At 45.0% G+C, this 137,006-nt stretch overlaps 6 protein-coding genes, 2 long non-coding RNA genes, 1 pseudogene and 1 gene segment (V, D, J or C); 1 reads left to right on the top strand and 9 right to left on the bottom strand.

The window, feature by feature from the left end:
- Positions 1–21,296: 21,296 nt before the first annotated feature.
- On the bottom strand, positions 21,297–40,151 carry LOC106997709 (uncharacterized). 3 transcript variants are annotated; one of them, XR_013415661.1, is made up of 3 exons: positions 39,493–40,151; positions 36,863–36,997; positions 21,297–24,911 (listed from the first exon to the last, which is right to left on the bottom strand). It is a non-coding gene; the product is annotated as an uncharacterized LOC106997709 (long non-coding RNA). The 3 variants fall into 3 exon arrangements; XR_013415662.1 differs by lacking the exon at positions 21,297–24,911 and adding an exon at positions 25,190–25,938; XR_013415660.1 differs by lacking the exon at positions 21,297–24,911 and adding an exon at positions 28,979–34,996.
- Positions 25,932–32,429, top strand: LOC144340002 (uncharacterized). Its single transcript, XR_013415668.1, has 2 exons — positions 25,932–28,461; positions 28,777–32,429. It is a non-coding gene; the product is annotated as an uncharacterized LOC144340002 (long non-coding RNA).
- Positions 40,152–50,583: 10,432 nt separating the features above from the next.
- On the bottom strand, positions 50,584–57,595 carry LOC703029 (M1-specific T cell receptor beta chain). Its single transcript, XM_077997898.1, has 9 exons — positions 57,587–57,595; positions 57,389–57,468; positions 56,548–56,827; positions 56,424–56,478; positions 56,169–56,282; positions 51,865–52,251; positions 51,352–51,369; positions 51,104–51,210; positions 50,584–50,812 (listed from the first exon to the last, which is right to left on the bottom strand). Exons 1-9 carry the CDS (start codon positions 57,593–57,595, stop codon positions 50,792–50,794), a joined length of 1,071 nt encoding a protein of 356 aa, XP_077854024.1. The 3' UTR covers positions 50,584–50,791.
- A 2,363-nt stretch (positions 57,596–59,958) lies between these two features.
- On the bottom strand, positions 59,959–65,429 carry LOC114677140 (T cell receptor beta constant 1-like). The segment is given in 5 exon segments: positions 59,959–60,205; positions 60,535–60,641; positions 60,815–60,832; positions 61,271–61,657; positions 65,402–65,429. Coding segments are annotated over 5 exon segments (546 nt in total).
- Positions 65,430–77,570: 12,141 nt separating this feature from the next.
- Positions 77,571–81,098, bottom strand: PRSS2 (serine protease 2). Its single transcript, NM_001047120.1, is given in 5 exon segments — positions 77,571–77,723; positions 78,028–78,164; positions 78,584–78,837; positions 79,885–80,044; positions 81,059–81,098. Coding segments are annotated over 5 exon segments (744 nt in total).
- Positions 81,099–87,985: 6,887 nt separating this feature from the next.
- Positions 87,986–92,414, bottom strand: LOC106997701 (putative trypsin-6; annotated as a pseudogene).
- Positions 92,415–98,623: 6,209 nt separating this feature from the next.
- LOC716882 (putative trypsin-6) lies at positions 98,624–102,302 on the bottom strand. Its single transcript, XM_001087821.5, has 5 exons — positions 102,155–102,302; positions 100,973–101,132; positions 99,670–99,923; positions 99,132–99,268; positions 98,624–98,828 (listed from the first exon to the last, which is right to left on the bottom strand). The coding sequence occupies exons 1-5, from the start codon at positions 102,192–102,194 to the stop codon at positions 98,676–98,678; spliced, it is 744 nt and encodes a 247-aa protein (XP_001087821.3). The 5' UTR covers positions 102,195–102,302; the 3' UTR covers positions 98,624–98,675.
- A 6,555-nt stretch (positions 102,303–108,857) lies between these two features.
- On the bottom strand, positions 108,858–112,383 carry PRSS1 (protease, serine, 1 (trypsin 1)). The gene is given in 5 exon segments (NM_001047121.1): positions 108,858–109,010; positions 109,311–109,447; positions 109,848–110,101; positions 111,157–111,316; positions 112,344–112,383. Coding segments are annotated over 5 exon segments (744 nt in total).
- Positions 112,384–119,383: 7,000 nt separating this feature from the next.
- Positions 119,384–123,084, bottom strand: LOC699109 (putative trypsin-6). Of its 2 annotated transcripts, XM_077997586.1 has the most exons (5): positions 122,930–123,084; positions 121,739–121,898; positions 120,430–120,683; positions 119,895–120,031; positions 119,384–119,588 (listed from the first exon to the last, which is right to left on the bottom strand). In XM_077997586.1, exons 1-5 carry the CDS (start codon positions 123,060–123,062, stop codon positions 119,436–119,438), a joined length of 837 nt encoding a protein of 278 aa, XP_077853712.1. In that variant the 5' UTR covers positions 123,063–123,084; the 3' UTR covers positions 119,384–119,435. The 2 variants fall into 2 exon arrangements, with proteins under 2 accessions (XP_077853712.1, XP_077853713.1); XM_077997587.1 differs by lacking the exons at positions 121,739–121,898; positions 122,930–123,084 and adding an exon at positions 121,556–121,717.
- Positions 123,085–130,341: 7,257 nt separating this feature from the next.
- On the bottom strand, positions 130,342–131,450 carry LOC114677058 (putative trypsin-6). Its single transcript, XM_077997592.1, has 2 exons — positions 131,165–131,450; positions 130,342–130,762 (listed from the first exon to the last, which is right to left on the bottom strand). Exons 1-2 carry the CDS (start codon positions 131,433–131,435, stop codon positions 130,533–130,535), a joined length of 501 nt encoding a protein of 166 aa, XP_077853718.1. The 5' UTR covers positions 131,436–131,450; the 3' UTR covers positions 130,342–130,532.
- Between the last annotated feature and the right edge of the window lie 5,556 nt (positions 131,451–137,006).

Raw genomic sequence — 137,006 nt, 5'->3', positions numbered from 1 at the left:
AGAGTACTGGCGGTGGTGGGGGGAGCTCAGGCAGCGGGAGAGGGGGGCGTCTGGGTATGAACGCGTCGCTGTGCTAGCCTGGAACTATTCTCTCTTTTCGTGTCTGAATCTTGGTCAACGTTGGGGCTTCTGAGTCGAACCTCCCTCCATCCACCCTCCCCAAGGGGCCGGGCAGTCGGGTTGAAAAGGGGAAGTGCTGCTGTGTGCCTGGCTCTGACATGGCTTGGGCAAGTCGCTGCACCTCTGGGTGCCTCCTCCCTCGCCCGCGCTCCGGAGAGAACTCCCTGCGGTGAGGAGGGGCGGTGCAAGGTGCTCTCAGCTGGCGCCTGGAGGCAGGGTTGAGGAACCGTGGGGGCGCCACGAGGAAAAATGTTTCCGCCCACCTCTAACCCCTTCTCTAGCCGAGGACGGGAATTTGGGGTCTATTGTTTGGGTCCTACAGAGCTGGGCTGGGGCTTTCCCACGAAGTGTTGCTACCACCTGCTGGTTTTTCCAGGGAACACAAGCACCCGGTGCAATTCCCTTTGCCCCCTTTTCTCCCCGTATCGCCCTGTCCCATCTTGCTCTCCTGCTTCTTTGATTTATTCAAAGACATGCTTATTAAAGCACTAGCTGCAAATGGGCTGATCAAAAGTGGTACTTAAAGAGCATTCAGAAGCCGAAGAAAATTGTGAAAGAGATCTATGAGCCAACAAACACAATAAACAAAACAATGAAACTCAGTAAGAGTCACCTGGGAGAGACAAACAGGCTTTAATGAATTGACTGAATAAGTGATAGAAAGATAAAGGCTACCGAACAAGTTCCCACTTTGCCAGGGGGTTGTTCACTCTTAGTATCAGGAGTCAATAAATAAGCCTGATATTATTTAATGCTTCTGCATTTGAACGTCATTAATAATTCCACTTGTACTGACGTTCTGCTTTATCTTGTTTCTTCCCTTTGCCCTGAAACTCAGCGGTGGAGGGCTTCCTTCATTTTCTGATTAGTTATCTCCAAGACTTTCAAAGACTTCTGCAAAGAAACGGAATTTGCATTGTACGTGGAATTATGTGACTCATACATTAACATGCCCGATGGCTAGACATCTATGGTTATATTGAAAACTTAAAAAAAAGACACATAACTAGATTATGTTAAAATAAAAATATGGACAAAACCAAACCGTAGTTGTTACTTTATAAAACCCAGAAATTCCTGTAGTAATTTGCAACATGTCTTGTATTGACATACAGTAAAAATACCTGCATTCTTTTCTATTGCATGATATACCTCATATTAGGTGACTATAATATGAAATGAAGTTTCTGCTGCTCAAGGCTTATGTAATTAGTTATATTTGTCTTGTTAATAAAATTTGAGAGGCATCTAGTTTTCAAAGGAAGTGTCGTTGTACTCAGGAAGCAGAGATTTAAATTTGTGATTAGTCAGCTTTGCATCCTAAATACCTATATCTTATCAAAGCAAGTTTTAATGGTAGGTGGACAGCATAGAATGCCTTGTTAAAGTATGCTGCAACCTGCAGCTATTAAAAAGCAAAGTAATGAATTCCTTTTTAAAGTTTAATGTAAGTTTTTTGCTATAATTTGTTTGGTGCCTGGGACACTCCAGGTGCTTGGAAGTGTTATAGAATGAATCAATAAAAAATAATATTTAAACTTTTTCTATGTGGCTGGGCATGGTGGCTGATGCCTGTAATCCCAGCACTTTGGGAGGCTGAGGCGAGAGGATCACTTGAAGTCAGGAGTTTGAGACCAGCCTGGCCAACATGGTGAAACCTCATCTCTACCAAACAATACAAAAATTAGCCAGGCATGGTGATGCGCGCCTATAGTCCCAGATACTCAGGTGGCCAACGTGGGAGAATCGCTTGAACCTGGGAGGCGGAGGTTGCAGGGAGCCAAGATTGTCCTACTGCACTCCAGCCTGGACAACAGAGTGAGACCCTGTTTCTTTCTCTGTGTGTGTGTGTGTATATATGTGTGTGTGTGTATATATATATATATATATATATATACACACACACACATATATGTATATATTTTGACGTTCTGTGCTAATGGGCAGGACCTAAAAAGTTTGTGGCTCATAGAATTCATCATTTCCAGCACACACAATCTATTATGTAAATTTGGAGCCAAAAGGAACTGCTGCGTAGAAAACTCCAGGTGAGATAGAAAGGCTCCTAGATTGGTTCTGCCTCATTTTTTTCTGAGTTTTTGCCTCCTTCTTGGGCTTTTCTCGCTCCCCTAGGATGTGCAATTTTCTTCTTCCTTATTTCCCCTTAGAACAGCTAATGTAAGCTGATGTTGTCATAAACAAAGAGCTTTACAAGTAATTTCACTGATAAAAATTCTAGTAAAAAGCCATAAAGGAGTCTCCTGAGTCCCTGATCTCTTATTCCAAAACATTAGTTATAGCTCCCGATGCATGACCTCACAGGGCTCAGGCCCTTCACTGAACTGTCTTGAGGCTTTGTGGCCTCCAGGTGCAGTTGTACTTCCTAAAAGCTGGAGTCTAGTCTGCAAACACTTTACCAATGGAAGTATTAAATGCCCATTTGTACAACTAAAGCTTTTATTGTTTTCTGTTCAGAAACTTCTAGGGTGTTCAAAAATTCTCCTATGTTACTGGTTTGTTTGAAAGTGAAACCTAGATTGCAACTGATTTGTAGACCAAGGGTAATGGATACCCTTCATGGTGGCATTAAAGTTTACCCATCATAGTCTTACACTTTGATATTACCATAACCATGCAATAATAAAAAGGTATTCAGAGATATGAGTGCCTCCAAGACAAAGAGGATGGCTCTTCTCTCAGTTAGGGGTTGACTTCAGCTATATGTAACAGAAAAGTTGTACAACAGTGGTTTAAACAAATTAGATAACACAGAAATACTACAAAGGCCCCAAGTCAACAAGACTCCAACTTTAGGATGAGGGCTTGTTCTCAGATTGTCAACATTTTAGCCAGAGCTCCAACTACAAGGTCTCCAAATTTCAGGCAAGAAAAAGAAGGGAACAGGATTAAAGTGCTACATCCAGCTGAGTTAGCACTGTTCACAGAACCTTTCTGGAAGATCCATTCAGTGACTTCATATGTCTTACTGGCCAGGACAGTGTCACATGACCACCCCTACCTGCTTGAAACCTGCAAAATACATGCTGCACAAAATAAAATTAAAGCTGTTAAACATAAGAGAGGAAGAAAGAAAGAGTATTAGCCAGGGAACCAGCAGCCTCTGCCACAAATGAGACAAAATGATCACAGTAATCTACATTTTTCCCTGCAATCAACAAAGATTTCCATCTCCTTTTTATAGGATATACTTGCTGGTATTTTCCTCCAGACCATTGTCTTTACATCGGTTTAATGCTCAAAGATGGTTCCCAGGAAGTTAGTGGAGTGAAGGGAAATGCCAGGAGTGTCTTCTTTCTAAAATAACCGTGACACGATCCCAAAAGAAAAATAAATCCTTTGCAGTTACCCATACAGACAATAGGACTTGAAAACATTCTAGATTTTAATAAGATTTTGGGCAGTCCTCAGATGCAGAGCAGAAGTGATCAACACTCCACACCATTCTCTGCTCCTTTCCTGGTTTGTGTCTTTTCCATTCAGGTGCATATAGGAGATGGGATGATCTATGACGTGGAGCAGATGGCCCCCTGGTCGGGTCTTCCAGTAGAATGCAGTCTATTTCCGGAGCTCCGCCTCCAGATAGTGTTCTCTGAAAACATTTGCATTTCCTAAACTGCAAGGGTGGCCTGCATTTCTACAAGATCTGCCTTCTACTTGTAGATGTGGCTGACACATTTCCTGGTTCCCATATTCTCTTGTCTTTGGTATACGTCTCTCTCTACATTCAAATGGATTCTGAGAATCTATCCCATCAGAACTTAAGGCACCACCAACAAAGCGGAATTAGTCAACAACAAGAATCAATAAACAGCAACGACAACACTTGAGATCTTTTAAAAATCTGAAACAAAGTAGAAAAGGAATGAAGATGTAAGAGTTCAAAGAAAAAGTCTTCACTTTATATTCTTAATGAGTTAAAAGCAGATGTGGAAGCTATATTAAAAGGTTGAGATAACAAGGGATGGGGGCGGGGGAAGAAAAACGTAACAGGCGGGGTGTGGTGGCTCATGCCTGTAATCCCAGCACTTTGGGAAGCTGAGGTGGGTAGATCACCTGAATTCAGGAGTTCGAGACCAGCCTGGCCAACATGGTGAAACCCTGTCTCTACTAAAAATATGAAAATTAGCCAGGGAATTCTAAACTTAAATTTAGAATTCCCGGCAATAATCAAATTCCCTGGCACGGCCCTTTCTCCTTTGTCTTGCTTTGAAATAAACATGAACATTGTATTGTTTGTCTATCAATACCAGAAAAAATCTTAGTGGCTGAAAACAACACTTACTTATTATCTTACAGTTCCAAAGGCCAGAAGTCAGAGGTGGACCTCCGTGGGCTAAAATCCATGTGCTGGTAGGGCTGTGTTCCTTTTGGAGTCACTAAGGAGGGTCTGTTTCCTAGCTTTTCCCAGTGTGGTTCTTGGAAGCCACTGTATTCCTTAGTTTGAGGTCTTCTCCTTTATCTTCAAATCCAGCAACATCGGCTAAGTCCTTCTGCTGCTGTTCCTCTCACTCTCTTCTTCCGGTTTTTTTTTTTTTTTTGAGACGAAGTCTCACTGTGTCGCCCAGGCTGGAGTGCAGTGGCGCGTTCTCGGCTCACAGCAAGCTCTGCCTCCTGGGTTCACGCCATTCTCCTGCTTCAGCCTCCCGATAGCTGGGACTACAGGCGCCCGCCACCACACCCGGCTAATTTTTGGTATTTTTAGTGGAGACGGGGTTTCACCGTGTTAGCCAGGATGGTCTCGATCTCCTGACCTCGTGATCCGCCCGCCTTGGCCTCCCAAAGTGCTGGGATTACAGGTGTGAGCCATTGCGCCCGGCCTCTTCTTCCGCTTTTAAGAACTTCTGTGATTATGTCCGGCTGGCCGGGATAATCCAGGGTAATCTCCCCATCTCAAGGTTAACTGATTAGCAACCTTCATTTTCCTTTGCTATATAAATGAGCGTTATTAACAGGTCCCAGTGATTAGGATGTGGACATCTTTGGGACCAATATTCTGCCTACCACAGACATTAGGACTGGAGCTCCAGCACCGTTTTGGCATCTGAGCCAAGGCTAGCGACAATATACCTCTAGACTTCTTGTTGTATGAGGAAAATAAACACCTGTGATTGCAATTTGTGTTACTTGCAACTTCACACATCTCTAATAGATACAGACTCAAACATTAGATCTTTAGCCAAAGGCTAATTATTTTCAAAAGGCAAGATGAGGCCATTTTCAAATCTGCAATTCTTAGAAAATTTGCCACTCAAGTCTGTTTTCCAGCAAGATGCATTACAAAATGTGCTCTGAACAATTAAGAGATGAATAAGCAATTGCATTCTTCATTAGGGAAGTTGTGATTGAGAAAAAGTGGTTATAATCACTTAAACTATCTAAAATTGTAGGATAAATAAAACACAAAACAAAATACAAACTTGCAAATCATGAATCAATAGTAAGAGGAAAATTAAGTAATTGAGCGTAATTATGACGATGAAAGTAAAATATCATATTTAAGTGTAGTAAGAAAGTCTGCTTTTAAAAGAATATTTTAAATATCCAGGTTGACATAATGCAAAATATAAAAGAGAAATAGCAAAGACAGGGATGTCATCAGTGAAAAATTCCTTGACATCCATCAGAGGAAGTCAATAGTTATTGCAGACATAATTAGGTAAAAGAATTTTAATGTTCCAAGATAATCATGAAATATTATCTTTAAAATAGGGTGTTGACCTCACAAGTCATGGATAAAAGATAAAAGCAAATGGACATGGTTCCTTCATCCAAAAGCAAAATAGATAAAAGATAACAATTAAAATATAGAAAACATAATTAAAGTGACAGATGTCAAACCAAGTACAAGGTCTTAATAAGCATAATATTCCAGAATAATTTCTATGGTAAGTCATTGGAATAAGTACATCATGGAATTTCTTCATGTGGCAAAAAATCTCTCTCCCATTTCATAATATACATAAATAAACTGTTGTCTATTGCATTTCTAGAAACATTTATGTAAAAGAAAACACAATTTTTTTGTGTCTTATATAAAAAGACACAATATTTTGGGGACACTGGACCATTTCACTTTTCAAATAGCAATGCAACCATCAGCGACAGTACAAATGAATGCTGTTAAAATTAAATGTATAATCTTGAAATATTTAAATCATGGAGTTTAAATAAACATACGTACGCATGTAATTGGAGGGAGGGAATTGCCATCCCTACACTGTTTCCCACCTTTTCTCTTCTCCTCCTCTTACCTGCACCTTCACAATCCAAGGAGAGACAGGAAGATGATGTTGACTTGTCTATAAAATTGATTAGCCTCTTACAAGCAATAATTTCTATCTTCATCGGAGTCTTTGTGTAGCTAAAGCAGCAATCACGAAAAGGTATATAACCTGGAAATGAGCCCACTTTTTATTTATTATAAATCTAAGAAGATGCAGTTTGAAAGTGGGACACGATTTTTAAAATCATGGTATACTTATATTCAAATTCAACAAAAAATAGGCATAAAATTTTAATCACTTTAAGTGAAGACATGAAATTATTTATTTTCATGTTAGAAAATACAGTAAGTTCCTTAACTGGATATATTCCTTCCTTCAAAGTAAATTAATGAAGAAGAGATATTTGATAGATAATAAAAATCTAAAATATAATTAGTGTAAATTACAGAAATTTCCCCTGTTAATTGTCATTAAATCCCCACCGACGACTCCAACTCCCCTTCCCTTCTCCTGCCACAAATCTTTTAATTGCCTGGAAGAAGTTATACTGCTCTTGATTATAGCCTAAATTACTAATCTTATTGTGGGTGAGGTGGGCTTCACTAATTGTTAGATAATTAGGTTCTTCTTCCTTGCAACTTTGTTCTGTACTATTTATGAGAATTAATGGGTTGGCCTTGGGAGTTGTGCTTTTCTGAATCATCATGACCAGTTGGATACCAGAAAAAAAAAAAAACTGGCATATTTACGACTCACACTGGTTGCACGACAAGAAAGAAGAATGGATTTAGTGTCACCCTATATTATATTCTGCTGGAAAACCAGAGTAAATTGAGTAACTCAGAATTACCCCAAAGAGACTTTAAATGCCAGACTAATTTAACTCTGGTCCATCCTTAAAACATCAGCTATCAGCCCAGAAGTAAACCTTCACATACACGGTCAATTGATTTTCTACAAGTGTGCCAAGACTTCAGTGGCAAAGGACAATCTTTTCAACAAATCTTTTCCAGGGAAAACTGGATATCCACATGCAAAAGATCAAAGTTTGACCCTTACTTTATAGCATATACAAAAATGAACTCAAAATGGATCAAAAAACCTGAACTTTAGAGCTAAAACTATAACTCTTAGAAGAAAGCATTAGGAAAAATCCTCAATAGATTGGATTTAGCAACAATTTAATGAATATCATACCAAAAGCAAATGCCACAAAACAAAAAGTAGATATATTGAACATCATCAAAATTTAAAAAACTTTTGTGCATCAAAGGATATTATTAAGAAAGCAGAAACACGATCTAACAAATAGGAGAAAATAATTTCAAATTATATATCTGCTAAGGAACTAATATCCAGACTATACAATGAATTCCTAAAACTCAACAACAAAACACAAAGTAATTCAAAAGTGGTCAAAAACTTTCATAGACATTTTTGCAAAGCAGATATACAGTCCAATAAGTATGTAAAAAGATGCTCAGTATCATTAATGAAATGAAAATTAAAATCATGGGGTACCACTCTATGCCTCCTAGGATATAATAGCCACTATATTTAAAAAATATATGACTATTATATAATATATATAATATATAATATTATACTTTGTATTATATATATTATTATATTGTATATATTATATATATTATTATATTGTATATATATATTATATATTGTATATATATTATATATATTATTATATTGTATATATATATTGTATATAATAATATATATAATAACTATTATATAATATATAATAAAATAAAATATATTTTTCAAAATATAAAAATATTATTAAATACAAAACTTCAGGGGACCCAAACATTCAGGCTGTAGTGATGAGGTAGCAAGAGCAGGCAAATCTGTAGTGATAGAAAATAGATAGAAGATACCAGGGGCAGAAGGAGGAGTTATTTTTGTTAAGGATGCTGAAAAAATTTGGGGTGTAGACGGTGGCAATGGTTGTAGAACACTGTGAATATATTTAATGTCAGTGAATGGTGGTTAAAATGATAAATATTAAGTCATGTATATTTTACCACAATAAAAAAATCTTTTAGTTCACAGGTTGCTGTTTCAGGGAAAACTTTGGAAATCACGCTCATTCACAGAAGACTGTTTTTTCTCTCATCATGTTTCTAATTGTAAATCTGTATTTATTTGTGTGGTTTCTGACAATTGTCTTTCTCCTCTCCAGGACTGATGTTCCATAATGATTTCCAAGTCAGATTTGCTTACTTATCTACTAATAGTATCTAACCCATTGAAATAATTCAGTATAAAACATTTTTATTGAATTAATATTTTTAGTAATAAGAAAGGAAAATAAAATACAACCTTGAGTAACACATCCATTGCAATTATCTAAATCTTTTCCAGCTCTTACGTTTATAGAGTTGAATAATTTTAATAGGTCATTTAAAAATATAATTTGGCAAATGTGGCATAACTAGGCCACACAAAAACACAGATAGAGAAATAAGTCTCATTATTCTATTGTTACATAATTATTCACGATCAAATTATGGATTGTAAAAAGGTTAATTATTCCTAATGGTCTCCAAAAGCCATTATTTTCTTTAATTTGAATTTGGTAGGAATCGAGCGAGGCAGCTGATTACAAAGGGGCATAGCTATGCATTCTGATTTTACGTAATTCATTCTGAAGACTAATAGCGACGGTAAGTTAACAAAGTTTCCTACGAGAATCAGTACATATCTTGTAATAGACTTCAAATAAGCCAAGTGAGTGGGAAATATTATGAACTTTTGTATCTTATAATTAGAAATAACTTTGTATGCAACTGACTGTTCTAAGAGGTCAACAAGAAAAAGAGGATGAGGTCTGCTCCTATTTTCATTTTTGTTTTCTTATTTAAAACTAGACAATTTAAGATTTTAGAATAGCTTCCTTGGTGAATGCTTTAAACTCTGAACACTCAGAAGAGTACTGACAAAATTTTAGTCTGTAAGCATTTTTTATAAAACACTTCTGCTTCCAGTTAAACATCTTTTAAACATTTTTTTTAGTGGTAGTGGTAATGGTGGTGGTGGCGGTGGTAGCGATGGTGGATTCAACACTCCTAAAAATGGGAACTTTCTGTAGTTTACATTAATTATATTGAAGTTGTTTTATTACGTGTCAAATGTCTACTTGTGCTTCACCGCTTTATTAGTAATAAGTGTGTTCTCCAGTTATGTCACTCAGTCTATTTTTCCAAATGGAAACAAGTAATTTCATATGTTTATAAATAAGTGACTAGGGCCTTTAAAACTTTTTATTGGAACTCATATAAGTTTGTGTATGATTATAATTTGAGCCTTTCTCTGTGATCTAGAGTTTCTCCATCTGCTAAATGCCATTGAATAATTAAAAAAAAAAAAAAGACTGCTAAGAGACTAGTTGGCAGAGAGATAAGCTGGTTTGTGAGACATTCAAGCAGTAGAAGTTGGTGTAAAGTGATAACGAATGTTGTTGGTTTTTTCCTCTTAGCAGCTGGTTTGAAAGTTCTCCTTGGGGAGTGTTGTTTTATTTCATTTTGTTTTATTTGGAGGAAATGTGTTGGTAAAACATTTGGGGCAAGGGAGATTCCAATGTGCATGCTTAAGTACTGCAAAATGCTCTCAAATTGCCCTTTAAATCCAGGGACTACATCAGGTTGACTCACCTTTGCTTGCATGTGTGTGTGTGTGGCCTGCACATGTAAACGTGGGTATAATTGCTTAGGCAGAACTCAATTGCTTTACGTAATGGTGGGGTGAGTCTGTAAGGTTTTGTGTTTAATTATTTTTTAAATAGCAATTAGTGTGTATTTCATTATGTCAAAAAAGCAAAGGCAGTCAAAGGGGATCACTCTTTTTTTCTCAATAAAATTTACTGATCAAAGGAGATCCAGCTATCAGCTATGCTACTTCAGGTCTCCATGCTTCATCAGCAATTCTGGTAGGGACAGAGTGAGTGCTGACAATAGGAGAGTGGTTGGTGGCCTTAAGCTGGGTTTCCGCAGCCTCTTCTTCTACCAGCCAAGAGGGTGTACTATGGTCATTAATGTCACTCTTCCTGAAGTAGAACCCTGATGTGTGCTTCCTCGGGTGTCTTGTAGGAAAATCCATTAGCAATTATTTTTGCCTTGAGATATTAAAAGGCAACTTTCTTTGTAATCAATTAAGGAAGCAAAAGTGTAAGCAAACAAGATTCCTGAACAAAGCATTGGTGGGTAAGGCTCACTTCTTTTTTCAGTACAGACAGGCATGCATTTTTAAGGAAAAGGTTCAGATAACCCTCAGTTATCTTTGTTTAGATAACGGTCATAATCTGTCATAATTAGTCATAATCATGTACCTCTGTTCACTTTTTCTAAGATAGCAAAATCACAATATGGCTTTGCCTGGAGGGTCACTTGGAAGTTTTCATATGGGCTCTGAGACAGAGGGAGGAGGATCTGGGGCAATACAAAAGACACAGTAAAGCTGGAGGACGTGGGAGGAGAAAGAGAGAGACAGAGCGAGAGAGAGAGAGAGAGAGAGAGAGAGAGAGAGAGCGAGCGATCTCCAGGGGTTCAGGTGACTAGTTCTCCTGGTGTTTGCAGTCACAGATAACCTGTGTCACTTCCAGACCAAACAGCTCAATAGACAAGTGTGCTTTATCTTTGTTTTGTTTTCTTTTTACTCACTTGATATAGATGAGCAGAAGGATCTCAGAAGTTACATTTTTAAAATGACAGATGGAAACAATCATCACAAAAACTCCTTAGTCTATGAATTACTCCTTGGAGAGGCAACTCCCGTCAACCAGGAACAACCATTTAGGACCCTTCATGAGCAAGAAATAAACTTCCATCATGATTGTACCACTATGTAGCTTGGAGTTTGCTTATTACAGCAGCTAATGCTACCCTAACGAATATACCCTGTGTGCAAACTGATGTATGGAGGAAACAGAAATTTTAAACATGGATTCAGGAGTATAGGGATCACGGAAAGCAGCTGTCTGAGTTGCATTAAGAAGCCAGGAGATTGAACAGAGGCTTGAGTTGGATCCTCCTGAAACCCCCAAGCGTTAGCCACTATTCCAGGGATCATCTCATAATGTGTGCCTTGTAGGGAGGGGAGGAAAAGAAAGCATTCAATGACACAAAACATGGCTGCCCCAGTCCTTGCTTCTGTAGCTGATCATGAGGTCTAAATTAATAATCAAAACGACCTTATTCCACCTCCTATTCCCTGTCTCCTCTACCAGCACCTTAGCAGGCCAGAGTTCTTTTCTGGTAGGGTGAATCATATCTTCATTCTCAGAGGATCTGAGTCCTTAGTCCTTGGGATCCTGGCTTCACTGAGTTGCTGCTGTGTTTATTATCTAGATATATTGGACAAAGGATGCTAAGAGGCACTCCAGGGAATTCTCTGGGTTCCAGGCATTGTTCTGCTTGTCCCTATTACGGAACAGCCACTGAATTTCCCATGAATGGTCATGGGGATCATTCATTCAAGCCAGTGACCACCTTTGCTACCTGTTATTTTAGTAGCATGAAGAGCTGCAAATGCCAGAAGGCAATCTCAGCTTCCTGTTTAATAGAACAATGACTTTATTTCTTGGTGGAAAAAATTCTCCCTTGGGCAGAAATTAGTACAAGGTATGGGAAAGGAAGCAAAATTCCTTAAGTGGTTCAGTTAAGGTGTGATAGGAAAAATCTATCCCTATCTCCACTCTTTGTTTCCTGGGCCCTAGTATTCTGGCAATGAGAGATAAAGCAATACGTTGTCCACTAGGTTAGGGCATATACCACTACTATAGAACAATGCCCCAGCCTCTCAGAGGGTGGTCTTCTCACTGGCCCATTGGCAGGCCATCCTATCTTTCTACCAATCAAGCTGCTTCTAGGTGGTGTGGCACATGATAAAACCAGACAATTCTATGGGTATAAGTCTATGTCTGTACTTACAACATGATAAAATATGTTCTTTGGTCAGAGATGATATCAAAATGATGAATAAGTCATTCAATAAGTCCAAGAATGTTGGTGCTGACAGAAACATTGTGGGTAAGGAAGGAAAATTCTTCTTGAGTATATGTACATACTCCTGTGAAATTAAATTATGTCTCCCTAATGATAGAAGGCATTCAAAGTAATCAGCCTTCTGGGTGATCTCCTTAAACACCTGAGGAATGGTGCTGTGATGGGGACTAAACTCTAGTATCTCCTTTTGCCAGTGCTGATCACTTCTGATTAGCCTTGCAAAGGAAGCCCATGTCACTGAGCCCATGTATCACTTCCATTGATGTCTTTGGAGCGGCCATGCACATGAGCTCATGGAGAAAGCCCCGGGATGGAGCATCCATTCACTTTCTCACTAAGATCATTTGTCTTCCTCAGCATGCTATTTCTTACCAAAAAAATTTATTTTCTTCCTTAAGATATTCCAGCAGAATGCTCTTACTTCTTGTTCTAATTTGAACTTCTTATTCCCTGGTTTTACCACAGAACCAACATCCTGGTCATCCTGAGATTTAATTTTACTGAATTTTGGAGTTGGTTTCACTGTCCTTTGATTTCTTATCTTCATCTTTTTTTTCCTTAGGACTACATTTTTTTGTGTGCTGGAATTCATATTTTAATACACTTTATAGAAAAACTTTCATTTCTGCATGTATTAAATGGCTTTATTCTATCTTAATGCTTTATTAATATTTTGGTTATAGTATTTGAGATGTAAAACATTTTCTTTTATAGCCTGACTGAAGTCCTGACTTCGTTTACTTCCAGTACCTAATGCTGCTGGTATGAAGTCAGCTGCCAATCTGATTCAATTCTGCCCATGATAATTTGTTTTATTTATTTTTTCTGGAGTTTTTAGGGTTTTCTTTTTATTATTTCTATTCTGAAGTTGTGTAAAAATAGGTAAAAAAATATTTATCCACTGTGCTTACCTTTCCCCTGAATGCTTTTCATCCTTTTTTTGTTTGTGATTTATATGTTTTCTATGAATAGCTTTTCTCCTGAAATTATCATTTAACCAATAATTTTTAACTTACGTCAACTGTCCCTTTTTCTTTTTTTCATTTTACTCTTTTTTTAAATAAATAAATATAATGTTTTCTCAATTTTTTTTTTGAGACGGAATTTTACTCTGTTGCCCAGGCTGGAGTGCAGTGGTGCGACCTCAGCTCACGGCAACCACCACCTCCTGGGTTCAAGAAATTCTCCTGCCTCAGCCTCCCAAGTAGCTGGGATTATAGGCATGCACCACCAAGCCCAGATAATTTTTTTTTTTTTTTGTATTTAGTAGAGATGGGGTTTCACCATGTTGATCAGGCTGATTTTAAACTCCTGACCTTAGGTGATTCGCCTGCCTCCGCCTCCCAAAATGCTGGAATTACAGGTGTGAGCCACTGTACCCAGCCTCAAAATTTTAAAAAAGAAAAAATAGACTTATAATTAAATTAAAGTTTTTGTCTTTTCCCAAAAGTATATATGTTTCCTCTGGGGTCAATATTCTGTTTAATTACCTTGGTCTTTCTCTTTTATTCTGCTATATTAGTAAGGATAATTAATGCTACCTGCTATTACAAATAATCTCAAAATTCTTAGTCCCTTAATCCAGTGTAAGTTGTCTTGCTTTGCTTTCACCTCACGTAAAGGCCAGTTCCTGGTCAGAGAGTCCTACGGGGCAACTTTCCTATAAGGGATGACTCAGAGATGCAGGGCACCACTACTCTAGGATTCCCATTATTGCTGCAAAAAGTGAGAGAGGAGTATCACATGTAGGAGATTTTGTGTTTCTGGCAAAGCCTGGGTGACTTACGTTTCTACTGCATTCCCCTATTTAGAATTGGTCATCAGGCCCAATCTAGATGCAAGGATACTGGGAAATGTAGTTTTTCTATACTCCCCAGAGGATGATAAAATGGTTTGATAAATCTTTAGAATTGTCTTTGCCAGAGCCTTTTGCTTTTCTTTTTAATCAAATGTCTGCTGATACTCAGTTGTCCAATATGATTATGAATTTAGAAATGTTGATTATTACCTGTAACTGACTAACATTTCTTCTGATACTAGTTTCCTTTTCCCTGCATACAAAGACTGCAAGATTTCTGTTTGTGGGTGTGGTATGTGGACAGGCAGGCTATACTCTAAGATAAGCAAGCTGGCAGCCTGTGCCCTGAAAGCCATTGCCCGTCTTAGGCTGATAGTTTATTCAGTCTCACTTTATAGGCACTTTCCTTACACATACTCAGGTGTGCGACGTGTGACTCAGCAGGCGTTGGACATACAGTTCTTCAATCAGTTGTCCTACTTTAAGCACTTTCTCATGCTTTGACTACATCTCTAAGAGTTTATAGAATGCTGTAAAAATGACCCTGCCTCACCTGTTGCTTTCTCTTCTACCTCTATTGAGCTAGGCTCTTTTCGCTCTGATTTATATTAAGTCACCTTGGCCATAGCCGTCTCTGGTCTTTCAGAAACTCATGAAATCTTATTTATTTATTATTATTTTTTTGAGACGGATTCTCGCTCTGTCGCCCAGGCTGGAGTGCAGTGGTGCGATCTCAGCTCACGGCAAGCTCCGCCTCCTGGGTTCAAGGGATTCTCCTGCCTCAGCCTCCCAAGCAGCTGGGACTACAGGTACCCGCCACCACGCCTGGCTAATTTTTTTGTATTTTTAGTAGAGACAGAGTTTCACTGTGTTAGCCAGGATGGTCTCGATCTCCTGACCTCGTGATCTGCCCACCTCAGCCTTAAAATCTTATTTTGTTAATATTCTCCATCCAGTATTTGACAATTATGTTCTTTTCTTCTCTTTTATACTTTTTCCTATAACATATTTCTATTCTTTATTGCTTTTATTTTGGAGTGAGGGGAGATAAATGAGTTTTTCTCAAGCTATGATCTTGAACTTAAATTTTTCACTTAGCATAATATGATGTTCCATACTAATAAAACTATTTTGCATGTCATTAAGTAATATTCTAAAGTAAGTTTTGAAATATGAATATTTATAATTTACTATAATTTACCTACTAATTTCCTCTGGTTGAATATTTACGTTATTTCTGTATTTTCTTTCTTCTTTCCTTCCTTCCTTCCTCTGTCCTTGCTTCCTTCCTTCCTATTTTCCTTCCTTCCTTCCTTCCTTCCTTCCTTCCTTCCTTCCTCTCTCTTTCTTTCTTTCTTCTTTCTTTTCTTTCTTTCTTCTTTCTTTCCTTCTTTCTCTTTCTTTCCTTCCTCCCTCTCTCTCTCTTACTTTCTTCCTTCCTTCCTTCCTTTCTTTTCTTTTTTTTGACGGAGTCTTGCTCTGTCACCCAGGCTGGAGTATAGTGGTGTGATCTTGGCTCACTGCAACCTCTGCCTCCCGGGTTAAAGTGATTCTCCTGCCTCAGCCTCCTGAGTAGCTGAGATTACAGGCATAAGCCGTCACATCCAGCTAATTTTTATATTTTTAGTAGACATGGGGTTTCACCATGTTGACCAGGCTGGTCTTGAACCCCTGACCTCAGGTGATCCACCCGCCTCAGTCTTCCAAGGTGCTGGGATTACATGCATGAGCCACCACACCCGGCCAGTATTGTTTTTCACAATTAAAAAACTCCGCAATGGATATTCTTGTACTTGAGGTGTTAGATGTCTAACTATTTTCCTGGATCAAATTCTTTGAAGGGAATTTGCCAAGTCAGAAGATATTTGCTTTTTCATGACTTCATGTACATATAGCAAATTGCTCTACAGAAATACACACCTTACTGTCTCATAGGCCATCAGCAGTAGGCATTAACATTTTAAAAAATCATTAACAATTTATTTATACCAGTAGCACTTACTAACTGGGTGCCCTGGTTGACTCAACTGTAAAACATGGTCTAGGTCTTGGGTTGTTGTAAAGATTAAACATATACCTCATACATGTCTATCATAAACTAAATATACAGTACATTTTATTTTTAAAATGATAAATTATTTTTAAAATGAACCGCCTGCCTGTCTCTCAGGTTGATGGGGAGGATTATATTAGACAACATATGTAAAAATACACAGAAGTGGTATATAAGTAGAGTATAATTGTTAAGTATTATTATCCTTTCTCCCAGTAAAGGCCTCTTAAATGCGAGAGTAACCTAAATCCCAAGACTCTGGCTAGGACACAGTGACAGCAAGCAAATCACGTGGACAGCATCTGAGCTTCGGGGCAGGTGGTCTGATTGACCCATTATTGAAGAAGATCAAAGAGACCAACAAAGGATTGACTCAGGGAATTTACTTCTCCTTGGCCAAGCATTCAGATTTTCTTTTCATTACAGATTCAGTTGAGCATCTGCATGTAAGCAATTTATCCATAAGACTGCTGTCCTCTCTTTCCTGTACACCGTTGCTGTGGCTAAGTGATTTTCTACTCGCCCCCACTCCCACTGTGTCTATATATGAATACGACAAAGGTACACAGAGGCCAGATTTCTGGTCTGCTCAAGAGCTCTGGGGATTTTGATCTCAAGCTGGCAGGGAGGAAGGACAGAGCTTTGAAAAGAATAAAGTGAACAGAACTAGGGTGATATTGTGGGTAAAGGGATAATCTTGGATATGGAAAGATGAATGTAAGATTAAAAAGTTAGGTCCAGAAATTGTAGGAAAATGGAGAACTTGGGTTGAATAAGTGGATTGATTGTCCAGCTGTGCCTCTGCTTTTCTGTGACCTCAAGATCTTTGGGATAAAATATTGACTACATGGATAATTTTATATTAAGAACCTTATTTTTTTCCTCCTTTCTTCTTTCTCCCTCTGATTTTTGTGTCCTGAAGTCCACCCTAGTCAGTTAAATGAAGCCATAGTTTTCCATTGATGTCCAGTCTAAAATACATTTGATTAGGAATATGTGTCACTAGACTTACTCCAGCTGTCCTTGCGTCTTACTTAGTTTCCTACCTCTGTGCCCTACAATAAACTCTGAACATCCTCCATGTATTGCTTCATGAAGAAAATGAGTCAAGCATGTATTCAAAACGATGTTCTTTCTGAGTTTATAATTTTTCTGCTAGGAAGAGATGTTAAATAATTGTAGCTCAAACAACCTCCCCCCCAAAAAAGTTTTTTTTTTTATTTTTTGTCACATGAAAGAAGCCCAGAGTGAGGCAGTCTTGAGCTGTTAGGAAGGCTGCAGGGCAGTTTTGGCAAGGTGGAAGTTTATTTTCCTTTCACATAAAAGCCTGAGTGTAAGTAGTTCAGGTAGCTGTAGCAGCTACACCAAAATCTAGGTCCCAGAACAACGGTCTTCTTTGCTCTCCTTGGAGTAGTAATAGCAGCCCAAGGTTGAGTGCCAGCTATCCCTCTAAGATACCAGAAAGTGGAATAGAGGAAGGGAAAAAGAATGGACACACAGTACTAAAAGATTCTTTTTAAGACTCTTAGTGAAAGTTGCACACAACACTGAACCTTACATTCCTTGATCAGAACTAAGTCAATGACTACACCTGAATGTAAGCTAATCTGAAAAAAAGCATTATCATTTTTTTTATTCCAAATGTCCCTGTCCAAGCTAAATTTAATTTTGGTTTATTAGAGCAGAAATTGGAGAACAGATACTGGGGGGACAGGTAGCAGACTTTTACCATGGCAGAATATTTTACTTGGCAGATAGTGTAAAAAATAAATTAAGGATGTGATAAAGTCAACTGTTTTAAGAAAAGCAGAATTTTATTCCAGGGAAAAAAAATTAAATTATAAAAGAGAGTAACTAATTATATCTGTATGACTTTGTGGTGAACAGTTATTTATGAAGTTCTAATAATATAAACACAATTTGTTTCAACTTTTAGAATCAACTTATAGACAAGGCATGAAAATACTTGATTATGCTACTTAATAGAATGTAAATATTCTCAACCTTGACAATGTAAAAGTAAAATTGCAGATGACACATTTATTGCATGGAAGGAAATAAAAGAAACAAAGGAAAGGTTGAGGATACCAATATCATCATATTGTGAAGTGAAGAGTCAAGTGATGATGCTGTGGATTTTTAAAGGATCAAAGAAGAAAGATGTAAGGATATATGAAGTGTGAATATTGCTTAGAGGTACACAGCCAATTAAGAGTGAATCTTATGAATAGTGATGTAATTATGTGGGAGCATTGAGACTTAGTTAGAAGAAGGGATAAGTAAACTAAATAATTATCTATTAAGGCTATCCCAACAAACGCTGTCCCCCTTCCCAGGGGAGGTGATACCCCATTGTTCAATATGGGAGTGAAGAGGGTAGTTCTGTGGATTGGTGATGGCTTCATTTAACTGGCTAGGGTGGACTCCAGGACATGAAAATCAGAGGAAGAAAGAAGAGAAGAGGAAAAAGAATAAGGCTCTTAATATAAAATTTTCCATGTAGTCAATATTTTATCCTAAAGATCTTAAGGTCACACAAAAGGTCAAAGCAGAGGCACATCTGGACAATCAATCCACTTATTCAACTCAAGTTCTCCATTATTCTATAATTTTTGGACCTAACTTTTTAATTTTACATTCATGCTCTTAGATAGCTAAGAGGATGTCACTGTGATCTAATTAGATAATATAAAAGGTATACTATAGAGGTATAGATAAACACATGAATAAATGAGTAGTATTTAATGCAGGAGAATTCTTCTTTTTCAAGTATTCATAGTGGATTAAGCCAGGCTAATGTAACAAATCATTTGAACCACCCGAAATTACAAAATGACCTTCCAATTATCATTTGTCTTCCTACATGTCTCCACTCCAGGAAAATAATGTGCTGGCTGAAGAGCCCACCTCCAGAATCCGTGGAAATCATATTTTTCATTATTGAATTTTAAATTTATAAATTGACAGTCTAGTTTATACAGCAACCTTTTCTTTCAGCTTGAATAGACCATGAGAAACTGATCAAGTGAGGAAAATTGCTTAACAACTTTAGGGCTCATTACTTTCACCCACAAATGTAATGAGTTGACCTTAATGAACCATGAAGACCTTTCATTGTGGAAATGAATGAATCTATGGACTCATGGTGAGCCGGAACGATTTACCTAGACCAATGCTTCCAAATATAATCAACCAAAGAGATGATTGTATTTTTTATGTAAATATAATTCAAGGGCTGCCAGATGATAATTGTTTTACTTATTCAGTCTAGAAAAACAGTGGCTAATGCTTTGTAATAATGTCCTGTGTTAAGAGCCAAGTGCCCTCCCGCCTGTAGGCCCTGTTGACGAGTGCCACTCCTTTAATGAGATTCTCATGATGACTCATCCTCCCTGTGTCTGCCACTCTGCCTTCAGTTGGAGCCGGCTCCCAAGGTTCTCTCCCTTTGCCTACGTGGTCAGTCTCACTTGTGCCAACTGCTTTCTTTCTGTTCCTTTTTTTTCTTTCTTTTTTTTTCTTTTTTAATTCTTTTCTGTCTATGTTTGGCACATTCAGATGACATTTTATCTGGTCATATGTGTTCCAGAGGTTACAAACTTACTTATCTATCCTTTACACATCTCATGAATTCTGCCCGTCTCTCACAAGCTATTTACCTCTGCACTTAGTTTCTTCACCCTCCTTATTTGCTTTCTTATCTCTGTAACAGATTCTAACACCGCAGGATGGGCCCTGGTGGGTGATGGGGGACTGATGTGCTTTTGGCCATCTCTACCACCCTATCTCTGCTTGTCATTCTTTGAGGTCTTTGCCTTTAATGTCTACAGATCCCTTGAAATGTATGACTTAACAGTCTCTGTTGACCTATTTTGGCATCCAAGGATGATTCAGTAACCGATACATATTCTTTTCTCTTTCCTTAATCCTTATCTTCTGATCCTTTACTTTTTCCATTATCCCAATTAACCACACCCAGAGCCAGTGCACTGGACCCCCATCCTGGCTGTTTTGAATTGGTTGTTTTGAGCCATCCTGTTGGTCGCACCCAGACTCATCCGTATTGTGGATCCCATTATGCAGTTAATATCTGCTGTGTTGTACACACTGTTCTCTTGTTTTCTCAGTGTTTTCCTAGATTCACATCCTTGCCCTATCTAAACCATGATTTTTCTTTTTGGATACTAAAATTTCTACTTTTCTTTACCACTGAGAGCTTTGTAGTCAGACTCCTGGCTTGGTATCTTGGCTCAAATACTAATCTTGTTGACCGTGGGCAGAATCATTGAACTCATCTCTGCCTTATCTTTCTTATCTGTGGGGTAGAGGTGATAACATAAGCACCTACAGCATAGGGCCTTTGTCAGGATAAAGTTGAATTAAACACACACAACACTAAGAACAGTGCCTGGGGAACAAGAAGAACTAATAGATTTCAGAGAAACTGCAGTGTCTCCGCACAGTTGCGATGCAAATCCCTGCTGCTCTTGCTCTATGATGGGAAATAATACAGTGTGTAGATTAAACACGTGAGCTTTGTAGTCAGTCAGCATTAGATTGGACCCAGATGCTGCCTGTGTGGTGTGACTCTGGGCAAGTAATTTAGTCTCTCCAAGCTTCAATGCCTTCATTTGTTAAGTGGGACAAATAACAACTGCCTCTCAGGATTATGTAGCTTTATTTTAAGGGTGATAATGTTAAAAACAACTAGATGGCACCTGGACACAGCAAGTATTCATAATATAATATGTTATTTGTTAAGAATAAAATAAATTATACGTCCTTTATATCTCTTTAGGCTACTAATTTTTTTTTTTTTTTTTTTTTTTTTTTGAGAGGGAGTTTCTCTGTTGCCAGGCTGGGGTGCAGTGTGCAATGGCACGATCTCGGCTCACTGCAACCTCCACCTCCCGGCTTCAAGCGATTCTCCTGCCTCAGCCTTCCAAGCAGCTGGGATTACAGGCGTGTGCCACCACGCCCAGCTAATTTTTGTATTTTTAGTAGAGATGGGGTTTCACCATGTTGGTCAGGCTGGTCTACTAATTTCAAAACTGACTTGGGACTTTCTTTGTCATTTATTTTCAGATTGCACATGAAGTTTATTGTTTTTCATAGACACCTCTTTTGGTAACTCCTTACTTTCCTACATTTTTTTCCACATTTCTTCTGTCTCAACATCCTTTAGTCAGTGACAATTCGATTATAATATAGCACATCACTTTTAACAGAGCACAGCAGGATTTTAAGCAGAGATATGAAGTAAAACTTTCTCACATCCTCACTTCTCTTCATAACATAGTCACAAATAAACATACCTGACAGATCAAATGATTGTTGCTGCTGGTATGACTCACTGCAGTCCTTACGTTTGGAATCTTAGGGTGCATGTATGAAAGTGTGCGTGTGCGTGCATGCATATATGTGTGTGTATGCAGGGGTGTGTGTGTGTGTTTGTGTTTGTGCACACATATGCTGACCTCTTGCTCCTTGAACTTGATTTTCCTTCTTTGATGTATCTTGCTCTGGGAGTGACAGCAACCAGAGACCTCAGTCCTCATTCTGACTTTCCTCTGAATGGTTCCTCTTTTTGCTGCCCCAATGTTTCCATTATCCCAATTAACCACTCCCAGAGTCAGTGTACTGGACCCCCATCCTGGCTGTTTTGACTTGGTTCTTTTGAGTCATCCTGTTGGTCACATCCAGTCTCATCCCTATGGTGGATCCCATTATATAGTTAATGTCTGCTGTGTTGTACACGCTGTTCTCTTGTTTTCTCAGTGTTTTTCTAGATTCACATCCTTGCCCTATCTAAACCATGATTTTTCTCTTTGGATACTAAAATTTCTACTTTTCTCTACCAATGAATCTCCAAAACCAACACCACAGGACAGGCCCTGGTGGGTGGTGGGGGACTGATGTACTTTTGACGATCTCTACCACCCTATCTCTGCTTGTCATTCTTTGAGGTCTTTGCCTTTAATGTCTACAGACCCCTTGAAATCTATGACTTAACATTCTCTGTTGATCTATTTTCGCATCCAGAGATGACTCAGTAACTGATTAGTGTTCTTTTCTCGTTTCTCTTTCTCTGGCCTTTATTTATGAGGACAGTCTATCTACTGAGTAACCCTTTAGGATCTTAAATCTTACACCACATAGGACAAAAACTGCATGCCTTTGTCTCACAAGACAGGTCTTTCTCGACATTTTAAAAAAATTTCCAGCATGTTCAATCCACATAGTATCACTCTTTCTGGGATCATCCATTCACATCATTCCTTCTTTTCCTTTCCTCTCATTCTGACTGCTTTTTGGTGCTATTCTCAATAGGTATTTATGTAGACTTAAGCAAAGGAATTGGAGTTTGAGCTTAATGTTCTGAATTCTCTTATTTACCTGCTCAAATAAGTGGAGTGCAAGTTGGACTCATAATTGGTGGTTCTCAATAAACAGTCTAAAAATACATGTACCTCAAAAATATAAATACTGCAGATCAAAGATTATCTTGACACTTCTCTTTCTTGCTCTCTTTTCCAGAAATAACCATTATTATCAACCTTGTGTGCATTTTCCGGTCCCTTTTCTCTCTATGTATTTGCATTCTCTACTAAAATAAACTTTATGGAAATGGATAGTTGGCACCCCATTACTCTTGGTTGAATGAATGAATGTGTGTCTGTGTGTATGTGTGTATAGGCACAAATACATCTCTATCTATCTATCTACCTACGTGTATGCTAACTGCTTTGTGTATGTTTTGCATGTGTTTTGATATAAACCATATCGCTTTGTACATATTACTTGGCAACTTACTTTTTTACTGAACAACATACCTTGGGGATATTTCCATGTTACCACATCTTGTTCTATTTCGTTCATTTTAACTGTTGTTAAAATGTATGTTATGGATATTTATCTGTCCACTTCTCTACTGATGGTTATTTACATATTGCCTATATTTTGCCCTTTATAAGGCTATAACAGAAATCCTGGCAAAATTTTTTGCCCACATATGCATGTATTTTTATGGAATTGTTTCTGAGAAGTAATTTGTTGAGTCGAATATTATGTGCGGTTTTTTTTTTCTTTTTTGAGATGGAGTCTTGCACTGTCGCCAGGTTGGAGTGGCACGATCTTGTCTCACTGCAACCTCTACCTCCCAGGTTAAAGCAACTCTCCTGCCTCAGCCTCCCAAGTAGCTGGGACTACAGGCACGCGCCACAATGCCCAGCTAATGTTTGTACTGGTTTTTTTTTTTTTTTTTTTTTTTTTTTTTTTTAGTAGAGATGGAGTTTCATCATGCTGGCCAGGATTGTCTCGATCTCTTGACCTCATGATCTGCCCGCCTTGGTTTCCTAAAGTGTTCAGATTACAGGCGTGAGCCACAGCACCCGGCCATGTGCAGTTTTAATAAACATTGCCAAATTACGCTCCACAAAGACTGTTGCAGTTTACTTTCCAGCTGTGCATGAGAGCATGTGATTCCCCTACATGCTTGCCAACATCAGATATTATTGAGTCTTTTAATTATGCCAGTCTGATGGGTGAAATGGTGGGTTTTTAAAAGTATTACATTCAGCTGATCATTAGATCTAGCCTCTGTCTGTATGTATGTTGGCCTTCCTCAGTGCAGGTCTATCTTTTATGCATTTTCTTTTCTTTTCCTATTTCAGAGGAAAAAAGTTCCCCTTTCTAGATGCCCAAGAATTAATCCGCGTGCCTCTTTGTTTCTCAAATATCTTCTTTCTTTAGCATCTTCAATTTTCCTGTCTTTATATAGTTCTTCCTCTTGGCTTTCTATATAATCAGACTGTAAACATGTTGGAATAAAAGACCGTATTCAACTCTACCATTCCCTTTAACCTCTCCCTTGCTCGCTCTGCTCCTAAACTTGTCAAATGAGTGCTCTGAATCTGGTAGTCTCACCTCCTGTAGTCAACGACATCAGTGAGGTCATTCAGTCCTAATTTTACTGAATTTTTAAAGTTCTTTTAAATCCTGCTGCCACCTCTTTGTACCCACAGTCTTCTCTGAACTTCCAAGATACCATCCCATTTCTTGTCTTCCCTCTAGAACTACTTTCTTAATTTCTTAAGCTTACTTCTCCCCTCCTTTTACCTATAAGCGTGGATGTCCAACAATTTTTATTTTTGGACCTTTGTTCATTTTTCTTCACTTGTTGCTTTGGAGATCTCATCCATTCCAAACATTTCAGCTATTTTCTCTCGGCAGATGACCCCCAAAGTCAGTATTTCTAGTCCTGGTGTTTCATTAAAAATCCAGTTTTTCACTTGCAATTTTCTGATTGAATTGGACTCAATGTGACTTCAAGGTCAGAACGCCAAATGACATTTAGTATCTTCCTCTCTCTCAAACTGAATTCTGTGATTTTATCAACTTTTTTTTTTTTGTATGTAATGAGAAAGAGAACATCTTATTTTCCAAGTAGCGAATTCTCCCTGGATAGAGACTAATTTTGTCTACTGAATACTTTGATGAGTCACTTTTGATGTAGGGGAGTAGGTGAGAGGGCAACTTCAGGAAGGACTGAGCTTGTATGGAAAGACGTGGCTATGCACCTGCTTTCCAAGTGGGGCTGATCTGCTGTTACACTTTTGTTTCGCTGGATACACTGTCAAGAGCTGAATTGTCTGGGGCTATAATGAGGATGGCAGTGGCTGTGGAAAGAAAGAGGAGAAAAAAGGTAGCTGGCAACCAGAATGGAAATTTGGCAAAAGAACAGACTTATTTAAGAGGGATTTTATGAGGCTCTGCCCTGCTCCACTGCATGCATGATATACTTGCTTACTTATCTCTGGAAAATCTTCAGCACAAAACCTTTTCCTACTGATTGATTGTGATTAATTGTGGTTAATTAGTTAAAATGTGATATTAGTTATTGACACTGTCTTGCTTAAATTTTCTCAGTGGTTTTCTATTGTTCAAACACTGTATTAAAAATTATTCTTTCTTTTAGAGCTTTATTAAAATGCACTTGACAAACAATAGACATCTTTAAAATGTACAATTTGATAAGCTTTGACATATGCAAATACCTGGGAAACCATCATAAAAATTAATCTAAGGAACTTACACATCACCTCCAAAAGTTTTACTGTGGCCTGCTATTTATTTATTTATTTATTTAAATTTCAAGTTTTATTTTAGATACAGGCAGAACATGTGCAGATTTGTTACATGGGAATATTGCTTAATACTGAGGTTTGTACTGAGGTTTGAAGTACAGATCCTGTCACCCAGGCACAGAAGATAGTACCCAATAGGTAGTTTTTCAAAACACATTCCCTTCTCTCTCTCCCCCTTCTGGTAGTTCCCAATGTCTATTGTTCCATTGTTTATATCCACATACGCTCAATGTTTAGTTCCCACATTTCAGTGAGGACATGCGATATTTGGTTTTCTGTTCCTGGATTAATTTGCTTAGGATTATGGCCTCCAACTGCATCCATTTTGCTGCAAAGAACATAATTTCATTCTTTCTTATGGCTGCACACCATTCCATAGTGTATATGTACCATATTTTCTTGATCCAATCTACCATTGATGGGTACCTGGGTTGATTCCATGTCTTTGCTATTACGAATAGCCTTGTGGCCTTTTATAATTCCATCCTTCTCTCCATGCTGTTCTCAGACAAACACTGATAGAGTGCTTCTTCTATTACTATACATTTCTTTGCATTTCCTAGAATTTAATATAATGCAATTATAAAGTATGTACTCTTTTTTGTTTCTTTACTTTTATTCATCATATTATTTTGAGATTTATCTATGTTACTTTAAATTTTATAGTTCATTCTTTTTATTGCTAATTTTCCTTTGTGTGAATACACCACAATTTCATCATTTGTTCACTCATTAATAGGCAATCGGATTTTTTCCAAGTTTTGACTATTATAAATAAAGTTGGTATGAAAATTTGTGTCTTTGTGTGGGCCTGTGCCTTTGTTCTTTTTTTTTTTTTTTTTTTTTGAGATGGAGTCCCTCTCTGTCGCTCAGCCTGGAGTGTAATGGCACAATCTCGGCTCACCGCAACCTCCACCTCCCAGGTTCAAGCAGTTCTCCTGCCTCAGCCTCCCGAGCAGCTGGGACCGCCATGCACCACCAAGGCAAGGTTGAGGTTTATTGCTGTTATTTTGCATATGGTTAGCTAATTGCTCCAGAACCATTTACTGAAAAACTATTCTTTCCCCGTGAACTGCCTTTTCAGCTTCGTTGAAAGTCAGTTGTTCAAATATGTGTGGATCTACTTTTGGATTCTCTATTCTGCTCAAAATTTTTTGACATAAAATTGTTTATAATATTCCTTTAACATTCTTTTAATACTTGTAGATTTTGTAGCAGTACCTTCTCTCTCATTCCTAATATGAGTAATTTATGTTTTCTCTCTTTTTCCTGATTAGTCTGCTAACACCCTATGAATTTTTGTTTTGTTTTTTTTAATTGGTTTTGTGTTCTCCATTTCACTAATTTTTCCTCTGATATTTATCACCTTCTTTCTTTAGCTTAATTTTAGGCTCAATTTGCTCTTCTTTTTCTAGTTTATAAGGTGAAATCTGAGGTCATTGATTTGAGAACTTTCATTTTCTACTGGCAAATTCAAAAGGACTCCACTAAATCACTCCTATTTAGTGATTCACTGGAAGGACTCAAAGAATTCAAGAAGTCCACCATACTCACAGTTTATTAGAGTGGAAATACAGATTAAAGACAGCGAAGGGAAGGGGCTCATAGAGCAGAGTTCAAGAGAGCCTAGGCATGCAGCTTCCAGTTGTGCCCAGTAGAGTTGTGCAAACAACATTTATTTCTCTCAGCAATGATGTGTCACAGTAATGTATCACAGCATGCATAAAGTATTTTCTTTTTTCTCAATATTACTTTAGTTATTGGTGGTTTCATACAAATCTTGAATTTTTAAAACTGGAGTCATTCACCTGAGCTTTGTATCCAGAGTTTTTATTGGAGGTTTGCCCAGAGATTTTTACAGGGGTTTGGATGCATTAATACACTGTGTAGCCTAAGGTCCCTACCATAAATCATTGTTAGCATAGACTGTCTGGTGTGGTCCAAAACCCCCCAGATAAACAAAGTTATTTTAATCAGGCAGGGCATTCCAAGGGTTTAAAAGTTATGATCCAAAACCTGGGGAAAAGGGAGGACCAAAACTTTCTTGGGTCAAAGTTAATCCTTTACTGTACACTAATGTAAGTATTTTAGTGCTGTAAGTTCTCCTCTGTGTACTGAATTAGCTACATTTCAAAAATTTTTGATATATTGCATTTTTATCCTTATTTACTACAAAATACTCTATAATTCCTCCTTCGATTTATTCTTTGACCCATAGGTAGTTTATATACATGTATTTAGTTTCCAAGTATTTGGAGATTTTCCAGATTTTTCTACTATTAATTTCTAATATAATCCCACTGGAGAGAGATAATGTAACTTGTACTACTTGATTCTTTTTTATATTAAAATCCAAAATGAAAGAGAAGACATTACAACTGATAACACAGAAATACAAAGAATTGTGAAACTACTATGAACAGTTATACACCAACAAATTGGATAACCTAGAAGAAGTTGATAATAGACACAGACAACCTACTAAGACTGAATCATGAAGAAAAAAATCTGAACACATCGATGATTGAGGAGATTAAATTCATAATAAAATTTTTCCCATCAAATAATAGCCAAGGACCTGATGGCTTCACTGCTGGATTCTATCAAACATTTAAAGAAGAACTTATGCTAATCGTTCTTAAATGTTTCCAAAATATTGGAGGAGAGGGAGTCCTTTTAAACTCATTTTGTGAAGCCAGAATTACCTGATACCAAAACCAGACAGGGATACTACAAGAAAAGAAAATTACAGGACAATATTTCTGATGAATATAGTTGTTAAAATTCTCAATACAATACCAGCAAACTGAATTTGACATCACATTAAAATGATCATACATTATGATGAAGTGGGATTTATCACTGGGATGCAAGCATGGTTCAACATATACAAATCAAAAAATATAATACACCATATTAACATAGTGAAGAACAAAAACCATATAATCATCTCAATGGATGCAGAAAAAGCATTTGACAATATTCAACATCTTTTCATGACAAAAGCTCTCAACAAATTGGGTATAAAAGAAATATACTTTAACACAATAAATGTAGTACATTTATTGTAACAAGTTGAAAGGCTTTTCTTTTTTTTTTTTTTTTTTTTTTGAGGCAGAGTCTCGCTCTGTCGCCCAGGCTGGAGTGCAGTGGCGTGATCTCGGCTCACTGCAAGCTCCGCCTCCCGGGTTCCCGCCATTCTCCTGCCTCAGCCTCCCGAGTAGCTGGGACTACAGGCGCCGCCACCACGCCCGGCTAATTTTTTTGTATTTTTAGTGGAGACGGGGTTTCATTGTGTTAGCCAGGATGGTCTCGATCTCCTGACCTCGTGATCCGCCCGTCTCGGCCTCCCAAAGTGCTGGGATTACAGGCTTGAGCCACCGCGCCCGGCCAAAAGGCTTTTCTCTAAGATCAAGATCAAGACAAATATGCCACCTTGTTACTTTTATTCTACATAGTACTGGAATTCCTAGTTAGAGCAATTGTTAAAGAAAAAGAAATAAAAGGTGTCTAAATTAGAACAAAAGTAAAACTATCTCTGTTTGTAGATGATATGATCTTGAATTATATAAAACCCTAAAGACTCTAGCAAAAACCTATTAGAACTAATAAACAAATTTATTAAAGTTGCAAAATACAAAATCAACATACAAAAATCAATTCCATTTATGTACACTGACAATAAACTATGTAAAAGAGAAACTTAGAAAATGATCCTATTTACAAACATCAAAAGGAATAAAACACCTTAGAATAAATTTAACCAAGGAGGTAAAAGATCTGTACACTAAAAACTGTAAAACATTGATGAAAGAAATTGAAGAAGATACAAATGCATGGAAATCTATCCTATCTTCATAGATCGGAAGGGTCAATATTGTGAAAATGTCCACACCACCCAAAGTCATCTACAGATTGAATGCAATCTCTTCGAAATTTCCAGTGGCATTTTCACAGATTAAATATTGCTTTAGATAGCTAAAGCAATATTAAGAAGAAAGAAGAAAGCTGAGGGCATCACATTTTCCAGTCTGAAGTTATATTACAAAGCTATAGTAATCAAAACAGTATGGTATTGGCTTAAAATCAGACATATAGAATAAAGGAACCAAACAGAAAGCCCAGAAATAAACCCACACATATATGGTCAACAAGCGTATATGTATGCTTGACAAAAGCACCAAGAGTACACAATGGGGAAAGGGTAGCCTCTTCAATAATTGGTACTGGGGAAATTGAATATTCATATCCAAAAAAATAAAATAAAACTGAACCCTTATATTACACTATAGACAAAAAATCAACTTTAAATGTATTAAATATTTAAATGTAAGATCTGAAACTGCAAAACTTTTAGAAGAAAACATTAAAAAAAGCTTCATGACACTGGTCTTAGCAATTTTTTTGATGTAACAACAAAAGAACAGATAACAAAAGTAAAAATAAACAAATGATAATGCATCAAACTAAAAAAGCTTCTTAATGACAAAAGTAACAATGAACAAAATGAAAAAGCAAACCATGAAATGGGAGAAAATTTTGTAAACCAGATGTCTGATAAAGGGTTAATATCCATTTTTAAAAAAAGGCAAAGAGCCTGTTTCCAAAGAATATATGTGTTTTCATTTTTTCACTTTTCCAAAGAAGATAATCAGGTATATGAAAAGGTGCTGAACATCACTAATCATCCTTTTTGATTATTCAACATTTTTCTAAAGTAGAAACTCAAATGGCCAACAGGGATATGAAAAGGTATTCAACATCAGTAATCATTAGAGAAAATGAAAATCAAAACCACAATAAAATATTACCTCACATTTGTTAGGCTGGTCATTATCAAAAAGACAGTATTTTCTTTCAGTATTTTAAAGATGTTGCTTTACTGTGTTCTCACTTGCTTTGTTTTCACCAAGAAATCTTCTGTCATCTTTATCTTATTCTACTGTACAAAACATGCTTTTATCCTGTGGCTGCTTTTAAGATTTTTCTCTTTAACACTAATTTTCAGAAATCTGATTATGATATTCTTTGGTACATTTTGTGTATGTGTGCTTGAGTTTTGTCAAGCTTCTTGGATATGTGAGGTTTGAGTTTTATTGAATTTAGAAACTTTTCAGTCATGATTTCTTCTAATAATTTTTTCTTTCTTCCCATCTTGCTTCTCTTCTTTTAAAACCAGTTATGTTAGTTTACTTGAAGTTGTCCTGTAACAGTTAATTGTCTGTTTCCTTTCAAAAATTATTTTATTTCCTCTATCCTCCATTTTTGGTTTGCCTTTGTTGCTATATCTTCCTAGGTTACTAGTATTTTCTTCTACATTGTCTAATCTATCATTAATCTAATTCAGTGTATTTTTAATGTTATATATTGTCATATTCATCTCCAGAAGTTGGATTTGGGGCTTTTAAAAATATCTTCTATGTCTACTTAACATCTCTAGCTTAACTTTTTTATTTTTAAGTTAAATTATCTTTTTTTTTTACTAACATCTGTTCCAGTTTTTCCTTTCATTATGCATTGCATTTTTCTGCTTTTTTTGTATGCCTGGTAATTTTTTTATTTTATTCCATACATTGAGTTTTAATTGTATTGGACTTTTTATTTTTCTATAAATATTTTTGAGCTCTGTTTTAGAATACAGTTACATTTCTTGAAATAATCTGATTCTTTTGTACCTAGTTTTAATCATTTATTAGATGACAGCAGAGCAGCGTTTAGTTTAGAGATCATTATTCTCCACTTGTGAGCCAAAACCCTTCTGACACAAAACACTCTTGTCCCTATGCCCCATGAATTTTAATGTTTTTGAGTTTGGCTGGTGAAATTATACCCTATTCCTGGCCCTACAGGAAATTCAGTTACTGTTCTCTTTAATCCTTTGTATGGTTATTTTCCCAATCTCAGATGGTTTTCTCACATTCATAGTCTTGTTAATACCCTGTGAATACTGAGGGTGGGCCCTCTGAAGACCTCACAAATTCTCTCTGCCCATCTCTCTCCTCTGCTGTCCTCAGCCCTGTGAACTCTACTTGCCTTATTCTCCTCTCAGTTGTGTCTCCTTGACTGGAGGAGTTTGATGGTTTCCCCCTGGATTTCCCCTCTGTGTGCCATGGCCTGGAAATCGTCTGAAGGTGGTAAGCTTGGGTTATTATAAAACTTACTTCATTTTTTCTTGTCCTTCCTTGCCTAATGTCTAATGTCTTGAAAACTAGTGCTTTATATATTTTGTCCCTTACTTTGTTTTCGCTGGAAATAGAAAGTCAATTATTTTAAAAGAGATTTTTAAAATAACACAAATACTGTTTTTTATATTTATTACATATTTACTAATGATATTCTATCTGTAATAGTCTGTAGTTGGTTTGTATCAGCTCATAGGACCCAGTTGTTAAATATTCAGAAATTTTGTGAACCAGTCGTTAAAAATCGTTGTTTGTTTGAATTTGGCCATGGTGGGAATGTTTATATTCATAAAATTGGTCAAAATGCTATAAATCCAGGCTTTTCCCTTTTTTCCTTTTTATCCCTCACAGGGAGCTGGCTTACCAATTCCATCTGGACTCTTTTTCATTTTGTCTGAAAGACATCCTTTAACATTTCTTGTAGTGTATGTGTCTCCTGGCGAAGAATTATTTTAGTTTTTGTATGTCTGAGAAGTTTATTGTGCCAATGTTTTTGAAAGATATTTTCACTGGATCTAGAGTACTAGGTTAACAGGATTTTTTTCTTTAAATAATTTAAAGATGTTTCTTCACACTCTTTTGCCTGAATTGTTTCTAGTGAGATGACTGCAGTCATTCTTAACTGTGTTCATTTGTACATAGTGTGTCTTTTATTCTCTGGCTGCTTTTCAAGATTTTTCTTTAATTATTAGTTTTAAGCAATCCAGCAATAAAGTATCTTGTTAAAGTGTTCTTCATGTTACTTGTGCTTGGAGTTCGTGAAACTTCTTCAATCTGTGGCTGTTCCTTTTCATTAAATTCAAAACTGCTTCAGCTATTAGTTATTCAATTTCTTTTTTCTGCATTAGTCCTCCAGTTTCATAGGACTCTCAATATTAGGCTACTTAATGCTGTTCTATAGCTCACTGATGCTCTGCTCACTTTTTTAAAGTCAGTTTCTTTCTGTTTTCATCCTAGATGATTTCTATTACCTCATCTTTAAGTTCGATCTGAGATACCTAATCTGCTGTTAATGCCATCCAGTATATTATAAAATCACATTCATTGTATTTTGCATTGGAAGAAGTTTTATTTCAGTCTTTTTCAAATTTTCCATGTCTCTTCTTAACATAGGTACACTCTCTTCTATCCTGCCGAACATATTGAATATATATTTAATAGCCTTGTTTGCTAACTCCATCATGTGTATCATTTCTGGATCTGTTTCTGTTGGGTGTTTTTCTCCTCCTTATGACCCATATTTTTCTGTTTCTTTGCATATATGGCTTTTTAAAATCGGGTATCAGATATTTGAATTTGATGTTTCTAGCTACTGGAGTATTTGTATCCCTTAAAGAAATCTGAGACTTTATTTTGTGATGCAGATAGATTACATAGAAACAATTTGATATTTCTGAGTCTTGTTTTGAAGCTTTGTAAGTTGTATCTAGGACAACCTTTAGTGTACAGCAAATTTGCCCTCCCGCCCTCCGTACTGGGGTGATCCGCTTCTGAGAATTCTCCTCAAGGCCCTCTGTGTTAGGAGGTCTCCCACGCTGGTTGATGGAAACACCATCTGTTCCTGGTACCTTGTGGACTTTGAGATGGTTCTGCTTGATCCATCAAGTGGTCTTTCCCTGGCCTCAGGTTGTTTTCTTGTATGCACTGGTCAGAGCAGTTGAAGAGTCACTGGGAGTCCGATGCACATTCCAGAGCTCTTCCCACCTACCACTTTCTCCTCCCTGGGTCTCTTCCCTGGAATTTTAGCCATTTCGGCCTCCTCAGACCCTGAATACAAGTCTCCTTAACTCAGAAAGCCTGCCAGATGCTGTTTGGGCTTCTCCTCCCTGTAATACTGCCTGAAAAAGGCTATAAACTGGGGCCATCACAGAGTTCACTTTATTCATTTCACTTCTCTCAAGGATCACGGTCTTGAGCCATCTGTTGTCCAGTGTTTCATATATTTCATGCATTTTAATTGTTTCAGGTTTGAGGGTAAATTCAGCCTCTGTTACTCCATCATAGAATTCCCTCAGACACGGACATGTTAAGCTTTAGGAAATTTTACTGTAACCTATCTTCATGCATTCTCTTCCTCTCCCTTTAGGTTCGTCTTCTTACTATTCTTCACTGATGTCCTGTACTTTCAGTCTCTGTACCTTTGGTCATTTCTGCACCATTCATCCTTTCTTGCCTTTTAATGTCATTTTTATCAGTCTAAAACCCTATGCCTTCTCAAGGACCATCTCACAGTCCGTCTCTTGTGTGAAAGTTACACTGAGCCTCGTACCTGTAAGTAATCTCTTTCATAAACAAACTTGTATGGGCTTATTCTGTTTGGGTTTTGCTAAGCTTCCTGGATCTGTAGGTGGATATTATTTATCATGTATGAAACATTTTGGCCACTATTTTAAAAATAATTGTTTTCTGCCACCACTTTCTCTCCTTTATATTGAAGACTCCAGTGATATGTGTGCTAGGTGACTTGATATTGTTTGAGAGTTCCCTGAGACCTCTTCCAGTTTTTGTAGTTGTTTAGCATTATTTCCCCCTCTCTCGTTTTGAGTTTCTGTTGTCCTGATTTCATGTGCATAGACATTTATCCCATAGTGTCTACTCCAATTTAAGCTTATCTAGCAAAATTTTCATTTCAGATATTTTTCAGATCTAGAAGTTCTACTTAGCTTTTTTATAGTTTCTCTTTCTTTCTTCATTATGTGGTGTTTTACTATAAATCCTTGAACATATTTAATAATAGCCATTTTAATATAATAGCTATTTATAAGTCCCATTATTTTGATTCACCATCTCTGTTATTTCTGGGTTGATTTCAATTGCCTAATATTACTACTTAGTATAGACACATTTTCCAGCTTCTAAGTATATCCCATAATTTCTCACTCGATGCTCAACATTATGAATGTTACTTTGTTATTGTCTGAATTTTGTTTTCTTCTCTCAAAGAGTGTTGAGCTTTATTCTAGTGGGCAGTTGACTTGCTTGTAGGTCAACTTGTCTGCTTTTCCTTTCAAGGGCTCTTCTAAGCTTTGTTAGGGTTAATGGATGGTAGACTTATTCTATGTCATTTGAGTCCTACTCTAAGTTATGGGCTTCCTAGGATACCTGTTAAATATTCCAGGTATTCAACAAAGCTATTCTGATTGCTCAGAGCTGTCTCTCTCTCGGCCTTGACCAAGATCTAGTAATTATTCATACTGTAGTTCACCAGCAGTTGTTAATTCCCCAGTATTTATTCTTTGCCTGCCCCTGTGGAGTTTCACCCAATGGATGCCAGCTTAGTATTTACCCAAAGATTCAATGAGACTGCATGAAAATTGTGGGGCTCTTTCCGTGCATGGCCTCCTCTTCTCTAAGCTGTGTCCGCAGCTCAGTAAGAATTTCAGGGTGCTGTGCTCTGCTTGGGTCCCTCTTGTGTGCACAGCAACCCAGGAAATTCTGGGTAGAAAACAGAAATGGTCATAGCATGCAGCTCGTTTGTTTCCTTTCTCTTATGGGTCACAGTCTTGTGCCATCTATTGTCCAATATTAGAAAACAATTATCTCATGTATATTGCCCAGTTTTCTAGGTGTTTATTATTGGAGGGTATAATGGATTGAATTATACCTGCCGCCCCCCCACCACCCCAGTAAAAGATATGTTGACATCCCAACCCTCAGTACCTCACAATGTGACTCTGTTTGAAAATAGGGTCATTGCGAGTGTGACTAGTTAAGATGAAGTCATACTGGAGTACTGTGGACTCCTAATATGACTGATGTGCTTGTAAGATGACAGCTGTGGGAAGACAGAAACACGCAGGGAAAATGCCATGTAATGCCAAAGACAGTTTAAAGTTATGTAGCTGCAAGCTAAGGAATGTCAAAAATTGCCAGCAAATCACCAGAAACTAGGAATAGGCAAGGAAGAATTTCCTTCCAGGTTTCAGAGGGAGCATAGCTCTGTTGATACCTTGATTTTAGAATTCTAGGCTCCAGAACCATGAGACAATAAATTCTGTTGTTTTAAGTCACCCAGTTTGTGGTACTTTATTACAGCAGCTCAAGGAATATTACACAGTGGATAGATTGAGAAGTTCCTTCATCATAAGTGGAAGCAGAAGTTCCTAACTCTTTTAGTATTTGCCATCTGAACTACTTTTCTATCTTTTACTTCCTCCAATAGATAAGTTATTAGAAGGCAAATATTACTTCTTAATTTTCTGTTTTCCACCTATCTAAGCTTGAATTTTATGTGCATGTAAGCTAGATGTGAAATTCATGGGCATCAAATAGGGGTGGGTAAAATATAATTTTGTTTTCTACAATTAAAATTATTCTATATCTAGATCCCTGTTGCATTGGGGTATACATGATTAATTCAGGGATTTCTCAGACAATTCATGCTTTTCTCCCTTTCCTTTTCTCCCCGGGTGGTGTCTAAATTCCAGGGTGCATTAAAAGCACTTATCAAAGCATTGTGGGGAAGGTACTTAGTCTTTGGTCATCATTTAACTTTCCTTCATGACTCTCATTTGCATAGTCATCAACACTTGTCCCCACTGATATCTGCTGACCCTCGGTGTGTCTGTCTGTCCTTGAGGTTGTGTTGATCCACAGCGGGTACATTGTGCCTTACACATTTCAAACACGATGCCTCTTCAGGCTTGATGGCTTCTCTCAGTTAATCTGTTTTCCTTTGAATGAGAAAATGGCTATTCCTGATCTATCCTGAGATCTTTGGGGATTGTTGGAGACTACCTCAGGTCCCTCTGTTAAGACACATTCTAGAGCCATGTATTTTTTCCACTGCTGCTCTAATAAATTACTACAGACTTAGTGGCTTAAAATAACCCAAACTTATTATCTTACAGTTCTATAACTCTAAAGTCTGACACAGGTTTCACCAAGTTAAAATCAAGATGTCAGCTAGGCGCATTCTTCCCTGAGGGCTCTAGAAGATAACCCATTTCCTTTCCTTTTCTAGCTTCTAGAGGCCACCTTCATTCCTTAGCTCATGCCCCCTTCTACCTCCAGGGCCAGCAGCATGGCATTTCTTGCCTGCTTCCATGTCCATATCTCTTTCTTTGACTCTCTTCTGCTTCTCTCGTCCATGTTGAAGGACCCTTATGATTGTATGGGGCACACCTGGATAATTCTGACTACTGTCCCTGTTTTAAGGACATCCAATTAGAAACCTTAATTCCATCTTCAACCTTAATTCCCCTTTGCCATGTAATCTAACACATGCACAGATTCTGGGGATTAGAATGTGGACATCCTTGGGAGCCATTATTCTGCTGACCACAAGTCATTTCTACTTACCAGTCTCTAGCCAGTATGACATGTAGGGACCCAGGACCTTGTTCATCTCGTTCTGGAAATAAGCACAATTTTCCTCTGCCGTCAAAACTTTTGAATTTCCATTTCTTCTCTCTCCACTTCTCTCTCATCCCTTTCCTTGATCAGGATGTGGATAAGAAGAGGTAAGTCACAATTCAGGGCATTCAGGAGCATCTCACTGGCTGACTCTCCCTTCTTTCCATTAGCCCAGGTAATTTTAAACTCTTCTGTAGCGGAACAAATAGGCTTTGCAAGTATCCTCCATTCCTATTATATAGGAATATATACCAGTTTTAAAATTAAAAAGATGAGTTCATTCTTATTGCCATTCTCTTCATGTATAAAGCTTTCTCTTGTTGGCAATGATTCATTAAGAATCTAGTATGGAGGGAAAAAGCCGAAGATGGTAACAAAAAGATTTGAAAAGAGGCTTGCCAGAGAGGTGGAGACGTTAAGATGACCAGGACATGTTAAGATGACAGTTCCAGCCAGCTTTCAATTCCATAGGACACCTCCAGACCTAGGCCAGATGTGCGGCCAGGCCTCTCCCATTTGTAGATGTACTGCCACAGAGCAGAGGGATCATAGCCCCATCCTCTTTTCAATACATGAATGACTTAAATGATTGAATAACTGAACAGTATTGCAGATGGGGATGGAGACTGAGGAGATTTTTTTTAAAGGCATCAGCCATATGGAAGGAGCTTCCAGCTACTGAGCTGTGACAATGATCAGGAGCCAGGAGCCAGCTGGTTACTCTGATCTGACTGATACATCTCTGCACCCTCCAATCTGCTGCAACATCTCTAAGAAGGAGGATTACATTGCTCTCTACACGTGGTAATGACACTGAGCCGATGCAGCTGATGAGTGAAGTCAGGTCTCATGCGATATGCTGGTGTTAAAGACTGCCAGCCAAAGGAAAACATGATGTGGTACCCTTGAGAGCAAAAGCAATTCTCGTTCTTTCTCCCTGTATCTCCCACCACCCTCTGTCCACTTTCTCTCCACCCCCTGTCCACTTTCTCTCCCCCCCATCCCCACTCAGGACTAAATAAAAATTTCAAAGGCAAAGAGGAAAGAGAACAGAAATGGAAAGAAAGGAACAGGTTATGTGTGCACATACTTATTTTGGCCTCACTCCCTGCAATCCTAATATGCACAGATATTATATTACCAGATTTATTAAAAACTGAGATTGAACAACTGTAGAACAGCCAATGAAAACTGCTCTTGCGTTGGCTATAGCTATTTTTCATCATATGTTCCAAATGTTCACTGCAAGCAAACTATATTTACCACTTGATTTATCATTTAAATAAATGTTATAAGAGGATTAATTCCATTTAGAAAAGAGAAAAAACAAAACATTCCCCTATGCATATGGTGTATTCAAATGCAAACAAAAAAATGTGCTACAGCCGAAACTGTCAGGAGCAAGAACCCCAACATTAACTTGGAATTGTGTTACTGTAGCATCAGCAACAACAACAAACATATGACATCACTAGGCCCTGATGAAATGGGAAAGTGTTACAGATGCTTTATTTGCTTAAGGCTGATTCTCCCTGTTCAGCTGCTTTTACAGCTTTCTTTCCTGGGTTCTCGTCTCCAACCACTGCACCACATCCAACACAAACTGAGTAATTGTTTTGAATATGAATCCTTCAGAGGACAGAGCATGGCAAAGACAGAGGGAAGAGGAGTTTCCAAGGGTGTGCTGGTGTCCTCCAGGCATCTCAAGGTCCTAAGACCCACTTCAGCAGAATGACGTTTTAGCAGCTACCTAGCAGATTCCCACGCTTAGCTATTATGAATCCTTAGCTATTATGAATTGGTGGCTTGACTGTGTTTTTTGTGGCTCTGTGGTCCCTTCAGCCCCCACCTTCCACCCCATCCCACTGTAAATCTCCCAATCTTTGCTGCAGACATAGGCTTTTCCTAGAGTCAAGAAAAGAAAAGAAAAAAATAAAAAAGCCAACACGTGTAAGAGTGCCTGCCTGCAGTGCACCAGGCAAAATGCATCTTTCAACAATTTTTAGGTATCGTCATCATTATTTTCATTTTACAGATAAGAAAATTGAGAATGAGGGTTTGCTTGAGAGTTCCCAAGCCAGCAAGAAGCAGAGCTGCAAAATGAACCCAAATCCATATGATTCCAAGGCTCTGTGATGTTTCCTGTTATTCATGTTGCATTTAGAGGATAAATTAAATCTAGCTGGGCCGTTAGAGGCACGTGGAACAGATTCCAACTTTGATCAGTTCAGGAGTTAATTCTGCCTGTCCAGGTCTCAAAACCTGTCTGCCAGGGATGAAGATTATGCAGACGATCCCTTGTTTGGCTGTCATAGAAGCTTCCTGCCCTCAGAACTGAGCATTTCTGCTTTGATTACCCCAAAATACCTGAATCTCTTGAGCCCTATCCTTTCATCTCCCAGGTAACATGTCTAGCTCTAGTTTCCAATTTCAGATAAACTAAAATCCTTTTTCATCCTTCTTTCAGTATCACAGTTTCTCTGAAGGTTTCCCAGGCTTCTGATGTCTCCTAGGGGAGCTAGAGAGTTACCTCTAGTTTACAGGTAAACAATGAGTCATTAAATATATTTACATACCAGGATGTCAGCAGAAATGCAAAGAAGATACCAAGTGCAGAGTACAGCTGGTTCCCAGGGAGGCCGGGGGTGATTCACCACACTCTTAAAACAAGACTAGCCTCGTTTCCTCCCCAGCTCAAGGGGTAGATTCCTCTGCTCTGGCAGCAGATCTCCCAGAGGGAGCGGCCTGACCACGTCACTGGCCCAGAAGAGGAGGCGTCTGTCCCCCAGACTAGCTGAAGGAAAGGCTGGCTTGGATGATGCTCTGCTCTCCCCTTGCCCTTCTCCTGGGCACTTTCTTTGGTGGGTGCCCTCCTCTCCGGCAAGCCTCTTTTCTCATCCTCACCCTCACCGCAATCCCGTGAATGCAGAGTCTGAGCTGTTGGTTTGACACTCCTGAGTCTATTCCTCTGATTGTCTGGAACAGATATGGGGCTTCAGCCTTAAGGGCTGATCTGATGATTCTTGGTTCTGTCTGTCTACTGGGAAGGAGTTTGTTCTGTTGGTCTTCCCTGGCCCAGTGATACTTTGCATCCTTGGATCCCCCGGTCTACTCCCCATGATGGATTCCAGGTGCCTGTGCCATGCAAGAGCTTGAGCTGCCCCTCTGTCTGGGGAAGGCAAGCCAGGCTAGGGCACATCTCTGAAAATGGCAATTTATCTTTCCCACAGGGGTCAGATCTCAGACTGTTCATCAATGGCCAGCGACCCTGGTGCAGCCTGCGGGCAGCCCGCTTTCTCTGGAGTGCACTGTGGAGGGAACATCAAACCCTAACCTATACTGGTACCGACAGGCTGCAGGCAGGGGCCTCCAGCTGCTCTTCTACTCCATTGGTGTTGACCAGATCAGCTCTGAGGTGCCCCAGAATCTCTCAGCCTCCAGGCCCCAGGACAGGCGGTTCATCCTGAGTTCTAAGAAGCTCCTCCTCAGTGACTCAGGCTTCTATCTCTGCGCCTGGAGTGTCACACTGAGCTGGGTGGGGCAGACATCTGTGCAAAAACTCCACCCTCTCCTGAGTCCTAACCATTGTCCCCAGGAGCCCTCACCCAGGGACTGCGTGGAGGATATTTGTAACTAGGTTTCTGACTGCTGGCCAATGTGAAAGCAATGGAACGAAGCTAGAATTCTACAAAAGACTCTAATACTAAAGTTCTCAGGGAGAACAAAAAATTGTATGTGTGCAGAACCTGTGATTTGCCTGCACATAGTCAAGTTCTCAGTGTATGGATGTCCAGGCTTAGGCTACCATACTCCAGCCCTCAAGGTGTGCTATACCTTGCCTGATTTTCTCGTCTTCCAAATTCCTTATGTGTGCTCTGGGGAGGGGGTTTGTGCATATATGGCTGAGAGAAATAGGATATACCTGTGGCAGGAGGTGAGCTGGTAAACAAATGGGAGGATGCCAACTCAGGTTACTGAATTGGTTAATTTCATCACCTGGAGAGTCTCCTGTCATTGATCTTTCTGCTGAGACTAGAGATTCTGGGGAGGCTTAGACCTGAAGCTTTGACTAGGGCAAAGAGGCAAGATGTTCAGGAGACTGTTCTCATTCGAGGCTGAAGTGTGGTTTTGTTAGTATAGGAAACATGCGCTTAGGCCAGACGTGGTAGCTCACGCCTATAATCCCAGCACTTTGGGAGACTGAGGCAGGAGGATCACCTGAGGTCAGGAGTTCGAGACCAGACTGGCCAACGTGGTGAAACCTGTCTCTACTAAAAGTACAAAAATTAACCGGGTGTGGTGGCAGGCGTCTGTAATCTCAGCTACTTGGGAGGCTGAGGCAGGAGAATCACTTGAACCTGGGAGGTGGAAGTTGCAGTGAGCCAAGATCATGCCACTGCACTCTAGCCTGGGTGACAGAGCGAGACTCTATCTCAAAAAAAATAAAAATAAAAATAAACATACACTTAGAAATTTTGATGGTGTTTTAGGTTTTAGGTTTTAAAAACTGTCCTGTTGTACTATCTTCTAGCCCTTCCTTTGTAGCAAAGACAGACAGATGGTGATCCAAGAGATACACGAGAAGAGGACTGTGTGTGTAATGGCTGAGCTCTAAAAAAGAGAAATCACTTGGATGGAAATGAAGGAGAGGAAAGGGTTGATGTGGATGGCTGGAAAGAGGTTCGATGGTTACCTTGGCAACTGAGCTTCCTTCCTCATCCCCATTCCTCCCTAGTTCTTGTTCTTAAAAAGATTTTCTTTCTAATGTCCCTTCCCCTCCACAAGGGGGCACAAGATGTCTTAAAATACTCTATTCTGGGCATCATTTAACCTAGATGAATCCAGAAGTGTGCATATTTCTAGTATCATTTAATCTGAAGTGGAAAATCTGAGACGTAGACACAGAGTGATCAAGAACGTACAGAATAATGCCCAAGGGTTCCTATTGAGCTTTAAGGATCAGCTATGTATTAAGCAAGTACTGTGTGCTGGACACAGTGAGCCATTTTAAGGGTTATTAAAAATATATATATATATACTTGAGATAGTGTTGGGCATAGTCATAGCATGATTTAGTCAAATCACTTGATTTTTAAGTCTAAATTTGCTAGTTGTTATGAACTTGACCTAGTTATTTAATCTTACTAGCTTTCAAGTTTTTCCCCTCCTATAAAACATGCCTCATTGAATTGTTAAGTGTATTAAATAAGATGGTGTTTATAAAGTCCTATTACAGGCTCTAATTTTCAACAGGTATTATTTTCCTCTCCTTAAACTTACAAGATTATTTTCATTACAACTTACCCAAGAGGAAGACTTATTTAACACATTTCAAATCATAAGCTACAGGTATGTAATAAATATTAATATTTAAAATGCTAAACATGCTTGGATGGCAAAACCATGAAACTTGAACCCTATGCTGTGCCTATGCAGATGCTGATTCTGTAGGGGTGTTATGCAGCTTCAGAATCCTTCTTAATAGAGAAATGTCTCAGGCAATCACCACTAGTCAAGTAGAGCTAGTAGAGACTTGAGGCAGATTTTCCCTTCCTGTGATATGCTGCAAAAATTCTGGAAAACTTCACAAAGGACATAAAATTGTAGCTAGGTTTAGCTCTTTAGGAGGCTAACAGTTATATAAGCAAAATGACATTGCAAGCAAGAGAGTCAGTTTGTGTAGAAATGTGCAGGTCTGTGTGAATATTGTAAGTTTTAGAGAATTTGAAGAAAAAGAAGTCCTGATCATTGCACAGAGCATCCTACAGACAGGTGAGCATTGAAAGAGAGGCTTGAAAGCCACCTAAATTCATCAGAACAAATTAACAGCCTCCATGTTATCTTCTCTTATTCATGCGTGGCTGTTCATTCCCATAACTGTTTCCATACCATTTAGGACTCAGAAATCCACAGTCGTTATAATTCCAGGGGACAAAGGAAAGCAGTTTAGGATGGCCGATCCTGTTCAGACGTGCCATCTCTTGCCAGGAATTCATGAAACTCACTTGCCCCTTTAATCAGATGAGGCTGTCTCTTTTCTAGGAGAGCTTCCAGGATTTGCATCTGATTTTGCAGATGTGCCAGGATGACTATGTCCATACGTCTACTTCCCTGGCCAGTTGCACATGGAAGATTCAGGGCCACATGCTGGTGGCCAGAGGCACTGTGCCCAAGATGCTTCACATAGATCTCAGCCACCCACGGGACTTATAAGGAGATACTCTTGGGCCTCTAAATAGATCTCAGCCACCCATGGGACTTATAGGGAGTCACCCTGGGGCCTCTGGACAGTTTGAGGAAGATGAGGAATGCCCAGGGTTGGGAAGCTGGTAACACTAAGATTAGGCAACTTCTTATTTTTGCCCAGGATTCTGTGGTTTGGGATAAGAATGCTACAATCCCTTGAGCTCCTGCAGAGCAGGCTTGACCTATTATATACCTAGTAAATTCCCACTCCCTACTTTGGGGGTTTCTGTATGTCTAGTTTTTCATTCTGTCTTGCATTATGTTCTTCTAAGATGTGTTAGAAAATACTCATCACACAGACCTTACAGGCTTTAGCAACTAGAGGATAAAACTACAAGGAGCCAGTCAATGCAGTGCACAAACACTGGCTCAGACATGCAGGGACTGTCCATTTTGCAGTCTGTTGGTTATCTAGGGCTCTCTCTCCTGTGACTCATCAGCACCTCTCATTACATGAGTGGAAGGAAGTGGGAGGATGCAAGTGGAGGGAGGTGGAAGGGAGTTTGGGGGGCAGGTGGGAAGAGAGAGTTGCCTGAGTGATGTGGGACCAAAAGGGATCCCAATTGGGTCAGAGCAGTTATTGCAGTTGTTTTTCATTCTCCACTATCTTCATGGTGCCCACTGTGGCCTTTGATCTTGTGCATAACCTCCAGCAGGTGTAAAGATGTGCTGGGGGAGGGGAGGCCTGCACATGGATCTGGGATACCTAGATTCCCCTCTAGAGACCCTGTCCCCTCCCCTCTGAAGTTCTACTTCCACTGCCAGGATGCTAACCAGGGGCCCAGGTAGAAAGAGCAGCATAGGAAGGGGTTGGGTGCCGGATGCGGTGAGTGTGGTTCTCATGATGCTCTGAAGGAGGGTGGGTGGAGGGAGTGACTTTCACAGGCACCCCAGATGTAGGACCCAGTAAATGTCAAACCACATCCTGTTGTGACTCTAAGAGATGGAGCTAGGGCAGGTGGCTGTTGTGGCTTGGTGCTGATATTACTCAGAGATAAACAGCCCGGCAGCCAGCACTGGGCTCAGAACCCCCATTCCTACCCCAGTTGTCAGCTATAACCTGAAAGACTCCAACCTACACCTCATTACTTCCTACCTTTTGATTCAGGGCCACTGTCCTTTTTAACACAATTTTCTTGTCATTCATGATCCTAGATCTCTTTACTGGAGGAGGGCCAGGGAACAGGTGTCAGGGCTCCAGGTGACTCTTGCTAACTGTGGGACTCCAGTGCCAGTGCTGTCCCCTTCCACCATCAGACTGAGACTATGTCACGGATATGTATGATTTGAGGCCAGGAACAGCTCAGCTTCTCTGAGTTACCATCCTCTTGGTACTTCAGAGACCGCAGGCTTTGAATCAGAGAATCTGAAGAGCAGAGTTTGAAGATTCTTAGAGATCACTTTACCCATTGTCCTTATATCACAGAGGAGGACATATAAGCCCAGAGAATAAAAATGAGTTGTTCAGAGCCATGCAGCTGGGGCCAGAGAAGGACCAGAAGCTAATTCTCTGTGTTTTAGCAGCTCCTGGACTTCAGATAAGGCTTGAGGAATGCAGGCTGTATGTTGAGCTGTGATCTAGCTATGAATTTTATGAATCACTCATATAAGAATAAATCAGGCAAGATGATCATATATGAGATGGCATGAGGATAGAGGGATAAATATAATGAATCACAAAATTAGAATCCTGCAAAATCTTGACAGGTTGGAGAGATAAGCTGAATAAACATGATAAACATTCTCTCCCTCCTCCCCCACCAAACAGAGAAAACCAGCTGTATGAACACAGGAAGGGGAATATGTGGCTCACAAGGAGGGTATGTGAAAAACACCCAGGGGGTGAGTCAAAGTGAGCTCTATGAGTCAACGGGATGATGAGAGTACAAAAAGTTGATAAATTGTCCTAATGGAACCAACTAGCGTATAAGATGTTGAGAAGAGGAGGCAAAGTTCCCTCTTTACTCTCTGTAGGTCAGAACCCACCTGGTGCCAGGTCAGGTCCTGTACAACACATTTCTAAAGATTGAAGGATAAAAACAAACTTTAATATTTTCAGAAGGGACTGGTTTGGCCATGGAAAGTAGGACGTGCTCAAAACTGTGCCCTATAATAACAAAACTGAGAAAACTGAAAACGTTTAGCCTGAAAAAAATCTTCATGCTAGTAGTATTTATAATAACACCTACTACTTACTGATGTTGTTCTAAAAGCTTTACATGTTGTGTGGGTTAAATTAGATAAAACCATCTTATGAAGTTGGGCTTGTAATTGAGCTCATTTTACGGAAAGGAAAACTGAGTCTCAGAGGTGATCACCTGCCCAGGGTCACGTAGTTGATAAATGGCAGAACTAATGCTTAAACCCAGGTCTCTGCATTAAAACATCTTCTTTGCTATGATAATGTTTTCATCCATCTACTACATGCTTTTTTCCATTCTGAAAATTCAAGTTTTAAAGTTTCTAATGATTCTGTCTCGCATAGGTTTACGGGTTCTTGCCAGAATATGAGCACTCTGTTGCATGTAGACATCTGAGAGGGCTTTTGGGGGAATATGGGGTCCCAGAGATAAGTGAATAGCAACTGTAGGTTGGCAAAAAGGAGTTGAGAATTAGCTTTACATGTTGTGTGGATTAAATGCTCATATTCATAGAGGGCAGTTGAGATCAGTTGCAAAGCAAGCTGATAAAAATCCTTTGGAAATAGTCACAGGTGTAGGCTCATTTTCAGATCCTTTTTGCTGACCTACAGAAGCCATTCACTCATTTTTGGGACCCCATATTCCCCAAGAAGCCCTCTCAACAGAGATAAAGACTACGGATAGAGATGGGAGAGAAAGACATGTAGCTGAGTCTGTAGGAGAGGGGGATGGTGAATAGAAAATATCATGTCTGTTGGAGGGAGATGGTTCAGGGAAAGACCAAGTTCTGCCACAATAAATCTTAAGGACAGGCAGAGATGTAGGGATGTTAAGGAACCCAGGAACTTCAAATTCACAAACACAGAGAGCAAGAAAAGAAAGGCTTCCAGATAGGAGGAAAGAATATTCAACCCTAGAATAAGACAGGGAATATGTTGTGTTTTGAGTCTAGGTAGGTTGGGTAAAGTCTTAGGTTATGGGGTCCCAAGGCTCAGAAATCAGCTTTTGGGAGCCACGGGAGTTTGCCACAAGCAATGGAAATGAACTGTAATTAAAACTGTTGGCCATGCTTCATGCCATTCTATACTATGAGTCATCTTATATAGTATAGGGGAGTTTCCAGGTGAAAGTAAACCTGGGGATGAATCTAAGATGTCAGTAGAGAAGCAGAAAATGGATTCATTCATGGGTCCATGGCAAAGCTGAGTTCACCTGTGGGTTTTAGCCATTCCCATGATCTCCACCAGCATCTCCCAACACCCCTAAATGAAAAAAACGGCTAGATATCTTTGCTCAGCGTTACCTGAGGAAGAAGTAAAAACACATTTTTGTTTTCACTATGCAGCTTCAACAGAGGTCTCAAAGCACCAATATTCCATTCCCACATTCATTTATAACCAGAGAAACCTCACAAAGATTCTCCTATATAGGACATTTGGGGCCGTGTGTCACACAGACTGTTAGGGGCTGATGTCAGTCTATCTCCAGCCTTCCTTTCTGGGCCACTACAGAAGAAAAAGGAGGAAATGACTCAGGGCAGGAAATGGAGACTTTAATATCTATTAGGATCCATTGCCCTTAACTCAAACTCTTATTATGAAATCACTCCCTTGAGAGAGAAAAAGCCTTTTTCTCTTGGACGGTCCCAGCAGCTCCCAACCATCCCCACTTGTCCACCTTGTGTAGCCCAGCAATAAGCCTAGTAGTAGGAAAATCTCTATGGATACTGGTGCTGGTGGGAAGATTCTTCCTCTAGGGAAGTGATGGTGACTGGAGCTCTGGGATGCCTACGGGAATCCCATTTCCCCCACAAAGAAGTTATTTTATTAGGCGACCAGTTGGATGACCCCCTTTTTCTTCCAATTTCCCAGATAAATCTGTAAAGGTCACAGGTGAAGTTCTTCTCTTTAAGAGCTACCCCATGGTAAGTTCAGCGAGAACTTGGGGTACCCTGGGCATTCTTCCAGAGACGCGTATCTTGTAACTCTTTTCAATAAGTAACCACGCTTTGCTCTGCGTTGCGTGTCACTTGTGTAGGATGCTGTTGCCCCTGCCTTGCCCTATATTCTGTCCACATAGTTTCTTAATAGGATAATGCTTAGGTCAGCCCTGAGGTTTGAACCAGTCAACAAGTCCAGGTTGATGTAGAATCTCGTTAGTGCCTCCCTTTGCAGGAATAATGCTGCACCCAGAAACTCCCTCAGAGTCTCTCCACTGGAGGGGCCTTGTGACCATTCCTGGTTTACACCTCTTGTTCCAGCATCCCATGTGGCTAGTGGCCCCTTTCATTCTCAATGGTATCTCAATTCTTACAGTAAGTTATATGATTGCCCTACATCTAAGTCATCTTTTCTCAGTGTTACCTGAGAAAGAATGGAGAGGATGCCCAGAATTGGCCCAGAAGAATCCACTTCGATTCTAGAGAAAGAGGCAGGTAGAGGCAGAAGAGATTCACTTCCCAGTGCATGTGTGCTGAATGTTGGTGGTGTTGTTTGAGAGAGACAAGGAAATGGCTGTAAAAACTTGGGAAGAGGAACCTGCCCTGGGTCAAGTAGGGTGTCAGGAGGACCAGATGGAGCTTGAAGCTCTCTCCATCTCTGTCAAGTCCTCTGGACTGAGAGTAAAATGCACATGGCCTTTTATCCTCCAGAGGAGATTTCATTCACCTTGGTCTGGTTGCAAACTCTAGGGTACCAACAAGAAACTCCTCCCACATCCTCCCACCTGCTAATGCCTCCATTTTCCACATCCCCAAGATCATGGCCACCAAACTAACAGATACCATCTTTCTTCTACAAGGTGTTTCCCCCTCCCCACCTCCACTCTGATCTTGCACTACAGCTGCTCAGCCCCTCACAGCTCTGCTCACACAAACCACTATCCTCCAATGCCTCAGTCCTAGCCTGCGCCCTCTGGCCCCCACAACTCTGCTCTCTCTGAAGTACTTCCTTGTTCCCTTGGCTGCTCCTCCTCCTGTCCTACCTTTGTGAGGAGCCACAAGGATATGCCTGCTGCCTCCACCCAGGCCTAAGGAGTGGGAAGCATGCTTTGTGAATGCTGGTCTAGGGCCTAAAACCTGTCCCCTTTGTTTTAGGCTTTTTTTTTTAGCCAATATAAAAACAAACCAACACATATGTAACAACAATAGCCAATAAAATACCGTACTGCCATTTGAGCAATCTAGAGATAGTTACGACTGATGGAAATGACTGGCATGTGATGAGTTTCCTGGGCCCCATCCCTGCTGTTGGCACATCCTTTCCTGGTCTTTGCAAGCTGCCACCAGAGAACCCTCTTCTCCAGTTCTAAGATCTCCAGTGTAGTGGGATGAAGAGTGTTCCCCCAGAATTCATGCCCACTCAGAAACTCAGAATGTGACCTTATTTGGAAATAGGGACTTAGCAGGTGTAATTGGTTAAGATTTCTCAATAAAATTGTTCTGGATTTAGGATGGGTCCTAAATCCAATGACCTTGCCTTGAAAAGAGAAAGGAGAGGGCAGCTTAAATGCAGAGACGCAGGGAAAAATGCCATGTGAATACAGAGGCAGAGATTGCTGTGATGCTAGCACAAGCCAAGGAGTGCCAGAAGCCATCAGAAGTGGGAAGAAGCAAGAAAGATTCTCCCCCAGAACTTTCATAGAGGCTGACCTGCTGAAATCTTGATGTTGTATCTTTGGCCTCCAGAACTGTGAGAGAATAAGTTTTTATTGTTTTAAACCCACCAGTGGTACTTTGTTATAGCAGCCTGGGGAAGCAAAGACACCAAAGCATTAAGGTGTCTTCAGTGTGTTAGCATGGGCCCTGCCCGGAGTTTGGGAGAAGCTGCTCTACGATCACCCAGACACCAGGAGCAATCCCACCATCCTGGCCACTACTTGGGAAAAGTTTCTGGAATTGCCATCTTCACAACAGAACATGCCATGGTTTCACCACTCATAAGTAATTTGATCTGTAATCTTCAGTTTCCACATCTATAACATAGGGAAAATAATACCTGCTTCTGGGATCATGGTATAGACGCAGACAGCACAGGTAGCAGTGTCCAGCCCAATGCCTGAAGCAAGCAGGCTCTCAACAAAGGGCTCCCTCCTCTTTCCCACCCTTTCTCTGCTTTCGGACTTCGCTTCTCTTCCCTGACAGTCTGCCTCAACTAATTTTGATATGGCCTCTCTCAGCCCCTCTCACTGTTACAGGCCCCCTTTTCTTTAATCCCATTCATGTAGTGTTTTACCACAATGCATTCAGCCTGTATGCAGAATTTACCTTGTCAGGATAACTGTCTTTGCCCAAGTAGGAGCAGTTAACACCTTGTGTTTGGAGTGATTGAGTTTCCATTCATCAAATGCAGAAGCCCATTGGACGGGCTACTCTGAACATAGCACTTCGGCCCCCACTGGGCCCTATGTCCCATTGCTCCTGACTTGGTGTGTCTTGCTCCTGGGAAATCACTCATCCCCAGGCTTTACGTATCAGTTGTCTCAACTCTGCCTTCTCTAGTATTTCAACCTAGACATGCAGAGTAGCACTCAATTTTAAGCCCAAATCCTGAAACAAGATAAGCTGGAGGTGTTAAGACTATACACGAATGTATATAACATGTGACACTTTAATCTGGAATTGGGAAATGACTAGATATTGTTGTTGTTTTTTTTTTTGGCGGGGGGACGAAGTCTCGCTCTGTCACCCAGACTGGAGTGCAGTGGCGCAATCTCGGCTCACTGCAAGCTCCGCCTCCTGGGTTCACGCCATTCTCCTGCCTCAGCCTCCCGAGTAGCTGGGACTACAGGCGCCTGCCACCACGCCTGGCTATTTTTTTGTATTTTTAGTAGAGACGGGGTTTCTCCGTGTTAGCCAGGGTGGTCTCGATCTCCTGACCTCGTGATCCGCCCACCTCAGCCTCCCAAAGTGCTGGGATTACAAGCGTGAGCCACTGCGCCCGGCAATGACTAGATATTGTAACCCATAGGCCTGCCCCAATCCTCTGTCCTACACTGGGTAAGGGGTTGTGGTTTACTGTGTGCCTTCTTCTCTGTCCTCATCTTGCTGGTTTTCCAGAGCCCAGCCATTGCCCTTCAGACTAACCATCCAGTGGGGACCCAGAATGCCTGGGTTTGGAAATGGTGTTTGAGGACTTCCATCAGGATGAACGGGAGAAAGCAGCATAGGGTGGAGAGAGGGCTAGTCACTTTGGATGCCGAAGTGGATGCTGCTTTCCCTAAATTAGAAGATAGGTCAGCGATGAGCAGAGCTCCACAGACACTCCTGAAATGCAACCAGGCTCAGCACAACCATTTTTTATTGGTTTAGTCTTTTTCAAACTTGGGGGTCGGGAGCTCAATCTTCAGGGAAATAGAAAAAGAGGGAAGTATTCACATAAGGAGATGAGAAGCAGAGAGAGAATCACTTTTAGGAACACAGATTGGGAGCAGGTACAGGAGAATCCTGGGTGAGGATGAAGAATGACCCGGGATGGTTTTGGAGCTAGCCTCAGGAATCCTTTCTCTTGACCTGCGGAAGAGAGGACATTTTCAGGGTCTCAGGGGCTATGGCGCAGCAGGGATAGGGCAGGGGAGGTGGGCTCTGAGGCCTGATTTGAGTAGGGTTCGCTGGCTGTCTCCATCCTCCAGTGATGCATTCTGTGATATTCCCTGCATTTTCTCCCCAGTCTGGTTTCATTATGGTTTCATTGAGATGATAGGATATATTAGGCTGTGCCGTGGCTCTGAGATTCCTTTATGCCCATGTGTGATGTTCCATCCCCTGCCCCCATCATCTGGCCGATCCCACCCTCCTCCTTACCATGGCCATCAGCACGAGGGCACTGACCAGCACGGCATACAAGGTGGCCTTCCCTAGCAAGATCTCATAGAGGATGGTGGCAGACAGGACCCCTTGCTGGTAAGACTCTGTTGACAAGAACAGAGAGCATGTAGGTACCTGTGCACAGGTAGCTCTGGCCTCCCTCACGCCCCCATGTCTGTGGATTCTCCATGCCCTTGTTAGAGAGCAGAGACGGTGAAAGAAAGAAAAACGAGAGACTCACTTACCAGAGGTGAAGCCACAGTCTGAAAGAAAACAGGGGAAGAAAAATGGATGAGAGAATGCTGCTTTGTAAGGACACTGAGCCTTACATCACAGATTCACAGGCCACAAGCACATGCATATCAGATGGTACAAAGTCAGCCTCCTTTGATAGCCCTGGTTCTGTCTCCCTCATGCTGCTCCAGTGCCAGCGACGTGGTCACTATGATCTTAGGAAACCAGGACCCCAGAAGGGGATGGGCCACACACCACTCAGGTGTTGAGCTGTATGGCTTGTCCTCAGGGGGACCTGAGAGCTGAGCTCTAAGGTGTCAGGACCTGAAGGAAGAATGAGCTTGAGGTGCTCCATTCAGCCTCTGTGCTTCTTGGGGAGGAAGTGCACACTTCCTTGATCGTCCCACCTTGTCCACTCTGACTTTCTTCTGGATCTAGTCTTGTCCTTTACATGGATCTTTTTATCTTCCCTGGTAGCTGGCCTCACCCAGTCTCCTCCAGGCATCTCCCCAGGCCCCACTCACCTGCTCTACCCCAGGCCTCAGCGCTGATCTTTTGGGTGATGGGCTTGTCCCTGTCCTCGGTCCACTCGTCATCCTCCGAGAGCCCATAGAACTGGACTTGGCAGCGGAAGTGGTTGCGGGGGTTGTGCCAGAAGGTGGCCGAGACCCTCAGGCGGCTGCTCAGGCAGTATCTGGAGTCCTCGAGGGCGGGCTGCTCCTTGAGGGGCTGTGGGTCCGTGCTGACCCCACTGTGCACCTCTTTCCCGTTCACCCACCAGCTCAGCTCCACGTGGTCGGGGTAGAAGCCTGTGGCCAGGCACACCAGCGTGGCCTTTTGGGTGTGGGAGATCTCTGCTTCTGATGGCTCAAACACAGCGACCTTGGGTGGGAACACTTTTTTCAGGTCCTCTGGAAAGGGAAGAGGGGATAGGGCTAGGGTTGTTCTGTGAGCTATCTGGTCTTGGTAGGGGCTCTGTGTATGTGAGAGAGAGAGGGCTGGGAAAGGACCATAATGAAGCACAATTATGTTACTAAGTCCTCCTTGCTTTGGAGTCACCAGCCTATTCCTCTTTGATGGTTCTACCCCTTCCTTGCTTGTCTTTTGTATCCACCCTATGGGTTGGCACTATCCATTGTCTGTCCATCTCCCAATTAGGCACTGCCTAACATTCTAGGCAATGTCTCTTCATTGCCATTATTTGATTTCCTCTCCATCAATAACAACTTGCCTACCTACTTCTCACCATTTTATGTGGTAGTTTTTTAACTGGAGCAAGGGATTGGAACCCCAAAAATCAAGATCCAAATCCTAGAACTTCCTTTGTCCACCAACAAGACTTTTAAGACAGAAATTCCTATCACTTTTTTCTGCTTGTGAAGTATGAATCACCGTTCTGACTTTGCAGAAAGTGTGTGAAGGTTAAATTATGTACGAATTCAAAAAGCCCCCTCCCAAGGACGTTATTTATATAAAATCTAAGGTGCTAGGAAGGAAGGGGAATCTGGGATGAGGGAGGCATTTTGGAACTAGGGACTTTCTTTAGATTTACAAATGGACTATTTTTTGCTTAGGACAGCCTTTGGTTTTACAGTGTGTTCATGAGAATGTGAGGTTTTTTCTTTTTGTGGTGCATGATGTCATCTTATCCATTCCTCTGCCTCCAGGTACTCCTGAGTTTTCTCAGCTCAGACAGATAGTATCTTCCCTTATTTCAAAATTAGGGACCCTTCAACCTTCTGTGTCCCTTTGCATCCAAATATTATATGTATTTTTTTTTCTACTAGCAAGTTCCCCAAATAAACATCTGATATGATCAGAGTAATTTCTTGCTACTAGTTGTGTTGATACAGTTTCTGTCCTGAGCATATCCTTTGTAGATTCTTAGGGATGACATGTAAATGCATCCCCTTTAATCCCTGAGGAACCTTCTCATTTGGTTGAATTACTTCTTTTGGACCTGCCCTCCTACTAATCTTATCTTTTTTTTTTCTTTTTCTTCCCATTGATTATTTTTCATTTCTGAGCAACTCTATTAAAGTGAAGAAATATCAGTCTTAGGAGAACCTATTCCAAATCTCCTGGACAATGGAGAAAATTTATTCTGACATTTCTTCAGATTTGTGTGGATGTGACCTCCTTCCTGGGTCCCCATGGGGCCTCCTGCTGGAAGGGCTCTCTGCTTGGTTTAGTGCGCTGCTGTCACCATTTTGAAATCCTAAGTCGTTTTTTCACAAGAGCCCCCGCATTTTCATTTTGAGCTGATCCTGCAAATTCTGTAGCTGGTCCTGCTTCCCATCATGTCAATTTCCCTTCCTCCCCACAACTCCTACCTTGCTAATTACCACTATGCTTCTAAGTCTTTACTAGCTGGGCTGGGGCTAAATGATGATATCCTAACTTCTATCTGCAGCACTTTCTTTCTTTCTGCTCTCAACCTGCTTATTTTCACTCTCATCTCAAAAGCCCTGGCTCTGGGAGTCCACCAGCCCTCCAGAATGCACTCCTTTGATCTCTTCATTTAGCAAACACTCAGTCCCCATTGTAAAAATTAAAAATGTCCCTTGACCATGCATGCTGTTCTGTAGAATAGTTACTGATGCAATAGGCATGGTGAATACTAGCCGCCTCTCACCGCACACCAACACACTATCTGTACATGAGGGCAGGGGCAACTCTCCTGCATTTGTGAGTCCCTGTGGTGTGGGGCTTGTCTCTGTGGGCGTAAGTGTGTATACTAGTGAGCTTCTGGTGTAAGTGTGTGGACTAGTGAGCTACTGGTGTAAGTGTATACTAACTAGTGAGCTTCTTGTGTAAGTGTGTGTACTAGCAAGCTGAGGGTGTGTGTGTACTGAGCTTCTGGTGTAAGTGTGTACTAGTGAGCTGCTGGTGTAAGTATGTGCACTAGTGAGCTGCCGGTGTAAGTGTGTGCACTAGTGAGCTGCTGGTGTAAGTGTGTGCACTAGTGAGCTGCTGTTGGCCTGTGCTCTACTTGTGGGTTGGGTTCACCTTAGGCAAAATTGTGATGTTTGTCTCACATCTTCCCAACCCACCTCTAACACAGACACAGCCTTACTCCATTTCCATACTCCAGATCCTGCCCATCCTTTGGCACTGGGCTGACCCTTCCCCCTGCCTCCCTAGTGACCTCCTAGGAGGATGGGGAAAAGAAGCATTGAATTACATCAATAATCTGTGCACTCTACATGTTGATTCTCTTTTCTTCTTCACAGCAATAGTAAGTGGTAGGTATTGTTCATTATATTTTATAGTTGAGGAAACTGAGATACACACATTAATTTGCCCAAGGTCACCACATCAAAAAAGAACCAGAGGTTCAAACTCGGCCTTTATCTGGCTCTCAAGTCTGGGTCTTTTCTGCATCCCAGTTGACTGCAGGAACCCTACATTTCCTCTGGATACACTTCACTGTAGCTGAGCCCTATTACACCCGGCTTAATGACAGCCTAATTACAAGTGGTACAGGTTAATATACCAATATCGTGAGTTCTCTTCTCTGGCCTCAGGGCAGTCCTCACCAGGTAACGTTTAGGGCCCCTTTTCAGCTCTCAGGGCCTAAAATCTTCCAGAGAATTTTCCTTGTCTCTCAGGCAAAAATATCCGCATTTTAAATGTGTGTTTGTGGCAAATGAACTCCCTGAACATCTGGGCTGTTTATCCTAGAATACTTAGTCTGCTAAAGGGAGATTTCAGGATAGGGGAGGGAGCTACATGGAGGCAGGGGTGGTAAGTATACCCCAGTGGCTGAGGTTATGTGCCCTACTCTCAGGTCAGCACCTCTTTGCTGACCAGCCCATGGGCAAGCATGAATACTGTGCCCTCACCCTGGACCCAGGGATCTCTGGCTTAGGAGGAATAGGAACCAGGAACAGGAGTTTTAAGTCGGATTATAGATCTACACTTGTAAAGAGTAAACTTTCATTCTTTACTGACTCATGTTCATCTCTCTTTTTGGCCTCTCTGTCCCACTTTTGTTTGGCAGGCTTTTTCTGCTGTGTTCTACTGCACCCTCGGCTGCAGGATTTCTGCCACCTGACATCCACCCGCCTGCCCGCAATGCTGACCCCTGCCCACCCGCACTGCTCCCAGCCCTCTCAGCTCTTTTTGCCTACCAGTAGCAGTTACCCACATTCCTACCCATTCCCCAAACCAGGATTTCCCTTCGTCCTCTCCAGTTTCGCCTCTCCCAGAATCCTAACAAATTCTCTCTTCTCTATCGTTCGCCTTCTCTCTAAACACCCCAGAGAAAAGATTAAAAGCGGCCTCGCCCTCTGCTCAGCTTCCCGGACTCTGAGCACCTGCCCACCCCCTCCCTCTTTCCCAGTGTCTTCCCAGGAGCGGGGAGGTGACGCTGCAGAGCTGACCCCGGACACGCAGCTCCTCCCGCTCCGGACACCCAGCTCCTCCAGCTCCGGTCTGCCCTCCGACCCCGGGGACCCAGGGGCTGGGAGGTGGAGAGACGCCCGAATCTCACCTATGACTGTGAGCCTGGTGCCCGGCCCGAAGTACTGCTCGTAGGAGCACGGAGGTGCACCCCGGCACGCAAACCACTAAGGCTCCCTGAGCTCCTGCCCACCTTGGGGACCCAGCCCAGGTCTCCTAGCACAGGGCGGGACCAGGTGCCGCGAAGCAGCCACCTTCCACCCGGACCCCGCCGTCCGGATGTTCCCGCGGCAACTCACCCAGCATGGTCAGCCGGCTGCCGGCCCCGAAAGTCAGGACGCTGGCCCCAGAGCACAGCCAGGGGACTCCCCACAAAAACGGGACCCAAGCCGCCCGCGCCCGCGCCCCTGCGGCCCGCGCTCACCGAGCACCAGGAGCCGCGTGCCTGGTCCGAAGTACTGGGTCTCTTGGTCACGGCCCCCGAGCCCCACACAAAAACCCGAGCGCCGTCTCTCCCCAGGTCCCCCGGCGCCCCCAGCTTACCCAGCACTGAGAGCCGGGTCCCGGCGCCGAAGTACTGAGTGTTTTGGCTCACAGCCCCGAGACGCAGCACAAAAACTGGCCCTGCTATGCCCCCGGCCTCCCCGGTTCCCGGGCTTCCGCGGGAGCCCCCGCTTACCGAGCACTGTCAGCCGGGTGCCTGGGCCAAAATACTGCGGATCTGTGCTCACAGCCTGGAGGCCCAGGACAAAAACCGGTGCTGCCCGCCCTGCTATCCCAGACTCAGCTCGGGTCCTTCCCACCGCTGAGAGCCCCATCGCCCTCCCAGCACCCAGAACCAGGAGTCCTCGGCCCAGACGCCCAGCAGCGCCTCTCAGCACAGCCCCTCTCGGAGCGGGGCAGCTGCTCAACTCTGCCCATCCCGCCCTCTCGGAGCGCTCCGGAGCCCCAACCGCCTCCTTACCCAGCACGGTCAGCCTAGAGCCTTCTCCAAAGAACAGCTGCGCGGTGTTAGCACAGCCCTGGGGACCCTGGCGCAAACCCCGCTTTCCCCGAGGAGGGCCCTGGATGGCCCAGTGTCCACTTCCGTAAGAACAGGGTTCTGGGGTCGTCCAGGCTGGGCAGCCCTCCCTCTCTCCCACCTGGAGCCCCCTTCTTACCTAGCACCGTGAGCCGTGTGCCTGGCCCAAAGAACTGCTCATTGTAGGAGCACAGTGGGAAGGGGCTGCCCAGAATTCCTTCTCCTTCCCCACCTCCCTTAGCACGGGTGGAGAGCACACCCTCCCTCTCTTTCCTGAGCCTGTCTCTTCCTGTCTCGAATTAGCTGGACACGGTAACGTGGATCTTGCATGAGGTCACCACCAATTTGCAGAGGAGAATCCACTTGGCTTGGGGACAACACAGTGGATTCGAAATCTGAAGGGGCATTGGTGGTACTGGAAAGGCTGAAGCTGGGCGATGTTGCAGGCTGGACCTTGCCTCTTCCTAGTTGTATGACCTGTAACCTCTCTGATCTCAGTTTCCTCATCGGAAAAATGGGACAATATCTTTCCCTCAGGGTTTTCATCAGTCTTAATAAATAATGCATGTGCAAGTACTTTGTCAAGAACAAGTTTTATTAAAAGTGCTGAGTGATAATCCCACTTCGCTGTCTTGGCCTTCTTATTTCTAGGAAGCTGAGTGTGGACAGGAAGATGGACAGGGGCTCGCTGGGTTGGAGGACCCTGCAAGACAACAGCTGGGAACAGCCCCAGAGACCTCTTCCCACCTGGTAGCTGCATTCCCTGGGCTGGGTGGGGATGTTTTTGGCAGCAGGGTTTTTTGTAAAAGCACCTCCTCTACCTGAATCATTGTGCTCCCCCCAGTCCCCACAATGTTACACCGTGATACAAAAATGTTTCCTCCCTGATAGTCTCCCTCCCCCAACCACTGGGCAGAGGCAGGAAGCGCAGGTGGCAGAGGTTAGTCTGATTGTGTGGGGCTTGGAAAAGACAAAGGCAGTAAATTAAAATGGGAAGGGCTTGGGGAAAGTCACAGTGATGGTAATGGTGGGGGGGGGTGGAGGGGCCCCTCCTTGGAACAGGCACCACCCTGAGCAGACCATCTATGTCACTGGATCTCCCTGGGGGGGCTCACTGTGCCCATCTGCTCAGACTGGCATTTATAGTGAAGTGGGTGGGAGGAGCGAGGGGTGGCAGGGCAGCTCATAGGAAAATCCGCAGAGCAGTGGATGGCACCATATGACAGGAGGACAAACAATCCAGAAACCTCTGTAATTTTCTTTTGTTCTGTTGCTTCCTGAACAAAGTCCGAACTCCAGAGTCCTCATTTACTCCACAAGTGTTTAGTGAACTTCCACCATGTGCAGGCTCCATGCTGGTTGCATGGAGATAAGTTTATTCCCAGAGTGGCATGCACCAACCTGCCTTTCCAGCACTAATTTTGATTACTCCCATTTCTGAACCTTGCAACCAGCTAAATGGGCCTACCCAGAGGTACCTAACCATGTCATTAGGGCTTTTGTTCATGCCTCTGATCAGCATGGCCATTCTCTGGAATGAACAACTGAGACCAATTCTTCCTTTGAAGAGATTGCCACCTTCTCAGACTCTTTCCTGATTATCCCAGTAAGAAATTGAGGACCATTCTCTGACTACATTTTAGTAAGCAGTTCATGTTGCTCTTTCAAAGCATGGACTTGCATGCGACTCTTTCTGTTCATGATTGAGTCGCTCTGTGCACAGATAAGCTTCTTGGGGACTGTAATTGGGTATCTTAATTTTCTTGGAAGTTGATAACAACACATCGCAGGGATATGTGTTTAATGAGTGGATGTGTGTACATGTGTGTAAATATAAACATATATATATATACACACGTGTGCATACATGCACACATGCATCTTTGAATGCATGTATGTGTTGCAACAAAGAGGGAAGACTGTGTGGTATAGTCCTATAAATGGAAGGGTAATGGCTATTTGAGGCAAGACTTATGGTGATGATTGCTCCCGGGTTGGGTGATTTTGGGTTCACTCATTTATTCAGTTTTTTATTCATACATACCTATGTGGTGTCTACACTAAACTGAGGTTCTATACTATAGCCCTGGGATACTATCATCAAATGCATCCTTGTTAACAAGGAGTTCATAGTCCCTGGGGGTATCAGACAAATAAAGAGGTAGTTTCCAGCAAGTGTGATGTATCACAAAGAAGGTTATGCACAAGGCACTGTGATAGCAAAATAAAGGGTGTATTTAATCCAGCTTCAGGGGAAGAAGAGGTAAGGAAGGGGCAAGAAAGGGCCAGAGAAAGCTTTTTGGAGGGGAAGACATAGAAGCTAAATCTTTAAGTCTAAACAAGAGTTACCATGGGGAGAAGAGTACTTTATCACCCCAGGAGGAAGAGCATGTGCAAAGTGTCTTGAAAGAAGAAGCTCAGGGGCTTCAGGGATGAGAGAAGTGAGGAGAGTGTGGAAGGAGATGGGGATAATCATCAGGTCTTCTGTGCCACCTTTAGGATTTGGCACTCCATCACCATGGTGACAGTGAAACAACGGAGAGCTTTTGAAGGAATTCTAAAAGTAGGGATGGGGCTGATTCCCAGTTTTAGATAACTTTATTTTCTATCCTTCTGGGAATGATCAGGGGACATTTTCACACTGGTTTAATTCACTAGAGAGAAATTTATAAACAGATTGGTAAGTGAAACTGGAGGACACATCTTCCATTGAAAATAAGTTTCCAAGTCAGAGCATCTCTTCTTCAGAGCTGGGAAATCAACTTGGTGAACCAATGAGGATGAACGGAGTGCTCGGTAAGATAGCTGCGAGGAAGGTGGGTGATGCATATGGAACCCAGCTTTGTTAGTCATGGGGACATGGCCAGCTGGAGGGTGAATACACCTGTATAGGTTGGCTCTTCCTCTGAACACGTCTTTTCTGGGCAGAACAGTATAGTTGGATATAGAAAATTCCTATACTCAACATCTGTGTCTTCCTAGGCTGTTCTAGGAGTAACTTCTTCAGCTCCCATCACTGCCTTTCACATTGAATTAACCTCTGCTATTGATCTCAAGGTGGGCCCCTTACTCTTCTTATGTGAAGAGTCTGCATTTTACTTGAGTACCTCTTGTTTCTATCCTGACTGAATGGGGAGAGTCACGGGGAGTTCAGAGACAGCCAAGGAGCTATCCAGACATTCACAACTCAGAGTCAGGCCAGATCAGAACATTTTTATTGGCTTAGTCACTTAGGAATGCTAAGGTGCCCCTGGGTTAGGGAGATTTCAGCCGTGAGTGTGCAGGCGTGCATGCACATAGTGGGTATCTATTGGGATGTAGAGAGGTGAGAGCAGCTCTTCAGAAGCACTGGCAAAAGAAGAATGTATATTGAAATCACAACGGGTTAGAAGCTCCTAATTCCACTTCCAGGGCTGCCTTCAGAAATCCTTCCTCTTGACCTGCAGAAGAGAAAGCTTTGGGGGTTATTAAGAGCCAGGAGTTGTGAGGATTGAGAGGAAGTAGTAGGGTCCGTTGACCTTACAAATAGTAAGGCTCATCACAACATCCATTGGATTTTCAGGTGACTCCAGCTTCTCCTTCCCAGCATGACCCTTCCACTGTGATCCTACAGAGGTGCAAGCTATCTTCTGAGGCACCTGAATGAAACCTCTTCCCTCCCTACTGCCCAGCTCCAATCCTAGCAGAGACTCTATACTTCTGGGTCTGAGTTGCTTGGTGTCAATGTGTCACCTCCAGCCTGCTAGCCCCATCCTGCCCTCCTGCTTACCATGGCCATCAACATGAGGGCACTGACCAGCACAGCATACAGGGTGGCCTTCCCCAGCAGGATCTCATAGAGGATGGTGGCAGACAGGACCCCTTGCTGGTAGGACACTGTTGGCAGGGAGGAAGGACAGGTGGATACCTGTGCACAGATAGCTCTGGTCTCTCCCACCCTCCACCCTCCACCCTCCACCCTCCACCCTCCGTTGTCTGTGAGTTCTTCATGCCTTGGTTCTAGATCAAGAACCATGAGAGAGGGAGAGAAAAAGGAAGGGCTTACTTACCCGAGGTGAAGCCACAGTCTGAAAGAAAGCAGGAAGAGGAAAATAAATGAGAGACCTCATTTTCATAGGCAATTAAAAGTAAAGTCAGATTTGCAGTTGGCACAGACTCCCAGGCCCAGACCAGCTTCCTCTGACAGCCCAGCACCTCCTTTCCTCTGCCGTGCCAATGTCAGCCACAATGTCCTTGCAATGCATGGCATGTGGCAGCACTGAGGGGGCTGGGGGGTACCACTCAGATGACAGATACACAGGTCACACAGAAAGGGGACCCAGTTGCTTGGCTCTGTTGGGCTGAGAATCTGGCAGAATGAACTACAGGTGCCCAGTTCTCCTTCATGGTATGTGCTGGTTCCTTTCTTTTTGGATCTGGTCTTGTCCTCTACCTGGATCTTTCCATTTGCCCTGGTAGCCGGTCTCACCTAATCTCCTCCAGGCATCTCCCCAGTCCCCACTCACCTGCTCTACCCCAGACCTCGGCGCTGATCTTTTGGGTGATGGGCTTGTCCCTGTCCTCGGTCCACTCGTCATCCTCCGAGAGCCCATAGAACTGGACTTGGCAGCGGAAGTGGTTGCGGGGGTTGTGCCAGAAGGTGGCTGAGACCCTCAGGCGGCTGCTCAGGCAGTATCTGGAGTCCTCGAGGGCGGGCTGCTCCTTGAGGGGCTGTGGGTCCGTGCTGACCCCACTGTGCACCTCTTTCCCGTTCACCCACCAGCTCAGCTCCACGTGGTCGGGGTAGAAGCCTGTGGCCAGGCACACCAGCGTGGCCTTTTGGGTGTGGGAGATCTCTGCTTCTGATGGCTCAAACACAGCGACCTTGGGTGGGAACACCTTTTTCAGGTCCTCTGGAAAGGGAAGAGGGGTTGGAACCAGGGTTGCTCTGAGAGCTGTCTGGTCCTGGTAGGGGCTCTGTGTGTGTGGGAGAGAGAGGGCTGGGAATGGGCCATAATGAAGCACAATTATGTCATTCTAGGCCCTCATTGTTTTGGGGTCACCATCCTAGTATTTGTTGCTCTCTCTCCACTTTGCCCCTTCTTTCTATGCTGTCCCATGGATGCACATTGCCTACTGTCTCCCCAGCTTCCTATGGTCACATTATATCCTGATTGTCTTGGCTGCTTTTACTGAGGTTTGTCTGATCATCTATCCAAATAATTTATCTGTGTAGCTTTCTTCTTCAAAGCCTTACTTGGTGCATGGCTATGTAATCCTGAAACTTGAGGTAGGAGACTCTCATTAGTGGCATAATTACAATAACTAAATTGATTTTTTCTAATTATAATTTTCCTTTTTTTAAATCAAAATGTATTTATTTGTCTCGTGGGATAGTAATACATGTTAGAATTAGGTTTTCTTTTCTAGAAAAGACACTTTTCCATCACATCTGACTCCCCCACCTGTGCAGCACCTTTTTAAAAAATTTTCTTTTCTTGCATGTAACCCTCTTTAAAGAGCCAAACCTCGTCAATATCTGATGGGATGGTCCACATTTCCTCCTCCCCTGGGGCACAGGAGGGTGTGGTAGCTTGTCCAGGCTGGCTGAAATCCCATGGAAGCTGATGGTCATGGGATTAACCCTTTCTTCTCTCAGAGTGTCCAGCAACCCTGCCTGGCCAGGATTGGAATCCATCTACAGCTAAGCTTTGCATTTTCAAAAGTAGTGCAAGCTAGACCATTGAGTATGAATGAACCACAAAGTCCAAGGGCCATTTCAGTAGAAGGCTCACACTGCAGAGCTCTGGACCCTTTCACATGCTTGACAGAGGAGAAAAAGAATTTCTGGGATCTTTGGAATGAATGATCTCATCTGAAGACACATGAGGAGTGGAAGAAACCACAATTTACCGTGCCCTTTGCTTGGCTCTGTTCCAACCATGAGAGTGAGCTTTTGGTTCAGAAATGTGGCAAGTCTAGATATGGGTTCTTTATCCAAATTTGGGAAATGTTTTTGATGGGAAAATTGAGATGCAGGTTTGGAAAAAGGCAAACCCTGTGACCCAGTGATGATAAACAACAGGAATGAAAAGGATTGTCACCACTAGTTGAATCCTTTACGGAATCCTTTACAAAGGATTTTCATATAAGTTAGTCCCTTCCGTTTCTATGTCTTAGAGAGAAGGAGGCAGCTTAAGTTGCTTTTCAAATTGCACACCTCCCCCACCACAGCCCCTTGAACCCAGGCCTTTGAATCTGGTGATTTGTACTTTCCACTCAACTCCCTGGTGTGTGTCCCCACCTACGTGAATGTCTGCCCAAGCCCCTAACCTTCGGTAGACCCTGTGCGTCCCATTCCTCCATCCTTGTCTGTGTCTCCATCCTAGACCTCATCCTATCCCAAGCCCGTTCCACGGCCTGTCTGCTTCCTCCCCAGCATCAGGAAGGTTGTACTAGGGCTTCCTGGTGGGGCCTTTATGCTATTATTCCAGCACAAATTCTGAGGCTTAAGAAAATGAAGTCTCGGCCAGGTGCGGTGGCTCACGTTTATGATAACAGCACTTTGGGAGGCCGAGGAGGGCGGATAACGAGGTCAGGAGTTCGACACCAGCCTGGCTAACACAGTGAAACCCCATCTCTACTAAAAATGCAAAAAGTAGCTGGGTGTGGTGGCAGGAACCTGTAATCTCAGCTACTTGGGAGGCCAAGCCAGGAGAATCACTCCAACTCAGGAGGCGGAGGTTGCAGTGAGCCGAGATCGTGCCACTGCACTCCAGCCTGGGCAACAGAGCTAGACACCATCTCAGAAAAAAAAAAATAAAATAGTCTCCTACCCATTTTGTCTTCTTTATACCTTATCTGTTGCTAAGATAATGTCAGTTTCCAGTTGTAACACTCTCTTCAGACCTATCTCCCAAACACCTGCCAAGCACGGGGCACCTCAGAGACTCCCTGCAGCTCACCCAGTGCTGTGACAGGGACTTCTGCCCTCGGGCTTCAAGAGCAGCCCTGAAACCACTCGTCTCCCCAGCCTGGTGCCCCCTGGCTCATGAACCTTTAAACTACCTCAGGAAGACATAGATGTATCGTCTAAGACTAGTAGAGAAAGAAGGAGGAAGATGAGGGCATGAGCAGAGTTCTGTGCTGGAGGCTGGCAGTGGGCAGAATCTTAAGAGAGAAGACAGAGCTAGTCACCAAATGGAGTCAACAACGCAGAACTGGAGTTAGAATGGGAAGAAAAAAAAAAGGAGAAGATGCAATTTAAAAAAGGGAAAGTAAAACAATATATCCACTAAGAAAGTAGAGATGAGAAGAGTCCCAGAAAACAATGAAAAGAAGAGCGAAAAAACACACAGCCCTGAAGACTAAGCAAGGAGCTCTACAGCTGAGGAGCTGCAGCCAACACAGCAGAGCAACAAGCTGGAAGAGCTCCAGGGAAGGGAGGAGAGGGCACAGCGCTCCAGGTAGGAAGGGGTGACCCTGACCTCCATTCTTACATCCAATTCCCTTCCCAGCAACAGATAATTGCGGTCAAACCCAGGCACCCCCGAGTCAAGAGTGGAGCCCCCATACCTGTCACAGTGAGCCTGGTCCCGTTCCCAAAGTGGAGGGGCGAATTATAGGAGCACAGCTGCAGAGGCTTAGATAAAACCCACCTGGAGATCTCCAGCCAGAGGGCAAGTCTTAGCTCCCTGACAGCAGGATGGCTGCCTTTCTCTGCCTGGATTCACGGCTCTGGACTAAAGGGATTCTGTTAGGAAAAAGGCCTAAGCATACTGTGCGACATGAGGTGCAAGAGGAAGAGGCTTAGGAGAGGCAGAGCCATGCACGTAAGAGGGAGGACGAGCCGAGAAGGTAGTGAGGAGGCAGATTATGGACTGAAGACTTAGAGAAGAGAAACAGAGGAGTCAGCCAAGACACACCAAAAGGGAAGGCAGGCACAGCTCTGTGGAACTCCACAGGGTAAGAGATTTCACTCAATCCTCCTCACCAGTGCTGGAAGGAGAAGCAGAGAACTGCGCCTCCAAGGGACAATGGCCCTACCACCCTGGTTCTGCAACTTACCTAGGACGGAGAGTCGAGTGCCATCTCCAAAATACTGGGGCTGATTGCTACACAGTGCATCATGAGTGTGGCAAACCCCAGAGGAGCTGGTGCGGGCCCTTCCTTCCAGAAGCTGCTCCCACACAGAACTCCTGGGGCCCCCCACACACTCCACTGACCCACATTTTCTGAGCTTTTCTTGGCTGTGTTCTCAGTGTCTACCCTCCCCAAGGGGTCCTCCTGGAACTCCAACCTTATAACACACTATCCCAAAAGAAGCCTTTTACATACCCAAGACAGAGAGCTGGGTTCCACTGCCAAAAAACAGTTTTTCATTAGTTGCACAACATTAAAGACTGGGAGGAAAACCACCACCTGCTGCCTTCCACTCCTGCCTCCCCAAGTCCACCTGCCAGGTCCTCTCCTGTTCCCTAGTAGATTTTTAACCCTGCTAGGTAGAGGGGTGGACAATGGTACAATCCGAAACGCAGTGGTCAGCAGACCAAGAGGCCCCGTGTGATCCCCCAGGTTCCCTCTTCTGTGACTTTCTCCTTTCTGTGTGAGGGAGAGAAATGGCAGGACCGTGGTGGTAAGGTCAGAGGCTCCTTTACCTGTCATGGCCATGACTGGCACCCTTCAAGGAGACAGGAGATGCTCAAAGTGACCCCTTCCAAGCTGAGTCTACCCATCTCTCAGTAGAGGAACATAACTTGGCACAGGCAGTCTACAAAATAGTGGAGAGGGAGGCTATCCCCTCCTCATCTCCCTCGTAGGTCTTCCTGATAAAAATACGCTTTAACCTAAGCACTGGAGACAAGGCTCTGTCTGGATTCCAGCCCCTTTTTGCAAGTTCCCAGCTGTCCAGTCGTGACTTACTCACCTACAACAGTGAGCCGACTTCCCTCTCCAAAATACACGGTGTTTCCAGAACACAGCCTCCCAGGGCCACTTCAAAACCGCGCAGCCTCTGCTGAGCACAGCTGGGATTCAGGCAGAGGCTGGGAGTTCATGGAACTCTTCCCTTACAGAGATACCAGCTCTGCTTCCAGCACTCTGCGTTCCCTTCTAGAGCTTGCTCAAGACCCGGGCAGGTGACAAAAAGAGACACAGAGTGGCCTCCTATAAAATCCAGCACAAGAATATACGAAGAATCTACAGAGAACCTCTGTTAGTGAAGCAGATAGATGGAGAGATGTTGTGACCCATTAACTACCCACCGGGCTTTCTCTGGCCTCCCCTGTCTCAGGGCACTATGAGGAGAGGCACCCTCCCCTTCCCTTTTCTGCCCCATCAGCCTGGGCTCAGCTCTGACTCTGCTCAGAGCCTCTGGGAAGCCTGGGTGGATTTGCCCTTACAGGGAGCCTCCTCTGAACTCACTCCTGGGACATGAGATGACGTCTCCCTTAACCTGGCCTCAGGAGCTGGGATCTCCGTTCTCTTTGACATTTCCCAGGACAGAGTCCTCCCTCATCGCACCCCTCCTAGAGACCCCCAGCCTTACCTACAACAGTTAACTTGGTCCCTGAACCGAAGGTGTAGTCATAGTTAGCACATAAGGATACAGCCACTCTAAAAGGAAACGTGGACCCACTTTTCCCTATGACGGATCTGCAAAAGTACCTGAAAAAGTCTTACCTACAACTGTGAGTCTGGTGCCTTGTCCAAAGAAAGCTTCAGTGTTCACACAGTGACAGGGGTCAAGGTGAAAATCACATTCAAGGCATAGAGTGGGGAGAGGGCCCTGGCTAGGGTGGAGGACAGTAAGCTAAGAAATCTCCTCCTGTGCTGTATGTGTATTGCATATTGCACAGAAGAACACTTTGACTTTTGCTTTTTAGGACCATGGAGAATGAGAGTCCATCCACAGGGTCCTAGGTCCCTTTCTCAAAGGACACCCCATTCATGCTCCCTCTCTGAGGGTCCATCAAAAGGGAAAGGGCGTGGCCTGCAGAGGACGGCAAGGCCCAGAACCTATGACTCCATCTATAGGTAGCCCTGACTTCTTCCCAAATCCTCTGGAGAGCCGGTCACCTCCAATGAACCTTCCACCCAACTGTCTCAATTTTGTGGGTATCAGGACTATCCCTGAGTCCTCCACTTGAGAGGTTCCTGAGGCATTCTTCTTATGTCTGAGCTCTCTCTGCTTGGGAAGCTTCAGTTCTCATCTGGGTCTGTCCTTGTCCATGGTCTTGGTGTGACCTGTGATCAGGAGTGAGGCAGAGGCATTCTGAACCAAATTGCATTAAGACCTGTGACCCAGGAGGAAAGAAGAGGGACTCTGGGAGTTGGGACTGCCAGAGAGGTTTTTGTAAAGGTTTCCCATAGAGTTGAATCATTGTGGCCCCCCTGTCCCCACAATGTTACAGCTTTGTACAAAAAGCCCCTCCCATGGGTCCGCCGCCAGAGCCTGGGAGAAACCACCAAAGCAGCTGCTCCTTTGAGGGGAGTGGAGGGTGGGTGACATCACTCCCCGTTGTGCAAGTTGGTGGTGGGGTATGGACCAGGCTGGGGGCTTCCTTCTCGCCTCCGGGAACTGTTCTCAGGATGTTTTGAGGTCCTCAGAGCTGGGTGTCTTTGTAAGGCTGTTTGGCTAAGGGGCTGGTCTTCTCCAGTACCCACCCCTCTCCAAGCTGCCACCAGGTTGGGGCACCTCCCTGTAGGGAAGCCACAGCCCCCGTCACTACCCTGGCCCCACCCCGAGGCTGTGTGTCACTTGGAGGGTTTGAAGCTCTGAGTTAAAATCCAGAAAAAAAAAGACAAGCTTAACTACATAATGATGACACACTTGCACGGTGAAATATAAACAGAATCAAAATATACATGACAATTTGGGAAAAATATTCCCAGTTCTCACCATCAGGGCTAATCTCCTCAACATACGGTAAGCTCCTAAAAATCAATAAGAAAATAACCCAGCAGCCCGATAAAAATGGGCAAAGAGTAAATTGTTCAGAGAAAAATAAATACAAATGGTACCTAACTATCAGGGGAAAAAAAATCACAATAAGAAATGTAAAATTAAAAAAAAAAATTCAACAAAATACACTTTTCACTAATTTGACTGACAAAATTGAATTATAGGCCCATCAGTAAGGGACTGGATAAACCGTGATATGGTCACACAGTGGAGTAATATTCAATGCTAAAAAAGAATGGAAATATTTTATATTGCTATGGAAAAATTCTCCAAGATACATTATTAACCGGAAAAGAGAAAGTCGCAGGATAGCAAAACCAGATGCCACCTTTGTCTAACAGAGGGAGGAAAAGAAGAATTATACTTTTGTATTTACTTGATTTTGTATACAGAAACACTATAAAGATACAACAGAAACTGACAAGAGTGATGACCTATTAAGAATGAGTGGAGAAGGCCGGGCGCGGTGGCTCACCCCTGTAATCCCAGCATCTTGGAAGGCCAAGGCAGGCAGATCACCTGAGGCCAGGAGTTGAGACCAGCCTGACCAACATGGCAAAACTTCATCTCCACTGAAAGTACAAAAAAAAAAAAAAAAAAAAAATTAGCTGGGTGTTGTGGTGGGTGCCAGTTATCCCAGCTATTTTGGAGGCTGCTGAGGTAGGAGAATCACTTGAACCCAGGAGGCGTAGGTTGCAGTGAGCCAAGATCGCACCACTGCACTCCAGCCTGGGTGACACAGTGAGACTCTATCAAAAAAAAAAAAAAAAAAAAAAAAAAAAAAAAGAAAAGAATGAATGGAGTAGACAGAAACAAAGTGGAAGTAAAAGTTACATTTCCTTGTGTCAACGTGTCAACGTTACTGTGTTGTTTCCATTTCAGGGTCATATAGCTTTATTGTCTATTGAAAGTCAAACTTAACTATTCTAAAAAACAAGAAAATTTGGCTTTAAATAAAATATGCTACTTTAAAAACCTACTTGTTTAATTTACAAAGTCTTTTTTTTTTTTTTTTGCCAAAGAAATGTATGTATGAAGGTATATATGAAGTCATGTAGAATTTATGTAAGAAGTTGTTTCCTTGTCCTGAATTTGCTCAGTGGGGACTTAAATACTTGGACAACTGTGAAAAATGCAGATTTCTGAGTAGTGTTCATGACCTATTGAGTCAAAATCTCCAAAACTGAGTTTACTTATTTATTTATTTAAATAAACAACCAAACAGAAAATTACCCTGGGTGTTTCTGTTACAATGCCAGGCTTGGGACCCACAGCTTGTCCCCTGACTAAAACAGGGCAGAGGTAAGCCGTGGTGAACATCAGACGGCAGTCTAGGAGTGCCATAAGTTTGGTGCCAGGGCATGGCCCTTCGAACTTAGTGAAGAAAGAAAAAGAGGAGATGGTATATCCAGGGCATTAATAGTGATGGACCTCACAACACGCTACCAAAAACCTGCATAAAAAGTTGATTGCAGCCGGGCGCGGTGGCTCACACCTGTAATCTCAGCACTTTGGGAGGCCAAGGTGGGCGAATCATGAAGTCGGGAGTTCGAGACCATCCTGGCTAACACAGTGAAACTCCATCTCTATTAAAAATACAAAAAATTAGCCGGGCGTGGTGGCACGCACCTGTAATCCCAGCTACTCAGGAGGCTGAGGCAGGAGAATCGCTTGAATCTGGGAGGCGGAGGTTGCAGTGAGCCGAGATCACACCACTGCACTCCAGCACCTGGGTGACACAGAGAGACTCTGTCAAAAAAAAAAAAAAAAAAAAAAAAAAGTTGATTGCTCTCATCCATTGGAATGCGTCAAAGCCTCTTCCCAGTACCCTTCCTAATTGAAATGCACAGTTTATTTTGATCTATTTCTGCATGTTTTCCTGCCTTACTCACCTCTTTTACTTATCAATAATTCATCCTTCAAGTTAGCGTCTTTTAATCACCTAGTGGGGGCCCTCCTCCAGACTGGCCTTATAAATAATATGGCATCATGGCTTTTTAAAATTCCGATGGCGTTTATCCCAGTTTTGCCTCTCTGGACGGCATGCCCAAGCGCACATGGAGCGTTTTTTCCATAAAAGCCTGTAAAACCAGTTAGGCAGGTATCAGGTTAGGGGTCATTCATCCATGTGGGCAGCAGGGGGCAGCCTTTCCTTATTTTTGAGACGTAAGTACCTGCAATCTGAGCTCCGCCACTTGAGGGGGCGAGAAGAATGAGCAGCGCGTGGTGGGGCCAGGACGCGGAAGAAAGCAGGGTTACTCCTGCACCTCTGTGTCTGGGGCAAGTGGGAGACGGAGAGAGAAGCAAAGAACATTTTACATGTGCAATTCTTGAAAGCTTTCTAGCATGTTCATTTCAACCTAAATTCCTTGTTCTCAGTTGAGGAACTGAAACCCCAAGAGGCCAAAATGAGTTGCCCAATGATGATGAAGCACTGCGCCCCCAAGACTCCTTAAATTCAGGGGATGCCGCCAAACCCTGCCCCTCCGTGAAGCCGACCTCCTGTGGCCAGACTGCCGGGCTCCCAGCAGCCCTGTAGCGTGGATAAACCTCTTAAACTCTGTCTCATTATCTGTAAGCTGGGAAAAATAATACCTACCTCGTGGGGTTGTGAGAATTGCATGTGATAGTGAGTGTCGGGGTTAATCATGGTGCCAGAAGAATCAGTAAAAATGTTAGTGACTGAAGCCTGGAGCGGTGGCTCACGTCTGTAATCCCAGCACTTTGGGAAGCCGAAGCGGGTGCATCACCTGAGGTCAGGAGTTTGAGACCAGCCTGGCTAACATGGTGAAAACCTTTCTCTACTAAAAATACAAAAAATCAGCTGGGCGTGGTGGCGTGTGCCTATAATCCCAGCTACTTGGGAGGCTGAGGCAGGAGAAACACTTGAACCGGAGAGGCGGAGATTGCAGTGAGCCGAGAACGCACCATTGCACTCCAGCCTGGCGACAGAGCGAGACTGTCTCAAAAAAAAAAAAAAAAAAAAAAAAGTTACTGCCTGTTGTTTTCAGAGAGATACTGTAACTGCCCAATAGGTTCACCTTGCCTACTATGTAGACAGAGCCGATTTATCAAGACAGGGGAATTGCCATAGAGAAAGAGTAATTCATGCAAAGCAGGCTGTGTAGGAGACTGGAGTTTTGTAATTACTCAAATCAAATCTTGCCGTCTCCCCAGGAATTCAAGGATCCAAGTTTTAGAGGATAATTTGGTGGGCGGAGGGGAAAGCAGTAAGTCAGGAGTGCCGATAGGCTGGGTTGGAGATGAAATCCCAGCTGTTTTCTTGTGCTGAGTCAGTTCCTGAGTGGGGGCCACAAGACCAGATGAGCTAGTTTATCCATCTGGGTGGTGCCAGCTGATCCATCGAGTGCAGGGGCTGCAAAGTATCTCAAGCCCTGATCTTAGGTTTTACAATAGTGATGTTATCCCCAGGAGCAAATTAGGGAGGTTTGGAATCGCAGGATCCAGCTACATGACTCCTAAACCATAATTTCTAATTTTTTGGCAAATTTGTTAGTCCTATAAAGACAGTCTAGTCTCTAGGCAAAAAGGAGGTTTGTTGTGGGAAAGGACTGTTATCATCTTTGTTTCAAACTAGAAACTAAGTTCTTCCCAAAGTTAGTTCAGCCTGTGCTGGGGAAGGAATAAGGACAACTTGGACGTTAAAAGCAAGATGGAGGCCGGGCGCGGTCGTCAAGGCCACAATCCCAGTACTTTGGCAGGCAGAGGAAGGTGGATCATGAGGTCAGGAGTTTGAGACCAGCCTAGCCAACATGGTGAAACCCCATCTGTACTAAAATAAAAAAAAATTAGCCAGGCATGGTGGTGCACACCTGTAGTTCCAGCTACTGGGGAGGCTGAGGCAGGGGAATCACTTGAACCTGGGAGGTAGAGGTTGCAGTGAGCCAAGATCAAGCCACTGCACTCCAGCCTGGCAACAGGTTGAGACTCCAGCTAAAACAAAACAAAACAAAACCAAACAAAACCAACAACAACAACAAAAAAGAAAACCAAGATGGAGTTGTTTGGGTCAGGTCTCTTTCACTGTCTCAGTTACAATTTTGCAATGGCAGTTTCAATACTGGTCTCAGGATGTCTTTACCATATCCAATCTCAGGTTTTCAGCAGACATCAGAAGACCTGGAAGATATGTTAAAATGCAGTTTGCTGTCTGGGTGTGGTGGCTCACGCCTGTAATCCCAGCACCTTAGGAGGCCGAGGAGCAGGCAGATCTCTTTAGCCTAGGAGTTTGAGACCAGCCTGAGCAACATATGAGATCACCATCTCTACAAATAATAATAATATTAGCTGGGTTTGTGGTGTGTGCCTGTGGTCCTAGCTACTTGGGAGGCTGAGGTGGGAGGATCACTTGAGTTTGGGAGGTCAAGGCTGCAGTGAGCAGTGATCACGCCTTTGCACTTCAGTCTGGGCAAAAAAGCAAGACCCTATCTCAAAAAAAAAAAAAAAAAAAAAAAAAAGCCATTTGTTGGGCCCTGTCCCAGGAGATCTGACTCGGTGGGTCTGGGATAGGGCCTAGCTTTTGTGTTTCTCTTAAATTCCCAGGTGATTTTGGTGTTGCTGGCTTAGGGACCACTCTTGGAGAACCATTCTTCTGGAAGGGTCTTTCTTTTCTCAGCACATTTCCCTCCACTCCATGTTTATTCCTCCACTCACTGGGTGCTTATTACATCCCAGGCTTTGCTTAATCACTGGAGATATCGGGATATGTAAGACAAGATGTACCTGCTCAAGGAGCACACAGTCATTTGCCAGGATGGACACATCTATTGCACCTGAGCACCTAAGCACCTGAGCAGGACTAGGACAGAAGAAAGCAGAGACAGGAGGAGGACACCTGCCTCAGACCCGAGGGAGGGCCAGCAGGGCCAGACCCAAGGGAGGTGGGGACAAGGAAGAATCAGGAAGACTTTTCTGAAAAGGATGAAGGGGAGGTTGGGAAGGGCCTCCAGTCTGAGGGTGCCATAGTGCCCAAAGACAGAGGCCGGAGGCACATGGCTTATTGGATGGGCCACCAGGGCTTCTGAGGAGGGGAGGGGACAGGGGAGGAGAGCAGTGAAGAGACCTGAGACTGGGAGAGGGGGCAGGGGTTGTGCCAGGAGAACCCTAAATTTCCCTAGGGAGCTTGGATTCTAGTTTGTTCACTGTGGGAGGCTAGGGAGCAAGGCCATAACCAGGAGCTCTCTGAGAGCAGTCATCTTGCTGCATGGAAGGGGACAATTGGGAGGAGCCCCTCAGGAGGTGCAGGGAGGCAGGGAATGGGTGATAGTGACGGGGGACTGGAGAAACATCAGAGGCCAGCGCTGATGGACTTGTCATCACCTCAGACCACAGTCGTAGCGGGATGTGAGGTGGGGCACAGAGAGCGTGGGCTTTGAAGCTAGGCAAATGAGGAGTCAACCCCAGACCTACCATCTGCTGGGCGTGGGACGTGGGTAAACTAATAAGCCTCTTTGAACCTGTTTTCTTATCTGTACCGCTGGATTAATAACTCTGGAGGGGAGAGAAAACTAAATGGGAAAATGTCTACACATAGGAATAGTGTAAACATGTTGGTATTATTCTGTGGAGGGATAAAAGGCAGACTTCTCAAAAGCACGAGGGATGGAGACCCAGGGATTTATCTTCTCCCTTCCAGACACACGAGCCAGTTGTTGGGCAACAGGGCCAGCAGGATCACCTCCAAGCAGGACATCGGCTTGTGGGGAGTACAGACTGGGTTAGCAGGAGCACATGTGGAGAGGGGCCTCCGAGGAAGCTGAGGCGGTCAGTGCTGGGGTTTCTCTGCATATGTTTGCTCTGGGTACAGAGAGGACCCTGTGTAGTCAAAGGTGGCAGTGAGGTCTTGCCAAGCATGCCAGCGTGTCACACATCAGCACATTGGGAGCCCACAGAAGTGCCAAGGCCGAGAAACCTCTTTAAGACCACTGTTGTGGAGGGTAGAGGAGGAGAGGAAGGAGAAGGAGAAGGAGAAGGAGGTGGCAGTGCTCTGATGGAGGAGCAGGAGCAGGAGGGGCTTGCAGAGGAGACGCTCCGGGTGGTGTGTGTGTGGTGGGGGTGGGTGGTGTTCCTGGTCCTCCAGGTGCTGCCCGGCCCCTGTCAGCCAGGGGTGAACCCCTGTGGGATAAGCCTATGTGATACCAACAATCCAAGCTACACCTGTGACACAAGACACTGCTGTGGCTCTGGCTGGTGTGGACCACCATCATCATCCTCCTGAGCTGCTGCTTCATCTGCTGCCACTGCTGAGCCAAGCGCTGCCTTCAGGCCAGGCAGTGGCAACAAGAAATCAACCCCATCACCTGTAGGAAGCCCAGGATTACTCAGCACCGCCATTTTATCTTCAGTTTTGTGCCAAACTATTTACTACCTTGTCATGAGGGATTGGTTTCCCGACCTCCAACTCTTCCCCAACCATAGAGTGACTTCCAGCTATGGCATGTAGCCCTTAAGGTGGCAGTGCCCCTGGGACTCCCAGAGGCACAGAGCAGCCCCTAGTCTGAGTCCAGCAGAAGCAGCACGAGACCCCCATGCATTGCTGACCCTGGGGCCTCTGACACCAGCTGACCCAGCAGCCACCAAAGACCTGGGAACGGAGCCCAGTGTCTCTGTGGCCTGCCTGGGGGAGCTCGACTGAGGAGCCTTCCTGTGCAAGGATTTAGAATATACGGAGAAGTTGCTGAATGATTAGAGCTCTGAGCATGACAGAGTATCCCCCCCCCTCCCCTCCCCGCCCCCTTACCCCCAAGCAAAGAGTGTGTGTGCAACTGGGGCCAACATGACGATGGCCTCAAAGCATTCAACATGCTCATCAGTGATGCTCTGGATGGCCCCCTGGACATCCATGACAGTTGGCCTGTGCAGTCTCCTGGTGACAAGGAGGAAGGTCCCTGCCAGCCCTGCAAGGAGCAAGCTTGAGAGTCTGGGCATCCACACTGGCCACGGCCCCCAGTCCCTGCTGCTGAGCACTGTGAATGAACAGGACTCTCCCAACCCCTAGAGCAACAGCTCCCAGCCAGAGACGGCCCTGTCTGCACCCAAGACCTTGGCAAAGCAACCAGGGACAGAAAGAACCAGAAGAGAAGCTTTCAATGACTTTCAGCCATTTTGTCCCCATTTTTTCTCTTCGCCTGTCCTGCATTTTTCTCCATCTCCAGGTACAGTTCGGGATGTGGATGCCTGTCCCCACACAAAAACACTTGGGATTCATTCCTGATACCCCAATTCATCCCGATTTTCCCCTCTTTAAAGTCAGATCTCACCTACCTGTTTGGTCAGAGAGAGGTGTGTTTTAAAATCCCCGAGGAAGGAGGCAGGGACTGTGCCCTCAGAGGATTATTGGTGAAGGGAATTTATGCTTAATTTCAGTTTAGGAGAATGCTGCTGTGTCTCTGCCTAGGACAGGCAGCCCATTGTGGCCCTGGGTGAGAAGGGAAGCCCACAGGGACCCAGGGTTTGTCACCTGTGGCTGCCAGTGTCTGCAGAGCCAGAATTGAGCTAATCCCATGAAAGGATGGGCGCTGATGGGCAGTTGTATGATCGGTTGCTATGGGGCTTGTTGATCTCTCAAATTCCAGGTGATAAGATCAATGAATGCTTGACTGGCCCCTTCCCAGCAGGCTCTGGGGGCTACAAACTGGTTCAGGTGTGGAATGTCATACTCCTTTACCTTTGGTTTTTCTTTGAAAAACAAACAACGAAAGACAAATGAAAACAAGAATTCTACCAGTGTTCAGGCAAGAATTCTTTTCGGGAAAAGGGATGTTTGTGGCTCTTCCCCGCACTGGCATTCAAAAGCTTGGCTGCAGAATGGCTATCATTAAAATGTCCAAAAAATAGAAGATGCTGGTGAGGCTGCAGAGGAAAGGGAACGCTTGTACACTGTTGGCCAGCGTATAAATTAGTTCATGGAAAAATTAATGCAGAAAGCAGTTTGGAGATTCCTGAAATCATTTAAATCAGAACTATGATTCCACCCAGCAATTCCTTTACTGGGCATTTACCCAAAGGAATATAATTGGTCTGCCAAAAAGACACATGCTCTTACATGTCCATCACAGCACTATTCTCAGTAGCAAAGTCGTGGAATGAACCTAGGTGTCCATCAGAGGTAGACTGGATAAAGGAAATGTGGTACATATACACCATGGAATACTATACAGCCAAGAAAAGAATGAAAACATGTCCTTTGCAGCAACATAGGTGGAGCTGGAGACCATAATCCTAAGCAAATTAACATAGGAATGGAAAACCAAATATCATGTTCTCATGTTTAAGCGGGAGCTGAGCATTGGCACATGGATATAAAGATAGGAACAGTAGACAATACAACTGGTAGAGGGAAGAGAGAAGGAGGGTGGAAAGGGCTGAAAAACTACCTATCGGGTACTATGCTCACTGCCTTAGTGATGAGATCATTTGTGCTCCAAACCTCAGCATCACAGAATATACCCATGTAACAAACCTGAACATGTAGCCCCTAAATGTAAAATAAAAGTTGAAATTATTTTTTAAAAATGGAGCCTGGGTCAGGAGCGGTAGCTCACACCTGTAATCCCAGCACTTTAGATCACTTGAGGTCAGGAGTTCAAAACCAGCCTGGCCAACATGGCGAAACCCTGTCTCTACTAAAAATGTATTGGAGGCCTGTGCTGTGTTCCCTGTAACAGGAAATGTGCTCTGAACTTGTCTGTCTCCCTTGGCTGCTCCTGGCCCTTGGTACCAGCTTCCAGGAGTGTCCACAACCACTTGGGACAGAAGGTGAAGGTGGAATTTCAAAGAGAAGCTTGCTTGGATCTTCGGTGACAAGCTTGGATGAGCTACAGCCCCAACATGGGCCCTCTCAGAATTGCCAGGAGGAGGCTTTGGCCGGTACCACAGGTGCCACGGAGCCTGCCTCTCTCTGCTGTGTCCAGTGGGTGCAAGTCAGCCAACATGTGGCCAGAATGGCTGGATGGTGTCACAGCCCTCAGATGTCTTTCCTTACATCTTTTTTAAGGAGTCCCAGATAACTCCCTTGAAGTGTCTCAAAGGTGAGCAAGTTTTATGAAAATGAATCCTTCCTCGGTTAATTGACCAAATGGGTGAATCCTGACCCTCTCCAGTTTCTTTCCCTGGTCGGAGTGGGGAGCTGGTGTTAGCTGTGGGATTCACTGTGGCGTCCTACCCCAAAGGCAAAGAAGACGAAAATAAAGCGTGCAGAGCTGGGCTTGATTCCCAAGTCGCAGTCTGGCTCCCGCTATGGTAGGCGAGACGTCTCTCTAGCTGCTCACAGAGGTGGAACTAGGGAGTTGAGGGAAGAGTTGGGGGCCAGGGAGATTCGCTTGAGTCTGATTTTCCAGGTGAATGAGAAGGGAGGGATTGGTGCCAACACATTCCTGGGAGAGTCACATCATCACCAACAGCATTTGTCATTATTGTTGTATGTTAGCAATAAGATTCAACTGGTCAGATTTTTTGGGCTCCTTCAAAAATGCTGACACATTTTTTGTGCTGTGATTGTTCTGAAGGCGGAGTAGCTCCAACCAGTGTGAGAACCCAAATAAAAATCAATACCGCCTGCCAAAGACCACCGTTCTGAAACTCACTTTTATCTGGAACAGCGTCCCCCTTTCTCCCGAGATTCTTCTTATTTTTGGATTCCATCTCTTTATATGTGCTAATCTAGTGTAGGATGGAACACATTTTGGGAGCTGGGGGCTCTGCTTACATTTAAGGGGAACAGCCCTGTCTGGCCTGAGATTGGAGGTTGCTTTCCAGTGTGAAGGAGTGTGAGGCAGCAGGCACAGACAAAGTGAGAGCAGGGTCATTTTATTGGTACAGAGATTGCAGAGGGACTGGGGGGTTTAGCTGTTGGCAGCTATGGTGTCCCTAATCCAGTCCACATAGTTGTAGACCTTGGTGTAGACTCCAGGCCTGTTCTTCTGGGCACAGCCATAGCCCCAGGAGACAATTCCTTGGAGCTGTCCATTGGAGACCACAGGGCCACCAGAGTCACCCTGGGGAGAAGAAGGGAGAAGTTGTATGAAGAGAGAAATAGAGGAGGAAAATAGCTACATTTACTCTGAACCTTAAAAGATCCATTTCCAGCCAGCTCTGTGGCTCCATGTCCTTCTCACAGTGGCCCATTCTCTGTTCTTCCTAAGCAGACAATAGGCAGCCTAAGGGAGCCTTCCTCACTTCTCCATGGGGGCACTGCAGGGAGCCTCCTCAGCCCCACCACCTTGGGAGTTCAAATATTTTTCCCGGGTGGGGCCTGGGGATCAGTGGGAGCCTCAGCATGGGGAGGGTTGTTCAAATCACCTGGCAGGAATCCTTGCCTCCTTCAAGGAAGCCCACACAGAACATGTTGCTGGTAATCTTTCCAGGGTAGGAGGCTTCACACTCAGCCTGGGTCAGCACAGGAGCATCCAGGCACTGCAGCTCATCTGGGTAGTCGGCTGTGAGGATCAGGAGGCGATCAGAGAAAGTAGAAATGTGGGTCAGGCCACATTTCTGACCCAAGACCCAAGGAGACAATAATCTAGGATGGAACATTGAAGAGGAACACTGCTCCTGGAGAGGACTCCAAAACATAAGTCCTGGCAAGGGACTCTGGCTTTTAGTTCCCAGAATGATCATTGTTCAACCCCTCCCAAGACGTGATTATAGCAAGTTCTCCATTTGTCCTGTCTTTTGATTTTAGAAGCTAGGTCTTAGAGACTTTGCATCTCTCTGATGTCCAGTCCAGAGCCTGTGTGTAATGGACACAAGAAATATGTCTTAAGCCTGGAGGCCAGAGGTTTTAAGTTAAGGGGCATTGTTTGTTCTGGAAATTGTGAGGATGAAGGGAAGTAGAAGGACAAAGGGTGCCACTCACCGCCAGAGCTCAGAGTGTTGCCCCAGCCAGAGATGAGGGCCTCGGCGCCAGCAGCTGGAGGGGCGGTGGGCAGAGAGATGGTGGACACGCGGGCATTGATGACGGCAGGTGAGGAGAGCTTGATCAGCAGGATGTCATTGTTGAGAGTTTTCCTGTCGTAATCTGGGTGGCGGATGATCTTGGCTGCATTGATGAACTGCTCAGTCCCCTCCAGGACTTCGATGTTGTGCTCTCCCAGTCTCACCTGGATGCGGCTGATAGACAGGAGGGATGGTGAAAACAGCCGGGGCACCCATCCCACCTTCCCCAGGGTCCTTAAGCTCCCTGCTCATGAACAGCTCTGGAGGGATCAGGTGGGCTGTGTAGCCATATCACATGGGCAGTAGAGGGATGTGGGTCAGTGCAGGTGTGAGACCCAGGACCTTTCTGCTTCAGAGGTTGGTGGTAGTGGGGTTGGGAAGAGTCAAAGTGATCCCACCGGAGGCTGCTCCTCAACTCGCCTTCCCAGTCTCTTTCCCACAATCTCCACAGTCACTAGCATTGTGGGCACATGGAGCTCCTTGTAGTTTTCCCAGCATTCTTCACCCCAGATCTTTGCTAACTGCACACAGCATCTATTCCTCCCTCCCTTCTTGGCCTGGTGAGCACCACCCTTCTGTGTAATCTAATCCAAGGGTAGCCACAGCATTAGTATCTCCTGGAAACTTGTTAGAAATGTAAATTCTTGGTCCTTACCCCCACCTACTGATCAGAACCTTGGGGATGGGACCCAGTGATTTGTGCCTTAACAAGCCTGCAGGTGGTTCTGACACATACTCAGGTTTGAGAGTTCTTGGTGTAGGCAGCAGTTCTCAGCTCTGTCTATACACTCTACAGTTACCAGAGGTAGAGTGTTAAATACTCACTGATATTCACCCCCTCTTCCTGAAAATTTTGAGTTAATTGCCCTGAGATAGGACACAGGCATTAGTATTTTTAAAAACCCTTTCTTAGGTGGCTTTAATGTATAGCTAACCAGCAAAAGGTACTTGCCTGCTTTTCTCACTAGCTCTGACCACCTCAAGATCATCCCTGCCTGCTTTTATTACCACAACCCTTGCTGTTTCATGGATTTGCCTGGGTGTGAGAGGTTCCTGTCTTGCGTTCACTCTCTGCTCTGGAGAGTCAGCTGCTGCCAACAAGTTTTCTTCTCCACCACCTCTCCCCTCCATCTTACCCAACCTCAGTACTTCCCTGGGCTGAAGTCATGCTCTCCCAGGCAGCCTGGCTGGGAGCTTTGCCGTCAGGGACCCCACACTTACGTCTTGTAGCAGTGAGCTGCTGACACCACCCACTGTTCGTTTATGAGGGAGCCACCACAGAAGTGGTAGCCAGAATTCAGAGACACCTGGTAGGGGACAGAATTCTCTTCACAGGTGTAGCCCCCAACGATCTTGTCATCATCGTCAAAGGGGGCAGCAACTGGAGTGGAGATGGGAAGGGAGAAGTCAGTAGCATGTTAGGGGTGGCGCCCCCACCCTGCAGTTGCATTCTGCTAATTGGAAATCGTTAACAAGCACAGTGAGGCTAGGCAAGGGAGGGAGCGCTGCCACCCCTGGTGAGCATCACTGGATGTGGCTCCCAAGTCTCTGTATCTGCAGAGCATGTAGCAAGGTATCCGGTGGGGGCTCAGATGTCTCCTAGGGTCACCAGGCTGAGGTCACAATGAATGTCCTCACAATGCTTCCAGTGGGATAGGAGTTGGGATGTGTCTGTCTCACCCACTGAGTGCTTCTCTCTTTCATTCACCACCTGTGTACTCCACCTGGCCGTTTAAGCCCTGGATGGTCAGGATACTTTAGCCAAGCTAGGAAAACCCCTGGCTGTGTAGACCTGGCCATGACCAGCTTCCCCCTCAGCTCAGATCTGTGTAGTGAGGGCAGAGTTGAGGGCAGCCCCTGGCTCACTTCGGCAGAACAAATGTAGACGTTATTATTGTCCAAAAGAACAGCAATTCTTAACCTTGGCTGCATGCCTAGAAATGTTAAAAATCACCTGGGAAGCTTAAAAGCCCAGAACACAGGCTGCACCCCAGACAAATGAAGTGAGAATTTCTAGAGTTGAGTCTCTGGCACGAGTAATTTTTCCACCTCCCCAGGTGCATTCGAGGTTAAGAGCAGCTATAGTGGAGGTGTTCTGGTGCTGTGGGAGCCAAGCCTGAAGCCCATTTTGTGGGCCAGCCCCACCTGGTCTCCCTTCCCAGGTTCTCCAACCACAGCTCGTATATGGATGAATGATAGTTCTGGGAGTGAAATCAGGGAGAAGGTGAAACAGGTGAATCTTAAAAAAAGCCCAAGGAGATTGGGCAGTAGAGATGCCAGATGGAGGAAATAGAACATCAGAGCACAGTCGAAAGAGGAGAGGCGGCAAGAATGGAAGGCCATGCGTCTGCCAGGAAAGGGGTGGTTGGGGCCTGAGGCAGGGCATGAAACTTACCAGCAACTCCCACAAAGGCAAGGATCAGGAGTGGATTCATGGTGGTAGAGTGTGCCTGACTGGTGGTGGAGGACCCGTCTTTATACCTCCTGAGGATCAGGAGAGGAAGTGTCTGTGAGGTGAGGGTCACTGCTCCTCCCAACACAAACACACCTGCAGCTTTCCCCTTCCCAGGGTCTTGCATCAGCTCGGCTATGTTTGGCCACTCTGTGGGTTTGTGATTCACAGGTAATAAGGAAACTTGTCATCTGAGAGCAGAGAGGGAGACCGGCTATTTCCTGGAAGAATGCTGGGATGGGGAAGACAGGGAAAGCAAAGCCCTGGATCACACAGCTGGGCTTTCTTAGGCTGAGGAAAAGAGGGTGAGAAGGACAGAGAATGACCTGGCTGTTTAGAAATCCTTTTACCTATTGGGAATGTATTTAATGTACTTAAGGAAGGGCAAGCGTTGGTAACAAACTTGGCTTTTCAGTGTCTTGGGGCCGCCATGATAGGAGCAAAGTCTTATTTAAGGCTCATTCTGTGAATATGAAGATGCTTCTCTCCAGTCAGTGTGCGGGAAGGTCAAATCCAAGGCTTTGGGGAAAGAGAATTCCAACACTAAGGGGTAAGAAGAAGGGAGACTCAGCATTCCATAGGATTCTGGGCTTCCAGATGGCTCTCCTTCCTACCAAGGCTTAAGGATGGGAAGTGTTTCAATGAAGGTGGGGGCACAGGTTAGTTAGGAGCTTACTCAGTGCATCTGGAGGATGGAAAACCAGTGGCGCACTCCTCCCCTTCTTCAATGTGAAGACATTTGTCTCTCTCATGTGCATCCTGTCATAGGTTCTTTTTATGCAGCCTCACGGTTGCTCTGGCAACCTGCACTCAGGGTGATGCAAACTGACCCACCCTCTCAGGGCTGACAGTCTGAACCAGAATGACATGCCCCTGATCAGATGTCAGAGTTTGGACCATGGTAAATCTGGTTTATGTTCTGATCTGAGAATCAGCAGTAGGTAGAGATTTAAGCACATGGTAAATGGGTCACATATTGGATTCAGTAACGAAGATGTGGAGGGGTGGGTCTAGAATTCTCTATTTTAGATGCAGTGAGATTATACTGGGCTCAGTACAAAGTGAATCTTCTCAAAGAATATCCTGATTTGGGCCCTACCAAGGCTACTAAGACATAGTTGTGCAATTGACTGAGGCATAACATGGCCAGAGCATGTGGAGATGGAGATGCTGTCTGTGCTCAGGTCTAATGATGAAAGGAGGAGCTTCCTTATGAGGGTGCTTTCCCTTCTCAGTAACTCTGAGCTCAGGTTGGTGATGGGCGGGAGTGAGTGGAGTTCAAGTTTGAATTTGAAAGGTAAAGGAAAAAGGTATGTTCTGGAGACGGCGAAGAAAATGAGAAAAGCTCAGAAATTTGGTGGTGAAATTGGACATGGCCAGTGGCTAGAGGGAGGAATCAAATGGAAACCAGACAGAATTGGAAAAAAATGCCAAAATGGGGCCCTTGGAGTTGAGCGGACACACAGAGAACCTCTGGGTTTAGCTCCTGGCATGGCCGCCGAGCCAGCTTCCCCACAGCCAGGAGACCCACAGCTCAGAGAACCCCTCTCCACCCTGTACCCCCTCTAATCACTGATGGGCTCATACCTAACACTGCTATACTTAGATGGTACACGGTGCCTGACTACTTTACAAGAGTTTTCACATAAGCAACAGTGGTACATTACTCTTCATTTATGCTGAGTTTCACATTTAACTTTCCACAAACATGCTAATTGTGATTTGTGCAGAGCAGAATTATTTCCATTTATAGAGGAAAACAATAAGATTGAGAAGGATTCTGTCTTGCCCAAGAATACAGATCTTGGCAGAGCTGACCATAAGGCCAACGGAAGTCATGGAGAGCGTTGTGAAATGTGGGAATTGCTGCAGGTGGCATCTAAAAGGAGATTTATTGAGGATCAAGGCACAGGTCCCCAGAGGACAATCTGTATGTCTGATTCCTTCCTGGTGCTTTTCTTCCTGGTAGAAATAGATGATTGAATTCATCTTTCTCCTGGCAGCTTCTCTCAGAGCCTTACCTTGCCACAGTTCCAGACCCATTCAGGCCATGACTGCCATGTAGATGACACACCTCTCTGCTCATGAATAACTGGCCAAGCCTGAGGTAACCAGGTTTTGGAGCATTGATAATTTGGGTTTTTCCTGTGTTGTCTCTAAACATGTTGTTTCATTTTGTCCCCTTGTCATGGGGTCTTCGCAGAACTCCTGCCTTGGAGGATAAGGAGAGACTCTTGCTCTAGCAACTATAGACACCAGTGTGCACTAAACAGGGAGGTGAACCTTGGTAGAAGATGGAAAATTTGTTTAGAAAAGGGGATTTTTGGATCAGTGCTTCTGTCTCTGATGCTCTGTTTGATAGGGAACACCCAAGAATATGAGGATTTCTGTATCTAGAGCTTGAAGACTAGCCTTCTCCAGTATTTTGTGCTCTTCCTTAAATGATCACAGTATAGTCTGAGGTCATCTTTCTTCAAAAAGCAATGACTCTACAGGCAGAGAACATAGCTGTAGGTGGAGACTGTTACCTCATACTGTACACTCGGGTGTGTAGGACAGGTTCAGATCTAGCTGCCCAAGCTCCATTTGGAGGACATGTCATTCTTTGTACTGTTCATTCTGAACTATAGATTTTTTTGTCTACTTCTCTAAGACATCTTTCTGTCTTGTGTTTAGTGCTTAGCCCACCAAACCACTGTCCTTCAATTATGGTAACAGTGAATCATTTCTGTGTGCTTACTATATATCATGTAACTTACTATACAGCATGTAACTCATATAAGTTAAGAATTTTTTTCATTTTATCATCACAATCACCTTGGGATTTTACATTTTAGAGATGATGAAATGATCATTTTACAGATGATCAAATGAGCTTTCTGGAGGTGAAGTGACTCTCCCATCTCCCAGAGCAGCAGCTCCCAGCCAGAACTGGCCCTGCCTGCACCCAAGACCTTGGCACAGCAACCAGAGCCGGAAAGAACCAGAAGAGAAGCTTTCAAGGACTCTCAGCCACTTTGTCCCCATTTTTTCTCTTCTCCTGTCCTGCATTTTTCTCCACCTCCAGATACAGGTCGGAATGTGGATGCCTGTTCCCACACAAAAACACTTGGGATTCATTCCTGATACCCCATTTCATCCCGATTTCCCCTATTTAAACTCAGATCTCACCTACCTGTTTGGTCAGAGAGATGAGTGTTTTAAAATCTCCAAGGAAGGAGGCAGGGACTGTGCCCTCAGATGATTATTGGTGAAGGGAATTTATGCTTAATTTCAGTTTAGGAGAATGCTGCTGTGTCTCTGCCTAGGACAGGCAGCCCATTGTGGCCCTGGGTGATGAGGGAAGCCCACAGAGACCCAGGATTTGTCACCTGTGGCTACCAGTGTCTGCAGAGCCAGAATTGAGCTAATCCTGTGAAAGGATGGGTGCTGATGGGCAGTTGTATGGTCGGTTGCTATGGGGCTTGTTGATCTCTCAGATTCCAGGTGACAAGATCAATGAATGCTTGACCGGCCCCTTCCCAGCAGGCTCTGGTGGCTGCAAACTGGTTCAGGTGTGGAAGGTCACACTACTTTACCTTTGGTTTTTGTTTGAAAACCAAACAACGAAAGACAGATGAATTCAAGAACTCTACAAGTGGTCAGGCAAGAATTCTCTTCAGGAAAAGGGATGTTTGTGACTCTTCCCCACATTGGCCTTGAAAGGGCCTGGCAGCCAAGTGGCTTTTATTAAAATGTTAAAAAAGTAGAAGATGCTGGTGAGGCTGCAGAGGAAAGGCAATGCTAATACACTGTTGGGCCGAGTGTAAATTTGTTCATGGAAAAATTAATGCAGAAAGCAGTTTGGAGATTTCTGAAATAATTTAAAACAGAACTAACATTCCACCCAGCAATTCCCTGACTGGGCATTTACCCACAGGAAAATAATTGCTCTGCCAAAAACACACATGCTCTTACATGTCCATCATAGCACTATTCTCAGTAGCAAATCCTTGGAATGAAGCTAGGTGTCCATCAGCGGTAGACTGGATAAAAGAAATATGGTACATATATACCATAGAATACTATGCAGCCATGAAAAGAATGAAATCTTGTCCTTTGAAGCAACATGGATGGAGCTGGAGACCATAATCCTAAGCAAATTAACATAGGAACGGAGAGCCAAAAACCACATTCTCATGTATGAGTTTGAGCTGAGAATTGGATACACATAGATATAAAGATGGGAACAGTAGACAATACATCTGGTAGAGGGAAGAGAGAAGGAGGTGGAAAGGGTGAAAAACTACCTATTGGGTGCTACGCTCACTGCCTGAGTGATGATATCATTTGTGCCCCAAACCTCAGCATCACACAATATATTCATGTAACAAACCTGCACATGTAGCCCCTGAATCTAAAATAAAAGTTGAAATTATTTTTTTAAAAATGGGGCCTGTGCCAGAAGTGGTGGCTCACACCTGCAATCCCAACACTTTGGATCACTTGAGGTCAGGAGTTCAAAACCAGCCTGGCCAACATGGTGAAACCCTGTCTCTACTAAAAATACAAAAAAATACAAAAAAAAAAAAAAATAGCTGGTCATGGTGGCGGGTGCCTGTAATCCCAGGTACTTGGGAGGCTGAATCACTTGAACTTGAACTCAGAAGGCAGAGGTTGTAGTGAGCAGAGATCATGCCACGGCACTCCAGCCTGGCTGGTGTTCAGCCAGAGGGAGATGTTTTGTGTGAAGCCTGAGGTGGGGGCTCTTCATAGCCTCTGTGAGAAGGAGGTCCTAAGCCGTGGCGGTGGACAGAGTTGCAGCTTTCTGCCTCTTTGCCCTTTGGTCTGGACCCACAGGTGAACAGCACCAGCCTCGATCCCGAGCACACGCTCTGGAGACCTTCACATCTCACGTTTCCATGTGAGCAAATGGACTGGGAAAGCTGTGTGGCCTGAGAAAAGGCAACCCCATGGCCTGGCTCTACACAGTATTTTGTCTTTTTTTTTGAATAAGCACTTTTTTTTTTTTTTTTTGCTTGTTTTGTGTTTTTGGTGGTGGTAGTGGTTTATTTTACACTGACCACGTGGAAGAAATCCCATGGTTATCTGTGATTTTCATGCCCTGTTTCTGCTGGCAACCCTTCTGAGTGGAGTGACTCAATTTTCTGTGTAAAATGGCCCAGGTAGGAGGTGGAAGCAGCCGTCTGGAAGGCCCCTGGGATCCTTATGTCTGTCTCTTGGCTTCAGGTAGCCAGTTGGGTTTTGTTAGGAATGATCTGAATGGAGACAGAAAACAGTGGAAACTAACACTCCCTGCCCAGCCCTGTTTATATGAAGCGTTTCGTTCTTCCCTTGACTCTTGAGTGATGATGATATTCAGACGAGGCATTGACATTATGGTAAGAAAGGGAAAAAATGTATGTGTCTTGTCTGTGTATCTATCTACTGGATATATATCTCCAAAAGCAGACAAACCCAAGGCTGTAAGGTGAACTAGGATCTGCATTTTGACTCCAGAAAAACAAAATCCATGTTGAACAAAGTGATGTTTGTATGCAGTGACTTTCTCGGTGACCTGTGTGTATCTGTCCATTGTGTGCAAGCCCTGAGACCTATTTTCCTCTGAAGATAGTGAGTGGTAGCCGTCTCCTCACATGAATCACATCTAGAGCACAGATGGCCCTCTGAAGATATTTGATCTTACACATTTATTGTTTACCAAACAAGTGTCTGATTCATTCCACAGCATGTGGTGTATTCCACAGCATGTGGATTGCGGTCCCCTGTGTTTTCCGGGAATGCTTTGCTCCATATAGAGGTTTTACTCTACTCATCACTGCAATTTGCACTCTGCTCCGTGGACACTTGAGGTCTGTGCTGTGTTCCCTGTAACTGGAAATGAGCTCTGAACTTGTCTTTTTCCCTTGGCTGCTCCTGGCCCTTGGTACCAGCTCCCAGGGTGTCCATAACCACTTGGGATAGAAGGTGAAAGTGGAATTTCAAATGGAAGCTTCCTTGGATCTTCGGTGACAAGCTTGGATGAGCTATGGACCCAACATGGGCCCTCTCAGAATTGCCAGGAGGAGGCTTTGACAGGTGCCAGATGTGCCATGGGGCCTGCCTCTCTCTGCTGCGTCCAGTGGGTGCAAGTCAGCCAACGTGTGGCCAGTGTGGCTGGATGGTGTCAAAAGCAAGCAAGTTTTATGAAAATGAATCAATCCTCAGTTAATCAAATGGGTGAATCCTGACCCTCTCTAGTTTCTTTCCCTGGTCAGAGTGGGGAGCTGGTGTTAGCTGTGGGATTCACTGTGGCGTCCTACGCCAAAGGCAGAGAAGATGAAAATAAAGTGGGCAGAGCTGGGCTTGATTCCCAAGTCGCAGTCTGGCTCCCGCTATGGTAGGCGGGACATCTCTCTAGCTGCTCACAGAGTTGGAACTAGGGAATTGAGGGAAGAGTTAGGGGGCCAGGGAGATTTACTTGAGTCTGATTTTCCAGGTGAATGAGAAGGGAGGGGTTGGTCCGGGGCTTGGTGCCAACACTTTCCTGGGAGAGGCATGTCATCACCAAAAGCATTTGACATTGTTTTATGTTAGCAATAAGATTCAGTTGGTCAGATTTTTTGGGCTGCCTTGAAGATGCTGACACATTTTTCTGTGCTGTGATTGTTCTGAAGGCAGAGTAGCTCCAACCATTGTGAGAACCCAAATAAAAATCAATACCCCCTCCTCAAAGAACACCGTTCTAAAACACTTTTCTCTGGAAAACAGTGCCCCCTTTCTCAGAAGCTGCTGCTGCTTTTTGGATTCCATCTCTTTGTATGTGCTAATCTGGGGTACCATGGAACACATTTTGGGAGCTGGGGGTTCTGCTAACCTTTAAGGGGGACATTTGTGTCTGATCTGAGATTGGAGGATGCTTTCCAGTGTGAAGGAGTGTGAGGGAGCAGGCACAGACACAGACAGTGAGAGCAGTGTCACTTTACTGGTATAGAGACTGCAGCGGGACAGAGGGTTTAGCTGTTGGCAGCTATCATGTCTTTAATCCAGTGCACATAGTTGTAGACCTTGGTGTAGTCTCCAGGCTTGTTCTTCTGGGCACAGCCATCGTCCCAGGAGACAACACCTTAGAGCTCTCCGTTGCAGGCCACAGGGCCACCATCATCAAGCTGGGGAGAAGAAGTGACAAGTTCTATGAAGAGAGAGATGGAGGAGGAATATAGCTACATTTACTCTGAATCTTAAAAGACCCCCTTCCAGCCAGCTCTGTGACTCCACATCCTTCTCAGGGTGTTGCATTCTCTGTTATTCCTAAATAGACAGCATGCAGCCCAAGGGAGCCTTCCTCATTTCTCCATGGGGGCACTGCAGGGAGCATCCTCTGCCCTGCTACCTTGGGAGTTCAAATCTTTTTCCCGGATGGGGCCTGGATATCAGTGGGAGCCTCAGCATGGGAAGGGGTCAAATCCCCTGGCAAGAATCCTTGTCTCCCTCAAGGAAGCCCATGCAAAACATATTGTCCTTAATCTTTCCCAGGTAACAGGCTTTACGCTTAGCCTGGGTCAGCACAGGAGTATCCAGGCACTGCAGCTCGTCTGGGTAGTCGGCTGTGAGGATCAGGAAGAGATCAAAGAAAGTCAAAATGTGGGTCAGGCCAGAGAAGGAGACAATCTAGGATGGAACATTAAAGAGGAACACTGTCCCTGGAGAGGACTCCAAAACATAAGTCCTGGAAAGGGATTCTGGCTTTTAGTTCCCAGAATGATCATTGTTGAGCCCAAGACATGATCATAGCAAGTTCTCCATTTGTCCTGTCTTTTGATTTTAGGAGCCACATCCTTTATACTTTGCATCTCTCTGGTGCCCAGTGCAGAGCCTGGGGGTAATGGGCATTAGAAATGTGTCTTAAGCCTGGAGGCCAGAGGATTCAAGTTAAGGGGCATAGTTTGTTTTGGAAATTGTGAGGATGGAGGGGAAGTAGAAGGACAAAGGTTCTCACTCACTGCCAGAGCTCAGAGTGTTTCCCCAGCCAGAGATGAGGCACACAGTGCCAGGAGCTGGAGGGGCAGTGGGCAAAGAGATGGTGGACACGTAGGCATTGATGATGGCAGGCCTGGAGAGCTTGATCAGCAGGATGTCATTGTCCAGAGTCCTCCAGTTGTATCTGGGGTGGCGGATGGTCTTGGCTGCATTGTTGAACTGTTCCAGTCCCCTGCAGGATTTTGATGTTGTGCTCTCCCAGTCTCACCTGGATGGGGCTGTTGGGCAGGGCAGGCATGGTGAAGACCTTCTCCCACAGCCGGGGCACCCATCCCACCTTCCCCAGGGTCCTCAAGTTCCCTGCTCATGGACAGATCTGGAGGCATGGGGTGGGATGTGTGGCCATATTGCATAGGCAGGAGAGGGATGTGGGTCAGTGCATGTGTGAGACCCAGGACCTTTCTGCTTCAGAGGTTGGTGGTAGTGAGGTGGGGAAGAGGCAAAGGGATCCCACCGGAGGCTGCTCCTCAACCTGCCTTCCCAGTCTCTTTTCCACAGTCTCCACAGTCACTAGCACTGTGGGCAAAAGGAGCTCCTTTAAGATTTCCCAGCATTCTTCACCCCAGGCCTTTGCTAACTGCGCACAGTGCCTGTTCCTCCCTCCCTTCTTGGCCTGGTGAACACCACCCTTCTGTGTAATCTAATCCAAGGATAGCCACAGCATTAGCATCTCCTGGAAACTTGTTAGAAATGTAAATTCTTTGTCCTTACCCCCACCTACTGATCAGAACCTTGGGGATGGGACCCAGTGATTTGTGCCTTAACAAGCCTGCAGGTGGTTCTGATGCATACTCAGGTTTGAGAGTTCTTGGTGTAGGCAGCGGTTCTCAGCTCTGTCTATATACTTTACAGTTACCAGAGGTAGAGTGTTAAAGACTCACTGATATTCACCCCCTCTTCCTGAAAATTTTGAGTTAATTGCCCTGAGATAGGACACAGGCATCAGTATTTTTAAAATCTCTTTCTTAGGTGGCTTTAATATGTGGCTACCCAGCAAAAGGTACTTGCCTGCTTTTCCCACTAGCTCTGACCACCCCAAGATCATCCCTGCCTGCTTTTATGACCACAACCCTTGCTGTTTCATGGATTTGTCTGGGTGTGAGAAGTTCCTGTCTTGTGTTCACTCTCTGCTCTGGACAGTCAGCTGCTGCCAACAAGTTTTCTTCTCTACCACCTCTCCCCTCCATCTTACCCAGCCTCAGTACTTCCCTGGGCTGAAGCCAAGCTCGCCCAGGCAGCCTGGCTGAGAGCTTTGCAGTCAGGGGCCCCACACTTATGGTTTATAGCAGTGATCTGCTGACACCACCCACTGTTTGTTAATGAGGGAGCCACTGCAGAAGTGGGAGCCAGAATTCAGGGACACCTGGTAGGGGAGAGAATTCTTCCCACAGGTGTAGCTCCCAATGATCTTGTCACCATCGTCAAAGGGGGCAGCAACTGGAGTGGAGACGGGAAGGGAGAAGGCAAGTCAGTAGCATGTTAGGGGTGGTGCTCCCAGCCTGCGGTTGCTTCCTGCTAATTAGAAAACCTTAACAAGTACAGTGAGGCTAGGCAAGGGAGGGAGCACTGCCACCCCTGGTGAGCATCACTGGATGTGTCTTTCAAGTCTCTGTGTCGCCAGGGCACGTAGCTAGGTACTGTGAAGGGGCTCAGATCTCTCCTCGGGTCACCAGGGTAAGGTCGCAAGGAATGTCCTCACAGTCCTTCCAGTGGGATAGGAGTTGGGATGTGGTTGTCTTACCCACTGAATGCCTGTCTCTTTTGTTCAGCACCTGTGTACTTCCCCTGGCTATTTGAGCCCTGCATTGTCAGGATACTTTGGAAAAGCTAGGAAAACCCCCTGGCTGCGTAGACCTGGCCATGACCAGCTTTCCCCATAGCTCCGATCTGTGCAGTCAGGGCAGAGTTGAGGGCAGCCCCAGGCTCACTTCGGCAGAACAAAGGTAGACGTTGTTATTGGCCAATAGGGCAGCAATTCTTAACCTTGGCTGTATGCCTGGAATAGTTAAAAATCACCTGGGAAGCTTAAAAGCCCGGAACACAAGCTGCACCCCAGACAAATGAAGTTAGAATGTCTAGAGCTGAGTCTCTGGCATGAGTAATTTTTCCACCTCCCCAGGTGCATTCGAGGTTAAGAGCAGGTATAGTGGTGCTATTCTGGTGCTGTTGGAGCCAAGCCTGAAGCCTTCTGCTTCATATCATGGGCCAGCCCCACCTGGCCTCCCTTCCCAGCTTCTCCAACTACAGCTCGGATATGGATGAATGACAGTGGTGGGAGTGAAATTAGGGAGAAGTTGAAACAATTGAGGCTTAAAAAGAGCCCAAGGAGGTTGGGAAGTAAAGATGCCAGATGGAGGAAATAGAATATCAGAGCATAGTCTAAAGAAAAGAGGTGGCAAGAATGGAAGGGTATGTGTCTGCTAGGAAAGGGTGTGGGTGGGGCCTGAGGCAGGGCATGGTACTCACTAGCAGCTCCCAAAGGTAAGGATCAGGAGTGGATTCGTGGTGGTAGAGTGTGCCTGACTGGTGGTGGAGGACCTGTCTTTACACCTCCCGAGGATCGGGAGAAGAGGTGTCTGTAAGGCGAGGGTCACCACTCCTCTAAGCACAAACAAACCTGCAGCTTTCCCCTTCCCAGGGTCTTGCATCAGTTCGGCTATGTTTGGCCACTCTGTGGGTTTGTGATTCACAGGTGATGAGGAAACTTGCCTTCTGAGAGCAGAGAGGGAGACCGGCTGTTTCCTGCAAGGATGCTGGGATGGGAAAGACAGGGGAAGCCAAGTCCCAGATCACAGAGCTGGGCTTTCTTAGGCCGAGGAGATGAGGGTTAGAAGGAGGGAGAATGGCCTGGCTGTTTAGGAATCTTTTCAACTATTGTGGATGTATTTAACACACTTAAGGAACTGCAAGCGTTGGTAACAAGCTTGGCTTTTCAGTGTCCTGCAGTCCCCATGAGAGGAGCAAAGTCTTATCTAAGGCTCATGCCTGTGAATATGGAGATGCTTCTCTCTAGTCAGTGTGTGGGAAGGTCAAATCCAAGACTTTGGAGAAAGAGAATTCCAACAATAAGGCATAAGGAGAAGGGAGACTCAGCATTCCTTAGGATTCTGGGCTCCCAGATGGCTCTCCTTCCTACCAAGGCTTAAGGATAGGAAGTGTTTCAAAGAAGGAGGGGGCCCAGGTTATGTAGGAGCTTTCTCGGTGCATCTGGAGGATGGAAATCGAATGGCACACTCCTCCCCTTCTTCAATGTGAAGACATTTGTCTTTCTCAGGTGCATCCTGTCACAGATTTTTTTTTTAGGCATCCTCACGGTTGCCCTGGCAACCTGCACTCAGGGTGATGCAAACTGACCCACCAGCTCGGGGCTGATATCCTGAACCAGAATGACATGGCCCCGATTGGATATCAGAGTTTGGACCATGGTAAATCTGGGTTACATTTTGATCTGAGAATCAGCAGTAGGTAGAGATTTTAGCACATGGTAAATGGGTCACATGTTGGGTTCAATGACAGAGATTTGGAGGGGCGGATCTAGAATTTTCTATCTTAGATGCAGTGAGATTATGCTGGGCTCAGTACAAAGTGAATCTTCCCAGACAATATCCTGAGTTGGGCCCTACCAAGGTTACTAAGACACAGTTGTGTAATTGACTGAGGCACAACGTGGCCAGAGCAGTGTGGAGATGGAGATGCTGTCTCCGCTCAAGTCTAATGATGTAAGGAAAGAAGGAGCTTCCTTATGAGGGTGCTTTCCCTTCTCAGCAACTCAGAGCTCAGGTTGGTGATGGGCAGGAGTGAGCAGAGTTCAAGTTTGAATTTTTGAAAGGTAAAAGAATCAGGGATGTTTTGGAGATGGTGAACAAAATGAGAAAAGATCAGAAACCTGGCAGTGAAATTGCATATGGCTAGGGGGCTAGAGGGAGGAAGCAAATGGAAACCACACAGAATTGGAAAAAATGCCAAAGTGGCATCTGTGGAGTTGAGAGGACACAGAGAGTACCTTCAGGTTCAGCTCCAGGAATGGCTGCTGAGCCAGCTTCCCCACAGCCAGGAGACCCACTGCTCAGAGATTCCCTCTCTACCCTGTACCCCCTCTAGTCACTGATGGGCTCATACCTGACACTGCTATCCTTAGATTGTGCATGGTGCCTGACTATTTTACAAGAGTTTTCACATAAGCAACAGTAGTGCATTGCTTTTCGTTTATGCTGAGTTTCGCACTCTAACTTCCCCAAAACATGCTAATTGTGATTTGTGCAGAGTAAAATTATTTCCATTTATAGAGGAAGACAATGAGATTCAGAAGGATTCTGTCTTGCCCAAGAATACAGACAGAGCTGATCATGAGGCCAACGGAAGCCATGGAGAGCGTTGTGAAGTATGGGAATTGCTGCAGGTGGCATCTAAAAGGAGATTCATTGAGGATCAAGGCAGAGGTCCCCAGAGGACAAACGGTACATTTGATTCCTTCCTGGTCTTTTCTTCCTAGCAGAAATAGATGATTCAATTCATCTTTCTCCTGGCACCTTGTCTCGGAGCCTTACCTTGCCACAGTTCAAGACCCATCCAGGCCATGACCGCCATGTAGATGACACACTTCTCTGCTCACGAATAACTGGATAAGCCTGAGGTAGCCGGGTTTCAGAGCATTGACAATATGGGTTTTTCCTGTGTTGTCCCTAAACACATTGTTTCATTTTGTCCCCTTGTCATGGGGTCTTCACAGAACTCCTACCTTGGAGGATAAGGAGAGACTCTTGCTCTAGCAACTGTCGACACCAGTGTGCACTAAATAGGGAGGTGAACCTTGGTAGAAGGTGGAAAAATTTTTTGGAAAAGGGGATTTTTGGATCTGTGCTTGTGGTTCTGACTCTCTGTCTGAAAGGGAACACCCAAGAATATGAGGATTTCTGTATCTAGAGCTTGAAAGCTAGCCTTCTCCAGTATTTTGTGCTCTTCATTAAATTATCACACTATAGTCTGAGGTCAGCTTTCTTCAAAAAGGAATGACCTTACAGGCAGAGAACATAGGTGGAGAATGTTACCTCATACTGTAGACTCAGATGTGTAGGATAGGTTCAGATCCAGCCGCCCAAGCTCAATTTGGAGGACATGCCAATCTTGGTACTGTTCATTCTGAACTATAGGTATCTTTGTCTACTTCTCCAAGACATCTTTCTGACTTGTGTTTAGTGCTTAGCACACCAAACCACTGTCCTTCAATTATGATAACAGTGAATCATTTCTGTGTGCTTACTATATACCACGTAACTTCCTATACAGCATGTAACTCATATAAGTTAAGAATGTTTTATTCATTTTGTCATCACAACCACCTATGGGATTGCCCATTTTACAGATGATCAAATGAGCTTTCTTCAGGTGAAGTGACTCTTGCATCTCCCAGAGCAGCAGCTCCCAGCCAGAGCCAGCCTTGCCTGCACTCACGACCTTGGCAAAGCAACCAGAGCTAGAAACAACCTTGAGAGAAGCTTTCAATGACTTTCAGCCATTTTGTCCCCCTTTTTTTTCTCTTCTCCTCTCCTACAATTTTCTCCATCTCCAGGTACATTTCGGGATGTGGATGCCTGTCCCCACACAAAAACACTTGGGATTCACTCCTGATACCTCAGTTCATCCTGATATCCAAACCTTTAAAGTCAGATCTCACCTACGTGTTTGGGTCAGAGAGAGGTGTGTTTTAAAATCCCAGAGGAAGGAGGCAGGGACTGTGCCCTCAGATGATTATTAGTGAAGTGGATTTATGCTTAATTTCAGTTTAAGAGAGTGTTGCTGTGTCTCTGCCTAGAGCAGGCAGCCCATTGTGGTCCTGGGTGAGAAGGGAAGCCCACAGGGACCCAGGGTTTGTCACCTGTGGCTGCCAGTGTCTTCAGAGGCAGAATTGAGCAAATCCCATGAAAGGATGGGCGCTGATGGGCAGTTGTATGGTCGGTTGCTACGGGGCTTGTTGATCTCTCAAATTCCAGGTGACAAGATCAATGCTTGCTTGAGGGGCCCCTTCCCAGCAGGCTCTGGTGGCTGCAAACTGGTTCAGGTGTGGAAGGTCATACCACTTTACCTTTGGTTTTTCTTTGAAAAACAAACAATGAAAGACGGATGAAAATAAGAATTCTACCAGTGGGCAGGCAGGAATTCTCTTCTGGAAAAGGGATGTTTGTGGCTCTTCCCCACATTCACCTTGAAAGAGCTTGGCTGCAGAGTGGCTACTATTAAAATATCAAAAAAACAGAAGATGCTGGTGAGGCTGCAGAGGAAAGGGAACGCTTATACACTGTTGGCCAGAGTGTAAATTAGTTCATGGAAGAATTAATACAGAAAGCAGTTTGAAAATTTCTGAAATAATTTAAAATAGAACTACCTTTCTATGCAGCAATTCCTTTACTGGGCATTTACCCAAAGGAAAATAATTGTTCTGCCAAAAAGACACATGCTGTTGCTTGTGCGTCACAGCACTATTCACAGTAGCAAAGCCGTGGAATGAACCTAGGGGGCCATCAGCATTAGACTGGATAAAGGAAATGTGGTACATATACACCGTGGAATACTATGCAGCCACGAAAAGAATGAAATCATGTCCTTTTCAGCAACATGGATTGATTTGGAGACCATAATCCTAAGGAAATTAACATACGAATAGAAATCAAATATCACATTCTCATGTATAAGTGGGAGCTGAGCATTGGGTACACATGGATATAAATATGGGAACCATAGACACTGCAACTACTAGAGGGAAGAGAGAAGGAGGGTGGAAAGGGTGAAAAACTACCTATTGGGTACTATGCTCATTGCCTGAGTGATGAGATCATTTGTGCCCCAAAGCTCAGCATCACACAATATACCCATGTAACAAACCTGCACATGTAGCCCCTGAATCTAAAATGAAAGTTGAAATTATTTTTTAAAAATGGAGCCTGGGCCTGGAGCAGTGGCTCACGCCTGTCCTCCCAGCACTTTGGATTACTTCAGGTCAGGAGTTCAAAACCAGCCTGGCCAACATAGTGAAATCCTGTCTCTACTAAAAATCTAAAACAAAACAAAACAAAACAAAAATTAGCTGTGCATGGTGGCTCACACCTGTAATCCCAGCTACTTGAGAGGCTGAATCTCTTGAACCTGGGAGGTGGAGGTTGTAGTGAGCAGAGACCATGCCACGGCACTGCAGTCTGGCTGTAGTTGAGCCAGGAGATGTTTTGTGTGAAGGCTGAGGTGGGGGCTCTTCGGAGCCTCTCTTAGCAGGAGGGCCTAATCCATGGCGGTGGACAGAGTTGCAGTTTTCTGCCTCTTTGTCCTTGGTCTGGACCCACAGGTGAACAGTACCAGCCTCGATCCCAAGCACAGGCTCTGCAGACCTTCACATCTCACAGTTCCATGTGAGCAAATGGACTGGGAAAGCTGTGTGGCCTGAGAAAAGGCAACCCCATGGCCTGGCTCTACACAGTATTTTGTCTTGGATTTTGAATAAGCATTTTTTTGCTTGTTAGGTGTTTTTGGTGGTGGTGGTGGTGGTTTATTTTACACTGACCACTTTGAAGAAATCCCATGGTTATCTATGATTTCTCTGCTGGCAACCCTTCTGATTGGGGTGACTCACTTTTCTCTGTAAAGAGTGTAAGTGGCCCAGGTAGGAGGTGGAAGCAGCTGTCTGGAGGCCATTGGGATCCTTATGTCTGTCTCTTGGCTTCAGGTAACCAGCTGGGCTTTGATAGGAATGATCTGAATGGAGACAGAAAACAGTGGAAACTAACACTCCTCACCCAGCCCTGTTTCTATGAAGTGTTTGGTTCCTTCCTTGACTCTTGAGTGATGATGATATTCAGGCGAGGCCTTGACATTATGGTAAGAAAGGGAAAAAATGTATATGTCTTTCTGTGTATCTATCTACTGGATGTATATCTCCAAAAGCAGACAAACCCAAGGCTTTAAGATGAACTAGGGTCTGCCTTTGGACTCCATGAAAACAAAATCCATGTTGAACAAAGTGATGTTTGTATGCAGTGAATTTCTGGGTGATCCGTGTGTATCTGTCCATTGTGTGTGAGCCCTGAGCCCTGTTTTCCTCTGAAGATAGTGAGTGGTAGCCGTCTCCTCACACGAACCACACATCTGGAACACTGATGGCCCTCTCAAGGTAATTGATCTGACACATTTACTGTTTACCAAACAAGTGTCTGATGCTTACTTGGGTATATTCCACAGCATGTGGACAGCAGTCCCCTGTGTTTGCCAGGAAAGCTGTGCTCCATGTAGAGGTTTTACTCTACTCATCACTGCAATTTGCACGCTGCTCCATGGACACTCGGAGGTCTGAGCTCTGTTTACTAACTAGAATTGTGTTCTGTACTTGTCTGTCTCCCTTGGCTCCTCCTGGCCGTTGGTACCAGCTCCCAGGGGTGTCCACAACTGCTTGGAACAGATGGTGAAGGTGGAATTTCAAAGAGAAACTTGCTTGGATCTTCAGTGACGAGCTTGGATGAGCTATGGCCCCAACATGGGCCCTCTCAGAATTGCCAGGAGGAGGCTTTGGCAGGTGCCACACATGCCGTGGGGCCTACCTCCCTCTGCTGCATCCAGTGGGTACAGACCAGTCAACATGTGGTCAGAGTGGCTGGATGGGGTCACGGCCCTCAGATGTCTTTCCAGCTACCTTTTTAAAAGATTCTCAAATAACTCACTTGAAGTGTTTCAATGGCAAGCAAGTTTTTTGAAAATGAATCCTTCCTCAGTTAATTGATCAAATGGGTGAATTCTGACCCTCTCTAGTTTCTTTCCCTGGTCAGAGTAGGGAGCTGGTGTTAGCTGTGGGATTCACTGTGGCGTCCTACCCCAAAGGCAAAGAAGACGAAAATAAAGTGTGCAGAGCTGGGCTTGATTCCCAAGTCGCAGTCTGGCTCCTACTATGGTAGGCTGGACATCTCTCTAGCCTGTTCACAGAGATGGAACTAGGGAATTGAGAGAAGAGTTAGGGGTCCAGGGAGATTTACTTGAGTCTGATTTTCCAGGTGAATGAGAAGGGCGGCTTGGTCCAGGGTTTGGTGCCAACACTTTCCTGGGAGAGGCATGTCATCACCAACAGCGTTTGTCATTATTGTTGTATGTTAGCAATAAGATTCAGCTGGTCAGATTTTTTGGGCCACCTCGAAGATGCTGACACATTTTCTGTGCTATGATTGTTTTGAAGGCAGAGTAGTGGTAACCACTGTGAGAACCCAAATAAAAATCAATGCCCCCCTAAAGACCACCTTCTGAAACACTCTTTCCTCTGGAAAACAGTGCCCTGCTTTCACCCAAGCTTCTTATTATTTTTGGATTCCATCTCTTTGTATGTGCTAATCTAGTGTACTATGGAACACATTTTGGGAGCTGGGGGCTCTGCTTATATTTAAGGGAGACAGCCCTGTCTGACCTGAGACTGGAGGATGCTTTCCAGTGTGGAGTGTGAGGCAGCAGGCACAGACACAGACAGTGAGAGAAGGGTCACTTTATTGGTATTGAGACTGCAGAGGGACCGGGGGCTTTAGCTGTTGGCTGCTATGGTGTCCCTAATCCAGTCCACATAGTTGTAGACCTTGGTGTAGACTCCAGGCCTATTCTTCCGGGCGCAGCCATAGCCCCAGGAGACAACTCCTTGGAGCTGTCCATTGCAGACCACAGGGCCACCAGAGTCACGCTGGGGAGAAGAAGGGACAAGTTGTATGAAGAGAGAGGTGGAGGAGGAATATAGTTACATTTACTCTGAACATTAAAAGATCCCTTTCCAGCCAGCTCTGTGGCTCCATGTCCTTCTCACGGTGGCCCATTCTCTGTTCTTCCTAAGCAGACAGTATGCAGCCCAAGGGAGCCTTCCTCAGTTCTCCATGGGGGCACGGCAGGGAGGCTCCTTAGCTTCCCACCTTGAGAGTTCAAATCTTTTTCCCGGGTGGGGCCTGGGTATTGGTGGGAGCCTCAGCATGGGAAGGGTTGTTCAAATCACCTGGCAGGAATCCTTGCCTCCCTCAAGGAAGCCCACGCAGAACATGTTGCTGGTAATCTTTCCAGGGTAGGAAGCTTCACACTTAGCCTGGGTCAGCACAGGAGCATCCAGGCACTGCAGCTCATCTGGGTAGTCGGCTGTGAGGATCAGGAAGAGATCAATAAAGTAGAAATGTGGGTCAGGCTTTAGAAGGAGACAATAATCTAGGATGGAACATTGAAGAGGAACACTGCCCTGGACAGGACTGCAAAACATAAGTCCTGGCAAGGGACTCTGGCTTTTAGTTCCCAACATGATCAGTGTTGAGCCCCTCCCAAGACGTGATTATAGCAAGTTCTCCATTTGTCTTGTCTTTTGATTTTAGGGGCCAAGTCCTTGAGACTTTGCATCTCTCTTGTGCGCAGTGCAGAGCCTGTGTGTAATGGTCACTGGAAATGTGTTTTAAGCCTGGAAGTGAGAGGATTCAAGGTAAATGGCATACTTTGTTCTGCAAATTGTGAGGATGGAGGGAAGTAGAAGGACAAAGGGTCCCACTCACCACCAAAGCTCAGAGTGTTGCCCCAGCCAGAGATGAGGCACTCAGTGCCAGCGGCTGCAAGGGCAGAGGGCAGAGAGATGGTGGACACACGGGCATTGATGATGGCAGGCGTGGAGAGTTTGACCAGCATGATGTCATTGTCCAGAGTCTCATTGTTGTATTTGGGGTGGCGGATGATCTTGGCTGCATGGATGAACTGCTCATTCCCCTCCAGGACTTTGATATTGTGCTCTCCCAGTCTCACCTGGATGCGGCTGATGGGCAGGGCAGGCATAGTGAAGACCTTATCCCACAGTCGGGGCACCCATCCCACCTTCTCCAGCATCCTCAAGCTCCCTGTTTATGGACAGGTCAGGAGGCATGTGTTGGGTGTGTAGCCATATCGCATGGGTAGGAGAGGGATGTGGGTCAGTATAGGTATGAGACCCAGGACCTTTCTGTTCCAGCTGTTGGTGGTAGTTGGTTGGGGAAGAGTCAAAGTGATCCCACCAGAGGCTGCTCCTCAACCCAGTCTCTTTCCCACAATCTCCATAGTCAATAGCACTATGGGCACAAGGAGCTACTTGACATTTTCCCAGCATTCTTCACCCCAGGTGTTTGCTAGTTGTGCACAGTGCCTGTTCCTCCCTCCCTTCTTGTCCTGGTGAGCACCACCCTTCTGTGTAATCTAATCCAAGGGTATCCATAGCATTAGCATCTCCTGGGAACTTGTTAGAAATGTAAATTCTTGGTTCTTACCCCCACCTACTGATCAGAACGTTGGGGATGGGACCCAGTGATTTGTGCCTTAACAAGCCTGCAGGTGGTTCTGACACATACTCAGGTTTGAGAGTTCTTGGTGTAGGCAGCAGTTCTCAGCTCTGTCTATATACTCTACAGTTACCAGAGGTAGAGTGTTAAAGACTCACTGATATTCACACCTTCTTCCTGGAAATTTTGAGTTAATTGCCCTGGGATAGGACATAGGCATCAGTATTTCTAAAAACTCTTTCTTAGGTGACTTTAATGTGTAGCTAACCAGCAAAAGTACTTGCCTGCTTTTCTCACTAGCTCAGTCCACTCCAAGATCATTCCTGCCTGCTTTTATGACCACAACCCTTGCTGTTTCATGGATTTGCCTGGGTGTGAGGGGTTCCTGTCTTGTGTTCACTCTCTGCTCTGGAGAGTCAGCTGCTGCCAACAAGTTTTCTTCTCTACCACCTCTCCCCTCCATCCTACCCAATCTCAGTACTTCCCTGGGCTGAAGCCAAGCTCGCCCAGGCAGCCTGGCTGAGAGCTTTGCAGTCAGGGGCCCCACACTTACGGCTTGTAGCAGTGAGCTGCTGACACCACCCACTGTTTGTTAATGAGGGAGCCACCGCAGAAGTGGGAGCCAGAATTCAGCGACACTTGGTAAGGGAGAGAATTCTCTTCACAGGTGTAGCCCCCAACGATCTTGTCATCATCGTCAAAGGAGGCAGCAACTGGAGTGGAGATGGAAAGGGAGAAGGCACCTTAGTGGCATATTAGGGGTGGTGCTCCTAGCCTGCGGTTGCTTCCTGCTAATTAGAAATACTTAACAAGCACAGTGAGGCTAGGCAAGGGAGGGAGCGCTGCCACCCCTGGTGAGCATCACTGGATGTGGCTCCCAAGTCTTTGTGTCTGCAGGGTATGTAGCTAGGTGCCCAGTGGGGGCTCAGATCTTTCCTGGGATAACCAGGCTGAGGTCTCAAGGAATGTCCTCACAGTGCTTCCAGTGGGATTGGAGTTGGGATGTGGTTGATCACCCACTGTGTGCTTCTCTGTTTTATTGATCACCTGTGCACTTCCTCTGGCAATTTGAGCCCTGGATTGTCAGGATACTTTCCCTAAGCTAGGAAAACCCCTTGGCTGTGTAGACCTGGCCATGACCAGCTTCCCTGTCAGCTCAGATATGTGCAGTCAGGGCAGAGGTGACAGCAGCCCCCAGGTTCACTTCGGAAGAACATAGGTAGATGTTGTTATTGGCCAATAGAACAGCAATTCTTAACCTTGGCTGCATGCCTGGAATGTTAAAAATCACCTAGGAAGCTAAAAGCTTAGTACACAGGCTACAGCCCCAGAAACATGAAGTTAGAACTTCTAGAGTTTAGTTTCTGGCATCAGTAATTTTTCAACCTCCCCAGGTGCATTCGAGGTTAAGAGCAGGTATAGTGGTGCTATTCTGGTGCTGTTGGAGCCAAGCCTGAAGACTGCTGCTTCATTTCATGGGCCAGCCCCACCTGGTCTCCCAGTTTTACCAACCACAGTGCAGATATGGATGAATGACAGTGGTGGGAGTGAAGTCAGGGAGAAGGTGAAACAGGTGAGGCTTAAAGAGAGCCCAAGGAGGATGGGAATTAGAGAAACCAGATGGAGGAAATACAATATCAGAGCACGTCAAAAGAGGAGAGGTAGCAAGAATGGAAGGGCCTGTGTCTGCCAGGAAGGATGGTGGGTGGGGCCTGAGAAGGGGCATGAAACTCACCAGTAGCTCCCACAAAGGCAAAGATCAGGAGTGGATTCATGGTGGTAGAGAGTGCCTGACTGGTGGTGGAAGGCCCATCTTTATACCTCCCGAGGATCGGAAGAGGAGGTGTCTGTGAGGTGAGGGTCACAGTACAGTTTCCTCGCAGTACAAACACACCTGCAGCTTTCCCCTTCCCAGGGTCTTGCATCAGCTCGGCTAAGTTTGGCCACTCTGTGGGTTTGTGATTCACAGGTGATAAGGAAACTTGCCTTCTGAGAGCAGAGAGGGAGACCGGCTGTTTCCTAAAAGGATGCTGGGATGGGGAAGACAGGGGAAGCCAAAGCCGGATCACACAGCTGGGCTTTCTTAGGCCAAGGAGATGAGGGTTAGAAGGAGGGAGAATGGCCTGGCTGTTTAAGAATCCTTTTAACTATTGGGGATGTATTTAATGTACTTAAGGAAGAGCAAGCGTTGGTAACAAGCTTGGCTTTTCAGTGTCCTGGAGCCCCAATGAGAGGAGCAAAGTCTTATCTAAGGCCTATTCCTGTGAACATGAAGATGCTTCTCTCCAGTCAGTGTGCGGGAAGGTCAAATCCAAGGCTTTGGGGAACGAGAATTCCAACACAAAGGGGTAAGGAGAAGGGAGACTCAACATTCTATACGATTCTGGGCTTCCAGGTGGTTCTCCTTCCTACTAAGGCTCAAGGATGGGAAGTGTTTCAAAGAAGCAGGGGGCACAGGGTAGGTAGGAGCTTACTCAGTACATTTGGAGGATGGAAAACCAATGGTGCACTCCTCCCCTTTTTCAATGTGAAGACATTTGTCTGTCTCATGTGCATCCTGTCATAGGTTCTTTTTATGTAACCTCACGGTGGCCCGGCAACCTGCACTCAGCATGATGCAAAGTGACCCACCTGTTCGGGGCTGACAGCATTCACCAGAATAACATGCCCCTGATCAGATGTCAGAGTTTGGACCATGGTAAACCTGGGTTATGATCTGATCTGAGAATGAGCAGTAGGTAGAGATATAAGCACATGGTAATTGGGTCACATATTGGGTTCAGTAACGAAGATGTGGAGGGGTGGGTCTAGAATTTTCTATTTTATATGCAGTGAGATTATGCTGGGCTCAGTACAAAGTGAATCTTCTCAGAGAATATCCTGATTTGGGCTCTACCAAGGCTACTAAGACACAGTTGTGTAATTGACTGAGACATAACCTGGCCAGAGCAGTGTGGAGATGGAGATGCTGTCTGCACTCAAGTCTAATGTTGTAAAGAAAGGAGGAGCTTCCTTATGAGTGTGCTTTCCCTTCTCAGCAACTCTGAGCTCAGGTTGGTGATGGGCAGGAATGAGCAGAGCTCAAGTTTGAATTCCTTGAAAGGTAAAGGAAACAGTTATGTTCTGGAGATGGTGAACAAAATGAGAAAACTCAGAAATTTGGTGGTGCAATTGAACATGGCCAGGGGACTAGAGGGAGGAAGCAAATGGAAACCAGAGACAATTGGAGAAAATGCCAAAGTGGAGCCCGTGGAGTTCAGAGGACACACAGAGAACCTCCGGGTTTAGCTCCTGGCATGGCCGCCAAGCCAGCTTCCCCACAGCCAGGAGATCCACTGCTCAGAGATACCCTCTCCACCTGTACCCCCTCTAAATGGTTTCCATTTGCTTCTTCCCTCTAGCCCCCGGCCCTGTCCAATTGCACCACCAAATTTCTGAGTCTCCCCATGACAAGGGGACAAAATGAAACAACATATTTAGGGACAACAAAGGAAAAGCCCATATTATCAATGCTCCAAAACCTGGCTACCTCAGGCTTGGCCAGTTATGCCTGACCAGAGAGGTGTGTCATCTACATGGCAGTCATGGCCTGGATGGGTCATAGAACTCCTGCCTTAGAGGATAGGGAGAGACTCTTGCTGTAGCAACTGTAGACACCAGTGTGCACTAAACACGGAGGTGAACCTTGGTAGAAGATGGAAAAAATTTTTGGAAAAGGAGGTTTTTGGATTAGTGCTTGTGGCTCTGACTCTGTGTCTGGAAAGTAACACCCATAAATATGAGGATTTTCTGTATCTAGAGCTTGAAGACTAGCCTTCTCCAGTATTTTGTGCTCTTCCTTAAATGATCACAGTACATTCTGAGGTCATCTTTCTTCAAAAAGGAATGACCTTGCAGGCAGAGAATGTAGCTGTAGGTGGAGACTGTTACCTCATACTGTAGACTCAGATGTGTAGGATAGGCTCAGATCCAGCTGCCCAAGCTCAATTTGGAGAACATGCCATTCTTGGTACTGTTCATTCTGAACTACAGATTTCTTTGTCTACTTCTCTAAGATACCTTTCTGTCTTGTGTTTAGTGCTTAGCACACCAAACCACTGTCCTTCAATTATGATAACAGTGAATCATATCTGTGTGCTTACTATATACCACATAACTTACTATACAGCAGGTAACTCATATAAGTTGAGAATGCTTTTTTCACTTTATCATCACAACCACCTTGGGATTTTACATTTTACAGATGATCAAATGATCATTTTACAGATGATCGAATGAGTTTTCTGGAGGTAAAGTGACACTTCCATCTCCCAAAGCAACAGCTCCCAGCCAGAGCCGGCCCTCCCTGCACTCAAGACCTTGGCACAGCAACCAGAGCTGGAAAGAACCATGAGAGAAGCTTTCAATGACTTTCAATCACTTTGTCCCCCATTTTTTGTCTTCTCTCCTGCATTTTTCTCCATCTCCAGGTACAGTTTGGGATGTGGATGCTTGTCCCAACACAAAAACACTTGGGGATTCATTCCTGATACCCCAATTCATCCTGATTTTCCTCCATTTAAAGTCAGACTCACCTACCTGTTTGGTCAGAGAGATGTGTGTTTTAAAATCCCCAAGGAAGGAGGCAGGGACTGTGCCCTCAGATGATTATTGGTGAAGGGAATTTATGCCTCATTTCAGTTTAAGAGAATGTTGTTGTGTCTCTGCCTAGGACAGGCAGCCCATTGTGGCCCTGGGTGATGAGGGAAGCCCACAGAGACCCAGGGTTTGTCACCTGTGGCTACCAGTGTCTGCAGAGCCAGAATTGAGCTAATCCTCTGAAAGGATGGGTGCTGATGGGCAGTTGTATGGTCGGTTGCTATCGGGCTTCTTGATCTCTCAAATTCCAGGTGACAAGATCAATGCATGCTTGAGGGACCCTTCCCAGCAGGGACTGGTGGCTACAAACTGGTTCAGGTGTGGAATGTCATACTACTTTACCTTTGGTTTTTCTATGAAAACCAAACAACGAAAGACAGATGAATTCAATAACTCTACCAGCGTGCAGGCAATAATTCTGTTCGAGAAAAGGGAGGTTTGTGGCTCTTCCCCACATTGGCCTTGAAAGAGCTTGGCTGCAGGGTGGCTATTATTAAAATGTCAAAAAAATGGAAGATGCTGTTGAGGCTGCAGAGGAAAGGGAACGTGTGTACACTGTTGGCCCGAGTGTAAATTAGTTCATGGAAAAAGTAATGCAGAAAGCACTTTGGAGATTTCTGAAATAATTTAAAACAGAACTGTGATTCCACCCAGCATTCCTTTACTGGGCATTTACTCAAAGGAAGATAATTGTTCTGCCAAAAAGAGTTGCTCTTGCATATCCGTAACAGCACTATTCACCGTAGCAAAGCCATGGAATCAACCTAGGTGGCCATCAGCGGTAGACTGGATAAAGGAAATGTGGTACATATACACTGTGGAATACTATGCAGCCATGAAAAGAATGAAATCATGTTATTTGCAGCAACATGGATGGAGGTGGAGACCATAATCCTAAGCAAATTAACATAGGAACAGAAAGCCAAATATCACATTCTCATCTATAAGAGCGAGCTGAGCATTGGGTGTACATGGGTATAAAGATGGGAAGAGTAGACATTGCAACTACTAGAGGGAAGAGAGAAGGAGGGTGGAAAGGGCTGAAAAACTACCTATTGGGTGCTATGCTCACTGCCTGAGTGATGAGATCATTTGTGCCCCAAACCTCAGCATCACACAATATACCCATGTAACAAACCTGCACATGTACCCCCTGAATCTAAAATAAAAGTAGAAATTATTATTTTTTTTAAATGGGTCCTGGGCCAGTAGCAGTAGCTCATGCCTGTAATCCCAACACTTTAGATTACTTGTGGTCAGGACAACAAAACCAACCTGGCCAACATGGTGAAACCTTGTTTCTACCAAGAATACAAAAAAAAAAAAAATTAGCTGGGCATGGTGGCAGGTGCCTGTAATCCTAGGTACTTGGGAGGCTGAATCACTTGAACCCAGGAGGCAGAGGCTGTAGTGAGGAGAGACGATGCCACGGCACTCCAGCCTGGCTGTGGTGATTCAGAAGGAGGTTTTGTGTGAAGGCTGAAATGGGGGCTCTTCAGAGCCTCTGTGGGAAGGACGGCATAAGCCATGGTGGTGGACAGAGTTGCAGCTTTCTGCTTCTTTGCCCTATTGTCTGGACCCACAGGTGAACAGTAGCAGCCTCGATCCCGACCACACACTCTGAAGACCTTCACATCTCATGGTTCCATGTGAGCAAATGGACTGGGAAAGCTGTGTGGCCTGAGAACATGCAACCACATGGCCTGCCTCTCACTCAGTATTTTGTCTTGGATTTTCAATAAGCATTTTTTTGCTTCTTAGGTGTTTTTGTTGGTAGTGGTAGTGGTTTATTTTACACTGAACACTTGGAAGAAATGCCATGGTTATCTGTGATTTTCATGCCCTGTTTCTGCTGACAACCCTTCTGAGTGGGGTGACTCACTCTCCTGTGTAAAGAGTCTATGTGGCCCAGGTAGGAGGTGGAAGCAGGCGTCTGGAGGCCATTGGTATACTTATGTCTGTCTCTTGGCTTCAGGTAACCAGCTGGGCTTTGATAGGAATGATCTGAATGGAGACAGAAAACAGTGGAAACTAACACTCCCCGCCCAGTCCTGCTTATATGAAGCATTTGGTTCTTCCCTTGACTCTTGAGTGATGATGACATTCAGACGGGATACTGACATTATGGTAAGAAAGGGAAAAAGTGTAAGTTTCTTCTCTATTTGACTACTGTATATATTTCTCCATAAGCCGACAAACTCAAGGCTGTAAGGTGAACTAGGGTCTGCGTTTGGATTCCATAAAAACCAAATCCGTGTTGAACAAACTAATGTTTTTATGCAGTGACTTTCTGGGTAAACCGTGTGTATCTGTCATTGTGTGTGAGCCCTGAGCCCTGTTTTCCTCTGAAGGTAGTAAGTGGTAGCCGTCTCCTCACATGAATCACATCTGGAGCACAGAGGCCCTCTTAAGGTAATTGATCTGACACATTTACTGTTTACCAAACACTGTCTGATGCATACTTGGGTGTATTCCACAGCACGTGGACTGTGGTCCCCTGTGTTTGCCAGGAATGCTATGCTCCATGTAGAGGTTTTACTCTACTCATCACTGCAGTTTGCACGCTCCTTCATGGACACTTGGAGACCTGTGCTCTGTTCCCTGTAACTGGAAGTGTGCTCTGAACTTGTCTGTCTCCCTTGGCTGTTCTTGGCCCTTGGTACCAGCTCCCTGGGGTGTCCACAAGCACTTGGGACAGAAGGTGAAGGTGGAATTTTAAAGAGAAGTTTGCTTGGATCTTCAGTGACAACCTTGACAAGCTATGGCCCGAATATGGGCCCTCTCAGAATTGTCAGGAGGAGGTTTTGCAGGTGCCACAGGTGCAACGGGCCCTGCCTCCCTCTGCTGCGTCCAGTGGGTGCAAGCCAGCCAATGTGTGGCCAGAGTGGCTGGACAGTGTCACAGCTTTCAGATGTCTTTCCTTCTACCTTTTTAAAAGAGTCCCAAATAACTCACTTGAAGTGTTTCAATGGCAAGCAAGTTTTATGAAAATGAATACTTCCTCAGTTAATTGACCAAATGGGTGAATTCTGACCCTCTCTAGTTTCTTTCCCTGGTCATAGTCATAGTGGGGAGATGGTGTTGGCTGTGGGATTCACTGCAGCGTCCTACCCCAAAGGCAAAGAAGATGAAAATGAAGAGTGCAGAGCTGGGCTTGATTCCCAAGTCACAGTCAGGCTCCCGCTATGGTAGGCGGGACATCTCTCTAGCTGCTCACAGAGATGGAACTAGGGAATTGAGGGAAGAGTTAGGGGCCAGGGAGATTTACTTGAGTCTGATTTTCCAGGTGAATGGGAAGGGGGGCTTTGTCCAGGGTTTGGTGCTGACACATTCTTGGTAGAGGCACGTCATCACCAATGGCATTTGTCGTTGTTGTATGTTAGCAATAAGATTCAGCTGGTCAGATGTTTTGGGCCACCTTGAAGATGCTGACACATTTTCTGTGCTGTGATTGTTCTGAAGGCAGAGTAGCTGTAACCACTGTGAGAAGCCCAAATAAAAATCAATACCCCCTGCCAAAGACCACCGTTCTGCAACACACTTTTCTCTAGAAAACAGTGCCCCCCTTTCTCCCAAGCTTCTTATTTTTGGATTCCATCTCTTTGTACGTGCTAATCTAGTGTACCATGGAACACATTTTGGGAGCCGGGGGCTCTGCCTACCTTTAAGGGGGACTGTCGTGTCTGACCTGAGATTGGAGGATGCTTTCCAATGTGAAGGCGTGTGTGAGGGAGTAGGCACAGACACAGTGAGAACAGGGTCATTTTATTGGTATAGAGACTGCAGAGGGACTGGGGGCTTTAGCTGTTCGCAGCTATGGTATTCTTAATCCAGGTCAAATAGTTGTAGACCTTGGTGTAGACTCCAGGCTTGTTCTTCTGGGCACAGCCATCGCCCCAGGAGACAATGCCTTGGAGCTGTCCGTTGGAGACAACAGGGCCACCAGAGTCACCCTAGGGTGAAGAAGGTACAAGTTGTATGGAGAGATGGAGGAGGAATATAGCTATATTTACTCTGAACCTTAAAAGACCCCTTTCCAGCCAGCTCTGTGGCTCCACGTCCTTCTCATGGTGGCCCATTCTCTGTTCTTCCTAAGCAGACAGCATGCAACCCAAGGGAGCCTTCCTCACTTCTCCCTGGGGGCACCGCAGGGAGCATCCTTAGCCCCACCACCTTGGGAGTTCAAATCTTTTTCTCGGGTGGGGCCTGGGTATCAGTGGGAGCCTCAGCATGGGAAGGGTTTTCCAAGTCACCTGGCAAGAATCCTTGCCTCCCTCAAGGAAGCCCGCACAGAACATGTTGCTGGTAATCCTTCCAGGGTAGGAGGCTTCACACTTAGCCTGGGTCAGCACAGGAGCTTCCAGGCACTGCAGCTCATCTGGGTAGTCGGCTGTGAGGATCAGGCAGAGATCAAAGAAAGTCAAAATGTGGGTCAGGCTTTAGAAGGAGACAATAATCTAGGATGGAACATTGAAGAGGAACATTGTCTCTGGGGAGGACTCCAAAACATAAGTCCTGGAAAGGGATTCTGGTTTTAGTTCCCAGAATGATCACTGTTGAACCCCTCTAAGACATGATCATAGCCAGTTCTCCATTTGTCCTGTCTTTTGATTTTAGGAGTCAAGTCCTTGAGACTTTGCATCCTCTGGTGCCCAGTACAGAGCCTGTGTGTGATGGGCGCTAGAAATGCGTCTTAACCCTGGAGACGAGAGGATTTAAGTTAAGGGGCATGCTTCATTCTGGAAATTGTGAGGATGGAGGGAAGTAGAAGGACAAAGGGTCCCACTCACCACCAGAGCTCAGAGTGTTTCCCCAGCCAGAGATGAGGCACTTGGCGCCAGCAGCTGGAGGGGCGGTGGGCAGAGAGATGGTGGACACGCGGGCATTGATGACGGCAGGTGAGGAGAGCTTGATCAGCAGGATGTCATTGTTCAGAGTATTCCTGTTATAACTGGGGTGGCGGATGATCTTGGCTGCATTGATGAACTGCTCAGTTCCCTCCACGACTTCGATGTTGTGCTCTCCCAGTCTCACCTGGATGCGGCTGATGGACAGGGAAGGCATGGGGAAGACCTTCTCTCACAGCCGGGGCACCCATCCCACCTTCCCCAGGGTCCTTAAGCTCCCTGCTCATGGACAGCTCTGGAGGGATCAGGTGGGCTGTGTAGCCATATCACATGGGCAGTAGAGGGATGTGGGTCAGTGCATGTGTGACACCCAGGACCTTTCTGCTTCAGAGGTTGGTGGTAGTGAGGTGGGGAAGAGGCAAAGGGATCCCAACGGAGGCTGCTCCTCAACCAGCCTTCGCAGTCTCTTTCCCACAATCTCCACAGTCACCAGCACTGTGGACACAAGGAGATCCTTGTAGTTTTCCCAGCATTCTTCACCCCAGGCCTTTGCTAACTGTGCACAGTGCCTGTTCCTCCCTCCCTTCTTGGCCTGGTGAGCACCACCCTTCTGTGTAATCTAATCCAAGGGTAGCCACAGCATTAGTATCTCCTGGGAACTTGTTAGAAATGTAAATTCTTGGGCCTTACCCCCACCTACTGATCAGAACCTTGGGGATGGGACCCAGTGATTTGTGCCTTAACAAGCCTGCAGGTGTTTCTGGTGCATACTCAGGTTTGAGAGTTCTTTGCCTAGGCAGAGTTTCTCAGCTCTGTCTATGCACTCTACAGTTACCAGAAGTAGACTCTTATATACTCAGATATTCACACCCTCTTTCTGAAAATTTTGAGTTAATTGCCCTGGGATGGGACAGAGGCATTAGTATTTTTGAACTCTTTCTTAGGTGGCTTTATTGTGTAGCTAACCAACAAAAGGTACTTGCCTGCTTTTCTCACTAGCTCTGACCACCCCAAGATCATCCCTGCCTGCTTTTATGACCACAACCCTTGCTGTTTCATGGATTTGCCTGGGTGTGAGAGGTTCCTGTCTTGTGTTCACTCTCTGCTCTGGAGAGTCAGCTGCTGCCAACAAGTTTTCTTCTCCACCACCTCTCCCCTCCATCTTACCCAGCCTCAGTATTTCTCTGGGCTGAAGCCATGCTCCACCAGGCAGCCTGGCTTGGAGCTTTGCCGTCAGGGGCCCCACACTTACGTCTTGTAGCAGTGACCTGCTGATACCACCCACTGGTTGTTAATGAGGGAGCCACCGCAGAAGTGGTAGCCAGAATTCAGGGACACCTGGTAGGGGAGAGAATTCTTCCCACAGGTGTAGCCCCCAACGATCTTGTCATCATCGTCAAAGGGGGCAGCAACTGGAGTGGAGACGGAGGGGAGAAGGCAAGTCAGTAGCATGTTAGGGGTGCTGCTCCCAGCCTGCAGTTGCTTCCTTCTAATTAGAAATGGTTCACAAGCACAGTGACGCTAGGCAAGGAAGGGAGCGCAGCCACCCATGGTGAGCATCACTGGATGTGTCTCCCAAGTCTCTGTGTCTCCAGGGCACGTTGCAAGGTACCCAGTGGGGCTCAGACCTCTCCTGGGGTCACTAGGCTGAGGTCGCAAGGAATGTCCTCACAATGCTTTCAGTGGGATAGGAGTTGGGATGTGATTGTCTCACCCACTGAGTGTTCTCTCTTTTATTCATGAGCTGTGTACTTTTCCTGGCTATTTGAGTCCTGGATTGTCAGGATACTTTGGCCAAGCTAGGATAACCCCCTGGCTGTGGAGAACTTGCCGTGACCAGCTTCCCCCATAGCTCAGATCTGTGCAGTTAGGGCCGCGTTTAGGGCAGCCCCCAGGTTCACTTCGACAGAACAAGGGTAGATGTTGTTATTGGCCAATAGTATAGCAATTCTTAACCTTGGCTGTATGCCTGGAAATATTAAGAATCACCTGGGATGCTTAAAAGCCCAGAACACAAGCTGCCCCCCCGACAAATGAAGTTAGAATGTCTAGAGCTGAGTCTCTGGCATGAGTAATTTTTCAACCTCCCCACGTGCATTCGAGGTTAAGAGCAGCTCTAGTGGTGCTATTGTGGTGCTGTAGGAGCCACGCCTGAAGCCTGCTGCTTCATTTCTTGGGCCAGCCCCACCTGACCTCCTTTCCTAGCTTTTCCAACCACAGCTCGGATATAGATGAACAACAGTGGTGGGAGTGAAATCAGGGAGAAGTTGAAACAGGAGAGCCTTAAAGAGAGCCCATACAGGATGGGAACTAGAGATGCCATATGGAGGAAATAGAATATCAGAGCACAGTCAAAAGGGGATAGGTAGCAAGAATGGAAGGGCATGTGTCTGCCAGGAGATGGTGTGCGTGGAGCCTAAGGCAGGGCATGATACTCACCAGCAGCTCCCACAAAGGTAAGGATCAGGAGTGGATTCATGGCAGTAGAAAGTGCCTGACTGGTGGTGGAGGACCCATCTTTATACCTCCCGAGGATTGGGAGAGGAGGTGTCTGTGAGGTGAAGGTCACCACTCCTCTCAGCACAAACACACCTGCAGCTTCCCAGGGTCTTGCATCAGCTCGGCTATGTTTGGCCACTCTGTGGGTTTGTGATTTAAAAGTGATAAGGAAACTTGCCTTCTGAGAGGAGAGAGGGTGATTGGCCGTTTCCTACAAGGATGGTGAGATGGGGAAGACAGGGAAAACCAAGCCCCGGATCACACAGCTGGGCTTTCTTAGGCCCAGGAGATGAGGCTTAGAAGGAGGGAAAATGGCCTCGCTATTTAGGAATCCTTTTATCTATTGGGGATGTATTTAATGTTCTTAAGGAAGGACAAGCGTTGGTAACAACCTTGGCTTTTCAGTGTCCTGGAGCCCCCAAGAGAGGAGCAAAGTCTTATCTAAGGCTCATTCCTGTGAAAATGAAGATGCTTCTCTCCAGTCAGTGTGCGGGAAGGTCAAATCCAAGACTTTGGGAACAAGAATTCCAACACTAAGGGATAAGGGGAAGGGAGACTCACATTTCATAGGATTCTGGGCTTCCAGATGGCTCTCCTTCCTACCAAGGCTTAAGGATGGGAAGTGTTGCAAAGAAAGAGGGGCACAGGTTAGTTAGGTTGCTCAGTGCATCTGGAGGATGGAAAACCGATAGCACACTCCTCCCGTTCTTCAATGTGAAGACATTTGTCTGTCTCATGTGCATCGTGTCATAAGTTCTTTTCATGCAGCCTCACGGTTGCCCTGGCAAGCTGCACTCAGGGCGATGCAAACTGACCCACCTGGTCAGGGCTGTCAGCCTGAACCACAATGGCATGCTAGAGTTTCGACCATGATCAATCTGGGTTATGATCTGATCTGAGAATCAGCAGTAGGTAGAGATTACATGGTAAATGGGTCACATATTGGGTTCAAAAAAGAAGATGTGGAGGGGCGGATCTAGAATTTTCTATCTTAGATGCCGTGAGATTATGCTGGGCTCAGTACAAAGTGAATCTTCCCAGACAATATCCTGATTTGGACCCTAGCAAGGTTGCTAAGACACAGTTGTGTAATTGACTGAGGCACAACTTGGCCAGAGCAGTGTGGAGATGGAGATGCTGTCTCCGCTCAAGTCTAACGATGTAAGAAAAGAAGAAGCTTCCTTATGAGAGTGCTTTCCCTTCTTAGCAACTCAGAGCTCGGGTTGGTGATGGGCAGGAGTGAGCAGGGTTCAAGTTTGAATTCTTTGAAAGGTAAAAGAAGGAGAGATGTCCTGGAGACGGTGAACAAAATGAGCAAAGCTCAGAAACTTGGTGGTGAAATTGGACATGGCCAGGGGGATAGAGGGAGGAAGCAAATGGAAACAAGAGGGAATTGGAAAAAATGCCAAAGTGGGACCCATGGAGTTGAGAGGACACACAGAGTACCTTTGAGTTCAGCTCCTGCCATGGCCACCGAACCAACTTCTCCACAGTCAGGAGACCCACTGCTCGGAGACCCTCTCTCCACCTCGTACGTCCTCTAATCATGGATGGGCTCATACCTAACACTGCTATATTTAGATGGTGCATGGTGCCTGACAGCTTTAGAAGAGTTTTCATGTAAGCAACCGTGGTACATTGTTTTCATTTTGGTGACTTTCACAGTTTAACTTCCCACAGACATACTAATTGTGATTTTTGCAGAGCAAAAGTGTTTCCATTTATAGAGGAAGACAATGAGATTCAGAATGATTCTGTCTTGCTAAGAATACAGATCTTGGCAGAGCTGACCATAAGACCAACAAGCCGTGGAGAGCATTGTGAAGTGTGGGAATTGCTGCAGGTGGCATCTAAAAGGAGATTTATTGAGGATCAAGGCACAGGTCCCCAGAGGACAAACCGTACATCTGATTCCTTCCTGGTGCTTTTCTTCCTGGCAGAAATAGATGATTGAATTCATCTTTCTCCTGGCACCTTGTCTCAGAGCGTTACCTTGCCACAGTTCCAGAGCCATCCAGGCCATGACTGCCATGTAGATGACACACCTCTCTGCTCATGAATAACTGGCCAAGCCTGAGGTAACCAGGTTTTGGAGCATTGATAATATGGACTTTTCCTGTGTTGTCCCTAAGCATGTTGTTTCATTTTGTCCCCTTGTCATGGGATCTTCACAGAACTCCTGCCTTAGCGGATAAGGAGAGATTCTTGCTCTAGCAAGTGTAGACACGATACCAGTGTGCACTAAACAGGGAGGTGAACCTTGGTAGAAGATGGAAAATGTGTTTGGAAAAGCGGATTTTTGGATCAGGTGCTTGTGCTCTGACTCTCTGTCCGAAAGGGAACACCCAAGAATATGAGGATTTCTGTATCTAGAGCTTGAAGACTAGCCTTCTCCAGAATTTTGCGCTCTTCCTTAAATGATCACAGTATATGGTCAGCTTTCTTCAAAAAGGAATGACCTTACAGTCAGAGAAGACAGCTATAGGTGGAGACTGTTACCCCGTACTATAGACTTAGATATGTAGGATAGGCTCAGATCCAGCTGCCCAAGCACAATTTGGAGGACATGTCATTCTGGATCCTGTTCATTCTGAACTATAGATTTCTTTGTCTACTTCTCTAATACATCTTTCTGGCTTGTGGTTAGTGCTTAGCACAGCAAACCACTGACCTTCAATTATAACAGTGAATCATATCAGTGTGCTTACTATATACCATGTAACTTACTATACAGCAGGTAACTCATATAAGTTAAGAATATTTTTTCATTTTATCATCACAATCACCTTGGGATTTTACATTTTAGAGATGATGAAATGATCATTTTACAGATGATCAAATGAGCTTTCTGGAGGTGCAGTGATTCTTCCATCTCCCAGAGCAGCAGCTCCCAGTCAGAGCTGGCCGTGCCTGAACTCAATACCTTGGCAAAGCAACCAGAGCCAGAAAGAACCATGGGAGAAGATTTCAATGACTTTCAGCAACTTTGTCCCTCTTTTTTTCTCGTTTCCTCTCCTGCATTTTTCTCCATCTCCAGGTACAGTTCTGGATGTGGATGCCTGTACCAACCCAAAAACACTTGAGATTCATTCCTAATACCACAATTAATCTCGATATTCATCCCCCTACCTTTAAAATCAGATCTCACCTACCTGCTTGGGTCAGAGAGATGTGTTTTAAAATCCCCAAGGAAGGAGGCAGGGACTGTGCCCTCAGATGATTATTCGTGAAGTGGATTTATGCTTAATTTCAGTTTAAGAGAATGTTGCTGTGTCTCTGCCCAGGACAGGCAGCCCATTGTGGTCCTGGGTGAGGAGGGAAGCCCACAGAGACCCAGGGTTTGTGACCTGTGGCTGCCAGTGTCTGCAGAGCCAGAATTGAGCTAATCCCTTGAAAGAATGAGTGCTGATGGGCAGGTGTATGGTCGGTTGCTAGGGGGCTTGTTGATCTGTCAAATTCCAGGTGACAAGATCAACGCATGCTTGATGGGCCCCTTCCCAGCAGGCTCTGGTGGCTGCAACCTGGTTCAGGTGTGGAAGGTCATACTACTTTGCCTTTGGTTTTTCTTTGAAAAACAAACAATGAAAGACAGATGAAAACGAGAATTCTACCAGTGGGCAGGCAGGAATTCTCTTCTGGAAAAGGGATATTTGTAGCTCCTCCCCATGTTGGCCTTGAAAGAGCTTGGTTTTGGCGTGGCTATTATTAAAATGTCAAAAAAATAGAAGACGCTGGTGAGGCTGCAGAGGAAAGGGAATGCTTATACACTGTTGGCCAGAGTGTAAATCAGTTCATGGAAAAATTAATGCAGAAAGCAGTTTGGAGTTTTCTGAAATAATTTAAAACAGAACCAGCATTCCACCCAGCAATTCCTTTAGTGGGCTTTTATCCAAAGGAAAATAATTTTTTCTGCCAAAAAGACACATGGTCTTGCATATCCGTCACAGCACTATTCACAATACAAAGCCATGGAATCGATCTAGGTGGCCATCAGCAATAGAATGGATAAAGGAAATGTGGTACATATACACCGTGGAATACTATGCAGCCAAGAAAAGAATGAAATCATGTCCTTTGCAGAAACATGGATGGAGCTGAAGACCACAATCCTAAGCAAATTAACATAGGAACAGAAAACCAAATATCAGGTTCTCACTTATAATTTTGAGCTGAGCATTGGGTACACATGGATATAAAGATGGGAACCGGAGACACTGCAACTACTAGAGGGAAGAGAGAAGGAGGGTGGAAAGGGCTGAAAAACTACCTATTGGGCACTAAGCTCACTGCCTGAGTGATGAGATCATTTGTGCCCCAATGCTCAGCATCACACAATATACCCATGTAACAATCCTGCACATGTAGCCGCTGAATCTAAAATGAAAGTTGAAATTATTATTATTTTTTTAAATGGGACCTGGACCAGAAGTGGTGGCTCATGCCTATAATCCCAAAACTTTGGATCACTTGAGGTCAGGAGTTCAAAACCAGCCTGGACAACATGGTGAAACCATGTCACTACTTAAAAAAAAAAAAAAAAAAATTAGCTGGGCATGGTGGCGCGTGACTGTAATCCCAGCTACTTGGGAGGCTGAATCACATCAACCCTGGAGGCGGAGGTTGTAGTGAGCAGAGATCATACCACGGCACTCCAGTCTGGCTGTAGTTGAGCCAGAAGGAGATGTTTTGTGTGAAGGCTGAGGTGGGGGCTCTTCAGAGCCTCTGTGAGAAGGAGGCCCTAAGCCGTGGCTGTGGACAGAGTTGTGGCTTTCTGCTTCTTTGCCCTTTGATCTGGACCCACAGGTGAACGATTCCAGCCTCGATCCCGAGCACACACTCTGGAGACCTTCATATCTCACGGTTCCATGTGAGCAAATGGACTGAGAAAGCTTTGTGGCCTGAGAAAATGCAGCCCCTTGACCTGGCTCTCACACAGCATTTTCTCTTGCATTTAGAATAAGCTTTTTTTTTTTTTTTTTTTTTTTGCTTATTTTGTATTTTTGGTGGTGGTGGTAGTGGTTTATTTTACACTGAACATTTGGAAGAAATGTCGTGGCTACTTGTGATTTTCATGCCCTGTTTCTGCTGGCAACCCTTCTGAGTGGGGTGACTCACTCTCCTGTGTAAAGAGTCTAAGTCGCCCAGATAGGAGGTGGAAGCAGCCGTCTGGAAGGCCATTTGGATCCTTATGTCTGTCTCTTGGCTTCAGGTAACCAGCTGGGCTTTGAAAGCAATGATCTGAATGGACACAGAAAATAATGCAAACTAACACTCCCCACCCAGCCCAGACCTGTTTATACGAAGCGTTTGGTTCTTCCCTTGACTTGAGTGATGATGATATTCAGAAGAGGCATTGACATTACGGTAAGAAAGGGAAAAAATGTATCTGTTTTGTCTATCTATCTACTTTATATGTATCTCTACAAGCAGACAAACCCAAGGCTGTAAAGTGAACTAGGGTCTGAGTTTGGACTCCATAAAAACTAAATCCATGTAGAACAAAGTGATGTTTGTATGCAGTGAATTTCTGGGTAACCCAGGTGTATCTGTCCATTTTGTGTGAGCCCTGAGCCCTGTTTTCCTCTGAAGATAGTGAGTGGTAGCCGTCTCCTCACACAAACCACACATCTGGAGCACAGATGGCCCTCTCAAGGTAATTGATAGTAGACATTTACTGTTTACCAAACAAGTGGCTGATGCACACATGGGTGTATTCCACAGCAAGTGGACTGCAGTCCCCTGTGTTGGCCAGGAATGCTGTGCTTCATGTGGAGGTTTTACTCTACTCATCACTGCAATTTGCACGCTGCTCCGTGGACACTTGGAGGCCTGTGCTGTGTTCCCTGTAACAGGAAATGTGCTCTGAACTTGTCTGTCTCCCTTGGCTGCTCCTGGTCCTTGAAACCAGCTCCAGGGGTGTCCACAAACACTTGGGTCAGAAGGTGAAGGTGGAATTTCAAAGAGAAGCTTGCTTGGATCTTTGGTGACAAACTTGGATGAGTTACGGCCCCAACATGCGCCCTCTCAGAATTGCCAGTAGGAGGCTTTGGCAGGTGCCACAGGTGCTGCGGAGCCTGCCTCCCTCTGCTGTGTCCAGTGGGTGCAAGCCAGCCAATGTGTGTCCAGAGTGGCTGGATCATGTTATAGCCCTCAGATGTCTTTCCTTCCACCTTTTATAAAGAGTCCCAAGTAACCTGTAGTGTTTCAAAGGCAAGCAAATTTTATGAAAAGGAATCCTTCTTCAGCTGATTGATCATATGGGTGAATCCTGACCCTCTCTAGTTTCGTTCCCTGGTCGGAGTGGGGAGCTGTTTGTAGCTGTGGGATTCACTGTGGCGTCCTACCCCAAAGGCAAAGAAGAGTGCAGAGCTGGGCTTGATTCCCAAGTCACAGTCAGGCTCCCGCTATGGTAGGCGGGACATCTCTCTAGCTGCTCACAGAGATGGAACTAGGGAATTGAGGGAGAGTTAGGGGTCCAGGGAGATTTACTTGAGTCTGATTTTCCAGGCGAATGAGAAGGGCAGGCTTGGTCCAGGGTTTGGTGCCTAAACATTCCTGGGAGAGGCACATCATCACCAACAGCATTTGTCATTATTGTTGTATGTTAGCAACAAGATTCAGCTGGTCAGATTTTTTGGGCCACCTTGAAAATGCTGACATTTTCTGTGCTGTGATTGTGCTGAAGGCAAAGTAGCTCCAACCACTGTGAGAACCCAAATAAAAATCAATACCCCCCACCAAAGACCACCATTCTGAAACACACGTTTCTCTAGAAACAGTAACAAAGCCCCTCTTTCTCTGAAGCTTCTTATTATTTTTGGATTCCATTTCTTTTTATGTGCCAATCTAGTGTACCATGCAACACATTTTGGGAGCTGGGGGCTCTGCTTACATTTAAGGGAGACAGTCCTGTCTGACCTGAGAGTGGAGCATGCATTCCAGTGTGAAGGAGTGTGAGGCAGCAGGCACAGACACAGACAATGAGAGAAGGGTCACTTTATTGGTACTGAGACTGCAGAGGGACTGGGGGCTTTAGCTGTTGGCAGCTATGGTGTCCTTAATCCAGTCCACATAGTTGTAGACCTTGGTGTAGACTCCAGGCCTCCTCTTCAGGGCACAGCCATAGCCCCAGGAGACAATACCTTGGAGCTGTCCATTGCAGACCACAGGGCCACCAGAGTCACCCTGGGGTGAAGAAGGTACAAGTTGTATGGAGAGAGAGATGGAGGAGGAATATAGCTACATTCACTCTGAACCTTAAAAGACCCCTTTCTAGCTAGCTCTGTGCCTCCACGTCCTTCTATGGTGGTGGCCCATTCTCTGTTCTTCCTAAGCAGTCAGCATGCAGCCCAAGGGAGCCTTCCTCACTTCTCCATGGGGACACTGCAGGGAACCTCCTCAACCCTGCCACACTGGGAGTTCAAATCTTTTTCCCAGATGGGGCCTGGGTATCAGTGGGAGCTTCAGCATGGGAAGGGTTGTTCAAATCACCTGGCAGGAATCCTTGCCTCCCTCAAGGAAGCCCACACAGAACATGTTGCTGGTAATCCGGAAAGGGTAGGAGAGTTTACACCTAGCCTGGGTCAGCACAGGAGCGTCCAGGCACTGCAGCTCATCTGGGTAGTCAGCTGTGAGGATCAGGAAGAGATCAAAGAAAGTCGAAATGTGGGTCAGGCCAGAGAAGGAGACAATAATCTAGGATGGAACACTGAAGAGGAACACTGCCCCTGGAGAGGACTCCAAAACATAAGTCCTGGCAAGGGGCTCTGGCTTTTAGTTCCCAGAATGATCATTGTTGAACCTAATACACGATCATAGCAAGTTCTCCATTTGTCCTGTCTCTTGATTTTAGGAGCCAAGTCCTTGAGACTTTGCGTCTCTCTGGTGTCCAGTGCAGAGCCTGTGTGTAATGGGCACTGGAAATGTGTCTTAAGCCTGGAGGTGACAGATTTTAAGTTAAGGGGCATGGTTTGTTCTGGAAATTGTGAGGATGGAGGGAAGTAGAAGGGCGAAGGGTCCCACTCACCGCCAGAGCTCAGAGTGTTGCCCCAACCGGAGATGAGGCACTCGGTGCCAGCAGCTGGAGGGGCGTTGGGCAGAGAGATGGTGGACACGTAGTCATTGATGACGGCAGGCGTGGAGAGCTTGATCAGCATGATGTCATTGTTCAGAATATTCCCGTTGTATTTGGGGTGGCGGATGATCTTGGTTGCATTGATGAACTGCTCATTCCCCTCCAGGACTTCGATGTTGTGCTCTCCCAGTCTCACCTCGATGTGGCTGATAGGCAGGGCAGGCATGGTGAAGACCTTCTCTTATAGCCACGGCACCCTTCCCAGCTTCCCCAGGGTCCTTAAGCTCCCTGCTCATGGACTGCTCTGTAGACATCGGGTGTGATGTGTGGCCATATCTCATGGGCAGGAGAGTAATGTGGGTCAGTGCAGGTGTGAGACCCAGAACATTTCTGCTTCAGAGGTTGGTGGTAGTGGGGTGGGGAAGAGTCAAAGGGATCCCAGAGGAGGCTGCTCCTCAACCTGCCTTCCTAGCCTCTTTCCCACAGTCTCCACAGTCACTAGCACTGTGGGCACAAGTAGCTCCTTGTAATTTTCCCAGCATTATTCACCCCAGGCCTTTGCTAACTGCGCACAGTGACTTCCTCCCTTCCTTTTTGGCCTGGTGAGCAACACACTTCTCTGTATTCTAATCCAAGGGTAGCCATAGCATTAGAATCTCCTGGGAACTTGTTAGAAATGTAAATTCTTCATCCTTACCCCCATCTACTGATCAGAACCTTGGGGATGGTACTCAGTGATTTCTGCCTTAACAAGCTTGTAGGTGTTTCTGGTGCATACTCAGGTTTGAGAGTTCTTGTTGTAGGCAGTGGTTCTCAGCTCTGTCTATGCACTCTACAGTTACCAAGGTAGAGTGTGAAATACTCACTGACATTCACAACCTCTTCCTGAAAATTTTGTGTTAATTGCCCTGGGATAGGACACAGGCTTCAGTGTTTTAAAAAAACTCTTTCTTAGGTGGCTTTAATGTGTGGCTAACCAGCAAAAGGTACATCCCTGCTTTTCTCACTAGCTCTGAGCACCCCAAGATCATCACTGACTGCTTTTATGACCACAGCCCTTGCTGTTTCATGGATTTACCTTGGTGTGAGACGTTCCTGTCTTGTGTTCACTCTGGTCTGCAGAGTCAGCTGCTGCCAGCAAGTTTTCTTCTCCACCACCTCTCCCATCCATCTCACCCAACCTCAGTATTTGCTTGGGCTGAAGCCATGCTCTCCCAGGCAGCCTGGCTGGGAGTTTTGCAGTGAGGCACCCCACACTTACGGCTTGTAGCAGTGACCGGCTGAAACCACCCACTGTTCACTGATGAGGGAGCCACCACAGAAGTGGTAGCCAGAATTCAGGGACACCTGGTAGGGGACAGAATTCTCCTCACAGGTGTTGCCCCCAACGATCTTGTCATCATCGTCAAAGGGGACAGCAACTGGAGTGGAGATGGGAAGGGAGAAGGCAAGTCAGTAGCATGTTAGGGGTGGTGCTCCCAGCCTGCGGTTGCTTCCTTCTCATTTGAAATCCTTAAGAAGCACAGTGAGGCTACGCAAGGGAGGGATGGCTGCCATCCCTGGTGAGCATCACTGGATGTGGCTTCCAAGTCTCTGTGTCTCCAGGGCACATTGCTAGGTACCCTGTGGGTGTTCAGATCTCTCCTGGGGTCACCAGGCTGAGGTCGCAAGGAATTTCCTCACAATACTTCCAGTGGGACAGGAGTTGTTGGGATGTGCTTGTCTCACCCACTGAGTGCTTCTCGCTTTGTTCATCAGCTGTGTACCTCTCCTGGCTATTGGAGCCCTGGCTTGTCAGGATAATTTGACCAAGCTAGGAAAATGCCCTGGCTGCGCAGACCTGACCACGACCAGATTCCCTCATAGCTCAGAACAGTGGAGTCAGGGCAGATTTGAGGGCAGCCCCCAGGCTCACTTTGACAGAACAAAGGTAGACGTTGTTATTGGCTAATAGGACAGCAATTCTTAACCTTGGCTGCATGCCTTGAAATGTTACAAATCATCTGGGAAGCTTAAAAACCCAGAACATAGGTTGCACCCCAGACAATGAAGTTAGAATTTCTAGAGCTGAGTCTCTGGCATGAGTAATTTTTCAACCTCTCCAGGTGCATTTGAGGTTAAGAGCAGCTATAGTGGTGCTATTCTCCTGCTGTCAGAGCCAAACCTGAAGCCTTCTGCTTCATTTCATGGTCCAGCCCCACCTGACCTCCCTTCTCAGCTTCTCCATTCACATGTTGGATATAGATGAATGGCAGTGGTGGGAGTGAAATTAGGGAGAAGTTGAAACAGGTGAGGCTTAAAGCGAGCCCAAGGGGGATGGGAAGTAGAGATGCCAGATGGAGGAAACAGAATATTGGAGTAAAGTCAAAAGAGAAGAGGCAGCAAGAGTGGAAGGACTTGTGTCTGCCAGGAAAGGGTGTGGGTGGGGCCTGAGGCAGGGCATGATACTCACCAGCAGCTCCCACAAAGGTAAGGATCAGGAATGGATTCATGGTGGTAGAGTGTCCCTGACTGGTGGTGGAGGACCCATCTTTATACCTCCTGAGGATCGGGAGAGGAGGTGTCTTTGAGGTGAAGGTCACCATTCCTCTCAGCACAAACACACCTGCAGCTTTCCCCTTCCCAGGGTCTTGCATCAGCTCGGCTGTGTTTGGCCACTCTGTGGGTTTGTGATTCACAGGTGATAAGGAAACTTGCCTTCTGAGAGCAGAGAGGGAGACCGGCTGTTTCCTGCAAGGATGCTGGGATGGGAAAGACAGGGAAAGCCAAGTTCTGGATCACATAGCTGGGCTTTCTTAGGCCGAGGAGATGATGGTTAGAAGGAAGGAGAGTGGCCTGGCTGTTTAGGAGTCTTTTTGACTACTGGGGATGTATTTAATGTACTTAAGGAAGGACAAGCATTGGTAACAAGCTTGGCTTTTGAGTGTCCTGGATCCCCCAAGAGAGGAGGAAAGTCTTATCTAAGGCTCATTCCTGTGAAAATAAAGATGCTTCTCTCCAGTCAGTGTGCGGGAAGGTCAAATCCAAGACTTTGGGAACAAGAATTCCAACACTAAGGGGTAAGGAGAAGGGAAACTCGCATTCCATAGGATTCTGGGCTTCCAGATGGCTCTCCTTCCTATCAAGGCTAAAGGATGGGAAGTGTTGCAAAGAAGGAGGGGACACAGGTTAGGTAGGAACTTACTCAGTGCATCTGGAGGATGGAAAACCAGTGGTGCACTCCTCCCTGTCTACAATGTGAAGACATTTGTCTCTCTCATGTGTATCCTGTTGCAGGTTCTTTCTATGCAGCCTCACGGTTGCCCTGGCAACCTGCACTCAGGGTGATGCAAACTGACCCACCTGCTCGGGGCTAACAGTCTGAACCAGAATGACATGCCCCTGATCAGATGTCAGAGTTTGGACCACAGTAAATCTGGGTTATGATCTGATCTTAGAATCAGCAGTAGGTAGAGATTTTAGCACATGTTAAATGGGTCGCATGTTGGATTCAATGATGGAAATTTAGAGGGGTGGATCTAGAATTTTCTATCTTAGATGCAGTGAGATTACACTGGGCTCAGTAGAAAGTGAATCTTTCCAGAGAATATCCTGATTTGGGCCCTACCAAGGCTACTAAACACAGTTGTGTAATTGACTGAGGCACAACTTGGCCAGAGCAGTGTGGAGATGGGAATGCTGTCTCCGCTCAAGTCTAATGATGTAAGGAAAGAAGGAGCTTCCTTATGAGGGTGCTTTCCCTTCTCAGCAACTCAGAGCTCAGGTTGGTGATGGGCAGGAGTGAGCAGAGTTCAAGGTTGAATTGTTTGAAAGGTAAAAGTATCAGGGATGTTCTGGAGACAGTGAACCAAATGAGAAAAGATCAGAAACTTGGTAGTGAAATTGGACATGGCCAGGGGATAGAGGGAAGAAGCAAATGGAAACCAGAGAGAATTGGAAAAAAAATGCCTAAGTGGTGTCTGTGGCGTTGAGAGGACACACAGAGTAACTTCAGTTTCAGCTCCTAGAATGGCTTCTGAACCAGTTTCCCCACAGCCAGGAGACCCACTGTTCAGAGACCCCTCTCCACCCCGTACCCCCTCTAATCAGTGATGGGCTCATAGCTAACACTGCTATATTTAGATGGTCCACGGTGCCTGACAGCTTTGCAAGAGTTTTCACGTAAGTAACAGTGGTGAATTACTTTTCATTTTTGCTGAGTTTCACAGTTTAACTTCCCACAAACATGGTAATTATGATTTGTGCAGAGCAAAATAATTTCCACTTATAGAGGAAGACAATGAGATTCAGAATGATTCTGTCTTGCCCAAGAATACAGATCTTGGCAGAGCTGACCATAAGACCAACAGAAGCCATGGAGAGCGTTGTGAAGTGTAGGAATTGCTGCAGGTGGCATCAAAAAGGAGATTTACTGAGGATAGAGGCAGAGGTCCCCAGAGGTCAAACTGTACGTTTGATTCCTTCCTAGTTCTTTTCTTCCTGGCAGAAATAGATGATTGAATTCATCTTTCTTCTGGCAGCTTGTCTCAGAGCCTTACCTTGCCACAGTTCCAGACCCATCCAGGCCTTGACTGCCATGTAGATGACACACCTCTCTGCTCACGAACAACTGGCCAAGCCTCAAGTAGCCAGGTTTTGGAGCATTGATAATATGGGCTTTTCCCATGTTGTCCCTAAACATGTTTTGTTTTTTCTCCTTGTCATGGGGTCTTCACAGAACTCCTCCATTAGAGAATAAGGAGAGACTCTTGCTCTAGCAACTGTAGACACTAGTGTGCACTAAACAGGGAGGTGAACCTTGGTAGAAGATGGAAAATTTGTTTGGTAAAAGGGATTTTTGGATCAGTGCTTGTGGTTCTGACTCTCTGAAACAGAACACCTAAGAATATGAGGATTTTCTGTATCTAGAGCTTGAAGTCTAGACTTCTCCAGTATTTTGCGCTCTTCCTTAAATGATCACAGTATAGTCTGAGGTCAGCTTTCTTCAAAAGGAATGACCTTGCAGGCAGAGAAGACAGCTATAGGTGGAGACTGTTACCTCATATTGTAGACTCAGATATGTAGGACAGGTTCAGATCCAGCTGCCCAAGCTCCATTTGGAGGACATGCCATTCTTGGTACTGTTCATTCTGAACTACAGATTTCTTTCGTCTATTTCTTTAAGACATCTCTCTGGATTGTGGTTAGTGCTTAGTCCACCAAACCACTGTCCTTCAATTATAACAGTGAATTGTATCTGTGTGCTTACTATATAGCACATAACTTACTATACAACATGTAACTCATTTAAGTTAAGAATGATTTTTTCATTTTATCATCACAAACACCTATGGGATTGCCCATTTTACAGATGATCAAATGAGCTTTCTGGAGGTGAAGTGAGTCTTCCATCTCCCAGAGCAGCAGCTCCCAGCCAGAGCCCACCCTCCCTGTACTCAAGACCTTGGCAAAGCAACCAGAGTCAGAAAGAACCACGAGAGAAGCTTTCCGTGACTTTCAGCCACTTTGTTCCTCTTTTTTTCTCCTCTCCTCTCCTGCATTTTTCCCTATCTCCAGGTACAGTTCGGGATGTGGATACCTGTCCCAACACAAAAACACTTGGGGATTCATTCCTGATACCCCAATACTTCCCGATTTTCTCCCCTTTCAAGTCAGATCTCACCTACCTGTTTGGGTCAGAGAGATGTGAGTGTTAAAATCCCCGAGGAAGGAGGCAGGGGCTGTGCCCTCAGATGGTTATTGGTGAAGGGAATTTATGCTTAATTTCAGTTTAAGAGAATGTTGCTGTGTCTCTGCCTAGGACAGGCAGCCCATTGTGTCCGTGGGTGATGAGGGAAGTCCACAGAGACCCAGGATTTGTGACGTGTGGCTGCCAATGTCTGCAGAGCCAGAATTGAGCTTGAAAGGATGGGCGCTGATGGGCAGTTGTATGGTAAGTTGCTATGGGGCTTCTTGATCTCTCAAATTCCAGGTGGCAAGATCAATGCATGCTTGATGGACCGCTTCCCAGCAGGCTCTGGTGGCTGCAAACTTTTTCTGGTGTCGAAGATCCTACCACTTTACCTTTGGGTTTTCTTTGAAAAACAGGCAATGAAAGACAGATGAAAACAAGAGTTCTACCAGTGGGCAGGCAATAATTCTCTTCTGGAAAAGGGATGTTTGTGGTTCTTCCCCACATTGTCCTTGAAAGAGCTTGGCTACAGAGTGGCTATTAATAAAATGTCAAAAAAACAGAAGGGGCTGGTTAGGCTGCAGAGGAAAGGGAACACTTACACATGGTTGGCCAGAGTATAAATTAGTTCATGGAAAAATTAATGCAGAAAGCATTTTGGAGATTTCTGAAATAATTTAAAACAGAACTACCTTTCCACCAAACAATTCCTTTACTGGGCATTTACCTAAAGGAAAATAATTGTTCTGCCAAAAAGACACATGCTCTAGAAAGTCCTTAACAGCACTATTCACAGCAGCAAAGCCATGAAATCAACCTAGGTGGCCATCACTGGTAAACTGGATTAAGGAAATGTGGTACATATACACCATGGAATACTATGCAGCCATGAAAAGAATGAAAACATGTCCTTTGCAACAACATAGATGGAGGTGGAGACCATAATCCTAAGCAAATTAACATAGGAATGGAAAACCAAATATCACGTTCTCATGTATAAGTGGGAGCTGAGCATTGGGTACACATGAACATAAAGATGGGAAGAGTAGACACTGCAACTACTAGAGGGAAGAGAGAAGGAGGGTGGAAAGGGCTGAAAAACTACCTGTTGGGTACTAAGCTCACTGCCTGAGTGATGAGATCATTTGTGCCCCAAACCTCAGCATCACACAATACACCCATGTAACAAACCTGCACATGTACCCCCTGAATCTAAAATAAAAGTTGAAATTTTTAAATGGAACCTGGGCAAGGAGCAGTGGCTCACGCCTGTAATCCCAGCACTTTGGATCACTTGAGGTCAGGAGTTCAAAACCAGCCTGGCCAAAATAGTGAAACCCTGTCTCTACTAAAAATACAAAAAAAGAAAAAGAAAGAAAGAAAGAAAAGGAAAGAAAAAAGGAAGGGAGGGAGGGAGGAAGGAAGAAAGGAAGGAAGGAAGAAAGAAAAAGAAAGAAAGAAAGAAAAGAAAGAAAGAAAGAAAGAAGAAAGAAAGCAAGAAAGCAAGCAAGCAAGAAAGAAAGAAAGAAAGGAAGAAAGAAAGAAAGAAGGAAAGACATTAGCTGGGCATGGTGGCGGGCGCCTGTAACCCCAGCTACTTGGAAGACTGAATCACTTCAACCTGGGAGCCGGAGGTTGCAGTGAACAGAGATCATGTCATGGCACTCTAGCCTGGCTATAGTTCATCCAGAAAGAGATGTTTTGTGTAAAGGTTGAGGTGGGGTCTCTTTGACGACTCTGTGAGAAGGAGGCCCTAAGTCGTGGCAGTGGACAGAGTTGCAGCTTTCTGCCTCTTTGCCGTTTGGTCTGGACCCACAGGTGAACTGTACCAGCCTCGATCCCAAGCACACTTTCTACAGACCTTCACATCTCATGGTTCCGTGTGAGCAAATGGACAGGGAAAGCTGTATGGTCTGAGAAAAGGCAACCCCTGGGCTGGCTCTCATACAGTATTTTGTCTTGAATTTTGAATAAGCCTTATTTTTTTAATCTTGTTTTGTGTTTTTCATGGTGGTAGTGGTGGTGGTTTATTTTACACAGACCACTTAGAAGAAATCCCATGGTTATCTGTCATTTTCATGCCCTGTTTTTTCTGCTGGCAACCCATCTGAGTAGGGTGACTCACTTTTCTGTGTAAAGAGTCTATGTGGCCCAGGTAGGAGGTGGAAGCAGCTGTCTGGAATGTCATGCCATTGGGATGCTTGTATCTGTGTCTTGGCTTCAGGTAACCAGCTGGGCTTTGTTAGGAATGATATGAATGGAGACAGAAAACAGTGGAAACTAACACTCCCCACCCATCCCTGTTTCTGTGAAGCATTTGGTTCTTCCTTTTACACTTGAGTGACGATGATATTCAGACCAGGCATTGACATTACAGTAAGAAATGAAAAAAGTGAATCTGTCTTGTCTGTCTGTCTATCTACTGGATATATATCTCCAAAAGCAGACAAACCCAAGGCTGTATGGTGAACTAGGGTCTGTGTTTCCATCCATAAAAACCAAATCCATGTTGAACAAAGGGATGTTTATATGCAGTGACTTTCTGGGTGACCCGTGTGTATCTGTCCATTATGTGTGAGCCCTGAGCCCTGTTTTCCTCTGAAGATAGTGAGTGGTAGCAGTCTCCTCACACGATTCACACATCTGGAGCACAGATGGCCCTCTCAAGGTAGTTGATCTTACACATCTACTTTTACCAAACAAGTGTCTGATGCTTACTTGGGTGTATTCCACAGCATGTGGACTGCGGTGCCCTGTGTTTGCCAGGAATGCTGTGCTCTATGTAGGGGTTTTACTCTACTCTTCACTGCAATTTGCATGCTGCTTCGTGGACACTTGGAGGCCTGTGCTTTGTTCCCTGTAACTGGAAGTGTGCTCTGAACAGGTCTGTCTCCCTTGCCTGCTCCTGGCCCTTGGTACCAGCTCCCAGGGGTGTCCACAAGCACTGGGGACAGAAGGTGAAGGTGGAATTTCAAAGAGGAGCTTGCTTGGATCTTCGGTGACAAGCTTGGATGAGCTATGGGCCCTCTCAGAGTTGCCAGGAGGAGGCTTTGGCAGGTGCCAAAGGTGCCACAGGTAACCTGTCTCCATCCGCTGCGTCCAGTGGGTGAAAGCCAGCCAACATGTGACCAGAGTGGCTGGATGGTGTCACAGCCCTCAGATGTCTTTCCTTCCACCTTTTTTAAAGAGTCCCAAGTAACTCAGTTGAAGTATCTCAAAGGTAAGAAAGTTTTATGAAAATGAATCCTTCCTCAGTTAATTGATCAAATGGGTGAATCCTGACCCTCTCCAGTTTCTTTCCCTGATCAGCGTGGGGAGCTGTGGTAGCTGTGCGATTCACTGCGGCATCCTATCCCAAAGGCAGAGAAGACAAAAATGAAACTTGCAGAGCTGGGCTTGATTCCCAAGTCACAGTCAGGCTCCCGCTATGGTAGACCAGACATCTCTCTAGCTGCTCACAGAGATGGAACTAGGGAATTGAGGAAAGAGTTAGGGGCCAGGGAGATTTACTTGAGTCTGATTTTCCAGGTGAATGAGAAGGGAGGGCTTGGTGCCAACACATTCCTGGGAGAGGCACGTCATCACCAATAGCATTTGTCATTGTATGTTAGCAATAAGATTCAGCTGATCAGATTTTTTGGGCCACCTCGAAGATGCTGACACATTTTCTGTGCTGTGATTGCTCTGAAGGCAGAATAGCTCTAACCACTGTGAGAACCCAAATAAAAATCAATATCTCCCCCAAGACCACCTTTCTGAAACACACTTTTCTCTAGAAAACACTGCCCCCTTTCTCCCAAGCTTCTTATTAGTTTTGGATTCCATCTCTTTGTATGTGCTAATCTAGCGTACCATGGAACACATATTGGGAGTTGCGGGCTCTCCTTACCTTTAAGGGGGACTGTTGTGTCTGACCTGAGATTGGAGGATGCTTTCCAGTGTGAAGGAGGGTGAGGGAGCAGGCACAGACACAGGGAGAACAGGGTCATTTTATTGGTATAGAGACTGCAGAGAGACTGGGGATTTAGCCGTTGGCAGCTATGGTGTCCTTAATCTAGGCCAAATAGTTGTAGACCTTGGTGTAGACTCCAGGCTTGTTTTTCTGGGCACAGCCATTGCCCCAGGAGACAATTCCTTGGAGCTGTCCGTTGGAGACCACAGGGCCACCAGAGTCCCCCTGGGGGGAAGAAGGGACAAGTTGTATGGAGAGATAGAGGAGGAATATAGCTATATTTACTCTGAACCTTAAAAGACCCCTTTCCAGGCAGCTCTGTGGCTCCACATCCTTCTCACGGTGGCCCATTCTCTGTTCTTCCTAAGCAGACAGCATGCAGCCCAAGGGAGCCTTCCTCACTTCTCACTGGGGGCACTGCAGGGAGCCTCCTTAGCCCTGCCACCTTGGGAGTTCAAATCTTTTTCTCGGGTGGGCTCTGGCTGTCAGTGGGAGCCTCAGCATGGGAAGGGTTTTCCAAATCAACTGGCAAGAATCCTTGCCTCCCTCAAGGAAGCCCACACAGAACATGTTGCTGGTAATCCTTCCAGTGTAGGAGGCTTCACACTCAGCCTGGGTCAGCACAGGAGTGTCCAGGCACTGCAGCTCGTCTGGGTAGTCGGCTGTGAGGATCAGGAAGAGATCAAAGAAAGTCGAAATGTGGGTCAGCTCAGAGAAGGAGACAATAATATAGGATGGAACATTGAAGAGTAACACTGACCCTGGAGAGGGCTCCAAAACATGCGTCCTGGCAAGAGGCTCTGGCTTTTAGTTCCCAGAATGATCATTGTTGAACCCCTCCCAAGACGTGATCATACCAAGTTCTCCATTTGTCTGGTCTCTTGATTTTAGGAGCCAACTCCTGGAGACTTTGCATCCTCTGATGCCCAGTGCAGAGCCTGTGTGTGATGGGCACTAGAAATGCGTCTTAACCCTGGAGGTGAGAAGATTTAAGTTAAGGGGCATGGTTTATTCTGGAAATTGTGAGGATGGAGGGAAGTAGAAGGGCGAAGGGTCCCACTCACCGCCAGAGCTCAGAGTGTTGCCCCAGCCGGAGATGAGGCACTTGGTGCCTGCGGCTGGAGGGGCAGTGGGCAGAGAGATGGTGGACACGTGGGTATTGATGATGGCAGGTGAGGAGAGCTTGATCAGCAGGATGTCATTGCTCAGAGTATTCCTGTTGTATTTGGGGTGGCGGATGATCTTGGCTGCATTGATGAACTGCTCAGTCCCCTCCAGGACTTCGATGTGCTCTCCCAGTATCACCTGGATGCAGCTGATAGGCAGAGCAGGCATGGTGAAGACCTTCTCTCACAGCTGGGGCACCCATCCCACCTTCCCCAGGGTCCTCACGTTCCCTGCTCATGGACAGATCTGGAGGCATGGGGTGGGGTGTGTGACCATAACACATGGGCAGGAGAGGGATGTGGGTCAGTGCATGTGTGAGATCCAGGACCTTTCTGCTTCAGAGGTTGGTGGTAGTGAGGTGGGGCAGAGTCAAAGGGATCCCACAGGAGGCTGCTCCTCAACCTGCCTTCCCAGCCTCTTTCCCACAGTCTCCACAGTCACTAGCACTGTGGGCACAAGGAGCTCCTTGAAGTTTCCCCAGCATTCTTCACCCCAGGTCTTTGCTAACTGTGCACAGTGCCTGTTCCTCCCTCCCTTCTTGGCCTGGTGAGCATCACCCTTTTGTGTAATCTAATCCAAGCGTAGCCACAGCATTAGAATCTCCTGGGAACTTGTTAGAAATGTAAATTCTTGGGCCTTACCCCCACCTACTGATCAGAACTTTGGGGATGGGACCCAGTGATTTGTGCCTTAACAAGTCTGCAGGTGGTTCTGGTGCATACTCAGGTTTGAGAGTTCTTGGTATAGGCAGCGGTTCTCAGCTCTGTCTGTGCACTCTACAGTTACCAGAAGTAGAGTGTTATATACTCCCTGATATTCACCCCCTCTTCCTGAAAATTTTGAGTTAATTGCCCTGGGATGGGACACAGGCAACAGTATTTTAAAAAATTCTTTCTTAGGTGGCTTTATTGTGTAGCTAACCAGCAAAAGGTACTTGCCTGCTTTTCCCACTAGCTCTGACCACCCCAAGATCATCCCTGCCTGCTTTTATGACCACAACCCTTGCTGTTTCATGGATTTGCCTGGGTGTGAGAGGTTCCTGTCTTGTGTTCACTCTCTGCTCTGGAGAGTCAGCTGCTGCCTACAAATTATCTCCACCACCTCTCCCCTCCATCTCACCCAGCCTCAGTACTTCCCTGGGCTGAAGCCATGCTCTCCGAGGCAGCCTGGCTTGGAGCTTTGCAGTCAGGGGCCCCGCACTTATGGGTTGTAGCAGTGACCTGCTGACACCACCCACTGTTTGCTAGTGAGGGAGCCACCGCAGAACTGGGAGCCAGAATGCAGGGACACCTAGTAGGGGAAAGAATTCTTCTCACAGGTGTAGTCTCCAGTGATCTTGTCATCCTCGTCAAAGGGGGCAGCAACTAGCGTTGGAATGATAAGGAAGAATACAAGTCAGTAGCATGTTAGGGGTGGTGCTCCCAGTCTGGAGTTGCTTTCTTCTAATTAGAAATGGATAACAAGTACAGTGAGGCTAGGCAAGGGAGGGAGCGCTGGCACCCCTGGTGAGCATCATTGGATGTCTCTCCCAAGTCTGTGTCTCCAGGGCATGTAGCTAGGTACCTGGTCGGGGCTTAGATCTCTCCTGGGGCCACTAGGCTGAGGTCACAATGAATGTCCTCACAATGCTTTCAGTGGGATAGGAGTTGGGATGTGATTGTCCCATCCACTGAGTGCTTCTCTCTTTTACTCATCAGCTGTGTACTTCTCCTGGCTATTTGAGTCCTGGATTGTCAGGATACTTTGGCCAAGCTAGGAAAACCCCCTGATTGCATAGAACTTGGCATGACCAGCTTCCCCCATAGCTCAGATCTGTGGAGTCAGGGCAGAGTTGAGGGCAGACCCCAGGCTCACTTCGACAGAACAAATGTAGACGTTGTTATTGGCCAATAGTACAGCAATTCTTAACTTTGGCTGTATGTTACAGCCTGGAAATGTTACAAATCACCTGGATGCTTAAAAGCCCAGAACACAAGCTGCACCCCAGACAAATGAAGTTAGAATGTCTAGAGCTGAGTCTCTGGCATGAGTAATTTTTCAACCTCCCCAGGTTCATCTGAGGTTAAGAGCAACTCTAGTGGTGCTATTGGGGTGCGGTGGGAGCCAAGCCTGAAGCCTGCTGCTTCATTTCGTGGTCCAGCCCCACCTGACCTCCCTTCCCAGCTTCTCCAACCACAGCTCGGATATAGATGAACAACAGTGGTGGGAGTGAAATCAGGGAGAAGCTGAAACAGGTGAGGCTTAAAGAGAGCCCAAGGAGGATGGGAAGTAGAGATGCCAGATGGAGGAAATAGAATATCAGAGCACAGTCAAAAGAGGAGAGGTAGCAAGAATGGAAGGGCATGTGTCTGCCAGGAAACGGTGTGGGTGGAACCTGAGGCAGGGCATGATACTCACCAGCAGCTCCCACAAAGGTAAGGATCAGGAGTGGATTCATGGCAGTAGAAAGTGCCTGACTGGTGGTGGAGGACCCATCTTTATACTTCCCCGAGGATTGGGAGGGAGGTGTCTGTGTGGTGAGGGTCACCACTCCTCCCAGGACCAACAAACCTGCAGCTTTCCCCTTCCCAGGGTCTCGCATCAGCTCGGCTATGTTTGGCCACTCTGTGAGTTTGTGATTCACAGGTGATAAGGAAACTTGTCTTCTGAGAGGAGAGAGGGAGACCGGCTGTTTCCTGCAAGGATGCTGGGATGGGGAAGACAGGGAAAGCCAAGTCCCGGATCACACAGCTGGGCTTTCTTAGGCTCTGGAGATGAGGGTTAGAAGGAGGAAGAATGGTCTGGCTGTTTAAGAATCCCTTTAACTATTGAGGATGTATTTAATGTACTTAAGGAAGGGGAAGTGTTGGTAACAAGCTTGGCTTTTCAGTGTCCTAGATCCCCGAAGAGAGGAGGAAAGTCTTATCTAAGGCTCTTTCCTGTGAAAATGAAGATGCTTCTCTCCAGTCAGTGTGCGGGCATGTCAAATCCAAGATTTTGGGAACAAGAATACTAACACTAAGGGATAAGGAGAAGGGAGACTCGAATTCCACAGGATTCTGGGCTTCCAGATGGTTCTCCTTCCTACCAAGGCTTAAGGATGGGAAGTGTTACAAAGAAGGAGGGGACACAGGTTATGTAGGAACTTACTCAGTTCATCTGGAGGATGGAAAATCAATGGTGCACTCCTCCTCCCCTTCTTCAATGTGAAGACATTTGTCTGTCTCATGTGTATCCTGTCATAGGATCTTTTCATGCAGCCTCACTGTTGCCCTGGCAACCTGCACTCAGGGTGATGCAAGGTGACCCACTTGCTCGGGGCTGACAGCATTAACCAGAATGACATGGCCCCGATCAGATGTCAGAGTTTGGACCATGGTAAATCTGGGTTACAATCTGATCTGAGAATGAGCAGTAGGTAGGGATTTGAGCACATGGCAAATGGGTCACATATTGTGTTCAATAACGAAGATGTGGAGGGGTGGGTCTAGAATGTCTTAGATGCAGTGAGATTATGCTGGGCTCAGTACAAAGTGAATCTTCCCAGACAATATCCTGATTTGGGCCCTACCAAGGCTACTAAGACACAGTTGTGTAATTGACTGAGGCACAACTTGGCCAGAGCAGTGTGGAGATGGGAATGCTGTCTCCGCTCAAGTCTAATGATGTAAGGAAAGAAGGAACTTCCTTATAGGGTACTTTCCCTTCTTAGCAACTCAGAACTCAGGTTTGTGATGGGCAGGAGTGAGCTGAGTTCAAGGTTGAATTATTTGAAAGGTAGAAGAAGCAGGGATGTTCTGGAGAAGATAAACAAAATGAGCAAAGCTCAGAAACTTGGTGGTGAAATTGGACATGGCCAGGGGGATAGAGGGAGGAAGAAATGGAAACCAGAAGGAATTGGAAAAAAATGCCAAAGTGGGGCCCATGGAGTTGAGAGGACATACAGAGTACCTTTGGGTTCAACTTCTGGCGTGGCCGCCGAGCCAGCTTCCCCACAGTCAGGAGACCCACTGCTCAGAGACCCCCTCTCCACCTTAATCATTGATGAGCTCTAATCACTGATGGGCTCATACCTAACACTGCTATATTTAGATGGTGCATAGTGCCTGACAGTTTTACAAGAATTTTCACAGAAGCAACAGTCATGCATTGTTTTCATTTTTGGTGAGTTTCACAGTTTAACTTCCCACAAACATGCAAATTATGATTTGTGCAGAGCGAAAGTATTTCCATTTATAAAGGAAGAGACTGAGATATAGAATGATTCTGTCTTTCCCAAGAATACAGATCTTGGCAGAGCTGATCATAAGGCTGACAAGCCATGGAGAGCGTTGTGAAGTGTGGGAATTGCTGCAGGTGGCATCTAAAAGGAGATTCATTGAGGATCAAGACAGAGGTTCCCAGAGGACAAACTGTACATCTGATTCCTTCCTGGTGCTTTTCTTCCTGGCAGACAGAGACGATTGAATTCATCTTCCTCCTGGCACCATGTCTCAGAGCCTTACCTTGCCACATTTCCAGACCCATCCAGGCCATGACTACCCTGTAGATGACACACCTCTCTGCTCACGAATAACTGGCCGAGTCTGAGGTAACCAGGTTTTGGAGCATTGATAATATGGGCTTTTACTGTGTTGTCCCTAAACATGTTGTTTCATTTTGCCCCTTGTCATGAGGTCTTCACAGAACTCCTGCCTTAGTGGATAAGAAGAGACTCTTGCTCTAGCGAGTGTAGACACCAGTGTGTACTAAACAGGGATGTGAGCCTTGGTAGAAGATGGAAAATTTGTTTGGAAATAGGAATTTTTGGATCAGTGCTTGTGACTCTGATTCTCTGTCTGAAAGGGAACACCCAAGAATATGAGGATTTCTGTATCTAGAGCTTGAAGACTAGCCTTCTCCAGTATTTTGCGCTCTTCCTTAAATGATCACAGTATAGTCTGAGGTCAGCTTTCTTCAAGAAAGACGGGTCTTACTGGCAGAGAACATAGCTATAGATGGAGACTATTACCTCATACTGTAGACTTAGATGTGTAGGATAGGATCAGATCCAGCTGCCCAAGCTCAAATTGGATTACATGGCATTCTTGGTACTGTTCATTCTGAACCAGAGATTTCTTTGTCTACTTCTGTAAGACATCTTTCTGACTTGTGTTTAGTGCTTAGCACACCAAACTACTGTCCTTCAATTATGATAACAGTGAATTGTTTCTGTGTGCTTACTATATACCACGTAACTTACTATAGGGCATGTAACTCATATAAGTTAAGAATGTTTTTTTCATTTTATCGTCACAACCACCTATGGGATTGCCCATTTTACAGATGATCAGATGAGCTTTCTGGAGGTGAAGTGACTCTTCCATCTCCCAGAGTAGCAGCTCCCAGTCAGAGCCGGCCTTGCCTGCACGCAAGACCTTGGCAAAGCAACCAGAGCTGGAAAGAAACATGAGAGAAGCTTTCAATGATTTTCTGCCACTTTGTCCCCCTTTTTTTCTCTACTCCTCTCCTACATTTTTCTCCATCTCCAGGTACATTTCGGGATGTGGATGCCTGTCCCCATACAAAAACACTTGGGATTCATTCTTGATACCCCAATTCATCCCAATATCCCCCCTGCCTTTTGTCTTGGATTTTGAATAAGCATTTTTTTGGCTTGTTTTGTGTTTTTGGTGGTGGTAGTGTTGGTTCAGTTTATACTGACTACTTGGAAGAAATGCCATGGTTATCTGTGATTTTCATGCCCTGTTTCTGCTGACA

This window comes from Macaca mulatta, chromosome 3 (genome assembly GCF_049350105.2).
Source record: "Macaca mulatta isolate MMU2019108-1 chromosome 3, T2T-MMU8v2.0, whole genome shotgun sequence".
Taxonomy (NCBI): Eukaryota; Metazoa; Chordata; class Mammalia; order Primates; family Cercopithecidae; genus Macaca; species Macaca mulatta.
This window is presented reverse-complemented; position numbering and strand designations above follow the sequence as displayed.

Coding starts and splice junctions, on each gene's coding strand:
- LOC703029 (XM_077997898.1), bottom strand. Junction 56,479..56,547: donor GGGCGATGGGGCTCTCAGCG/GTGGGAAGGACC, acceptor CTGGGCCTCCAG/GCTGTGAGCACAGATCCGCA. Junction 56,283..56,423: donor CACCCGGCTGACAGTGCTCG/GTAAGCGGGGGC, acceptor GTGCTGGGTAAG/CTGGGGGCGCCGGGGGACCT.
- LOC716882 (XM_001087821.5), bottom strand. CDS start 102,194: ATGAATCCACTCCTGATCTTTGCCTTTGTGGGAGCTACTG. Junction 99,924..100,972: donor GCAGCTCACTGCTACAAGCC/GTAAGTGTGGGG, acceptor CCTGCCCATCAG/CCGCATCCAGGTGAGACTGG. Junction 98,829..99,131: donor GAGGCAAGGATTCCTGCCAG/GTGATTTGAACA, acceptor TCTTCTCCCCAG/CGTGACTCTGGTGGCCCTGT.
- LOC699109 (XM_077997586.1), bottom strand. CDS start 123,062: ATGGTGACCTTCACCTCAAAGACACCTCCTCTCCCGATCCTCAGGAGG. Junction 121,899..122,929: donor TACCTTTGTGGGAGCTGCTG/GTGAGTATCATG, acceptor TCTCCACTCCAG/TTGCTGTCCCCTTTGACGAT. Junction 120,032..120,429: donor CAACACTCTGAGCTCTGGCG/GTGAGTGGGACC, acceptor TGATCCTCACAG/CTGACTACCCAGATGAGCTG.
- LOC114677058 (XM_077997592.1), bottom strand. CDS start 131,435: ATGCCTGCTCTGCCTATCAGCTGCATCCAGGTGATACTGGGAGAGCAC. Junction 130,763..131,164: donor CAACACTCTGAGCTCTGGCG/GTGAGTGGGACC, acceptor TGATCCTCACAG/CCGACTACCCAGACGAGCTG.